Raw genomic sequence first — 133133 nt, forward strand, 5'->3', positions numbered from 1 at the left:
GGTTCTGCTCTTTAAACCGCTGCCGCTCTGTGCTCCTGCTCTTTGAACTACTGCCACTGTTTTCCCACTCATTAAACTGTCACCGCTCTATATTCACTCTTTAAACTGCCGCCGCTCTGTGATCACACTCTAAAACTGCCGCCGTTCTGTGTTCACACTCTAAAATTGCCGCCGCTAGATGTTCACACTCTAAAACTGCCGCCGTTCTGTGTTCACACTCTAAAATTGCCGCCGCTAGATGTTCACACTCTAAAACTGCCGCCGCTCTGTGTTCCGCTCATTAAACTGCCGCCGCTCTATGTACACACTCTAAAACTGCCGCCGCTCTGTGTTCACACTCATTAAACTGCTGCCGCTCTATGTACACACTCTAAAACTGCCGCCGCTCTGTGTTCCGCTCATTGAACTGCCGCCGCTCGTTGTTCACACTCTAAAACTGCCGCCGCTCTGTGTTCACACTCTTTCAACTGCCGCCGCTCTGTGTTCACACTCTAAAACTGCCGCCGATCTGTGTTCACACTCTAAAACTGCCGCCGCTCTGTGTTCCCGTTCATTAAACTGCCGCCGCTCTGTGTCAACACTCATTAACCTGTCGCCGCTCTGGATTTCCGCTCATTAACCTGTCGCCGTTCTATGTTCCCACTCATTAAACTGCCGCCGTTTTGTGTTCACACTCTAAAACTGCCGCCGCTGGATGTTCACACTCTAAAACTGCCGCCGCTCGATGTTCACACTCTAAAACTGCCGCCGCTCTGTGTTCCGCTCATTAAACTGCCGCCGCTCTATGTACACACTCTAAAACTGCCGCCGCTCTGTCGTCCGCTCATTAAACTACCGCCGCTCTGTGTTCACACTCTAAAACTGCCGCCGCTCTGTGTTCACAATCTAAAACTGCTTCCGCTCTGTGTTCACACTCTAAAACCGCCGTCGCTCTGTGTTCACACTCTAAAATTGCCGCCGCTCTGTGTTCACACTCTAAAACTGCCGCTGCTCTGTGTTCACACTCTAAAACTGCCGCCGCTCTGTGTTCACACTCTAAAACTGCCGCCGCTCTGTGTTCACACTCTAAAACTGGCACCGCTCTGTGTTCACACTCTTTAAACTTCCACTGTTCTGTGTTCCCGCTCATTAAACTGCTGCCGCTCTGTGTTCCCACTCATTAAACTGCCGCCGTTCTGTGTTCCCACTCATTAAACTGCCGCCGTTCTGTGTTCCCACTCATTAAACTGCCGCCGCTTTGTGTTAACACTCTAAAACTGCCGCCGCTCGATGTTCACACTCTAAAACTGCCGCCGCTCTGTATTCCCGCTCATTAAACTACCGCCGCTCTGTGTTCACACTCTAAAATTGCCTCCGTTCTGTGTTCACACTCTAAAACTGCCGCCGCTCGATGTTCACACTCTAAAACTACCGCCGCTCTGTGTTAACACTCATTAAACTGCCGCCGCTCTGTGTACACACTCTAAAACTGCCGCCGCTCTGTGTTCTGCTTATTAAACTGCTGCCGCTCTATGTACACACTCTAAAACTGCCGCCGCTCGATGTTCACACTCTAAAACTACCGCCGCTCTGTGTTAACACTCATTAAACTGCCGCCGCTCTGTGTACACACTCTAAAACTGCCGCCGCTCTGTGTTCTGCTTATTAAACTGCCGCCGCTCTATGTACACACTCTAAAACTGCCGCCGCTCTGTGTTCACACTCATTAAACTACTGCCGCTCTATGTACACACTCTAAAACTGCCGCCGCTCTGTGTTCCCGCTCATTAAACTGCCGCCGCTTTGTGTTCACTCTAAAACTGCCGCCGCTCTGTGTTCACACTCATTAAACTGCCGCCGCTCGATGTTCACACTCTAAAACTACCGCCGCTCTGTGTTAACACTCATTAAACTGCCGCCGCTCTGTGTACACACTCTAAAACTGCCGCCGCTCGATGTTCACACTCTAAAACTGCCGCCGCTCTGTGTTCACACTCTAAAACTGCCACTGCTCTGTGTTCACACTCTAAAACTGCCGCCGCTCTGTGTTCCCGCTCATTTAACTGTCTCCGCTCTATGTTCACACTCTTTAAACTTCCACTGTTCTGTGTTCCCGCTCATTAAACTGCCTTCGCTATGTTCACACGCTAAAACTGCCGCCATTCTGTGTTCCCACTCATTAAACTGCCACCGTTCTGTGTTCCCACTCATTAAACTGCCGCCGTTCTGTGTTCCCACTCATTAAACTGCCGCCGTTCTGTGTTCCCACTCATTAAACTGCCGCCGTTCTGTGTTCCAGCTCATTAAACTGCCACCACAATGGTCACACGCTAAAACTGCCGCCGTTCTGTGATCCCACTCATTAAGCTGCTGCCGTTCTGTGTTCCCACTCATTAAACTGCTGCCATTCTGTGTTCCCGCTCATTAAACTGCCGCCGTTCTGTGTTCCCACTCATTAAACTGCCGCCGTTCTGTGTTCCCACTCATTAAACTGCTGCCATTCTGTGTTCCCGCTCATTAAACTGCCGCCGTTCTGTGTTCCCACTCATTAAGCTGCCGCCGTTCTGTGTTCCCACTCATTAAACTGCTGCCATTCTGTGTTCCCGCTCATTAAACTGCCGCCGTTCTGTGTTCCCACTCATTAAACTGCCGCCGCTGTGTTCACACTCATTAAACTGCCGCCGCTCTGTGTTCACACTCATTAAACTGCCACAATGGTCACACGCTAAAACTGCCGCCGTTCTGTGTTCCCACTCATTAAACTGCTGCCGTTCTGTGTTCCCACTCATTAAACTGCCGCCGTTCTGTGTTCCCACTCATTAAACTGCCGCCGTTCTGTGTTCCCACTCATTAAACTGCCGCCACAATGGTCACACGCTAAAACTGCCACCGTTCTGTGTTCCCACTCATTAAACTGCCCCGTTCTGTGTTCCCACTCATTAAACTGCCGCCGTTCTGTGTTCCCACTCACTAAACTGCCGCCGTTCTGTGTTCCCACTCATTAAACTGCCGCCGCTCTGTGTTCACACTCATTAAACTGCCGCCGCTGTGTTCACACTCATTAAACTGCCGCCGCTCTGTGTTCACAGTCACCAAACTGCCGCCGTTCTGTGTTCACACTCATTAAACTGCCGCCGCTCTGTGTTCACACTCTAAAACTGCCGCCGCTCTGTGTTCACACTCTAAAACTGCCACCGCTGTGTTCCTGCTCTTTGAACTACTGCCTCTCTGCGGTCCCACTCTTTAAACTGCCGCTTCTCTGTTTTCTTGCTCTTTGAACTACCACCCGTCTTCCCCCTAATTTAACTGTCACTGTTGTATGTTCCCGCTGTTTAAAATGCCGCCGCTCTGTGTCTCCTGCTCTTTAAAATGCCGCTGCTCTGCAGTCCTGCTGCTTAAACTGCTGCCACTCTGTGTTCCACTTTTTAAACTGCTACCATTCTGTGTTCCCGCTCTTTGAACTGCCACCGCTCTGTGTACTCGCTGTTTAACCTGTCAACACTCAGTGTTCCGCTATTTGAACTGTCGCTGCTCTGTGTTCCCGCTCTTTAAACTGTCGCCACTCTGTGTTCCTGCTTCTTAAACTGCTGTTGGTCTATGTTGCCAATCTTGAAGCTCCCAACGCTCTGCATACCTGCTCTTTAAACTGTCATTGCTCTGTGTTCCCGCTCTTTAAACTCTGGCCAATCTTGTTTCTGCTCTTTAATCTGTCGCTTCTCTGTATTACCGCTGTTTAAACTGTCACTGATCGGTGTTCCTGCTTTTTAAACTGTCGCTGTTCAATGTTCCCGCTCTTTAAACTGCCACTTCTCCTCGTTCCATCTCTTTAAACAGTCGCCGTTCTGCGTACCGCTCTTTAGACTGTTGCCCCTCTGTGTTCCAGCTTTTTAAACTGCCACCGCTCTGTGTTACACTTTTTCAACTGTGGTCGCTCTGTGTCCCCGCTCTTTAAACTGTGGTCGCTCTGTGTCCCCGCTCTTTAAACTGTCGTCGCTCTGTGTCCCCGCTCTTTAAACTGTCGCTGTTCTGTGTTCCACTTTTTCAACAGTTGTCGCCCTGTGTTTCCACTCTATAAATTGTTGCCGCTCTGTGTTCCACTTTTTCAACTGTCGCTGCCCTGTTTTTCCGCTCTTTAAACTGTAGTTTCTCTGTGTTCCTGCTCTGTGTACTATCGCCGGTCTGTGTTCCTGCTCTTTAAACTGCTACTTGTCCTTGTTACAGCTCTTTAAACAGTCTCCATTCTGCATTCCGCTCTTTAGACTGCCGCCCTGCTGTGTTCCAGCTTACTTAGTGTTGTATTCTTTGGGGGGGTGTATTTGAATTAATGGTTGCTAAGATGTTCACTGTTTGTTTTAGAAAGTTTAACTTGAGTTCATAGAATAAACATTGTTTTGCTGTTTTGAAAAATACTTGTCCATTCTGAAGTACCACTCTTGTAGAGTGGGCCCTATGCTCCCCACACCACAATCTATTAAAAGCTGTGGGTCAGATGAACTCCATGATACACTTTGGGGTTCTCTAAACCCTGGCCCATAACAATTGGGGGCTCGAAGGGGATAAAAGTCTATCGATTGGATTGGCTTAGTGAACTTAAAGACAGTGAGGGGTGAGCATATTGTGGTTGCTTTTCAGGTGTGGTATTCTATTCAGTAGGGAGTGTGTTGTGGACAATGGCTCTTTCAGAGACTCTGAAGTTTTTGGGGGTGGAGACGGTCACACGCAGTACCTTACGGACAGAGACTAAAAGCAGACTGTTAGATTTGGCAAAATCATTGCAGTTAACATTACCTGACAAAATGCAAAAAGATGAGGTAATTATGGCAGTGGCTAAGCATTTAAAGTTGCCTGAGATACAGTTTGACTCATTGGAAATGGCTAAACATTCAGTTACAACTTAAACAAATGGAACATGAGAAAGAATTAAAGCAGCTTGAATACAAAAAAGAGGAAACAGAGAGAGAAGAAAGGAGAAAAGAAAGAACAGCTCTAGCAGAACAAAAAGAAAGAGAAAGGGAGATACAGATGAGGGAAAAAGATAAAGCGAGAGAGTTTGAACTTCAGAAAATGGCCATGAAACATGACAGTTAGTTAAAATTGGCAGACGTAAAGGAAAACGTACAGCTGGTTGACAGTGATGAGGACAGTGAGAAAGAGCGTCAACGTCGAAGGCGTGTTGGGGATCTATTTAAATATGCCCAAGCATTGCCACGGTTTGACGAGAAGGAGGCAGAAGCCTTTTTCATTTCAATTGAGAAGGTGGCTAAACAAATAAAATGGCCACAGGACATGTGGGTATTATTGATTCAAGCAAAGCTGATAAGTAGGGCTAGTGAAATGTTTGCATCACTATCGGAGGAGGTATCTGGGACGTATGAGGAGGTGAAAAGATCCATCTTAGGTGCATATGAACTAGTGCCTGAAGCTTACAAAGGTTTAGAGATTTAAGGAAAGAATTTGATCAAACATACATGGAGTTTGAAAGGCTTAAACAGTAATTTTGATAGGTGGATAAGGGCTTTGAAAATAGACCAAATGTATGAAGCTCTCAGAGAAATTATACTTTTGGAGGAGTTTAAAAATTCAATTCCTGATGTAGTGAGAACTCATTTGGAAGAGCAGAGGGTTAAAACTGCGAGGTTAGCAGCAGAAATGGCAGATAATTATGAATTAGTTCATAAATCAAAGCTTGGTTTCCGACATCTGTTTCAGCTTTTGAGGGATAGAAACTGGGGACATGAGAAATACTCAAGTGGTAAAGGCAAAGGTGGTCTGATGGGAGATAATAAGGAGAGTGTACCTCAGATTAAAAAAGAAATCCAGGAGGGTGGAAAAGAAATGAAAAGTTTCAAATGTTTTCACTGTAATAAACTAGGCCATGTAAAGTCACAGTGTTGGTGGTTGAAGAAAAGCACTGGGAAGGCTGATGTGGTAAAACAGGATAAGACAGTGGGGTTTGTTAAAATGGTAAAGGAAAGCCCAAGTGAAGTGAAGGAGGTGCAAAAGATACTACAGCCTGATCAAGAGGTGATTGATAAGAAGGTGCCAGATCTCTTTAAAGAATTTACTTGTGTGGGTAAAGTTTACTCATGTGTGTCAGGAGGAGCAGGTAAAGAAGTCACAATTTTAAGAGATACGGGAGCCAGTCAATCTTTAATCGTAAGAGATGAGGAGTTATGTCGTTTGGGAAGAATGATGCCAGAAAAGATGGTAATATGTGGAATTCAGGGTGAGAGGAGTAGCATTCCATTATATAAAGTAAGGTTGGAAAGTCCAGTGAAGAGTGGTGCAGTGGTAGTAGGAGTAATAGATAAACTATCTTGTCCAGGAATACAGTTTGATTAACTACTTACTTACCTTGCAGGTCAGCTGTTTAGTTCGGGAGAGAGAGCCGGGACCTTAGAAACAGCGCGGGAATTTGAAAAAGCGCGGGAGCTGCGAGGCAGAGGGGACCGTTTAAAAGGTCGCTGCCTCGGTGAGGTAAGTACTGATTAACTTCCTTACCTTGCAGGTCAGCTGTTTAGTTCGGGAGAGAGAGCCGGGACCTTAGAAACAGCGCGGGAATTTGAAAAAGCGCGGGAGCTGCGAGGCAGAGGGGACCGTTTAAAAGGTCGCTGCCTGGGTGACGTAAGTACTGATTAACTACTTACTTACCTTGCAGGTCAGCTGTTTAGTTCGGGAGAGAGAGCTGGGACCTTAGAAACAGCGCGGGAATTTGAAAAAGAGCGGGAGCTGCGAGGCAGAGGGGACCGTTTAAAAGGTCGCTGCCTGGGTGAGGTAAGTACTGATTAACTACTTACTTACCTTGCAGGTCAGCTGTTTAGTTCGGGAGAGAGTACCGGGACCTTAGAAACAGCGCGGGAATTTGAAAAAGCGCGGGAGCTGCGAGGCAGAGGGGACCGTTAAATAATTCGCTGCCTGGGTGAGGTAAGTACTGATTAACTACTTACTTACCTTGCAGGTCAGCTGTTTAGTTCGGGAGAGAGAGCCGGGACCTTAGAAACAGCGTGGGAATTTGAAAAAGCGCGGGAGCTGCGAGGCAGAGGGGACCGTTTAAAAGGTCGCTGCCTCGGTGAGGTAAGTACTGATTAACTACTTACTTACCTTGCAGGTCAGCTGTTTAGTTCGGGAGAGAGAGCCGGGGCCTTAGAAACAGCGCGGGAATTTGAAAAAGCGCGGGAGCTGCGAGGCAGAGGGGACCGTTAAATAATTGGCTGTCTGGGTGCGGTAAGTACTGATTAACTACTTACTTACCTTGCAGGTCAGCTGTTTAGTTCGGGAGAGAGAGCCGGGACCTTAGAAACAGCGCGGGAATTTGAAAAAGCGCGGGAGCTGCGAGGCAGAGGGGACCGTTTAAAAGGTCGCTGCCTCGGTGAGGTAAGTACTGATTAACTACTTACTTACCTTGCAGGTCTGCTGTTTAGTTTGGGAGAGAGAGCCAGGACCTTAGAAACAGCGTGGGAATTTGAAAAAGAGCGGGAGCTGCGAGGCAGAGGGGACCGTTGAAAAGGTCGCTGCCTGGGTGAGGTAAGTACTGATTAACTACTTACTTACCTTGCAGGTCAGCTGTTTATTTCGGGAGAGAGAGCCGGGACCTTAGAAACAGCGCGGGAATTTGAAAAAGAGCGGGAGCTGCGAGGCAGAGGGGACCGTTTAAAAGGTCGCTGCCTGGGTGAGGTAAGTACTGACTAACTACTTACTTACCTTGCAGGTCAGCTGTTTATTTCGGGAGAGAGAGCCGGGACCTGAGCAACAGCGCGGGAATTTGAAAAAGCGCGGGAGCTGCGAGGCAGAGGGGACCGTTTAAAAGGTCGCTGCCTGGGTGAGGTAAGTACTGATTAACTACTTACTTACCTTGCAGGTCAGCTGTTTAGTTCGGGAGAGAGAGCCGGGACCTTAGAAACAGCGCGGGAATTTGAAAAAGCGCGGGAGCTGCGAGGCAGAGGGGACCGTTTAAAAGGTCGCTGCCTCGGTGAGGTAAGTACTGATTAACTACTTACTTACCTTGCAGGTCTGCTGTTTAGTTTGGTAGAGAGATCCAGGACCTTAGAAACAGCGTGGGAATTTGAAAAAGAGCGGGAGCTGCGAGGCAGAGGGGACCGTTTAAAAGGTCGCTGCCTCGGTGAGGTAAGTACTGATTAACTACTTACTTACCTTGCAGGTCAGCTGTTTAGTTCGGGAGAGAGAGCCGGGACCTTAGAAACAGCGCGAGAATTTGAAAAAGAGCGGGCGCTGCGAGGCAGAGGGGACCGTTTAAAAGGTCGCTGCCTGGGTGAGGTAAGTACTGACTAACTACTTACTTACCTTGCAGGTCAGCTGTTTATTTCGGGAGAGAGAGCCGGGACCTGAGCAACAGCGCGGGAATTTGAAAAAGCGCGGGAGCTGCGAGGCAGAGGGGACCGTTTAAAAGGTCGCTGCCTGGGTGAGGTAAGTACTGATTAACTACTTACTTACCTTGCAGGTCAGCTGTTTAGTTCGGGAGAGAGAGCCGGGACCTTAGAAACAGCGCGGGAATTTGAAAAAGCGCGGGAGCTGCGAGGCAGAGGGGACCGTTAAAAAATTTGCTGCCTGGGTGAGGTAAGTACTGATTAACTACTTACTTACCTTGCAGGTCAGCTGTTTAGTTCGGGAGAGAGAGCCGGGACCTTAGAAACAGCGCGGGAATTTGAAAAAGCGCGGGAGCTGCGAGGCAGAGGGGACCGTTTAAAAGGTCGCTGCTGGGTGAGGTAAGTTCTGATTAACTACTTACTTACCTTGCAGCTCAGCTGTTTAGTTTGGGAGAGAGAGCCAGGACCTTAGAAACAGCGCGGGAATTTGAAAAAGCACGGGAGCTGCGAGGCAGAGGGGACCGTTTAAAAGGTCGCTGCCTGGGTGAGGTAAGTACTGATTAACTACTTACTTACCTTGCAGGTCAGCTGTTTAGTTCGGGAGAGAGAACCGGGACCATAGAAACAGCGCGGGAATTTGAAAAAGCGCGGGAGCTGCGAGGCAGCGGGGACCGTTAAATAATTCGCTGCCTGGGTGAGGTAAGTACTGATTAACCACTTCCTTACCTTCCAGGTCAGCTGTTTAGTTCGGGAGAGAGAGCCGGGACCTTAGAAACAGCGCGGGAATTTGAAAAAGCGCGGGAGCTGCGAGGCAGAGGGGACCGTTTAAAAGGTCGCTGCCTGGGTGAGGTAAGTACTGATTAACTACTGACTTACCTTGCAGGTCAGCTGTTTAGTTCGGGAGAGAGAACCGGGACCTTAGAAACAGCGCGGGAATTTGAAAAAGCGCGGGAGCTGCGAGGCAGAGGGGACCGTTAAAAAATTCGCTGCCTGGGTGAGGTAAGTACTGATTAACTACTTACTTACCTTGCAGGTCAGCTGTTTATTTCGAGAGAGAGAACCGGGACCTTAGAAACAGCGCGGGAATTTGAAAAAGAGCGGGAGCTGCGAGGCAGAGAGGACCGTTGAAAAGGTCGCTGCCTGGGTGAGGTAAGTACTGATTAACCACTTACTTACCTTGCAGGTCAGCTGTTTAGTTCGGGAGAGAGAGCCGGGACCTTAGCAACAGCGCGGGAATTTGAAAAAGCACGGGAGCTGCGAGGCAGAGGGGACCGTTTAAAAGGTCGCTGCCTGGGTGAGGTAAGTACTGATTAACTACTTACTTACCTTGCAGGTCAGCTGTTTAGTTCGGGAGAGAGAGCCGGGACCTTAGAAACAGCGCGGGAATTTGAAAAAGCGCGGGAGCTGCGAGGCAGAGGGGACCGTTAAATAATTCGCTGCCTGGGTGAGGTAAGTACTGATTAACTACTTACTTACCTTGCAGGTCAGCTGTTTAGTTCGGGAGAGAGAGCCGGGACCTTAGAAACAGCGCGGGAATTTGAAAAAGCGCGGGAGCTGCGAGGCAGAGGGGACCGTTTAAAAGGTCGCTGCCTGGGTGAGGTAAGTACTGATTAACTACTGACTTACCTTGCAGGTCAGCTGTTTAGTTCGGGAGAGAGAGCCGGGACCTTAGAAACAGCGCGGGAATTTGAAAAAGCGCGGGAGCTGCGAGGCAGAGGGGACCGTTTAAAAGGTCGCTGCCTGGGTGAGGTAAGTTCTGATTAACTACTTACTTACCTTGCAGGTCAGCTGTTTAGTTCGGGAGAGAGAGCCGGGACCTTAGAAACAGCGCGGGAATTTGAAAAAGCGCGGGAGCTGCGAGGCAGAGGGGACCGTTTAAAAGGTCGCTGCCTGGGTGAGGTAAGTACTGATTAACTACTTACTTACCTTGCGGGTCAGCTGTTTAGTTCGGGAGAGAGAGCCGGGACCTTAGCAACAGCGCAGGAATTTGAAAAAGCACGGGAGCTGCGAGGCAGAGGGGACCGTTTAAAAGGTCGCTGCCTGGGTGAGGTAAGTACTGATTAACTACTTACTTACCTTGCAGGTCAGCTGTTTAGTTCGGGAGAGAGAGCCGGGACCTTAGAAACAGCGCGGGAATTTGAAAAAGCGCGGGAGCTGCGAGGCAGAGGGGACCGTTTAAAAGGTCGCTGCCTGGGTGAGGTAAGTACTGATTAACTTCAGGGAATTAGTTACACCAAAGATTGGAGATAGATGGGTAACTGTTAGAGGGACTGGGAAAAAGCAGTCAGTGCAGGGATCCCCTGCGGTCGTTCCCCTGAGAAACAGGTATACCGCTTTGGATACTTGTGGGGGGGGGGACTTACCAGGGGTAAGCCATGGGGTACGGGCCTTTGGCACGGAGTCTGTCCCTGTTGCTCAGAAGGGAAGGGGGGAGAGGAGCAGAGCATTAGTAATTGGGGACTCGATAGTCAGGGGCACAGATAGGAGATTTTGTGGGAGCGTGAGAGACTCACGTTTGGTATGTTGCCTCCCAGGTGCAAGGGTACGTGATGTCTCGGATCGTGTTTTCCGGGTCCTTAAGGGGGAGGGGGAGCAGCCCCAAGTCGTGGTCCACATTGGCACTAACGACATAGGTAGGAAAGGGGATAAGGATGTCAGGCAGGCTTTCAGGGAGCTAGGATGGAAGCTCAGAACTAGAACAAACAGAGTTGTTATCTCTGGGTTGTTGCCCGTGCCACGTGATAGTGAGATGAGGAATAGGGAGAGAGAACAATTAAACACGTGGCTACAGGGATGGTGCAGGCGGGAGGGATTCAGATTTCTGGATAACTGGGGCTCTTTCTGGGGAAGATGGGACCTCTACAGACAGGATGGTCTACATCTGAACCTGAGGGGCACAAATATCCTGGGGGGGAGATTTGTTAGTGCTCTTTGGGGGGGTTTAAACTAATGCAGCAGGGGCATGGGAACCGGGATTGTAGTTTTAGGGTAAGGGGGAATGAGAGTATAGAGGTCAGGAGCACAGATTTGACGTCGCAGGAGGGGGCCAGTGTTCAGGTAGGTGGTTTGAAGTGTGTCTACTTCAATGCCAGGAGTATAGGAAATAAGGTAGGGGAACTGGCAGCATGGGTTGGAACCTGGGACTTTGATGTTGTGGCCATTTCGGAGACATGGATAGAGCAGGGACAGGAATGGATGTTGCAGGTTCCGGGATTTAGGTGTTTTAGTAAGCTCAGAGAAGGAGGCAAAAGAGGGGGAGGTGTGGCGCTGCTAGTCAAGAGCAGTCTTACGGTGGCGGAGAGGATGCTAGATGGGGACTCATCTTCCGAGGTAGTATGGGCTCAGGTTAGAAACATGAAAGGAGTGGTCACACTGTTGGGAGTCTTCTACAGGCTTCCAAATAGTTCTAGGGATGCAGAGGAAAGGATGGCGAGGATGATCCTGGATAAGAGCAAAAGTAACAGGGTAGTTATTATGGGAGACTTTAACTTTCCAAATATTGACTGGAAAAGATATAGTTTGAGTACATTAGATGGGTCATTTTTGTACAGTGTGTGCAGGAGGGTTTCCTGACACAGTTTATTGACAGGCCAACAAGAGGCGAGGCCACATTAGATTTGGTTTTGGGTAATGAACCAGGCCAGGTGTTGGATTTGGAGGTAGGAGAGCACTTTGGGGACAGTGACCACAATTCGGTGACGTTTACGTTAATGATGGAAAGGGATAAGTATACACCGCAGGGCAAGAGTTATAGCTGGGGGAAGGGAAATTATGATGCCATTAGATGTGACTTGGGGGGGATAAGGTGGAGAAGTAGGCTGCAAGTGTTGGACACACTGGATAGGTGGAGCTTGTTCAAGGATCAGCTACTGCGTGTTCTTGATAAGTATGTACCGGTCAGGCAGGGAGGAAGGTGCCGAGCGAGGGAACCGTGGTTTACCAAAGAAGTGGAATCTCTTGTTAAGAGGAAGAAGGAGGCCTATGTGAAGATGAGGTGTGAAGTTTCAGTTGGGGCGATGGATAGTTACAAGGTAGCGAGGAAGGATCTAAAGAGAGAGCTAAGACGAGCAAGGAGGGGACATGAGAAGTATTTGGCAGGAAGGATCAAGGAAAACCCAAAAGCTTTCTATAGGTATGTCAGGAATAAGCGAATGACTAGGGAAAGAGTACGACCAGTCAAGGACAGGGATGGGAAGTTGTGTCTAGAGTCTGAAGAGATAGGCGAGATACTAAATGAATATTTTTCGTCAGTATTCACTCAGGAAAAAGACAATGTTGTGGAGGAGAATGCTGAGCTCCAGGTAAATAGATTAGATGGCATTGAGGTACGTAGGGAAGAGGTGTTGGCAATTCTGGACAGGCTGAAAATAGGTAAGTCCCCGGGACCTGATGGGATTTATCCTAGGATTCTCTGGGAGGCCAGGGAAGAGATTGCTGGACCATTGGCTTTGATTTTTATGTCATCATTGGCTACAGAAATAGTGCCAGAGTGACGAATGTGATATAAAATAGTTACTTTAGAGATACTAGTTAATGTAATGTAGAAATAAGCCACTTTGATTCTGGCAGTTAGGGACAAAGGGGTTTGAGACCGCATGGAAAAAGCAGGAAGAGGTGTGTCTATGAGAGTGATGCTGCATTGATAGGGGCCAGAGAAAGGGATTGGAAGTGAGCCAATCAGAATAGATCGAACAGGTCAGGAGGGACATAGGCTGACCTATGTCCGTCGAGTATGTGAAACTTGATACCATTTGAATTGATTTGCAGAGATCCCTTTGTTTCTTTGTTCATTCGCTTTCTGGGATATAGGAAACTGGATGTCTCTTATATTTCTATGAAATGAATCAAGCTTGCAAGCTAAATAAATAACTTCTTTTTACGTGCGAATCCATCTCAACTTTTATTGAGGCCAGACTGACAGAGAAAGAAATTTGGGGATCAACAAGAGGACTGGAGGATAGCAAATGTGGTCCCTTTGTTCAAAAAGGGGGGCAGAGACAACCCCGGCAACTATAGACCGGTGAGCCTCACGTCTGTAGTGGGTAAAGTCTTGGAGGGGATTATAAGAGACAAGATTTATAATCATCTAGATAGGAATAATATGATCAGGGATAGTCAGCATGGCTTTGTGAAGGGTAGGTCATGCCTCACAAACCTTATCGAGTTCTTTGAGAAGGTGACTGAACAGGTAGACGAGGGTAGAGCAGTTGATGTGGTGTATATGGATTTCTGCAAAGCGTTTGATAAGGTTCCCCACGGTAGGCTATTGCAGAAAATACGGAGGCTGGGGATTGAGGGTGATTTAGAGATGTGGATCAGAAATTGGCTAGCTGAAAGAAGACAGAGGGTGGTGGTTGATGGGAAATGTTCAGAATGGAGTTCAGTCACAAGTGGAGTACCACAAGGATCTGTTCTGGGGCCGTTGCTGTTTGTCATTTTTATCAATGACCTAGAGGAAGGCGCAGACGGGTGGGTGAGTAAATTTGCAGACGATACTAAAGTCGGTGGTGTTGTCGATAGTGTGGAAGGATGTAGCAGGTTACAGAGGGATATAGATAAGCTGCAGAGCTGGGCTGAGAGGTGGCAAATGGAGTTTAATGTAGAGAAGTGTGAGCTGATTCACTTTGGAAGGAATAACAGGAATGTGGAATATTTGGCTAATGGTAAAGTACTTGAAAGTGTGGATGAGCAGAGGGATCTAGGTGTCCATGTACATAGATCCCTGAAAGTTGCCACCCAGGTTGATAGGGTGGTGATGAAGGCCTATAGAATGTTGGCCTTTATTGGTAGAGGGATTGAGTTCCGGAGTCAGGAGGTCATGTTGCAGCTGTACAGAACTCAGGTACGGCCGCATTTGGAGTATTGCATACAGTTCTGGTCACCGCATTATAGGAAGGACGTGGAGGCTTTGGAACGGGTGCAGAGGAGATTTACCAGGATGTTGCCTGGTATGGAGGGAAAATCTTATGAGGAAAGGCTGATGGACTTGAGGTTGTTTTCGTTGGAGAGAAGAAGTTTAAGAGGAGACTTAATAGAGGCATACAAAATGACCAGGGGGTTGGATAGGGTGGACAGTGAGAGCCTTCTCCCGCGGATGGAAATGGCTGGCACGAGGGGACATAGCTTTAAACTGAGGGGTAATAGATATAGGACAGAGGTCAGAGGTAGGTTCTTTACGCAAAGAGTAGTGAGGTCGTGGAATGCCCTACCTGCTACAGTAGTGAACTCGCCAACATTGAGGGCATTTAAAAGTTTATTGGATAAACATATGGATGATAATGGTATAGTGTAGGTTTGATGGCTTTTGTTTCGGTGCAACATCGTGGGCCGAAGGGCCTGTACTGCGCTGTATTGTTCTATGTTCTATCTTGGGTAATGATATAGCTGGATCGCCTGTTGGAGTGATGCCTACTGTGGTTGATATGCCAGTGGAAAATCAGACAACTGAAGTGTTGAAGGACGAATATCCTGGGATTTTTCCGGATTGTGTAGTAACAAGTTCGCAAAGTCACAGGTTAAGACAAGAGGAGAAATCAAAGAGTGAAGATGAAGTTGAAGTGCAATTATCAGAAACGATTTTTGCTCTGATGGTTGAACAAGAACAGGTGGAGGATGAGGCGGATATTTTTAGTTCAGGAAAGTTGGCGGAGTTACAACAGAAAGATATAGAAATAAAACGGATGTATCAGAAAGCATACAAGGAAGAGGAATCTGAGTGTTTTCCAGAGTGTTATTACCGTAAAAGTGATGTCTTGATGAGAAAATGGAGACCTTTACATATGCAGACGGATGAAAAGTGGGCAGAAGTTCATCAAGTAGTATTGTCGGTAGGGTATAGAAAGGAAGTGTTGCGAGTTGTACATGAGGTACCAGTGGGTAGGTCACTTGGGAATAAGGAAAGCTCAAGCTAAAATCCAGAAACATTTTTATTGGCCTGGACTACATAAAGATGTAGTTAAATTTTGTCAATCATGTCACACATGTCAAGTGATAGGGAAACCTCAAGCAGTGATAAAACCAGCGCCCTTAATACCCATTCCAGCATTTGAGGAACCTTTTACAAGGGTCCTAATTGATTGCGTAGGACCGCTTCCTCAAACGAAAAGTGGGAATCAATATCTTTTGACGATAATGGATGTGTCTACTAGGTTTCCAGAGGCCATTCCAGTACGTAATATTACAGCTAAAAAGATTGTGGAGGAGTTACTTAAATTGTTTACTCGATATGGACTACCCACAGAAATACAATCGGATCAAGGATAAAATTTTACCTCAATGTTATTCAGAGAAGTTATGGATAGTTTAGGAATAAAACAATTTAAATCAACTGCGTACCATCCAGAATCGCACGGAGCGTTAGAAAGGTGGCATCAGACATTAAAGACAATGTTGAGGGCTCATTGTTTATCCAGAGGATTGGGATAATGGAATTCCATTCGTACTGTTTGCAATGAGGGATGCACCTCATGAGTCAATCAAATTTAGTCTTTTTGAATTAATTTTTGGTCCTGAGGTAAGAGGACCACTTGAATTGATTAAGGAAGACTTCCGGTGGCATATGCGAGAGGGGCGGCCGCATCGAGAAGAGCTCCAGCCGGTGGCCACGATTTGCGGCGCTTTCAGGGATTTCCCCGATTTTTCGATCTCACCCCGACTATCGTCGGCCTTTGGGGCCGTCACGGACAGCTAGCGGGGTCGGTTTGAAAACCGGCGAGGAACCCCGCGCGGGTGTCGGACGGCGGGCGCTGAGGCGTCGGGCCCAGAGCGCTCGAAGGCCAGAGCAGCGGGGATGGAGCCAAACGCAGGGCCAAAGCCAGGGCGCGATGTAGGTGGGATGTCCCACATCGGATGGCTCACACCTAGAATGTAAGTGGAGATGCCGGCGTTGGACTGGGGTGAGCACAGTACGAAGTCTTACAACACCAGGTTAAAGTCCAACAGGTTTGTTTCGATGTCACTAGCTTTCGGAGCGCTGCTCCTTCCTCAGGTGAATGAAGAGGCCTGTTCCAGAAACACATATATAGACAAATTCAAAGATGCTAAACAATGCAGTTTGGCAACGATGCCAAAGATGCCAAACCTAGAATGTAGTAAGAAGGCTGAAGTCCGGTCCCAGGGGAACTCTGGAGGAATGTAAAAAAGAGAAAGAAGTTTTAAAGAAGTTTGGTGAAAGTTTTTTTTCTCCCTTTTTTTTGTGTGAAGGACAGAAGAGTGAAAATGGGAAAAAGGAAAGGAAAAATAATAAGCCGTTAAAGCATGCAAAGAGCAGCGTCGAATAAAGGAGGAAACGCAGGCTCGCCACTGAATGAGAGGACGAGCAAAAGTGCTGACAAGATGGCAGATGCCGGACTGCATGGTGGGGCCGCACTACCTACGGTGGAGAAGATGACCGAAGTGATGGTGGTGGAGCTGGAAAAATGGTTTGCGAGTCACATATAGGCCTTGAGGAAGGAGATGGCGGTCGCATTGAAGTCATAGGTGGAGGAGGCAATCGCCCCGGTGAGGGTAGCTGTGGCAAAGACATCGGCCGAGGTGAGAGAGCAGGGCGAGAAGATAAAGGAAGTGGAGGAGGCCGTGTCACAGCACAGCGACCAGTTCAGCTCGATGGGGGATGAGCTGCGGAGGGTGGTGGAGGTCAACAGAGGACTCCGAGCAAAGCTTGAGGACTTGGAGAACCGCTCAAGGCGGCACAATTTGGGAATTGTGGGCTTGCCCGAAGGGACAGAGGGCCCAAGGCCAACAGAATACTTCGCTAAGAAGTTGGCGGAGCTGATGGGGGAGCGTGAGAACCCCTCCCGGTACGAGCTAGACCGAGCTCATCGATCATAAAGGCCGAAGCCCAAAGTGAACGAGCCGCCAAGAGCAGTAATTATCTGTGGAGTCGGCTGAGGCGTTCGTGAGGGCAGAAGGCTTGGGACAGACATGAGGAACGGAGCTGAAAGAGAGACTGTGGACTGTGTTTGGGCAGCTGGAAAATGTGTAAATGCTACAACTTTCTTTTTACTGATGTGTATTGTAATTTACTTCTCTTTGCATTGTTACAGAGTTCAAGTTAATGGTTGGGCTGATTGGCATTCTGTGTTGCGACGGTTTGAATTAATTTTTGGTCATGAGGTAAGAGGACCACATGAATTGATTAAGGAAGACTTCCGGTGACATATGCGAGCGGTGCGGTGCATCGAGAAGAGCTCCAGCCGGTGGCCACGATTTGCGGCACTTTCAGGGATTTCCCCGATTTTTCGATCTCCCCCCGACTATCATCGGCCTTTGGGGCCGTCACGGACAGCTAACGGGGTCGGTTTGAAAACCGGCGAGGAACCCCGCGCGGGTCGGATCTTATTTTAGTGAATTGTATGGGTTGGATTGTTGTTTTTGTTTTTTCTTTCTCTGGGACTGGGTGGGAGGGGATGATATATCTTGGCGGAGGGAGCCACCCGCGCTAGCTAACTAAAGTCGGCTAGTGAACGGAGGTGAGGTGAGAGGAGGGCTGCAGACATTGGAGCCTGGATAGCAGGTTTCAATGGGCCTACGAGGCGAGCGAGAGAGGGGGGGTGGGATTGATGCTGGGCGATGTTTTTTCAAGGGGAAGGGGAGGGGGGAAGGGGTTCAATGTTAATAATGGACAGGGGCGGGTCAGGCTTATGGGGCAGGGCCCGGTGGTATGATGATGGTGGATAAGAAGGGTGGGGGGAGTGAGAGACCCCCAGTTAGGATAGTCACGTGGAACGTGAGAGGGTTAGGACGTCCGGTCAAGAGGTCAAGGGTGCTTGCGCATCTTAAAAGTTTGAAAGCCGATGTGGCAATGCTGTAGGAGACTCACTTGAGGGTGAAGTACCAGGTGAGACTTAAAATGGGCTGGGTTCGTCAAGGTTTTCACTCTGGATTTGACGGAAGGGCTCAAGGGGTAGCGGTACTGGTCAGCAAAAGGGTACGCTTCCAGATGGAGACGGTGGTGGCAGATCAGGAGGGTAGATATGTGATTATGGCAGGGGCACTGGAGGAGAGATTAGTGGCGCTGTTAAGTGTATAAGGTCCCAATTGGGACGATGTGGGATTCGCGAAGAAGGTGTTTGGGGCCATCGCCGACTTGGACACACACAAACTGATTGTGGGGGGGGACTGGAACTTGGTGCAGGAGCCAAGATTGGACAGATCACGGCCGCGTTCGCTGGTCCCATCAGGGGGGCGAAGACGCTGGCTGGGCTAATAGTGGAGATGGGAGGGGTGGACCCTTGGAGGTTTCTGCACCCAAGGGAACGGGAGTACTCGTTTTTCTCAGCAGTCCATAAGGTATACTCGCGGATCGACTTGTTTGTGGTGGGGAAGGCTTTGCTGGCTGGGCTTAAGGGGTCAAAATACTCGGCAATTGCAGTGTCAGATCATGCTCCGCATTGGGTGGATATGGTACTGGAGAAGGGGGTAGCGCAGAGGCCAGGTAGAAATTGGATGTGGGACTTTTGGGGAACCAAGTGTTCTATGAAAAAATTGAAAAGATAATTAAGGAATATGTCGGTTTCAACTGTACGGGTGAGGTGTTGAAGGCAGTTGTCTGGGAGGCTCTAAAGGCGGTGGTGAGGGGTGAGGTAATTTTGTTTAAGGCCAGGGTGGACAAAAAGGAGAGGTTGGACCGGCAGAGGGTAATAAATGAGATGTTGGAGGTTGATAGGAGTTATGCAGAAGATGGGGACCCAGCGAAGCTGGAAAAGAGGAAGGAACTACAGGCGAGCTTCGACCGACAGTCTATCAGGAAGGCGGTGCGCCAACTGAGACGAGCAAGGGGTGCAGTTTATGAACATGGAGATAAGGCAGGTCATCTCTGGAGGGAAGCAGTGGCATGGGAAATTCTTCAGGTGAGGGATAGGGCAGGGAAGTTGGTGGTGGCTCCGGATCTTATTCACAAGGTTTTTGTGGAGTTTTATGAGAGGTTGTACAGGTCAGAGCCACCCGGGGGAGACCATGAGATGCAGGAATTTCTAGATGGGTTGGCTAGGGGAGGGCTACATCAGAAGGAGCAATAGTGGAGCAGGGGATAAAGGATGCGATTGGGAGGATGCAGTCGGAGAAGGTGGCTGAGCCGGATGGGTTTCCGGTGGAATATTATTATAAAATCCAAGAATGAGCTGGTGCCCCTGATGGTGGGGATGTTTGTAGAGGCAATAGGAAAGGGGGCGTTGCCACAAACCTTGGGGCAGGCATCAATTTCACTGGTGCTAAAAAAAGATAAGGATCCGACAGAGTGTGGGTCGTATAGGCCCATATCACTTCTGAATGTGGATGCAAAAGTATTGGGGAAGGTACTGGCAGGTAGGCTGGAGGAGTGCCTCCCAAAGGTGATAGGTGAGGACCAGTTCGTGAGAGGGAGGCAGCTCTTTTCGAACATTAGGAGGGTATTGAACGTCGTTATGGCACCGGCGGAGGGTAAGGAAACAAGTGTTTGTGGCATTGGATGCCAAGAAGGCGTTTGACCGGGTAGAATGGGGGTACTTGATGGCAGTTCTGGAGCGGTTTGGGATTGGACCAAGATTTGTGAACTGGGTAAAGCTACTATATAAGGAGCCGAGGGCGAGTGTCCGCACAAACAACATCAGCTCGAGATACTTTTCTCTCCACCGTGGGACGAGGCAGGGATGTCCTATGTCCCCCCTTCTGTTTGCACTTGTGATTGAGCCATTGGCCATCGCATTAAGAAGTTCGGGAGCATGGAAAGAATAGTGCGGTGGGGGATAGAGCATAGGGTGTCCTTATATGCCGACGACTTGCTGTTATAGGTGTCAGAACCGAGTGTGTCGATAGGGGGAATATTGGAGCTGCTTCGAGTATTTGGGTTTTTTTCGGGGTACAAGCTGAATCTAGACAAGAGTGAGTATTTTATGGTGTCTCAGCCGGGGGTGGGGGCAGGGGTGGGGGGAGGGGGGCTGCCATTCCGTAGGGCAGGGACTCACTTTAGGTATCTGGGGTGCAGGTTGCCCGGGAGTGGGGGAGGCTTCGCAGGTACAACATGTCGCGATTTCTGTTTATTTTGCAATGGCTACTGATTTTCCTGCCAAAGGCTTTTTTCAGAGAGATTGAGGAAAGGATTACCTCGTTCATATGGGGGGGGAAGGTGGCTAGAGTGGGAAAGTGCTGCTACAGAGAGGAAGGCAGGCAGGGGTTTGGGTCTGGACCTGATGTACTACTACTGGGCGCCGAATGTGGAGAAGGTGCGGAGCTGGGTCAGAGGGGTTGATTCCCAGTGGGTCAGAATGGAGGGGAGTTTGTGCAGGGGGTCGGGACTGAAAGCCCTAACAACAGCGCCACTCCCTTAAGTTCCGGGGAAATATTCAGGGAGTCCGGTAATAATAGCTTCATTGAGAATTTGGAGGCAGTTTCGCCAACATTTCGGGTTGGGGGCAGGGTCTAGGGAAATGCCGATTCGGGGGAACCACAGATTTGAGCCAGGGTGGTGGGATGGAAATTTTCGGATATGGGAGGAGAAGGGCATTAAGACACTGAAAGATTTGTTTCTTAGGGGTCAGTTTGCAGGATTGAAGGAGCTGGAAGCGAAGTATGGGCTGGAGCAGGGGGAAATGTTTAGATAAGTTCAGGTTCGAGATTTTGCCAGAAAGGAGATACAGAACTTCCCGGAGGAGCCGGCCTCCACATTGCTGGAGGAGGTGCTGACGACAAGGGGACTGGAGAAGGGGGTAGTGTCAGCGGTTTGCGGAGCTATTTTGGAAGAGGAGAAGGCACCACTGGAAGGGATCAAAGCAAAGTGGGAGGAAGAGTTGGGAGAGGTTATGGAGGATGGGTTCAGCTGTGAGGTGCTCCGGAGAGTAAATGCCTCCACCTCGTGCGCGAGGTTGGGGCTGATACAGCTGAAGGTGGTATACAGAGCACACCTCACAAGGGCGAGGGTGAGCCGATTCTTTGAAGGAGTAGAGGATGTGTGTGAGCGTTGCAGCGGGTGCCCCGCTAATCACGTTCATATGTTTTGGTCCTGTCCAAAGCTAGAGAAATACTGGAAGGAGGTTTTTAGGGTAATTTCCAAGGTGGTGCATGTGAAACTGGACCCGGGTCCCTGGGAGGCCATATTCGGGATGTCGGACCAGCCAGGGTTGGAAACGGGGGCGGAGGCATATATCGTAGCCTTCGCCTCGTTGATCGCCCGAAGGTGGATCCTGTTGGGATGGAGAGCAGCCTCTCCACCCTGTGCACTGGCGTGGCGAGGGGACCTGTTGGAATTCTTGACTCTTGAGAAGGTTAAGTTTAAACTGAGGGGAAGGACGGAGGGGTTCTACAAGTCATGGGCATTATTCATTATGCACTTTCAAGAACTGGATAACATTGAACATTAGTTGGGTGCGATGGGTGGGAGGGTTGGGGGAGGGGGGCTGTGTGTGTTAATGGCGACTATGGGTGATTCCTGATTCCTTTTTGTCATTTTTTTTGTGTGAACATGCGGGCTAATGTTTGGGGTTTGGTGGGAGAATGGGATCGTTGTTATTGTTATGGGGATTGTACATTTGGGAGAAAATGTGAAAAAGGAGAATAAAAATATATATTTTTTAAATTAAAAGAAATTGATTAAATAAAAATTGGTGAGTGAAAATCGGACATTACATGATTGGATTACATGTCAAATTTTAGGGAACGATTAAATAGAGCAGGTGAATTGGCTAGACAGCATTTAAAAGGTGCACAACATGTGATGAAACGGGTAGCGGACAAGAAATCTAAAGTTCGTAGTTTTGCCAGTGGAGATAGAGTTTTAGTGTTGTTACCAGTGGTAGGTGAACCTATAAAAGCTAGGTTTTGTGGACCTTATCAAATTGAAAGGATATTAAGTGAGGTGAATTATGTGGTCAAAACACCAGATAGAAGGAAGACTCACCGAGTGTGTCATGTGAATATGATTAAAAGGTACTTTGAAAGGGAAGGAGAGAAAAAGGAGGAGGTTTTAATTATCCTAATTCAAAGTGACAAACCAAGTCCAGATGACTGTGAATTTGACATACCTCAAATTAAATTGGAAAATGAGGATGTTCTTAAAAATTGGGATAAATTGTTGAGTTATCTTCCAGAGGAAAAACAAACTGACCTGGAAGAGTTATTGATATCACATGTGCATGTTTGTGGAGATAAATTGGAAAGTACTAAAATGGCTATACATGATGTAGATGTGGGAAATGCTGCTCCAATCAAACAACATCCATACAGACTTAACCCTTTAAAATTAGCACAGATTAACAAAGAGATTGAGAGTATGCTTAAAAATGGCATAATTGAAGTGGGTTGCAGCCAATAGAGCTCATCCATAGTGATGGTGCCTAAACCAGACGGTACCCAACGGTTGTGTGTGGACTATGGAAAGGTAAATGCAGTTACAAGAATGGACTCTTATCCTATCCCACGTTTGGAGGATTGCATTGAGAAAGTGGGACAATCAGCTTTTATTTACAAACTAATTTTACTTAAAGGTTACTGGCAGGTACCTTTATCCGAAAGGGCGAAGGAAATTTCAGCTTTTGTGACTCCAGATGGTATGTACCAATTTAAAGTTATGCCATTTGGCATGAAAAATGGCCCAGCCACATTTCAACGGTTAACTAACAAACTTGTTTCAGGATTACCCAATTGTACGGTATACATCAACGATCTGATAATTTTCAGCCCGACATGGAAAGAACAGTTAAAACATCTGATGGAGTTATTCGATCGACTTCAGGAGGCGGGTTGGGTGATAAACCTAGCCAAAAGTGAATTTGGAAAAGCCCAAGTCACTTTCCTTGAGGAGTTTCCGATACCCTCAAGACGAAGGGAAATAATGCGATTTTTGGCATGAGTGGATTTGATCGAACATTTGTGCAAAGATTTTGTAGCGTGACTGCTCCACTGATGGACTTGCTGCAGAAATGTCAAAAAGGTTAATGGACAGCGGAGTTTAAACAGGCATATGACTGCCTGAAAGCTGTGATAACCAATGCGCATGTGTTGGAGAATTACAAGGGGCTCTGTACTAAAGTATCTGACTTTCAAGAGAAATGCCGCGGCGTGGAGCAATGGACGGATCGTGCAGAGACCTTCTTGTTGAAAGAGACTTTCAATCAAGAAGGAGTTTCAGTTGGAGGAAGAAGAACGAAAAACAAAATGGACTATATTATTATACCTGTTTGCGTGTGTTATTTTTTTTTAAACAAAAAAGTATATTTGCTGTGTGCATTTCTTAAAGAATGGTGAAAAGGTGAAAAATGAAACCATCTTGAAGTTGATGGGTTTTTTTTCTTGCGGGGAGGTGTCATGCGAGAGTACCTTTAAGAAAAGGGTGTTTACCGCTGCAGTGATGTCAGAGAGTGGGTGGAGTTGGGCTGTCTGTCAGCTTTTTACTTTCATGTTGAGCAGGGTGTGTTTTAGTTTCGTTTCCAGAGCTGGATAGCTACAGTCACAGCCAGAAAGTGTATGAATCTCTCTCTGTAATCTAAGTAATCTCTGTAATCGATCCTGGTGATTTAAACTCATAACAGTAGTTACTATTTCCTGGTGTGTTTCTGTTTAAAGGTTTGTTAAGTTTTCTGGGTGTTAAAAGGACAGCTTAAAGATTACTTAGTGTTGTATTCTTTGGGGGGGGGGGGGTGTATTTGATCTATTGGTTGCTAAGACGTTCACTGTTTGTTTTAGAAAGGTTAACTTGCGTTCATAGAATAAACATTGTTTTGCTGTTTTAAAAAATACTTGTCCATTTCTGAAGTACCACACTTGTAGAGTGGGCCTTGTGCTCCCCATACCACAATCTATTAAAAGTTGTGGGTCAGGTGAACTCTATGATACACTTTGGGGTTCTCTAAACCCTGGCCCATAACAATCACACTTGACTATTGTTGCAGTACCTTTCAGGTAAATTTGATGATTGGTGGATTGATGACATCAGCGATGGCAGTAATGGGTAGTTCCTGTCCTTGAGAGGATGCAGATGTTGAATAACATCGAATGAATACAACGTGACTGCTTCTACTGTGCCTTGCACAAAACTGCAGGATTCTTAGAAGAAACCCCCGTGCTAATTTTGTATTTAGAAAGTGAAACCTGTTTCTGTTCATTAAAACTGCTGCTTTATGTGGTGGTGCCTTAGTCATCACATGAATGTAGTCAATAGCCGTCTAAAGCTTAATTGAAATCCGACTCAACCTGTGGGAATGAAGTTAATGGAGTATAAAGTCAAGCACCCAACCCCATTAGATAGACTCCGTTAAACCGAGCTTCTTGGATTTGCATGAATCTACAAAGGCTCTGTCATGTTGACTGGAGGATGTTGATGTGCCTGCTGGCCTTCTCAGAGTATCTGTCACTTGTTTTATGTAAGTGTGCATGGCCTGATTCAAATGAATTGAGTGACTAGCATATGCACTACCATGGAGGAATAACCACATGGCAAAAAAAATGCAGTTTCTCCTCTCGGAGGATGCACAGGTCTGATACTGTCTGTGGGGAAATGAGTGGTAAAATAATAGAATAATGGCAAGATTTGCCAAGGAAATTCACTATTGTGTTTCCAAACCCTTCCACAGTACTGAAATCTTAATATCTAGAGAAGTCCTGTTGAGGTTTTGGTGCAGCCATTTATTCATTTAGATTCTGCTCCTAGATTCCAATGCCAGCCTTCATGACTCAGGATAACTTCTTGGATGCATGTCAAAGATCTCTGCCACCTGGTTTTCATCAGGCTGGACTCCTAAAAATTCACCTCATACTGTATTAAATTTTAATAAGTTTGGAATTAATCAGCCTCACTTGTATGAAAAAAATACCCCTGTCCTAGCGTAAAGATTTCTACTTTTGAGGCTACTTTATCTACGATAGCACAGTGGTTAGCACTGTTGCTTTACATCCCCAGGGGTCCTGGGTTTAATTCCTGGCTTGGGTCACTGTCTGTGCGGAGTCTGCATGTTCTCCCAGTGTCTGCGTGGGTTTCCTCCGGGTACTCCAGTTTCCTCCCACAAATTTCGAAAGACGTGCTTGTTCGGTGAATTAGATATTCCAAATCCTCCCTCAAGTGTATCCGAACAGACGCCGGAATGTGGCGATTAGGGGCTTTTCACAGTAACCTCATTGCCGTGTTAATGTAAGCCTACTTGTGACACTAATAAAGATTATTATCTTTCATTTCTTTTTGCCATTTAATCAGAACATTCAATCGTCTAGCAAATCCTCGAATGGTCATGCTTTTGCAGGTAGGGCTAGGAGTGATGGTGAGGGTATAGTATTTGTCCTTATGCAGTATGCTGTCATGGTAACAGCATTAAGCTGAAAATCAATAGGAAGATAGAACTACATCTAGAATAAACCAGGTGAGTCTGGCAAGAGTGAAAGTAATGCTCCTTCCTTTTTTTTTCTGAAAATGTCCATTGTTCAGGAGGACTTCAGATGTTCTCAACAATGAAAAACATCTCTAATATTAATTTATTGCTGCAAAGATATGGCAGTGGCTTTAAAAATGTAAGGAGACTAACTCAAGGTAGAGGTTTAGATTCTTGCTGTGGCGGGTCATAAGTATAAATTCCAGACTAGACTAACATTTGGACTTGTCAGCTACTTACTGGCATTCTAAGTCATGCCATCAATTAGAGCTCTGTGCAGCAGCTTAGACGGGTGAGAAGGATTGGGACAAGTGCACCTGTTGTCCAGTTATGAAGTTGCATTGACAGCAGTTGCTGAGAATCCCACACTGCAACTGAACAAGGGAGTATTGCAGTAGGAGACAGCAAAATAAAGAGGAAATATGTCAGGAATTGAAAGTTTTTCACCAAGATATGATCAGAGAAAATTAATTCACCAGTGGGAAACCATACAAATCAAAAATGCCCATTGTAAACTGGTGAATTAGTTTTCTCTGATCATATCTTGGTGAAAAACATTCAATTCCTGACATATTTAAAACCAACTTGAAAGTAAGTGATTTAAATGAAGCAGAATTATACTGTCAGATTAAAATCTCTGTCATACAGCACAAAGGGCAGTGATTTAACACTATAATGAATGCTTCTACTTTTTAACAATTTAAGTCGCGTAAACAGTAAAAAGATCAAATTTAGTTCAGATCAGTACAATCTCGACTGAGTTTCATCTGCCTGCTTATCCAAGCTTGACCAGTTCAACAATTCTGGTCACAAATCAGGGCCGGGATTCTCCAATCCCGTGGCCAAGTTCTGACGCCGGCGTGAAAAGCAGTGCGAGCCACTCCAGTGTCAATGGGCCTCCATGTCCAGGTATTCACCCCTTCCTAGGGGGCTAGTAGGGCGCCGGAGTGGTGTACGCAGCTCAGGCACCCGAAAGCCGGCGCACCACGGCCGGCGCGAGTTCACACATGCGCGCCATGGCCGGCGTGATTCCGCGCATGCGCGCGGGTTCCCGTCTCCACGCCGGCCCCCAGGCAACATGGCGGAGCCTTACAGGGGCACGGCGCGGAGGAACATAGGACCCCCATGGAACCAATCTGTCTGTTGATCCCCCCACCCCCCTACCAGGACAGCCCCCGAAGGCAGAACTCCAAGGACCTACGCCGGCGGGACTCGGCCGAACTCGGCGGGCACTCAGCCCGTCGAGGCCCGGAGAATCGCCAGGGTGGCCGCTTTCAACAGCCCCCGACCGACGCGGCGGCAATCCTGCGGGCGCCCGAGAGTCGGCGGCAGAGAATCGGCGGGCCGGTGTTGCTCGATTCTCATGCCCCGCCGGCGATTCTCCGACCCGGCGCGAGTTCGGAGAATCCCAGCCCAGATGTTTCAAAATTTTTAGGCTGGACTATGTGAATTTGCATCATGTCTCCCATTGGCTGAATACAGAAATATCCAACATATGGGCTGTCTAAAGGGTGAATTTAACAGAAAAGTTTGGGAGAATTATAAAGAGCGAAAATTCAAACATGAAATATATCTGTAAAAATAAAACAAATAATTAAACAATCAATGTCAAATTTAATCTGTGAAGTAAAACACTGCAGATGCCAGAAGTCTGAAATAAAAACATAAAATGCTTGAAACGCTTAGCAGATCGTAGAATCACAGAATTTACAGTGCACAAGGAGGCCATTGGCCCATCGAGTCTGCACTGGCCCTTGGAAAGAGCACCCCACCTAAGCCCACCCTATTCCCGTAACCCCACCCAACCTTTTTGGACACTAAGGGCAATTTATCATGGCCAATCCACCTAACCTGCACATCTTTGGATTGTGGGAAGAAACTGGAGCACCCGGAGGAAACCCATGCACACATGGGGAGAACATGCAGACTCCACACAGGCAATGACCCAAGCTGGGAATCGAACCTGGGATCCTGGAGCTGTGAAGCAGCTGTGCTGACCACTGGACGACTGTGCAGCCGGCCAGATAGCATCCACAGAGAGAGAAAGAAATGATTAATGTTGCAGGTCAACAACTTCTTGTCATAACTGCCCCTGCCAATTTAAAATCTAAACGATGACCACAGTATGACTAACAGTCTGCAGATCACTGAATTGCCTTGAACTGATCAATTTGTTATTTTTTTTCTGCACTTAATAAATTACAGAGATGAAAAATGGCTTATTGTCACAAGTAGGCTTCAAATGAAGGCACTGTGAAAAGCCCCTAGTCACCACATTCCGGCGCCTGTTCAGGGAGGCTGATACAGGAATTGAACCATGCTGCTGGCTTGCCTTGGTTTTCTTTCAAAGCCAGTGATTTAGTCATGTGCTAAACCAGCCCCGATGGTTAAATATCTGGTTCAGTTTCATCGTGATAAACATTACTAGCTCTTTTCCAACATTTTGCACTGTGAGGATTGTGCTTGTGTCGGTATGTCTCGAGCTGCATTTACAAAATGATGAGGTTGATATATTTATACCCTCAGTTTAATTATCCAATCATCCTGCAAATTAATATAAATTGAATATGAGCTTTTTACATTAATTTGTTGATGTGCGAAAAATGACTGGTTTGTTTTGTTCACAATGATGAGCTGTGAGATGTGAATAATTGGATGCGATTTCAGATCTGGATCGGAATTATTGTATTTAAAAGTTATGCCTAGATAATAATTTCGACACAGCAAGGTAGGAGAGATACTGTATATTAATTGATTCAATAGACTGGGTCAGAATTATCCGTGGATCAAAATCTGTGTTATCTGAAGTCAAGTGTGGTTCAAGAAAATATATTCTTCTCCAGCAAGCTCACTCTTTCCTACATTTGATCAAATAACTAAGACCCACTTGAGATTATTTCTAAGGCCACTACAGCACCGCATACCATGATGGGCGTAAAGCTTAATCATCCAATCCTAGACGATATTGATTTTGGGAGTACTCGCTATGACTATATAAGTAAGCCATTTTTCTGCAACTGTATCTGAGGTCGGTCATGAACCCAAAAAAACCTTAACAATCTGGCCCAAAGTGAATTATGCCCTGCAGAAATAAATTAATAAAACTAACACAGACGGCTTTTCTACTAACTTATTTTCACGTTTCAGGAGCTTAAAAATATAAAATCAATAATCATTTAGTCATAAGGGTAAATGAACTGACATAACATCAAAGTATCCCCTTTAGCCATTCAACTCATTCTCGACAATTTATCTCATCAAAAGGCACTGGTAATAATCCCTTTCCACACTGAGACAACCAGCCACACAGCTGCTATATTATCCAAGTGCAAACATGTTTTGAGAAAATATTAAAAATCAATAGCTGTTTCCTTCTTTCAAATCAGTTGGCATCCATCATAAATTATATTATATGATGGATAACACTTGATTTAAAAGAAAGGAACAGGCATTTGAATTTTCGTACATATCTTATTTAATATACTGTTTATGCACAAGTACAAACACATTTATATATGTATTGGAATACATACAGGCAAGCACTGAGATACTTCAATGTGCATTATTTGAATTAGCCAGAACAGCTATCATCAATACAAATTCCATTTTACTGTTTCTGGGGTTCAATTATACCATTCTTAAAGCTATTTCTTCCTTGATATTTCTCTGAAATGTCAACATTTAAATGCACGAGAAACAAATTAAAAAACAAAATATATCCTCATCCAAAAGGCAACATTGCAAACTGTCAAATGCTTTTATCAGTTAAGTTATGAGGTATGGGTAGGACAAAACAAAATCAAAGTGGCACCCATACGTGGGCAGCACGGTGGCACAGTGGTTAGCACTGCTGTTTCAGGGCGCCAAGGAGCCGGGTTTGAACCCAGCCCCGGGTCATTGCCTGCGTGGGTCTCACCCCCACAACTCAAAGCTGTGCAGCGCAGGTGCATTAGCTACGCTAAATTGCCGATTAATTGGAAAAAATAATTACATTTTTCGAGAGGAAATGTAGGGAGGGTTTTTGGGAGGGGGGGAAGGGGTTCGATGTTAATAATGGATAGGGGCAGGTCAGGCTCATGGGGCAGGGCCAGGTGGTATGATAATGGTGGATAAGAAGGGTTGGGGGGGGGGGGGGGCGGTGGTGAGAGACCCCCAGGATAGTCACGTGGAACATGAGGGGATTAGGAGGTCCGGTCAAGGGGGCTTGCGCATCTTAAAAGTTTGAAACCCTATGTAGCAATGCTGCAGGAGACTCACTTGAGGGTGAAGAGCCAGGTGAGACTTAAAAAGGGCTGGGTTAGTCAGGTGTTTCACCCTGGAAGGGCTCGAGGGGTAGTGGTAATGGTCAGCAAAAGAGTACGCTTCCAGATGGAGACGGTGGTGGCAGATCAGGGGGGTAGATATGTGATTGTGACAAGGGAGGTTAGTGGCGCTGTTAAGTGTATATGGCCCCAATTGGGAAGGGACACTTGGAGGTGTCTGCACCCGAGGGAGCGGGAGTACTCGTTTTTCTCAGCAGTCCATAAGGTATATTCGCGGATCAACTTTTTTGTGGTGGGGAAGGCTTTGTTGGCTGGGGTTAAGGGGTCGGAATACACGGCAATTGCAGTGTCAGATCATGCTCCGCATTGGGTGGATATGGTGCTGGAGAAGGGGGTAGCGCAGAGGCCTGGGTGGAAATTAGATGTGGGACTATTGGGGGATGAAGTGTTCTGTGACAAAATTGAAAAGATAATTAAGGTTTCAACTGTACGGGTGAGGTGTTGAAGGCAGTCGTCTGGGAGGCTCTAAAGGCGGTGGTGAGGGGGGAGGTGATCTTTTTTCAGGCCAGGGTGGACAAAGGGGAGAGGTTTGAGTGGCAGAGGGTAATAGATGAGATGTTAGAGGTAGATAGGAGTTGTGCAGAGGATGGGGACCCAGCAAATCTGGAAAAGAGAAAGGAACTACAGGCGAGCTTTGACCGACTATCTACCAGGAAGGCGGTGCGCCAACTGAGACTAGCAAGGGGTTGGATTGGATTGGATTTGTTCATTGTCACGTGTACCGAGGTACAGTGAAAAGTATTTTTCTGTGAGTAGCTCAACAGATCATTAAGTACATGGGAAGAAAAGGGAATAAAAGAAAATACATAATAGGGCAACACAAGATATACTATGTAACTACATAAGCACTGGCATCGGATAAAGCATGCAGAGTGTAGTGTTAATGAGGTCAGTCCATAAGAGGGTCATTTAGGAGTCAGGTGACAGTGGGGAAGAAGCTGTTTTTGAGTCAGTTCGTGCGTGTTCTCAGACATCTGTATCTCCTGCCTGATGGAAGAAGTTGGAAGAGTGAGAAAGCCGGGTGGGAGGGATCTTTGATTAAGCTGCCCGCTTTCCCCAGGCAGCGGGAGGTGTAGATGGAGTCAATGGATGGGAGGCAGGTTTGTGTGATGGACTGGGCGGTTTTCACGACTCTCTGAAGTTTCTTGCAGTCCTAGGCCGAGCAGTTGCCGTACCAGGCTGTGATGCAGCCCGATAGGATACGTTCTATGGTGCATCTGTAAAAGTTGGTAAGGGTTAATGTTGACATGCCAAATTTCCTTCGTTTCCTGAGGAAGTACAGGCGCTGTTGTGCTTTCTTGGTGGTAGCATCGACGTGGGTGGACCAGGACAGATTTTTGGAGATGTGCACCCCTAGGAGTTTGAAACTGGTGCAGTTTACGAACATGGAGATAAGGCGTCTGTTAGCAGGTCAGCTCCGGAGGGAAGCAGCGGCATGGAAAATTGTGCAGCTGAGGGATAGGGCAGGGAAGTTGGTGGTGGCTCCGGATCTGATTAACAAGGTTTTTGAGGAATTTTATGAGAGGTTGTACAGGTCAGAGCCACCCGGGGGAGATTGTGAGATGCAGGAATTTCAAGATGTGCTGGAGCACCCGAGGTTAGGGGAGGGGGACAAGGAGCGAAAGTGGAGCAGGAGGTAAAGGATGCGATTGGGAGGATGCAGTCAGGGAAGATGGCAGGGCGGGAAGGGTTTCCGGTGGAATATTATAAAAAATTTAAGGATAGGCTAGCACCCCTGATGGTGGGGATGTTTGAGGAGGCAATAGGGAAGGGGGTGTTGCCACAAACCTTGGGGCAGGAATCAAGCTCCCTGTTGCTAAAAAAAGATAAGGATCCGACGGAGTGTGGGTCGCATAGGCCCATATCACTTCTGAATGTGGACGTAAAAGTATTGGCGAAGGTACTGGCGGGTAGGCTGGAGGAGTGCCTCCCAAAGGTGACAGGTGAAGATCAGACGGGGTTCGTGAGAGGGAGGCAGCTCTTTTCAAACATTAGAAGAGTATTGAACGTCGTTATGGCACCGACAGAGGGAAGGAAACAGAGGTGGTTGTGTCATTGGATGCTGAGAAGGCGTTCGACCGGGTAAAAAGGGGGTGCCTGATGGCTTCTGGGGTGGTTTGGGATTGGACCAAAATTTGTGAATTGGGTAAAGCTACTACATAAGGAGCAGAGGGCGAGTGTCCACAAAAACAACATCAGCTCAAGATACTTTTCTCTCCACCATGGGACTAGGCAGGGATGTCCTATGTCCCCCCTGCTGTTTGCACTCGCGATTGAGCCGTTGGCCATCGCATTAAGAAGTTCAGGGGTATGGAAAGGAATAGTGCGGGGGGGGGATAGAGCATAGGGTGTCCTTATATGCTGATGACTTGCTCTGATACGTGTCGGAACCGAGTGTATCGACAGGGGGAATATTGGAGCTGCTTCGAGTATTTGGGTCTTTCTCGGGGTACAAGCTGAATCTAGTCAAGAATGAGTATTTTGTGGTATCTCGGCCGGGTGTGGGGGCAGGGGAAAAGGGGGGGGGGCTGCCATTCCGTAGGGCAGGGACTCACTTTAGGTATCTGGGGGTGCAGGTTGCCCGGGAGTGTGGGGGGGGGGGGGGGGCTCCGCAGGTGCAACATTTCTAGTTTGGTGGGGAGAGTGAAAGCTGATCTGGCAAGGTGGAATGGTCTCCCTCTGTCACTGGCGGGTCGGGTACAGGCGGTTAAAATGAACGTGTTGCCACGATTTCTGTTTCTTTTTCAATGCCTGCTGATTTTCCAGCCAAAGGCTTTTTTCAGAGAGATTGAGGGAAGGATTACCTCGCTCATATGGGGAGGGAAGGTAGCCAGAGTTAGAAAGTTGCTACGACAGAGGGGAAGGCAGGCAGGAGGTTTGGGTCTTTCGAACCTGATGTACTACCACTGGGCGGCGAATGTGGAGTAGGTGCGGAGCTGGGTAAGAGGAGTTGATTCCTAGTGGGTCAGAATGGAGGAGAGTTTGTGCAGGGGGTCGGGACGAAAGCACTAGCAACAGCGGCGCTCCCGAAGCCCCGCGGAAGTACTCAGGGAGTCCGTTAATAATAGCTTCATTGGAGAATTAAGAGGCAGTTTTGCCAACACTTCGGGTTGGGAGCAGGGTCAAGGGAAATGCTGATTCGGGGGAACCACATGTTTGAGCCAGGGAGGTGGGATGGAAATTTTCAGAAATGGGAGGAGAAGGGTATTAAGACAGTGAAAGATTTGTTTCTTAGGGGTCGGTTTGCAGGATTGAAGGAGCTGGAAGCGAAGTATGGGCTGGAGCAGGGGGAAATATTTAGCTACATGCAGGTTCGAGATTTTGCCAGAAAGGAGATACAGAACTTCCCGGAGGAGCCGGCCGCCACATTGCTGGAGGATGTGCTGACGACAGGGGGACTGGAGAAGGGGGTAGTGTCAACAGTCTACGGAGCTATTTTGGAAGAGGAGAAGGCACCACTAGAAGGGATCAAAGCAAAGTGGGAGGAAGAGTTGGGAGAGGATATGGAGGAGGGGTTCTGGTATGAGGTGCTCCGGAGAGTGAATGCCTTCACCTCGTGTGCGAGGTTGGGGCTGATACAGCTGAAGGTGGTATACAGAGCACACCACACGAGGGTGAGGATGAGCCGATTCTTTGAAGGAGTAGAAGATGTGTGTGAACATTGCAGGGGGGGCCCGGCTAATCACGTTCATATGTTTTGGTCCTGTCCAAAGCTAGAGGATTACTGGAAGGAGGTTTTTAGGGTAATTTCTAAAGTGGTGCACGTGAAACTGGACCCGGGCCCCCGGGAGGCCATATTCGGGGTGTCGGACCAGCCAGGTTTGGAAACGGGTGCGGAGGCAGATGTTGTAGCCTTCGCCTCGTTGATTGCCCGAAGGTGGACCTTGCTGGGTTGGAGGGCAGCCTCTCCACCCTGTGCCCTGGTGTGGCAGGGGATCTGTTGGAATTCTTGACTCTTGAGAAGGTTAAGTTTGAGCTGAGGGGAAGGACAGAATGTTTCTACAATTCATGGGCATTATTCATTATGCACTTTCAAGAACTGGATAACATCGAACTTAGTTGGAGGGAGTGGGTGGGAGGGTTGGGGGGGGAGGGGAGCGATGGGTGTTATTGGTGGCTATGGGAGATTCCTGATTCCTTTTTGTCAGTTGTTTATGTGAACATGTGGGCGAATGTTTTGGGTTTGGTGGGAGGATGGGATCGTTGTTATTGATATGGGGATTGACATATTTATTACTGATTATTGTTTATTGTTAGTGGGTGTAAATTTGGGAGAAAATGCGAAAAAGGAGAATAAAAAAATATTTATTAAAAAAATAATAACTTGGCACCTATATTATATATATTTTGAAATTTATCCTAACTTTGAAGTTAAATGTAATAACTCAAAATAAAATAAGCAATTTTTAAGGAATCATAATTTAAAATCTTATTTTCGGCAACAAACAAATGCAGGAACAGAATAGGATTTGTCATTGAAAATAATGAAGTACAGATTTGGCGATTAAATAGTCATGGGTATTGGCTGGTCTCAAACACTTATAGCTTAGTGAGGGTGCACTGTGTTATCTAATGTTTCCAATAAGATCAGTTACTCAGGGTGGAACTAGGATAAGTTCCAAATGTCACCAGCAGAGAACTTGGATCTAATAAATTTAACTGCACATATAAAGAGAACAGATAACTTTGTGGTGATATCACATTATCAAAGCAGCAAACCCTCAGGACTGGAGATGAGCTGTTCAGATCAAACCTCTTGATATCACTGTTGCATTGGGGCTAGTTTTACACCAACCCTACACCTATATATATGTGAAAGCACATAAAACATGCAACCAGAATGGTGAGGTTTTGGAACTAGTTCAATGTAAAAAATTACAAATAAAATTATTTGTCCCAAAATCGATCCATTCTGAAACATTTCATAGCACAAGTATGAGTACAGAAAACAAAATAATCATCTTTAATTCTCAAGAGGTTCATACATAAGAGTTTGATTTTCCAATTTTATAAGAGCGAAACTAAAGAGTAAATTATAAGGAAAGATTTACTTGCATTGGCAGCAGTATAGCAAAGGTTCGATACCTGGAATTGAAGCTTTCCCATGATGAAAGGCTGATTAAATCGGGTCTATTTTCTCTGGAATTTAGAAGAAAGAAAGGTGATATCAATGAAAAATACAGGATTCTGGAGGGAATCATCCCAGAAATCGGCAAGGTTCAATTTTGGGTGGGGAAAGCATCATTTGGCCTGCCAACATCGATGATGGCTTTATTTATCGTATTGTGCGACACTTAGTTTAAAAATGCAGAAATATGGGTTTCACGTCACATTGCTGGTGGAGCGGCCTCTGGTTCAGCCTCCCCGCTGTGAACACAGATCTCACCAATCCCGTCGACATGGTTAAAGGCCGCTCCTGCACTGACCAAGTACTCTTCAAGGGACAGGAAGCCATTGGGAACTGATGGCAACCAATGCCAGGAAACATGCTGCCTCTAAATTTAATGACACCTCCCTCAAGTACTTACTAGATGCAGTAGAGGGCCACTGCAATGCCTTCCACTCCTGCTCTGAGTGAAGGCCTCCAAGCAATGACACCAATGCAGTATGGGAGACAGTGGCGGAGGTGGTGAGCACCAACACTCTCCAAAAAAGGATAGCTATCCAGTGCTGAAAGAAGATGAATGACCTCCTCTGTTCTGCCAGGGTAAGTCACTCTTCTAATCACTCTCAATTCACACACTCACACACCCAACACACATCCATAGGGATCTCACTCACTGCCAGCTCAAGAGACACCACCACTCTCTCTCTCCCACACACATCTTCATCGCCTATGCAGGTCGTGTCCTCATCCTGTCCATGGTCCCACTCACCATTAACACATGCCAGGCTACTTATCATCAATCCTGGCACACATCCTGCTTACACCCTCCCCATCTGACTTCATGCAGGAGAAGCTGGGTCACAACAACAGGGAGAGATCCCAGGTGGATGGAGGGATTCGAGATCATGGCAGGCTTTGAATCCAGAATCCAGCTAGCTGGCAGTGATGTGGACCCTGATGGTGAGGTCGGCACCCCTCAACCAAGTGAGGATGTTGCACGGCAACATCCATCAGGCAACCATGCTGTAAGTGATGCCTCCTGTTTCTCAGGCCCCTGACATGCATTCATGATCTCTCCTTTCACATCAGAGAAGCAGCTGAGAAGGTCCACGAGTTAGGTACTTCACTCCAGCCCCAAGAAGAGCACAGACGATGACACAGAAACCGACAATGTTGACCCGTCAGCTTTCACCCAAGCTCTCTAGCAATGCAGACACACATATCTTAGAGGGACCTAGTTTAACAGCATCGGGGTCACTATCTGGTGAGCAGACCACACTGCCAAATCCACAGCAGGCGGCGGCAGGGTCATCCCAGGGTGCCGGCACTCGGAGGCCAGGAAGCTTCTGGGTCCTAGATAGATGATGAGCCTCTGGACTTTGTCATGCCTTAGTTGTTGGAGCTCCAACAACAAGCTTGGGAAAATCAGGAAAAGATGTTTGCTGCACTCCTCAGATTTCAAGGCACGATGGAGGAGCCTGTCCACCTTCACACTGAGGTGATAGCCCCAACTCACTCCAGCTGCCACACTCCGTGGCCTGTGGAGCTAGAGCTGATGAGGTCACAGGAAGAGGGCATTCTGATGGGCTGGAAACTGCTGCAGTCACCTGGATGGATGGTCCTGGGGTGTGCACCTGGGTGTCTGAGGGCCCCTGGCTGTCTTCTTGAGAGGGAGGAGCAGCTGGAGTGAGTTTGAGAATCCCCACCCTCATTTGGCTCTGGCACTGATGGATGCCAGCCAGTGCCTCAGCCATTGCGTGCAGCTCCTCCAAGTGCAGGACCGATGTCCTGGACCAATATCCCCATGGTGGCCGCTGCCCCACCGGTGTTCATTTTGTGGCATTGGTTTTTACTTTTGCTTTGAGTTTGGACTGGTTCTGAACTGCACAGGTTGAAAGAAGTGTTTCTCTATCAGAATTTTTAAAACTGTTTCCAGGCTACTTGATAACTTAAAAGAGATAATTGCTTTATGGAAGGAATTCAAACCTGCTGTTTGAGGAGTGGATCAGAGTATCAATACCAAGTCTTATACCAGTAAGAGTGCCATGTGCTGGGCCACACCTTTGGAAATGGGTTTCTGGTTTTACTTGGATTTTGTTATTGAATTGGAACAGTTAAGGGGGAATTCATTAAGGGTTATACATAGATTACAGAAGCTGTGTGGGATCTTTATGTTTGTCGTTGCTAAAAATTCTTACTGTGTGTGTTTATAAAAATGTTAATTAAATTCGTAGAATAAAGCTTGTTTTTGATTAAAAGCGCCTACGAACTCTGTTGAATAACACCTGAAAGGCAGGCTCTTGTGCTCATCGTAACCAAAATCAATAAACAGTTATAGGTCAGGTGAACTCCACAATATACTTTGGCTCCTAGCAACGACACACAGTGAGGACACTCCATAGATCCTCACATTGCATTTATGAATGTTTGACTCACATCTGGCTGATGTCAGTGCACATGCCCTCTATGACAAGGATCCTGTTATGGAGAAGCAGTGGATACCCATGTCCCTGCATACCAGGAGGATGATGACGAAGGAGCAGTGCACTGAAAGCTAGTGATTCGAAACAAACCTGTTGGACTTTAACCTGGTGTTGTAAGACTTCTTACTATAAAGAATGATCACCTTGAATTTAGCAGTGGGACCAAACCTGCTAAGATAGGACGTAGATTCCCTCCAGCCTGACTATATATTAATATATTAATGAGATTCTGCCATTCAGAGCAACAAGACGTCTATATAATGTGCCTTGCTGACTCTACGGCTGATGTTAACCTCCCCAGTTTCCCATTAATATTGGGTCCACAGAGTAACAGTCACAAAAAAAATCAGTTTACTTAACAGTCTCACTTTCTTTTCAAGAGCATGGGAAAAGTAATAAAGAACACACCCTATCCCTTTTAATTTAACCTTTTTTTCATCCTACTTTTATTTTGAAAAGCTGGCCGCTTGCATTTTTAGATTAGAACCTTGAAAGGATGCTGCTGAAAAGCAAATTTTAGAGGCATGTGTTAGTGCATTCATGCTGTAGAGATTTAATGTTGAGAGGTTACGTTGAAACCTTGGAGTGTAAATCAAATGTGAATGCTCTTATTGATTCCGAAGTGGAGTGAGACTTTCTCCACAAGTGTATTCCACTCTCTTTGCTTCTGCTATTAGGTCAGCCTTTCGCTCTGGAGTAAGGCTGCATTTTCAATATGACAGTATCATTGGAGTGAAACAAATTTTACTACCCTTATATCCCCTTTCTCTGTTAATTCTAGCTGCAGAAGCAGAGAAGCAATGTCTCAGACACGCTCCTGCACTGGAATCTGTCAGTAGACCTGTCAACCAAACCAACTTACTCTGAATTCCATTGGTATATCATGCTATGCCCATGAATGATAAATTTGTCCTGAGTATAATAGGTGTGAATGCTTATTTTGTTAACTGAGATAATATTGCTGGTTATCCTGGCTGTAATGAGTTATGGATGAGACAATTCTTGTTGTGTTCCTGTGACCTCAGCCAATTTGGCTCACCTAGATTTAATGCACTGTAACCACTCTAGTCCAGAATGAATGGGACCAAATCATTTCTGGATTTCTAAATTGTCTAGAATGCTGAACCACAAATGTGGGAACTGGAAAAAAAGGAGATATGAGTGTTTATCTGAAACATAAAACAGTGATAAAAACATATAAAGCAGTAATAAAAAAATATTTTACTTATCCAAATACTGTACCTTTCTTATCCCTGCTCCCAAAGTATTTTACTAAAATGATAATGATAACATTGAGGGCATTGGATCTGCCCAAAACATTTCCAGATTTGTGTTTCTGAACAATAGCTTTCTGGAATGGAAACGTTACAGTGTACGTACTGTCAAACGCCTGCAGTATGTGGTCTTCTTTTAAGCGTGTTCAAATTCATATTGTTTAAAAACACAGGGCACGATTCAGCGACCCTGTTGCGCACGGTGCAGATCCGGGCACAATGGGTGAATCGTGCACCAGCCCTAAATCGGGCTCCACGCCGGACGTGAAACCTCGCGTGAGACACGAGACTCACTCCGCCCGGTGCGATCTGGGTCCCATCCTCACTGGGCGAGATCCAGATCAGAATATTTAATATGCTTTATGGCTCATTTAAATACCGGTACACCGGAGTCACCTGGTGCCTGGACTCACCGGCCGTACCTGGGAGCCCTCGCCAGGCCACCGTTTAGTACTGATCATCAAACTATCGTCGGGGGCTTCCCACCCCGCCACCGTCAAAGATGAATCACTGCCCCTTGAGTGCCCCCCCCCTCCCCTTTCCCCCCTCAGGGACCGCTTTTCTCCCCATCCTCATTACTGGAAACCCTCCCATGGGGCTCCCATAATAGCCCAGCCCATCACTGCCCCCTTGCACAGATTGACACTGCCAGGTTGACAGTGAGCAACCTGGCAGTGCCAATCTGTGCCAGGAGGTAGTGCTAGGGCATGGCCTTGGCATCTCTTTCTCCTCCCGGAGGCTATACTTACCTTTGCGCCTCCAGAGTGATCCCCTCAACTGTCTATCATTTTGCCAAACCTGATGGAAACCCTGTGATGTCACACTGATGAGTTATAAATATTTAGTGAGGGAGTATCTTGTGACAGGGTGGCCTGGTAATAAAATTAAAATTTCTTAAAATATATTTCAATGAGGGTCTCTTTGTGGGCATGACCCTCAAGACATCGTGGGCAAAGGGCAGGGAAAATCGGGAAATATAATCTCTCCAGAGAGAATCGCATTTCCCAATCCTCTCCGGTTATTCTGCCCATGTCGCCATTCTCTCTGACGGCAACTGCAGGCTGAAAATCGCCTGCGAAATGAAAATCCACATTCGATTTAGATGCCAAGGTTTCTCAACACTAAACTTTTACAACATAAATGCACTATTACATGCCTCTGAAATCTACCTCTCAGTAGAATCCTTGCAGTGTTAAAAAAGTATGGGGTGGAATGTAACCTTGTTGTGCCCATTTTACGCACATAAAGTGGGCAGAACAATGGCCAATTCTGCGGACCAATGTCCTATGTCCAAAGCATACAGAAAAGACGCTTCTCTCTATACAGGGCCAGACTAATTGTCAGGCATCCCTGATGACTGCCCATAACATGCATTAGCCTCTTATATCTGTAAATGAGGGGTTCTAACACCTCTACTAAATTGGACAGCAAAATGTGGAGCAGGAGTCGAACCTAGTCAAGATTTATAAGCTGCCATGATGTTAACTTTATTTTGAGAGAAAACAAAATCTCTATAATGCTCCTTTGGTGGCAGAAGGAGAATGGATATACTACTGTTCCATCGTATACCAATTGCCCTACACCTTCCTCGTTCCCCTTCAATGCCTTCCCACATCCTTCCTGTGATGTATCTATGGGATGCTGTCTGAGGGAAGAGGTCCAAAAATCACCTTTTCAAAATAGATGTGCTGGAGAAAAAAAAAAGTTAGGTAGGTAGGGTTGCTGGGTTGGGGGATGGGGTGGAGGTGTGGGCTTAAGTGAGGTGCTCTTTCCAAGGGCCGGTGCAGACTCGATGGGCCAAATGGCCTCCTTCTGCACTGTAAATTCTATGCGATATAACAAGCACCAGCACTTTGCCCTACCTATATTCAAAAGCCTGACTTGGGCCTCCGAGATGGGGCAAAATGCCCCCTTCATGAATGAAAATGGGCCCAAAGCAATTTCCACCTTCTTCATATTACTCTATTATTTCATGATAAAATGTAATGTAAATATTGCATTAATTACAGAGAACATGCTGGAAATACTCCCCTCTGACTTTGCTTTACTTATCACTATTTGTCCAATACATTCACCTGCAAGTCCGAAGGTTTATTAGTCCATTATCTCTTCACCATATCTTTAAATAGCAAAATGCCCAAAAGAATGAATCACGATGTTATTAGGCTGGCATTCGTTGTACAATGGACACACAGGAACACAAGCGCTAAAACCTAAAGGGAGAGCCCAATGGTGTAACAAAAAACATTCATTTTAAAAATCAGAGGGTGCTGGCTATCGTCCTTAGGCTACATGACAGTCAAATCTGCCAGCCTTAATTATGAAATGCTTCATCAGCCCAAAGGGAAGGAAATATTGACATTGCTTATGTCAACGTGCTATAGGTACATATCCTGTCAGTCAATTGTGGAGAGGCACTGGCAGTGTTGTATGGAACACCACAACCTCAACGCCCTTTAGAGAAATAGACTGAAATAATATACATTTTCCCAGTGCTTTTCCAGTCACAGAAATCAGAAACCCAGAAATGCACAAAGGTGCCCATTAATGTGCAAGCTCAAACTCAGATGTTATTGATGAGATCTAAACTGGGTTTTCCTTCATTAAGAACTTTCCATCAGGTGTTGTAAGAAGCAGGAACATTAATGCTTTTTGCACTCAGGAAATACAAATGTTTAAGAGTTGGTTTGGGCATGAGATAAATCTGCCCCTTCAAAAGTAAAGGGAGGCAAAGGTACCTGTCTGTGGTAGTAGAGGTACTACGGTACCTGATAATGCTGGAACACCATTGGTAGAAATTGGATGCTTCCTATTGGTCTAGCGGTATGGTAGCTCCACCCTGCTAGGTGGGGTATAAGAGCCCGTGCCGCCCCAGCAGCTTTCATTCTGTACCTGAGCTGCTGGGGGAAACATCTAGCTTATTAAAGCCTTCAGTTGGACTACAACCTCGTTTTAGTGGTCATTGATCATGCATCAATTTAATAAGCTAGATATAAAATGATGGGGCCCAAAATCAAGCCGGAGTGTCTGCAACTCAGCCCCCACGCGGCGAACACAGTGGCAATCTTCAAGCGCTGGCTGCCGTGTTTTTAAGGTTATCTCGGGATGGCCGAAAACACACCCACGGGAGAACAGAAAATGCAAGTCCTACACTCGAGGGTGAGCCCGGAGATTTACACCCTCATTGGGGAAGCGGAAGACTTCGATGCGGCAATAGAGCTACTAAAAGGACATTATATTCGTCCGGTAAACCAGGTCTATTCCCGACATCTGTTAGCGACGAGGCGACAAATCCCTGGGGAATCGCTGGAAGAATTCTACCGTGCACTCCTGGTGTTGGGGAGAAACTGCAGCTGCCCGCAACTTTCGGCGCGCGAACACACTGAACTCTTGGTCCGGGACGCTTTCGTAGCAGGTACGCTGTCCTCCCAAATCCGCCAGCGATTGCTGGAAAAAGACACTCTAGGTCTCAAGGAGGCATGGGCCCTTGCAGGCTCCCTGGATGTGGCCTCCAGAAACGCCCGCGCTAACGTTCCCAACCGCGCGGCAGCCCCCTGGGCAGTGTGGAACCCCTCCACAGCCGACCCCAAGACATCCCCCATCCCCCCACAGGCTTGTGCTGCAAGGCAGCCTGGCAACCCCGGGGGGCCCCGCTGCTACTTTTGCGGGCATGCCAAGCACCCCCGCCAGCGCTGCCCAGCCCGCACAACCACCTGCAATGGATGCGGTAAAAAGGGCCATTTTGTGGTGGTATGCCAGGCCCGTGCGTTTGCCACGGCCTCCGGCGGCAAATGCGGACCGCCACCACAAACCTCTCCACGGTCCCCGGGCGGCCAGCGGGTGCCGTCATCTTCCTACTCCAGGGCCACGTGCGGCCCCCGGGCGCTGCCATCTTGTCCCACGGACGCCACTTTAGATGGATGGGCGCCACCATTTTGTGCACAGCCAGCCATGTGCGACCAATGGGAGCCGCCACCTTGGATGGACCCCCAGGACCCCAGCTCGGCTGAGCACGCACTGCCCGAAGAGAACACTCAACTGCTGAGATTAGCCTCGGTTACTCTGGATCAGTCCCGGCCTCGAACACTCTCAACTGCTACAACGACTGTATTTATCAATGGGCACGAGATGTCCTGCTTAATCGACTCTGGGAGCACGGAGAGCTTCATACACCCCGACACGGGAAGGCTGTTCTCTCCTCGTCCACCCCATTGATCAGAAAATCTCCCTGGCCTCCGGTTCCCAGTCAGTTGAGATAAAGAGGTTTTGTGAAGCAAACCTCACAGTCCAGGGAAGGAAGTTTAAAAATTACCGGCTCTACATCCTTTCCCACCTTTAGACTTCCAGTAATCTCCAAAGTCTAACTTTCAAATTCGGCGGCCCTATACCCCCCCTCACTGTCTGCGGCCTCACGACCCTTAAGTTCGATCCGCCTTCCCTGTTTGCGAACCTCACCCCGGATTGCAAACCCGTCGCCACCAGGAGCAGACGGTACAGTGCCCAGGATTGGATCTTTATTAGGTCAGAGGTTCAAAGGCTACTGAGGGAAGGAGTCATTGAAGCTAGCAACAGTCCCTGCAGAGCTCAAGTAGTGGTGGTAAAGACCGGGGAGAAGCATAGGATGGTTATGGACTACAGTCAGACCATCAACAGGTTTACGCAGCTGGATGCATCTCTCCCCCGCATATCCCACCTGGTGAACAGGATCGCGCAATGGTCCACGGTGGATCTCAAGTCCGCCTACCACCAGCTCCCCATAAGCACTAGTGACCGCAAATACACTGCCTTCAAGGCAGATGGGCGGCTCTATCACTTCTTAAGGGGTCCCTTCGGTGTCACCAACGGGGTCTCGGTCTTCCAGCGTGAGATGGACCGAATGGTTGATCGGTACGGTTTATGGGCAACATTCTCGTATCTCGATAATGTCACCATCTGTGGCCACGACCAGCAGGACCACGACACCAACCTCCGAAAATTCCTCCAGACTGCAAAGATCCTTAACCTTCCATACAACAAGGATAAATGCGTGTTTAGCACCGACCGCCTAGCCATCCTCAGCTACGTAGTGCGAAATGGAGTTTTGAGCCTTAGCCGGAACGCATGCGCCCCCTTATGGAGTTCCCCCTCCCTCACTGCGCCAATGCCCTGAAGCGCTGCCTAGGGTTTTTCAGTTACTACGCCCAGTGGGTCCCCAACTATGCGGACAAGGCCCGTCCCCTGATCCAATCCACAGCTTTTCCCCTGTCGATAGAGGCCCGCCAGGCCTTCAGCCGCATCAAAACGGACATTGCAAAGGCCATGATGCACGCCATCGACGAGTCCCTCCGCTTCCAGGTCGAGAGCGACGCATCTGACGTAGCTTTGGCGGCCACCCTTAACCAAGCGAGCAGACCTGTGGCCTTTTTCTCACGTACCCTCCATGCTTCCGAAATTCGCCACTCCTCAGTAGAAAAGGAGGCCACCGCACAAGTGGACCGCCTCCAAGCCCTCCACGAGGACCTTTGCCACCCGGGGGTCACTCACCTTTTCCACTTTATCAAGACCCGCAACCTGCCCTACTCCATCGAGGAGGTCAGGACAGCCACCAGGGACGGCCAAATCTGCGCGGAGTGCAAACCGCACTTCTACCGGCCAGATAAAGCGCACCTGATAAAGGCTTCCCGTCCCTTTGAACGCCTCAGCATGGACTTCAAAGGCCCCCCTCCCCTCCACCGACCACAACGCGTACTTCCTCAACGTGATTGCCGAGTACTCCCGGTTCCCATGCGACATCCCCTGCCCCGACATGACCGCAACCACCGTCATCAAGGCTCTCCATAGCATCTTTGCACTGTTCAGGTTCCCCGCCTGCATACATAGTGACAGGGGGTCCTCCTTTATTAGCGACGAACTGCATCAATTCCTGCTCAGCAAGGGCATCGCCTCGAGCAGGACGACCAGTTACAACCCCCGTGGTAACGGACAGGTAGAGAGGGAGAACGGAACGGTCTGGAAGACCATCCTACTGGCCCTACGGTCCAGGAATCTCCCAGTCTCCCTCTGGCAGGAAATCCTCCCGGATGCCCTCCACTCCATCCGGTCACTGCTTTGTACCACAACCAACCAGACATCTCACGAACGTCTCCTTGTCTTCTCCAGGAAGTCCTCCTCTGGGACCTCGCTCCCGACCTAGCTGGCAGCTCCCGGACCCATCCTGCTCCGAAAACACGTGCGGGCGCACAAGTCGGACCCGTTGGTCGAGAGGTTCCATCTTCTCCACGCTAACCCCCAGTACGCCTACGTGGCATATGCCGATGGCCGACAAGATACGGTCTCCCTACGAGACCTGGCACCCGCCGGAGTCCCACGCACACCCCAGCCACCATTCCCACCCCCCCTCCACCAGGGCACCTTACAGGAGGATCGGTCCTTCCACCAGCCCCGGCTAGGCCTCCCCACCCACCGACGCACCCCGCAGGCGCTCCCTTCCCCGGTCAACCGTTGTCCCCACCAGCGCCGCCTAGGGGTGTCGAAGCTGCCACAGAGATCAAGGACACGCACCCGGAGTCACAGACGCCCGAGCCTTCACCGGAGTCACCACCGAAGCTTCGAAGATCACAGAGAACGACCAGGGCCCCCGATCGGCTGATTGCTTCATTTTAAATTGTGAATTTAAATCATAAATTGTAAATAGTTACTAGAATTATAAATAGTTACAAAACGCTGTACGGAGGTATTATAGTACCTCCATAACTAATTCTACCACGTTGCCATGTTTGTAGTATCAGGCCACCACCCCCGCTGGACTCTTTTTTAACAGGGGGTGAATGTGGTTGTAGAGGTATTACGGAACTGGTAATGCTGGAACATCATTGGTAGAAATTGGATGCTTCCTATTGGTCTAGCGGTATGGTAGCTCTGCCCTGCTAGGCGGGGTATAAGAGCCCGTGCCGCCCCAGCAGCCTTCATTCTGTACCTGAGCTGCTGGGGCAAACATCTAGCTTATTAAAGCCTTCAGTTGGACTACAACCTTGTTTTAGTGGTCATAGATCGTGCATCACTGTCCAAAAGTGAAAGAATGTAACAAATTATTCTGATCCTTGATACATAAAAGGGCAACACTGAGTTCTCGTTTTCTCCTTCAGGTTACTTGCTTGTGACACAAGAGCAGGATGTGGAAAAAAATTGCTGATGTGGAAAAAATTAACTGATGTGATGCTCAAATTGGAACTGATCACAGTGCATCGGTTCAAAAATGGTTTGCTGTACTGTCGATGTTTTGGCAGTAGTAATTTGTTTTTTGGTGGGAAACCTGAACAACACTTTCTGTAAATGTGTTGGGTTCCTGAAACACTGACAACAAAGACTTTTAACAAATAGTTAATCAGCTAAGCATCTACTTCATGCTCGTACTCGGCCTGTGTTTCCGGGGACAACTCACGTGTTCCTGACACATGACCCTGATTGCAGTCATGCCATCAAATCATCATGTGACCACTCGGCCTAGATCTTCCCTGACTAGTTGGAACAACTGGTTGCATGAGACGTAACAGTGCGCGTGACCGGAAACTATGTAGAGACCATTTAGTAATGTAGAAATTAAACAGGCTAACAATGCATAACTATTTATATATAGTGGGGCACGGACTAAGTTGTTGCAGCTGCTGCATAGCTCTTTCCACCATCCCCCCCAACCCTTTCTCGTTGTAGAAAGGTAACAATCGAAGGCCAGTTCACAGCTTCAGGAACTTAAGGGAACAGGCGAAAATTGAACATTAATTTATTTTAACTATATATAAAGTTAAGTATAAAGCAACATCTCGCTCCCAGTAGGACTAGTCCCTCTAGGCCTTGTTTTAGGCCGTTTTTTTATCAGGGCATAACGAGCCCCGGGCGAGTGTCCTCTGCCCTCAATCTGGGAAGCCTGTTCTCCAAAGGACCCACAGGAAGATACCCATGGTCCTCGTGAGGGCTATAATACCCTTCCCCGCAAAGTCCTAAAATTCCCCTTCAGACGCCAGTGTTGGGGGCCTTCTGTGCCATTTTGCCTGCTGCTGTGCTTCTGCATGAGGTGGCTCTGAGTTGGGGGGAGGATGGTGGTTTTCTGGCCAAATGCCAAAGAGTGACTGCTGAGCCATCATTCCGCAATGTATGTTCATCTGTTAAATGGATTCCTCTGTCTCCATGCCGGATTCGGAGTAATCCTCCTCCTGCTGGATCGGGTGACGTGACCCGGACGGCTGGAACCCCAGGCTGAGGGATGGCTCCTGACATGGCAGAGACACCAATGCTGCCTGTCGGTTGAGAGGTACGGGTTCCCACTTCATCTGGTGGTCCAAATGCTCGCAGTGAACCTCTCCCTGATCACGGGCCCCATAGGATACTGGACCCATTCGTTCAAGTACAACATCTAAGAGCGACAATGCTCCATCCACAAAGTTGCGGCATAGACAGCATCCCCGGGGTGAAATGTTTGCCCTGGCACCCTCAAGTCAAGGTGTCATTTCTGAGTTTTCTGCTGTGCCTTAACTTTGCCGCTGAGACTTGGAAACGTTAGACTCAGGTGGCTTCTAAGTCTGCGACCCATCAAGAGCTCGGCAGGGCGATTATCATTGCCACAAGAGGTATTTTGCGATAATAAAAAGGAACTGCACCACCCGCATGTCCATAGACCCAATGGGTTGCTTCTTAAAGTCGCTCTTGAAGGTCTGGACTGCCCGTTCGCTGAACCATTGGAGGAGGGATGCGATAGAGCAGTCCAAACATGCTGAATGCCGTTTCTATTCATAAAATCGGTGAATTCCTCATTGGTGAACAGGACCCTATTGTCAGTCACTAGAGCCTGAGGGATCCGATGGGTGCTAAAAATGTCCCGAAGCTTCTATATAGTGGCCTGGACATTGCAGACCTCCAGCCACATTGAATGGGCATCCACGACATGGAATCCATGAACGGTTCTGCAAAATCTGTGTGTAGGCACACCCATGGACGTCCTGGCCATTCCCACGGATGTATTGAGGCTGTCTACAGGAGAAACTGATGTTCCTGGTATGCAGGGCAGCTGCGGACAACACTCTCAATGTCCCCATCGACGGCGGACCACAAGACATAACCGCCGTCCAATATTTTCATTTTAGATGTACCCAGATGGCCACTGTCAAAGTCCTGTTGCAAAGCTTCCTGCCCAGTGGTGGGATGACCACACGAGTCTTGTTTACTGAGCTTGGCAAATTTCTGGGAGAAAGACCGGCGGGTTAGTGTAAGGGCTCTTTTTTCCCACACCTCAACAGCATGAGGTGAAGCTTCGCCAATCCCGGGTCCCACTGTGCGCACTCGCATAGCTGAGCAACCATCCACAGGAGGGTGTCCATCAAATTGAGGGTCGCAATCACCTCATCCACCACTGGTGGAGACAGGCGCTCATGGCCAACGTCAAATGGCTGAGGGTGTCGAAATGGGCAATTTGATTTCCTGGGTGGTGCTGGAAGGAATATTCGTAGGTCGTGAGCAGGTGCGCCCAACGCTGGATCCGAGACAATGAGATCGGTGGGGTTTCCTTATCCTCCCTGAAAAGGCGAAGCAGCAGCTTATGATCACTTATGACAAAATATCACCCATAAATGTACTGATGGAATTTCTTTATTCCAACAATTACCGCTAAACCTTCCATCTCTATCTTAGTGTGATGTGTCCGCCACTCCTCGAAGCGAATGCAATGGATTATTCCGTGCCATCGCCCCATCAATGAGCCAGCACCTCCTCTATACCGTAGGGGGAAGCATTGCAGGTCAATATTAGAGGCCTAGCCGGATCATAATGTGTTAGCAGCTGCGTGGACGACAAATCTATCTTAACAGCATCAAAGATTTTGTCTCGCGAAGTTCCCAAGCACCCTTCCTGGTCTTTCCTCAATAGCACGTGGAGCGGAGCCAACAGAGTGGCCAAATTAGCAATAAACTTCCCGTAGTAACTCACCAGGCCCAAAAATGACCGGAACTCCGTGGCATTCTTCAGGGTTGGGGCACCTTTTATTGTGGGCACATTATCCTCCACTGGGTGTAGAACATCCCTGTCAACCCCAGATAGGTCACCACTTTAGCGCAGAACACACACTTTCTTCTCTTCAGCCAGGCGCCAACATGGGAAATCCGCCAGAGCACTTCCTGCAGGTTATCCATATGTTCCCTTTCTGTAGATCCCATAATGTGTATGTCGTAGACAGCCACCTTCGGGAGGCCTTACAAAACATTTTCCATCACCCGCTGAAAGATCACCAGGGCTTATGAAACACCAAACGGGACGCATGTGTACTCAAACAACCCTATTATAACCATCCTGGAGGTCACAGAATAAGATCTATCAGATTCCCAGTGACCTGCACTGAGTATGAACTTCCCTGGTAATGGGGGCAGGGCTTCCCCTTAACAAGGGATGATCTCACTAGTATAAAAACCCTGACCTGGGAACAGGTTGGGGAGGAAGACCCTTCGAGGAGTGGTGATTCTTGTATAACATAAATAAACCTTACTTTTGTAGAATTACCTGCTGGGTCCATGCATGCTACTTTGGGAGCTTCTACAAACTCCCAATGAGTATTAATAGTGGCAAATTTCCTCGACTCCAGGTCTAGCAAATACACATGGCACCAATCCAGCTTCATGAAGGGGCATCCTGCAGCCAATCCTCTACGTGGGGATTGGGGTATCAGTTCAACAACGAGGCCCTGTTCACAGTCAGTTTGAAATTTCCATGAAGGTGGGGACAGTCTTGTCGGGCTTCAATACAGGCACCACTGGCATAGGCCATTCCACAAGCTGTAGCAGGTGTCTGATCCCCAGATCCTGCAGGCGCCGAAGTTCTGGTTGACCTTTCTCAGCAAAGCATAGGGTACAGGCCTCGCCCTGAAATATCATGGCCGACCATCAGGATACACGTAGATATGGGATTTGGCCCCCATTATTCTACTCAAACCCTCCTGTAAAACTTTGGGGCATTTACCCAGCACATCATATTAGCTTCCAGTGCCCATCCAAAAGATCTATTGCCAGTTGAAACGAAGGACTCATCCAATAAACTTGGTCCCGGTCCCTGCACCACAAACAACGGTAGTCAAACCAACTGCTGCCTGTCCGTTACCAGAGGCACGGTGGTCCCCACAATTTTTACAGGCTCCCCAATGTAGGTTGCCAATCTTTCCTTGGTATCACGAAAGCATCAGCAACATGATCCCTGTATGAAGCCAATGAAACGCACGGTAGCCCACGATGGAGGCGGCCGCACCAGTATCCAGTTTGTTTGTCACCGGATGCCCATTGACCTGTAGTGTGACCCAGATCCGTGCAACATTTGGAGCTGTGACACAGTTCAGTTGCATCATGCAGTCATTCTCATCTAGGGTGCCCATGTGCAAGGCCCTCGTTTACGGTGATCTGGGAGACTGCCATGGACAGCGTTCCCTATGTCAAACCCGGCGGCCTTGACTGTCATGAGTTCTCTGCCCACACAGTTGGCGATATGGTCAGCACTTCCCTTCATCCTCGGAGGAGGTATCCATCCGGTCAGCCGCAGCGCTCGAGACCAAACCCTACTGTGGAATGGGCTGCCCTTTTGTAAGAAGTCTTACCAGACCAGCACTGTCCCGTAATGCAGAAGGAGTTTGAACAGAAAGGCAGCCCAAACTATGGATGCCATAGTCCCTGGACCCCTTCAGCTCCTGCACTCCTTTTTCCATGTGCTCTCAGATAATGATAACTCAGTGGCCCATTTCAAATCTAGGGTGGGTTCCGCCAACAGCTTCCTCTGCAAGTCCGTATTTTTAATTGCACACATGAGCCGGTCCCACAACATCTCCGAGAGAAATGGCCTGAACTTGCAGTGTTCAGTCAGACATCTTAACCTGGTGAAGAAGTCCGTGACTGATTTGCCAGCGGACCACATTGCCGGATTAAAATAATACCATTGCAGAATTATGGAGGGCTTGGGGTCATGTTCCGAAACCATAGTGACTAGCGTATCAAAGGATTCAAAGTCCAGTGCACCCATATTAGTCAGATTCTTTGGGGCGGCACGGTGGCACAGTGGTTAACACTGCTGCCTCACAACGACGAGAACCCGGATTCGATCCCGGACGCGGATCACTGTCCGAGTGGAGTTTGCACATTTTCTCTGAGTAAAGAACCTACCTCTGACATCTGTCTCATATCTATCTCCCCTCAATTCAAAGGTATGTCCCCTCGTGCTAGACATCACCATCCGAGGAAAAAGGCTCTCACTGTCCACCCTATCCAATCCTCTGAACATCTTGTGTGCCTCAATTAAGTCACCTCTTAACCTTCTTCTCTCTAACGAAAACAGCCTCAAGTCCCTCAGCCTTTCCTCATAAGATATTCCCTCCATACCAGGCATGATTCTGGTAAATCTCCTCTGCACCCTTTCCAATGCTTCCACATCCTTCCTATAGTGCGGCGACCAGAATTGCACGCAATACTCCAAATGCGGCCGCACCAGAGTGTTGTATAGCTGCAACATGACCTCATGGCTCCTAAACTCAATCCCTCGACCAATAAAAGCTAACACACCGTACGCCTTCTTAACAACCCTCTCAACCTGGGTGGCAACTTTCAGGGATCTATGTACATGGACACCGAGATCTCTCTGCTCATCCACACTGCCAAGAATCTTGCCATTAGCCCAGTACTCAGTCTTCCTGTTATTCCTTCCAAAATGAATCACCTCACACTTTTCTGCATTAAACTCCATTTGCCATCTCTCAGCCCAGCGCTGCAGCTTATCTATGTCCCTCTGTAACTTGTAACATCCTTCCGCACTGTCCACAACTCCACCGACTTTAGTGTCATCTGCAAATTTACTCACCCATCCTTCTACGCCCTCCTCCAGGTCATTTATAAAAATGCCAAACAGCAGTGGCCCAAAACAGATCCTTGTGGTACACCACTAGAAACTGGACTCCAGTCTGAACATTTCCCATCAACCACCACCCTTTGTCTTCTTCCAGCTAGCCAATTTCTGATCCAAACTGCTAAATCACCCTGAATCCCATGCCTCTGTATTTTCTGCAGTAGCCTACCATGGGGAACCTTATCAAACGCTTTACTGAAATCCATATACACCACATCAACTGCTTTACCCTCATCCACCTGTTTGATCACCTTCTCAAAGAACTCAATAAGGTTTGTGAGGCACGACCTACCCTTCAAAAAACCGTGTTGACTATCTCTAATCAAATTATTCCTTTCCTGATGATTATACATCCTATCTCTTATAAACCTTTCCAAGATTTTTCCCACAGTGGTGGTCAGTATGGTGGGTGCAGTTCTCGCTGTGTTGGTCTCTGGAGAAGTCTGGAGAAGTCTGCATCTCCACTGGGGCCTGTGTCATAGGGCGGATGACTGAAATACTGTGGTATCTGTAGTGCTGATTCAGATACCTGTATGGGTGTTGGTGGTTACCTACATGGTGGGCATCATCTGAGGCGACCACATAACTGTTTGGTTGAGGGATATTGCTGTGTATCACCACCAACTTGTCATGGGCATGCCCGGTCTGGATCCTGACCGTTTCACCAGGTGTCAGAGGGCCAATTCTGTGGACATCTGAAGTGTAGCGCATTTCGCTTCTGAATCCGTATTGCATGAGGGCATCTTTCAATGTTGGTTTTAAGATTAGCCTGCAATTTAACCTTGGCAGTAGCAATCATGGTTCTGGTGCGTCTGGAAAGAAGTCATTGTGATGAAAGGGCAGACCCTGTTGTAGTAGATTTTGCAGGCTAACGAGTATAGTTTGAACAAGACTTCTTCACCACACAGGACCTTCAACCGACGTTATACACCAGATACATCAATGACATTTTTTTCCTTTGGACCCACGGCGAAGAATCACTGAAACGACTACACAATGACATCACTAAGTTCCATCCCACCATCAGACTCACCGTGGACTACTCTCCAAAATCAGTTGCATTCTTGGGCACACTCATCTCCATCAAGGACGGTCACCTCAACACTTCGCTTTACCGCAAGCCCACGGATAACCTCACGATGCTCCACTTCTCCAGCTTCCACCCTAAACACATTAAAGAAGCCATGCCCTATGGACAAGCCCTCTGTATTACACAGGATCTGCTCAGACGAGGAGGAGCGTAACAGACATCTACAGACACTGATAGATGCCCTCGTACGAACGGGATATGGCACTCGACTCATCGATCGACAGTTCCAACGCACCACAGCAAAAAACCACACCGACCTCCTCAGAAGACAAACACGGGACACAACCGACAGAGTATCCTTCGTCGTCCAGTACTTTCCTGGAGCGGAGAAACTACAACATCTTCTTCGCAGCCTTCAACACGTCATCGATGAAGATGAACGTCCTGCCACGGTCATCCCCACCCCCCCACTACTTGCCTTTAAACAACCTCGCAACCTCAAACAAACCATTGTTTGCAGCAAACTACGTATCCCATTCAAAGATATAAGCGGTTGTGAATGATCCTGGGAGGTCCGGGGCCTCATGTAATTGCAATGATCCTTTTGTTTGATGCAGCTTGAGTACACTGCATAGTACACATCTGGAAACTTCCATTTCCAAGTCAGCATACATGAGGGCCAATACAGTGATTATTTGGCCCTGTATCTGATTTCTTCCAACCTGGGTTGCCCCTGGTGAACTGCTGGGTGAAGTACCTCTGAAGAGCAGTAGGGTTCACGACATGCTGACCACATAGTATTAGTCCGTAATGTCTGCATTAAAAGTTTTATTTCATGTATATAATTGTTTGCTTCTATTGCATGTTCATTTACATTTCTTTGTACCTTATGAGAAAATAAGTTGCCTCTTATTTCAGTTTCTCTGCTCAGCTTGCAGAAAAAACATTATCTTGAGTGGAGAAGACATTTTGTTTCTGACTTCTGCTAATGCCCCTCCTAGTCAGCCACTGGGAGGTGCATTAGAAAGGCCAAGAAAATGTTCACTGACTTTGCTCTCCCTGGGGGAGTAAGTTTGGCTTTATCTAATTGTCATTCCACAGAAACACAACTGAGATCAGGAACTTCCTCGAGTGGAAAAGCAGACTTGTCCCTCCCAGGCTTAATCAGCTTGTGCAGTACCACAGCAAACCGACTTCTGCTAGAAAAATATCAATGCTATACAATGAACTGGAGAGTGAGAGGGTGGAAACGTTGGTTTGTGATGGCAATGATAACCACAAATTGAACGAAAACCATTGCCAGCCAGAGACTGATGAATCAAAATGCCAGAGTTCCTTTGTGATTCTACTGAATTTTACACCTGTGGAGCGAGGAGCAGAGTTAACGTTTCAGGTTGATGACCTTTCATTAGAACAGGGAAAAGTGAGAGCTTAATAGATTTTGAGCAAGAGGTGGGTGGGACAAGGGCAAAGGAAGTTCTGTGATTGGGTGGAAGACAGAAGAGATTGAATGACAGAAGATTTAGTCTTATAGGGACAAGTAGAATGGTGATGGGGCAAGAGAAGAAACAAAGAAGCAAAGCATGTGCCTCGAAACACGTGCTACTGTCTGCACATGAAAATAAAAGAAAAACTGAAAGGTGCAAAGAAAACAGAGCAAAGTGCAATGATCCAGTTTCAGATCTGAAATTGTTGAACTGAGCATTGAGTCCAGAAGACTGTAAAGTGCCTATTTGAAAGTTGAAGTTCTGTTCTTTAAGATTACAGTGAGCTTCACTCGAACAGTACAGCGGGCCAAGGATAGAGAGGTGTGTGAGAACAAGGTCGAGAACTAAAACAACAGCTCACAAATTTAGAGTACAAAACACGGTAGCATTGTGGATAGCACAATTGCTTCACAGCTCCAGGATCCCAGGTTCGATTCCGGCATGGGTCACTGTCTGTGCGGAGTCTGCACATCCTCCCCGTGTGTGCGTGGGTTTCCTCCCGGGTGCTCCGGTTTCCTCCCACAGTCCAAAGATGTGCAGGTTCGGTGGATTGGCCATGATAAATTGCCCTTAGTGTCCAAAATTGCCCTTGGTGTTAGGTGGGGTTCCTGGGTTATGGGGATAGGGTGGAGGTGTTGACCTTGGGTAGGGTGCTCTTTCCAAGAGCCGGTGCAGACTCGATGGGCCGAATGGCCTCCTTATGCACTGTAAATTCTATGATAATCTATGATAAAATGAGGAAGAGCACCAGAATATGACAACTTTGCCATTGCATGCATAAAGGGGGTAGATGGAATTAAAATGTTTTCTTGTGTGAAGTAAATTCTCCATATTTTGTAACCATTTTGCAGTTGATTGCACAATTTATTTTTCTTTTTGTTGGTGATGTTATTCTGGGATTGGAAAGAGTTTCTTATACATTTGAATGGTATTCCTTTTCAAATTACACTTTCACTCTGAAAGATAGAATATAGTGAGATCTTAACAACATGGAGGGTGGAAAATGTGCCTCAGAGTGATTCAACAACCCATTCCTATCCAAGGAGACAGTGGTACTGACAATACCACAGTTATTTTGACATATCCAAAGACCCCAATCTTTTTCTATGAATCTTCGTGAAGACAGTCTCAAAACGTAGTTGTTTCCTGAAATTGTGCCACCAATTCAGATTCATGATAGGGTCAGGTACTGTTTATGGTGTAAAAGCCAATGTTGCTTTAAAACTCAATATGATTGACTTCTTTAGAGCTAGCTGTGGTGACCAGGGTCTTATTTTCCTCTACCACAATCATCCGCGATTGTAGAGTCAAACACTGACATCTGCCCGGCAAAGGGAAAAAGTGCCCAGTCATGTCCTATTCACAAAAAGGACAAATCAAAGCCGGCCAATTGCTGCCCCATCAGACTACTTTAAATCATCAGAAAAGTGAGGTAAGGTGCTAGCAAACCATACATAAACACCAATAACCTGCTCACTGATGCACACTTTGGGCTCCACCAGGACATTTGGCTCCAAATTTCATTGCAGCCCTGGCCCAAACATGGATACAAGAGCTGACAGTGACTGCCCTTGACATCAAGGCAGCATTTGACTGAGCACGGCATGAAGGAGTCAGAGCAAAACTGAAGTCAGTGGGAATCAGGGGGGAAACTCTCCACTGGTTCGCATCATACTTAACACAAAAGAAAGTGGTGGTAATTAAGGGAGGCCAATCATCTCAGCCCCAGGACATCGCTGCAGGAGTTTCCCTGTATAATATGCTATGCACAAACATCTTCCGTTACTTTAACAACAATCTTTTCTCCAGAAAAATGTCAGAAGTGGGGATTCTCCCTGATGATTGCACAATATTCTGTGCCATTTGTGACTCCTCAAATACTGAAGCAGCCATGCCCATATGCAGCAAGACCTAGACAACACTCAGACTTTACCAGTACCAAATAACATTTGTGCCGCACAAGTACCATGCAACAACCATCTCCAGCAAGACAACATCTAACCATCTCCCCTTGACATTTAAGATTTAATTAATTCAATGTAATTTATTTTATTTAAGTTAATTTAATATTGAATTAACATGTTATTACCGAGTCCCCGAACATTAACATTCTGCAGATTATCATTGAACAGAAAATTAACTGGGTCAGCCATATAAATGCTGTGGCTACAAGAGCAAGTCAGAGGCTGGGAATTCAACTTGTGCATCCCCAAAGTCAATTCACCATTAAAGCACAAGCCAGGAGTTTAATGGAATATTCTCTACTTGCCTGGATGAGTGCAGCTCCAAAAACATTCAAGGAGCTTAACGTCATCCAAGAAAAAGCAGTCCACTGGATTGGCACCCCCATCAACCACCTTAGACATTCACTTGCTCCATCATCAATACACAATGCATACCATCTATCTCCTTCAACAGTACCTTCCAAACCTATGACCTCTACCACCTCAAAGGACAAAGGCTGCAGTAACATGGAAACACCACCATCTACAAGTCCCCCTCCAAGTTAAAAGCCATCCTGACTTGGAACTATAGCCAGAATTTTACGTGCCTGTCTGAAGTGCGTAAAATCCCACAAGAAGACTTCGGGATCATTTCCCAAAGTCACCGCAACCAAGTGTGCTTTCAAGGTCAGAGGGCACGGGCACTGACAATGAAAGGACCAATTAAGGCCTTAAAGGCCAATCGACTGCAATTTAACACTGCTATTGCAAACATTATCTCGATTTTTTTGTTCATCCAAGGATGGGATAAAAAGTCCCAGGAGCAGCAGTAGTTTCTCTGTGCTAGAGTTTGCAACTGTGTGAGTATAGAGTTTAGACTAATGAGTTTCCGAGGGGTTGGTTAGCACTTGAGTCATGGCTTTCAGTATTTCAGCACCTCCCGGGATGGTTTTCCTGAGTATTGAAGGACAGCGTTCCATCATTTGCAAGGCACCGATCCTCTGTATCTGATCCAAAAGGGCTAGTGTACTCTGCTGGTGGGAAGCACCTCTGAAGAGGAAGAGAGGGGCAGGAGGGAGAGGCGGCAAGGCGAGCGCATGCAGAATCCCAGGCAGAGACCTGTAAAATGAGGGGCAAGTGCTCAATTGCTGCAGGGCCAGCAGGGAGACGAGATGCCACTCCTGGGTTGAGCAGGTCGAGCAGGGTTTTTCAACCTGCAGGTAGGTCGGGGTTAGGTGTCGGGGGCGACATGGAGCGATCGGTCACGGCATTCCCAATTGCGGGAGACGCGTCCAATGGTCCCGACTGGCTTTTAGGAATGCCGGCCATGATCTGCTTTTAAGTTGAGAATGCCAGCCAGGACCAGCCTTTAAATGCAAATGATGCAATCTTCCTGCCAGTAGCAGCGACATAGAGCAAGTCACATGCCTGGCATGCAAACTAACATCCAGCGCCCTGTATGTCCGTGCTTTTGGTGCAAAATCAAGGAGGAAAGATTCCACCATTTCATGCCACCAGCAAGCAAGACAATAGGACTGTGAAGAACTGAAGATGGATAATAATAATAATCTTTATTAGTGCCACAAGTAGGTTTACATTAACACGGCAATGAAGTTACTGTGAAAATCACCTAGTCGCCACACTCCGGCGCCAGTTCGGCTACACTGAGGGAGAATACAGAATGGCCAATTCACCTAACAAGCACATCGTTCTGGATGTGTGAGAGGAAACTGGGGCACCCGGAGGAAACTAACGCAGACACGGGGAGGACGTGCAGGCTTCATACAGACAGTGACCCAATCCGGGAATCGAACCCAGGTCCCTGGCGCTGTGAAGCAACAGTGCTAACTACTGTGCAACCGTGCTGCCCATTTGTTATAAGGAAAAGAGGGCCAGAAACACAAACAGGCCAGAATCTCACAACTGAATCTGCTGGAGAGGGCAACACAGGAGAGTCCACAGCAGAACAAAGCATTGCTAGCAGTGTGTGTAATGATATGTATATGTGTATATAACTAAAGGGTTAATTATAACATCTAGCTGTAACACTACCACTTGAGGGCACCACTAGATCCACCTATAAGTATCAGCTCCTAAAGGATCTTGGTCTCTTTCATCCCAGGAGTGTTTAGTAAGCAGTAGTGTATGAGAGATAGCTCTCAGTATAGTTAGTATTTATAGTTGTGAATCAGTTACTCCAATCATATTTAATTACTTGATTTCTAGAGATAGTTCTGTAGAGTGTCGAACTCAGATATAATCAATCGTTACTTTAATAAATTAGTTTGCTTCAAGTTGAAGACTTGTGGTTTCTTCAGGATCACACCATCAGACCATCTGCATCAACAGCAACTAGTAAAGATACATATTACTAGACCCAATAATATAACATGGTACCAGGAGTGGCTACAATAAACTACCTGGAATAGAATAGTAAAATTAGAAAAGAAGAAATTTTGCAGCTATTCGACCACATAAGCATCACTTTCCAAGAAACTTTGATGATTCTCAGCTTGATGGACTGAACACAAGCTCCTCGACACCTCCGGATCATCGGTAATTTAAATGTAAACAGGTGTTTGTTTAAACAACAATTTCAGCTTTACTTAGAAGCTTCTGACTTAAATAATGCCACAGATGATCGTAAAATAGCTCTGTTACTAACTAAGGCATTCACACTCGATAGAGATCTACAATTCATTTCAATACACTGCGGGTCAAGCCAAAACAAAGTTTGAAGTAATCCTTGAAAAGTTTGACAGCCATTGTAAGATTCAGACCAATGAAACATTTGAGCACCACGTATTTAAGAAGAGATTATAAGGAAAAGATGAATCCTTTAACAGCTTTGTAACACATCTCAGGCTACTAGCACAATCCTGTAACGTGTCTGCAATTAATGTTTCAATGATTCATGACCAAACCGTGTTTGGCATTACTGATAAACATTTAAGGGAAAGATTACTAAGGCAAAAAGAACTGACTTTAGAAATCACGATAGAAATGTGTATGGTTCATCAACAATCAAAAAATCAGTACCAAGAGTATTTTCTCTGTGAAAGGGTGAGAAAATTCCCCTCGGGCACAGTGTGTAAAGACAGTGATGCAGATGAAGGTGCAAGTTTTGAGCAGCAGCCATCTTGCGTGCACACATTCTAGCCCCGCACATGCGCAGTTCGCTCAGAAATACAAGACGGCCGAAAACCAATCTGCGCATGCGCGAAAACGTGTCGTGCGTCATGACATCAACGCAATGACGTGTTCAAGGTGTGGAACCTCACACTTTCAGAAAAAATGCCCTGCCAGAGGAAAACAATGCTCACAATGTGGCAGATTTTATCATTATGGGCACAGTGCAAATCTACACTCACATTTAAATCTTCCAAAACGATTTCAGGGCAGATTAATGTTTGAAGTGTACAATCAAAAGAAGACCCGCTGGGTCACTGTCTGTGCGGAGTTTGCACGTTCTCCCCGTGTGTGCGTGGGTTTCCTCCGGGTGCTCCGGTTTCCTCCCACAGTCCAAAGACGTGCCGGTTAGGTGGATTTGCCATGCTAAATTACCCGTAGTGTCCATAAGGGTTGGGAGGGGTTATTGGGTTGCGGGGATAAGGTGGAAGTGAGGGATTAATGTGGGTCGGTGCAGACTCGATGGGCCGAATGGCCTCCTTCTGCACTGTATGTTCTATGTAATCTATGTTCTATGTAAGTTAGAGCATGATTTTTCGACAGATTCAGAAAGTTATTCCCCGGAAAATACATTTGTTGTAGGGATCATTGAAAAATATGAAAACTCCGCTGAAGTAACTTCGCCTATCAAATCAATTAATTCCATTACTTCAGATACTTTATGGAGCACAGTGCTCAAAGTAAACAAATGCCCAATCAATTTTAAATTGGACGCAGGCGCGTCAGCTAACTTGTTATCCAAGCTCAATGTCTCAAGGCTCAAGCGACTTCCAAAAATTCTTTCAGTTGCCTGTAAACTAACAGACTATAATGACAATGCTATGTCGTCAATGGGATCTTGCTATTTTGTTGTTTCCAACAAGGATATTGAAACAAAACTAAGATTTGAGATTGTCAAGTCAGATAAATCGTCACTCTAAGATGCACAAGCTTGCAAGGAGCTACACCTAATACAGCGCAATTATACTGCAACTTCATCTCATCCTGATCTACAAAAGGGTATCCAAAGAGTCCTTGATCAATATCTTCAAAGGCATGGGCACTCTACGATTTAAGTACAAGATTTTACTTCAATCGAATGCTAAACCTATAGTACATCCTCCAAGGAGAATTCCTGTTCCACCAAGAGAAAGATTGAAGTTGGAATTAGAAAGGCTACAACAATAAGGTATAATATCAAGAGTCACTGAACCGACTGACTGGGTCAGTTCGATGGTTTGTGTGAAGAAACCATCAGGTGTTCTGCGGGTATGTATCGATCCCAAGGATGTCAATGAGAACATCATGAGAGAACACTATCCCATCCCGGAAAGAGAGGAAATCACCAGCGAAATGGCGAATGCTCGCATCTTCATCAAGTTAGATGCATCGCAAGGTTTCTGGCAAATTCAATTGGAAGACTCGAGCAGAAAGCTCTCACCTTTAATGCAACTTTTGGCAGATTTTGCTATAACAGGATGCCTTTCGGAATTATCTCTGTGTCTGAAATATTCCGCCGCATTATGGAACAGATGACTGAGGGAATAGACGGTGTTCGTGTCTACGTAGATGACATCATCATATGGTCATCAACACCAGAAGAACATGTGTTGAGACTGAGACAAGTCTTTCAACGCATACATGAGTATGGCCTCAAGCTGAATTAAACCAAATGTAGTTTTGGCACTTCTACACTCAAGTTCCTCGGAGACCAACATTCAGAGAAAGGTGTGTGAGCTGACACTGACAAAATCGCAGTCATTCAAGGAATGAAAGTCCCTGAGAACAAAAAAGCAGTTCTTCGTTTTCTTGGCGTTGTCAACTTCATAGGCAAATTCTTCCCTAATTTGTCCAACTGAACAACGGCTCTGAGAAACCTGATTAAGAAATCAACCTTGCTTGAATGGACGAAAGATCATCAACAACAGTGGCTTGACTTGAAATCACAACTCGCCACTGTACCGATTTTAGCATTCTTCAATCCAAGTAAGGAGACAAAACTTTCAACTGACACAAGTCAGAACGGAATTAGAGCAGTTTTGTTGTAGAAGGACAACAGCTCGTCTTGGGTTCCTGTTGCATATGCATCGAGAGCGATCACACCAACAGAATGTTGCTACACTCAAATCGAAAAAGAATGTTTGGATCTACTAGCCGAAATATTAAAGTTCCATGACTACGTGTATGGACTACCCACTTTCACTATGGAGACCGACCACAGACCATTGGTGCATATTATTTATAAGGATCTCAATGACATGACTCCACAACTCCAAAGAATTCTAATGAAACTCCGAAGATATGATTTCGACCTCATCTACACACCTGGAAAGGATCTGATAATAGCAGGTGTGTTATCACACTCCATCCTTCACAAAGTGAATGGAATTCATTCAACATATTGAATATCAGGTACAGATATGTGCAGACAACATTCCAGCATCAGATTTAAAACATCAACTTAATAAGAGAGGAGACTAAAAATGATGCATTGATACAACGTGTCATTCACCACATCAATAATGGTTGGCCAAAAGGGCAATGTCCCCAGTTCGCAATGTTCAAGCAGATATGACGGATATAAATGGTCTACTTCTGAGACTCGACAGGATAGTCATTCCACTGTGTCTCAGGCCCATGGTACTAAATCAGATTCATGAGGGACACCTCAGGATTGAAAAGTGCATGAGGCGGGCTAGACAAGCTGTCTACTGGCCAAGCATAAACCGGGACATCACTGGCATGGTTTTGGGATGTGAAACATGTCAAAGGTTCCAGCCTGCGCAGTGCAAGGAGGCTTTACAGCAACACGAGTTGGAAACCTCTCCTTGGGCCAAAGTAGGCATTGACCAATTTCTTTCCAATGGTTGTGATTATGTGCTCATTATCGACTATTACTCGAGCTATCCAGAGGTATTGAAGCTACCTGATCTGACCTCCAAGTCTGTGATAAAAGCGAGCAATTAAACATTTTCCCGACACGGACTACCAACCTCTGTCATGACAGACAATGGACCATGTTTCGATAGCAATGACTGGACAGAGTTTACAAGACTCTACAATTTTAAACACATAACATCTAGTCCACATTACCCACAGTCGAACGGGAAAGTAGAAAAAGGAGTATATATTGTTAAACAACTGATTAATAAGCTCTGGATTCTGCGTCAGACATCCATCTTGCGCTGCTATCCTACCGAGCAATTCCATTATCAACGGGTCTGTCACCAGCACAGATGCTAATGAATAGAGATCTGAGAACAAATCACCTGCATTGCAGTTTGCAAATCCTGATCATCTACAAAGAATACAACAGCGACGTGATCGTCAAAGATTGTATTATGACATGCATGCAACCACTCTGGACTCATTATCTCCAGATGACACTGTTAGGATCAAAATTCATGATGGAAGCTGGTCTGCTCCGGCAAAAGTGATCAGAAAAGCAGCACCCAGATCATACAGAATCAAAACAACAGAAGGTAACATCCGACGTAGAAATCGTAGACAACTCAAGAAGATTCAACACAGAAACTTTTTCCAGATCTGCAACTCAACGAAACTATCTTTCAAGATTGCTAACCAACAATCAAAGTACCACTGACATGCAAAGAACTGTCAAGAAATCTGAATCACGACCTTGTTCACTAAGAAGATCTACGAGAAGAAGAAAGAAACCTAATCAACTGAACTTGTAAATGCTTTGCAGTCAATTTGTGTATTTGTTACTCATTTTGCTCTGTACAAAGTTATACATATCATGTTTTCTTGGTTTAATATTGTTATACATTTTTCCTTTGTTAAAACAAAAAGAAATGTTAAAAAGGGGGGGATGTAATAATATGTATATGTGTATATAACTAAAGGGTTAATTATAACATCTAGCTGTAACACTACCACTAGAAGGCACCACTAGATCCACTTGTAAGTATCAGTTCCCAGAGGATCTTGGTATCTTTCAACCCAGGAGTGTTTAGTAAGCAGTAGTGTATGATACATAGCTCTCAGTATAGTTAGTATTTATAGTTGTGAATCAGTTAATACAATCATATTTAATTACTTGATTTCTAGAGATAGCTCTGCAGAGTGTTGAACTCAGATATAATCAATCATTACTTTAATAAATTAGTTCGCCTTAAGTTGAAGACTTGTGGTTTCTTCAGGATCACACCATCAGACCATCTGCATCAACAGCAACTAGTAATGATACATATTACTAGACCCAGTAATATAACAGTGTGGGCTATATCTGGAGCTCCAGGGCCTCTGGTGAACATCCCATTTTGAAGAATCTGAAATCGGGAACAAAGCAGTATAAAAATAATTTGTTGAGGTATAGCTTTGTTAATCGTATCAATGCAAATCAGGTTGCAAAGCCCATGCATGTTAAATGCTGAGAAGTACTGGCAAATGAGAGTTGGATGCTAACTATGTCTTACCTTGCAGACATCTTTTCAATTCCAAACGAACTGAACCTTGTGCTTTGTTCCAAGAAACGGTGTGATGCTGGAGCAGGAGAGATGTCTTCCTGGGAGCTTAACGGGAGTCTCCTCTGGTTCTCTGGCTGTTCCTGCAGATGGCACATCAGGGAAATAAAAGATCAGTGTATTCAATCATCATCATGTATATGCATGTTAGGCAGGCTGAGGATCTGCTGTATGGTGCCATTTGCATTGGAGTTTCAATGGGCACCCTGGCTGTGATAGCTCAGCTTCTGATGATAAAGGTCTGTAATGTTTCCAGTATCCGAGGCACACACATTTGAGGCCAGCACTCTCACCTTCTTTTGAGACCCCTGCCTCATGACAACCAGAGGAACAAAGTGGCCAGTGGCACTCCTGCTCCAGTGCATCAATTTCATGCTTTAGTGAGAACTAGCAGTTTTGGCACTCCCCCACCAGTTCTGCAGAGCTCCTCAGCAGTATGACTTGTCTTTTGACAGGCAACAATAGAAAGCCTCATTAATGCTCTATCTCCCTGAATATCCATTCCAGCTCTCCTCACCTCACAGCCATTTTACTGTGGCGCACCTAACCCTTCAATGCACTGAGATCAATCATGCTGACAGTCCAGTCTTGGCAGGACAGGATTCAGTGCCAGTTGAAATACACATTCAGACCCCTGAGCGCACAGATCAATGGCCCCCTGACTACAGTTCTCTGCACAGGTCCATGCCATCTCTGTACATACCCTTCATAGAATCAGTACAGTGCAGAAAGAGGCAATCCGGCTCATCAAGTCTGCACTGACTCTCTGAAAGAGCGCCATACCTAGACTCACACTCCCATTCGATCCCCGTAACCCAATAACCCGACCTAATCTTTGGGATACTAAGGGGCAATTTAACATGGCCAATCCAGCTAACCTGCACACCTTTGGACTGTGGGAGGAAATCGGAGCACCCGGAGGAAACTCACACAGGCACGGGGAGAAAGTGAAAACTCCACTCAGACAATGACCAAAGGCTGTAATGGAACCTGGGTCCCTGGCGCTGTAAGGCAGCAGTGCTAACCACTGTGCCACCGTGCCACCCCATGCTGACCAGAGAGGATCTTTGAACATTTTACGGAACTGAAACCAAGTATGGTGCACTACATTGTGTCCGCTTACCTGTGTGGCAACCTCTGCCCAGATCTTTTTGGTCAGGAGGGACAGGCTTCTCTTGCCGTGCCTGGGTATGAGAATTTGCCACCTGGCAACGACCTCCTCCAACAGGACTCCCAGACACTCATCGGAGAAATAGGTGGCAGGGTGCCCACACAACTTGCCATCTTGCCATCTATGAGTATCAGGAGCTGAGGCCATGCCTCCAACAGGGACAGTTATTGAAATCCTTCCAGTCAGCTCCTTCAGCCTCCCCCACAACCCTGGCAGCCTTCAGGGAGCTGCCTCTTCCATTCTTCAACCTCCCCCCCACCAGGTCCCCATCAGACCCAGCACCCGACACATTCTCACCCCACACCCCACACACAGTGCAAACCCAACCAGCCGATGTGGTTTGTACTGGGCGGACCTTAATTGGCCACCCAGCATAATGTCACGTTAACAATGCAATTTTGGTCAAGAACGGGTTTTACATAGAACATAGAACTGTACAGCACAGTACAGACCCTTCAGCCCACGATGTTGTGCTGAACAAGTCTGAAACTAAGATCAAATCTACCTACTCCCAATCATTCTAGTGCACTCCATATGCCTATCCAATAACCGCTTGAAAGTTCCTAAAGTGTCCGACTCCACTACCATAGCTGGGAGTGCGTCCCACGCCCCAACCACTCTCTGAGTAAAGAACCTACTTCTGACATCCCTCCTATATCTTCCACCATGAACCTTATAATTATGCCCCCTTGTAACAGCTACATCCACCCGAGGAAAAAGTCACTGAAAGTCCACTCTATCTATCCCTCTCATCATAGAATTTTTTTTCATAGAATTTACAGTGCAGAAGGAGGCCATTCGGCCCATCGAGTCTGCACATGCTCTTTGAAAGAGCACCCTACCCAAGCCCACACCTCCACCCTATCCCCATAACCCAGTAACCCCACCCAACTTCCCTCTTTCTGCAGGGAACAAGGGCACCTTATACACCTCAATTAAGTCACCTCTCATCCTCTTTCGCTCCAATGAGAAAAGCCCTAGCTCCCTCAACCTTTCCATCATAAGACCCACCCACCAATCCAGGCAGCATCCTGGTAAATCTCTTTTGCACACTTTCCAATGCTTCCACATCCTTCCTATAATGAGGTGACCAGACACAATACTCCAAATGTGGTCTAACCAAGGTCTTGTACAGTTGCAGCATAATCTAACGGCTCTTAAACTCAATCCCCTGTTAATAAATGCTAACACACTATAGACTTTCTTCACGGCTCTATCCACTTGGGTGGCAACTTTCAGAGATCTCTATCACCCTCCTATGTCACTGCTTGGGATTTGATCCTTGATAAAAACTAAGACAGCATCCTGTACAATAAGTGTAGAATAAGCCTTTAGTTTGACTTTATCGTACTTATTTTAGCAAGGTTAAATTGTGTACTCTTGTACATTTTATTATGTAACAATAATTTGTATAAATACACTGATAGACAAAAATTGAAAGTAGCGAACCAACTTGATACCGATGGAATAATCTCCTTGCGGTTTCAAAGATGTCACTATGGGGCAGCAGTGGTGCAGTGGTTAGCACTGGGACTATGGCGCTGAGGTCCCAGGTTTGAATCACGTCCTGGGCCACTGTCCGTGTGAAGCTTGCACATTCTCCCCATGTCTGCGTGGGTTTCACCCCACAACCCAAAGATGTGCAGGTTAGGTGGATTGGTCATGCTAAATTGCCCCTTAATTGGAAAAAAAAATTGGGTACTCTAAATTTAGAAACAAAAAAAGAAAAAAGAAAAAGATGTCACTATGAGGGACATGTCGAACAATGGCAGACACTTGATGGAGCATACTCCAGATTGAAATGACAGAAAGGAAACTAATAATAAATTGTGTGCACCACTCTTAACATATTCAGTAAAATAATACACTAGACTACAGTCGCTTATTACGTATTCCCGATATAAAGTAAATTTCATGCCAGTTTCTTCATCGTGCATTTCTCTGTTGAGGTTGTGTACATTTTCCAAACAATTTTGTTGATATTAGAGAGTATTTTCAGACCACATATATTGGTGTGCAATGGTCATCAATGGGCTGGATTTAGGGCAGCGTGGTGATGCAGTGGTTAGCACTGCTGCCTCACGGAGCCGAGGTCCCAGGTTCGCTCCCAGCTGTGGGTCACTGTCCATGTGGAGTTTGCACATTCTCCCTGTGTTTACGTGCGTTTCGCCCCCACAACCCAAAGATTTGCAGGGTAGGTGGATTGGCCATGCTAAATTTCCCGTTAATTGGAAAAATGAATTGGATGCTCTAAATTTATTTATTTTTAATCAATGGACCGGATTTTGCAATAGAAATAATGGTGAGGCACACTCTCACTTACATGGAAATCGGACAGCAACATTTGGTGATCACACACGCTCAGTTGAACATCGAAATCAGGAAGTTACTGTCCATGATACGACCTTTCTCTAAACTCTGCACGATAACAGTATCTCAATGAGAGAGCCACCATTCAAACCCATTGAATGGCATGGAGTTGCTGTACTTATCTGTTATAATACCAACTAAGCTTTCAAGGAATGTTTAGGGCCTGTCCATCCAGTGCACTATCATTTTAACCGTGTGACAATCCCTATCAAACAACTTCTGAGGCACTGAACATTAGCTTTTACAAGTGTGACGTCTCATACCTTCAGATCTTAATTCTGGTTGCAATTTTTTTTTAAAGGATTTGTCTTCTATCCCCTTTATCTCTCCCTCTCTCTCTTAATCCAATATTTTATTTCCCTCTGTTTCATTTGTGTCTCGTTCAGATTTGGTTTTACTCAATAATGGTTTTTCAATTGGAGTGCCGATGGAGATATGCGGAAGATGTCCTGTTCACTAGGGTTCAAGATACATTGCAGAGGGCACTATGCTTTTTCAGTCGGTGGAAATTGAAGCAGAAATGTCCACAGAAAGTCAATGGGCAAGCGCAAGTGTACTGAGCACTTGCTGCTGAGAGCAAATTGTGTGGCATCCAGTGTAGTCACATTCAGCAAATCTCCAAATTACAATCCATCTGAGCAATTCATCTACTAACAAGAAAATATCTTTTAATTGAAATTTTAATTTGGAGCCAGGAGGAACAGGAGTGTGCAAAAAGCCACTGTTGGCTTGCCAAGATTAGGCAAATGAGGCCCAAGGCAACCCTTTGGGTGAGACTCAGACATCCCAATTCATACTCACATTCAAGCTTCATTGTGGCCTTCATGCCAAAACCAAGCACAGCCTGAATATTGAGAATTTGTTTTTGGAGTTAACATGTTGTATCGCCTAAATCACGTTGTACATCTCATGGTCGTGCATTGGCATAATACCATTTTAAATTTCCCTCTCTGACACAATTTTCTACGAGATCCAATTACTTATTTTTTTCATGCAACAACCATTTCTTGAATATATACTTAATATGAAAAAGCATTTCACCACAGGCTTATCTTGAAAAGATGGAAACAAGTGAATAGCTGAGGAGATTTGGCTGGAGCAGCTTCAGAAAAACTTGTGCCAAAATTTATTTTGCTGTTGAATTGAACTATAAGCATTTTTGCATGGCTTACTACAAGAAATGGTCTGGGGAAAAGTGGCGGGGCCCAAATTATTATGAAAACAGAAAATGCTCCGAACACTCAAGTCGGCCAGACTTGACCTGCTGAGTATTTATGGTATTTTGTTTTATTTCAGATTTCAAGCATCAGCAGTATTTTATTTTTGCACGAGAGTGCAGTGTGTCGTTCAGCCACGATGCTGGCTATGGGGTTGTTCAGTGTGACTTTTCTGTGCCATGTCAGTGCTTAGTGAACCAGGGGAGGAAGCATGCAATATTGCCGGAATGCATGAGGCCTCAGGTGACTGGCCTGAAGAAACGGGAGGGCACGGTGTTGTACAATATTGTGACTTGATATGTTTCCTTTTTGTGTGGTGACACTTGTGTTGAATGCTAACTGATGACCCCGGACTCAGAATAGAGCACAGCAAGCAGCACACAAACCTTCTTACAGCTCCAGCACACTGTCCGTCCCTGCATCCTTTCCCGCCTCTTGTCGAGAGGGTGAGGCTCTCAGTGCGCATGTGTGGGTAGGTGTGGCTCAGATTGAACGAGTTTGGTGCTGGGGCAAATACTGGACTGAAGCAATTAGACAGCACAAATGTGGTTACTTAATCTGACCCCCCACCCAACACACACACAGCATGTGTTGTCTGGTCTTACAGAACTATGAATTTTCAAGAAAAACATCAATCATTGGTAACTTATTGTATTTGGAGAGGAAGTAAACGTTTTGCCCGCCACGTCTTCGCATAAAATACACATTTCCTGCTAGTTCAACGTCAGCCACTGGTTAAAAAAAAACTAATGTACACAAGCTGTGAAAATCATGCGGGAGCGAGGGCTTCGCGGAATTAAAAAATGCCTCAGAGCCTTGCAACAGCAAATCCCAATGTGATCACTCTGCAGAAAGAGGGAAGTTTCGCTCCACCGACCCATCATATCCTTTAGCAGCAACATTCTGCAAAATAATGGAGAACTACAGTCATTTTGGCATCAAAAACAAAATGCCCCTCCTTCACAAGGCTGGGCTCGACCAATGGGCGAGTTTCTATCTTCGTGGCGAGGATCAGCTTTTGAATGTTGTCAAACAAGAGGGACTGTCTTCGAAAAGATGTGAACGGTGTCGTCAATTAGAATACACACCTCGATGGATTGTAACGGGGCAATTTTATTTACAATCCGCTAAGTAATTCACATATGAATAGTATAGAGAATATATAGAGAATAACAGTATTGGCCTATCCCTTTTTTTTTCTAAAGCTTTATTTTATGGATCTGCGTAATCTATGTAAAGAATACAAAGATTTCTGTCGGACTGAACTGGAAAGTTGCCATCTTCATTCATTATAGTCAGAAAATAATCATCAATATTCCATTTATACACCTCGGGGCGAGGATAAGTTATAAGCAGTGAATGTGTGTCGACATATATTCCCGATCAATAGTATCCCTCACGCTGCATGGTCTCTGCGCGAATGGGAAATTAAAACAGTTGGAGAAGGCAGCAGCACATTTTGTCTACATTTATGCTGCAGCTATTGTGTGCCTGAAAAGAGGCTTCCAGCTAGGCAGTACCTAAACTCTCTTCCTAAGACATTCCACACATTCTGAATGGATATGCCAATGCGCTGAGCTCCTCTCCCCGCAGTTAGACTATAAAAGCACCGGGAGCAGTGTCTGCACTCAATAAATATTTACGTCAACAGGTGTTTTGTATCTGGGAGGTCGAAGGGACCCTCTCGCTTTAAGTAGGTTTGACACTACTGGAATTGTGGTGCATGGCTGTCAAACCCAGGAAATGTGAAACTTCAGGGCGTGTCGAATTGCTTTTCTGTAGGGACGTCTGTGCTCTGATCCTCCATTTATACTATTTTATAAATTTAGATTACCCAATTCTTTTTTTCCAAATAAGGGGGAATTTCAACATGGTAACTCCACATACACGACACATATTTGGGTTGTTGGAGGTGAGACCCACGCAGGCACAGGAAGAATGTGCAAATTCCACACGGACAGTGACCTGGGGCCGGGATCAACCCCGGGTCCTCGGCGCCATGAGGCAGCAGTGCTAACCACTGCACTACTGTGCTGCCTCTCCATTTATACTAGAACTGTTTAAGGGATCAAGCACCTGCTATGCCAATATTACATTGGCCAATACATTGAAGTCACTGATGAACAAGGTTATACATCCAACAATTGTCCGAAATAAATCATATTCACAGTCTGTAAGTATTTGTTTCACTGGATCCATGGTGTAGAATAAAGCCTACGGCTTAAAACAGAATAACATCACAGAAACGTTGGTAAAATAAACTTTTAGGAGATTTTCTTTGAGATGTTGTCTGCCATTTTAAGCTGACTGACTGCCACAGAGGTAAGAGTTTGTCAGAGGTTAAAGGTCATCTAATTTCAATTGGTTTATCTGCTACCATGTGATAGAGAAGAAAGTTCTTCAGCAAAATATATTTTACAATGCTGTGCAGGGAGGACTTTCATGTTGGTTAATAAGAATCAACGCAAAGTCTCTTAAAAATATTACAGGAACTATAAGCATGTAAATGCACGATGCAAATGTATAATTCAGAATCAAGCATGTGCAAATAGTGTGTTACTTATTCTTAAAAATCTCCCCCGAAACATCATATTATGAAAGAAACAAGCATCAACAATTCTGAGCAACAAAATGGACATGTGGGAGTGAGACTCCCTCTCCATTGTGGGTAAGAACTTTATAATTAGGAGTGAGGTATGTTGCTGTATATGGCACAAGTCTAGCTCACATCCCGATCCTGCACTGCAGCAATCACCCGGGCCATCTTCTACTTTATCTGGACGTCAAAGATGGATTGTGTCCGAAGAGACACCGTGTACAAATTGCTGGATATGGGAAGGGAAAAAGTACCCAATGCCACCCTCATCCTGATGGTCATCTTTGGGTGCGGCTACATCAAGCTGTGCATTGACCCTAGATAAGCAAACATCAAGTGCCACTACATACTGAGGTTCTGCCTGTCCCCAGAATTGTGAAGGATTGGTCTGGTCATATTGCCGCAGAATGCTCCAAGTGGTTAGACTATGCCATATCACCTGTCCCTCTTGGAAACATTTGTTTGAGAGAACACCTTTGACCACAAGGCAATCAAGCAGTGGTCTGCACATAATGTCCTAGAGGCCCTGTGAGGAAAGGAGATGGTGGATCATGTTGGATGGTTCCTTGAGTTGACTGTCAGCATTATCTGGCAGAATACCTCATCACCAGAACTTTCAAACAAAGCACCAATACATGGCTTGGTTAGTGTGAGAAGGGCGCTCCCTGTCAGATCCTTCATGCACTGCACCCTGCACTCGATCCGGCTGTGGGGTGTTTGGGGGTTGGGCCAGGGTTGAGAGACATTTGCACACCTTGTGGAATGTATGTTTGAAAAGAAAGTCTGGAGATAAATACAGTGGTATTAGTTGAGGTTCATCCTGAGCAGCTCTGTGACGCATGAACCTAAGCTCTCCAGCTGTACCCAGGAAAACACACTGAAACAAATATCAAGTACTGCTGGTAGATGATCAACTTGGTGAAAGATGGTCTTTGATCTGCACAAAACTTGTTGATCTTCCAGTGCAAGGATGTGTCCTCGACTGAGTGTTGCAGACTGTCACATTCCAAGGTCCAGGACGATGTGCTGGGGGACTCACGGAAGCTTGGGGCAGCCGCTGGCAAGGTACAATGGGGGAAAGGCCACTCTAAAAGACCTTTCAGTCAACATATACCAAGGGGCTGGGAACCGTGTAAAACCCCTCGGATGACATGCTTAACTCTAACCGTATGTAACTGCATTGAAGCCCCTCAGAATTCAACATGGACGATGTATAGAGTTTGAACTGAATTGTACTCTCTGTAATTATAATATTGAAATGTTTGTAATATTCTCATTATTGAATTGAAGCATCTCAGAGTGCAACTTGACCTCATGGGAAAATGTGAATATCATTACACATTCCCGTTATGACAATTTGAAATGTTTTGTAATGTCTCTTTCAGAGACATTATGAATACGGCATATTTTTTGCAAAAACAATTATTATAGAAACAAGCATCAACAATTCACAGCATGGATTCCTCAATGCCCGGATACTTAACTGTAAATGGTGCACAGTAGAAACTTTGTGTTGTCCCCTCACTTTGATTTAACCAGCCAAGTTTAAGATTCAAATCTAAATTTGATAACCAGGAGTGTTGTGGTCTGGTCATGAACACTGGAATGTATTCTGCTTTATTCTGTCTCAGAGAGCTGCTCAAAAGCAATACATTCACACTGAAAATAAATATTACTTTTTTTTTGTAGAAGACAGTTCAGATGTTAAAATCTGAGATTTATTTTGGCATCTGATTAATCAGAACACAACTCTTCGAGACATGTGCAACAATGAATATACATATTATATATTGTGATAAATATAATATATAGCTCGTGGAAATACTAATTGTCAGGTAAAGTAGAGCAAACAAAAAATGCGTTGCAAGTAGCCACCCCAGTGTTCTTGCAATTATAAATTAGATAACACATGTACCTGTTTGCCCGGAACCGCCCCCACCCCGCGTCTACAGATAATGATTCCTGCCAGTAAATTATGCACATGCAATTTGCGCTTCTCTTAATAATCAAAGCTTACTGCTAATAGAAGGGAATGCAAACTATATGAGGCTTTCTATTGTGCCATTCAACGGCCTAAAATAGCGTGTTGCCGCATCACATGGTCGTAACCCATCCACTTGGGTAGCAACTGTTGCATTCGGGAAAAACCAGCCTTGTACTTTGGAGAAAGAACGGCCAGAAAACCAACATAACTTCATCTTATTTCGCGCGCCATAATATATTTGTGCAAACTATGTGCAAGCAAAAAGTTCCGTCTGAATATTCCAGTTGACAGGTGTGTAGCGGAGACCACGGACTTAAACGGACTATCTTAAAGTTAGTTGCGGCCGAAAAGCGAGAGTTTATAAATAATACTTTGTATCATCTATATGCCTAATATTTCTAAGGAAGACATTTTCCATTTGCAATAATGGGATATCGATACTGGAATATAACGTCGACACGAAAATTTGGTTTAGGACATGAATAATGGGATGTAAACAAAGGGAGTTGAACTGCTGGTAATTACAAAAGCACGTGTACACCCAGGCAGACAAGAATAGGCTGAGACATAGGAACATATTTAGAGATCGAGAAAGTGTTTGACAATTGAGCATTTTTCATGAATACTAAAATTAATGAAACTTTTTTAATTTTATTAAGATTAAATACGTCACGTGCCGTTTATATATCAAAGAATGGTTTCTTGAATGGACACGTTTAGATTCAACTTGGAGTTCATTAATTAGTATACCACAACCATTAGAAATATATTTTCCCAAAAACATAGCTTGTTCATAAAATTTGTAAAAGCACATTACACAACAGTTCAAATTTGATATTACATAAAGTGCATTACAAATCAGTTTCTTTCAATACTGTACATGAGGTGCCGCACTACACTTGCCATTGCAGATTATCTTTACACTGGTACATTTGCATTTCATGTCAAACATTCTCTGATGCATACAGCCCGAGGGGTTTTACACAGCCTCCAGCTCCTGGGTGTACTATGGCGAAAGGCTTCAGACGGTAACTTTTCCCCATTGAGCATTTGCGGTCGCTGCTCCAAGATTTATTGCGTCCCTCAGCACCTAATCCTGGACCTTGGATAATCCTGCCAAACAAGAATACATGACCTAGCCGAAAGTAAAAGGAAATAAAATGTCCGCTCTTTATACATGTGTCCCTCGCAACCTCAGGATGTATAGAGCGCTTAAAGGCCAATGAAGCAATAAGTAATGAACTGCATGGGACCAGGTAACCAGATTTACATAATGTTAGCTGGATAAAACTTACTTCAATAGTTGAAAAGGCTATAAACACTACGGTATTCTGTTCATGTTCTAATTTGGTACCCCGTAATGTCTTTCCAGCCAAATGATAAAACATACAAGGAGTCTTTCACCGACTAACTTTGGAAACTGGTAAGCAATTAATCTGTGACCTTTACAGAATATCACAAAGAGGCGTTTTAAGGATCTTTCTCTCTAAAAGTAAATATTTATTCAGCTTCGGTGTTGACACACTTTTACTGCGCTGCGATAATAGTCCATTATTCAAATTTTCAAATGTTCTATTTTAGTTTCACTAAATCAACAGATGAAAAATTATGGTTTATTGTGTATGGTCCTGTTTTTCTGACTGATGTAAAACTTTTAAAGAAGCTTAAAAGAACTGCGAGTTCAGTCTTGGCGAAGGAAGGAAGCACTCAAATAATTTGGCAGGCCATGCAGATATAATCAGCTTAAAAACCAATGTCCCTTACATGACTGTCCGAAATTTCTTTGGACTAGTCGTTCAAGAACAAAGAACTGACAATACACAGTTACTGAAAAGGTGCATGTTTCTTTTTATTGCACGGTAATGGTATTATTAACGATATTAATTATATGAACTTCAAAAATCACAGCATATGTATTTGCATTTGCGATCCTAATTTGCATCTGATTTACATACTGACAAATCTGCCAGCGTTCATCTCTAAAAGGAGCCGGTTGATTCAATTAGCTGATGAACTTGAGTGAGATTGTTGTGACAGGACAGCATTGATTAATATTAATAGATAGCCCCTCGAAAATAGTATTCAGTCTTGCTATGTGATAACGTGCAATGTTAATAGCGGATTTGATGCATGTGATATGCATTTAGCACTTATTCCGGAAAAAAAAGTTTTTTGAACTTAAACTTAGAAACGAAGTTAGATTGGATTTCATTGGTTCGAATTTTCACAAGGGCGTTGCACTTAACCGCCAGACGCGCGCCAGCTAACCTTCTTCGAGTGCCCTCTCTCCCCCAATGTTTTTGTCATTATAGCCTCTACTTCAGTCCAAGCGTTTATCAGCCGAAATCTGATCATCAGAACAGTGAGAATTTTGTATTAAAGTACTACCACAATGGAGACGCTTGTACATTGTTAAGTATTAAGACCATTTGAACCTGAGTTTGACAGTATAAGAAATGAAGGGATTCAGCCCAAGTGTGAAAATGTTGGGTGATTTTATTTTCATTCTCTGTATTTGTTGGTTATACTGGGACTAAACACAGATGAAAGAATCAAACAATAAAATATGCACTGGCAACAAGTTGGCTTGCAAATCCGTTCGATGGTTTAGGCTGAGATCCTCTCTTTCTTTGTTCTTACAAGTATGGGAAAATACTCATTGATGTGCGACCTGAGCCCATTTATAATCGGCTGAGCTATTTTTTGAACCCCTGTTTTCAGAAAGTGAGAGGACCCCGACGTGTGCCGAAATCAACATGCGCCTGTCGCTTTGCTGCAACTATACACACATTTTTAAAGACATTTGGAAGCAGTGCTTCAAACGTTTAAAGTGCTGAAAATCCCAAATGTTGGGTTTCCCTTTTCCCTCACAAAGTGATTTCTCAAATCCCTGCTCTGCGCTCTACATTGTAAATGTGAAATTGCACCGATGCTAAATGTGAACTTGCGGATCTGCACATATTCGAAACACACACAGAACGAAACGAAAGTGACAGAATAATTCTGATTTCAGCAACCAAGGCTGACCATCTCCACACAAAAAACAGCCATTGAACGCAGAGAACTTTGAATGGAATCAGCGAGTTTTGTATGAACTTTGTGTTTGTCATCTGATAACCTGCATGAGTAAGACAAAAAGTTCATATTTTCTCAAGTTGAGGAAACCGGACAGCTAAAGCTCGGGTATGGATTGTTTAACAGGTAAAATTACAGAACACGAATGTGGACGTATTGGGAATAAGCGCAAACATGCAAGTCTATGGAATTAGTTTGCTCTTTCCACACCAGAATAATGCGACCCTGGTGTGTGGGTGGGGAAGAGGGGGGGGGGGGGGTGGCTGCTGCCGGTATTTGTTGTTTTGCAAATCACTGTACACCTAATGATAACGCATGAAAGTTTAAAACAATACTGACACTATTTTATTCCTATTTTGCACAGGATGTCGTTCATACATACGTTGCATGTTATGCAGGCAACAGTTTGGCTTTGATAGCAATGGGAGTCAGGGTGGAGGTATGGCTTAACACAATAAAACCTATCTCTGGCTCGTGCCGGCTGAAGCCCTGGTTAGGAAGGTTTCCCCACCCCCCACACACACCCCACCACCACCCCACGCTTCACTGATAACATAGTGTTAATTAATTGACGAGAATATAAATGATCGAGTGAGTCTAAAGCTGTGGCGGCTGGTGTCTTACCCTCTTTGCTCCCCCACACTCCTCAATATTCTCGGAAGGGATTCTGTTCTTATGCAAAACATTATTTAAAATTCAAATCTGAACACGAGCCACTTCAGAACACAAGGATGACGACTAGACCGATGTGAGTTATCTTAAATAATGTTGTGTTTGCCAAATCGACCTGCACTGGTGGCAAACTGGTGACTGATATGTTTAAATGGCTAATGGTATCTCTACTGAGGGTCGGACCAGAAGGAGAGGAAAACAGAAGTAAATTGATATACCGGTTACAAAAACCCTTCTCATTTTAACGATAAAGGTCAGGAGTGTGAATTAATGCAATTTAATGCGAGAGGAGGCGATTTCCAACGGGACAAGGCTGCTGTCATTTGCAAGTGTCGGTCCCAGAGGAATGCATGGAGGGTTCACTAATCTCGATTGTAATTGTATGTGTTAGTTGTCTTGATTGCAAATACACACGCAGTGTATGGATGACGGATTGTATTTAAATAAAAGAAGAAACGGGAAGATGGAGAGATGCCTGCTTAAAATCATGATATCCTGTAACTGCTTATGCCGACTCCTCCGTGCTTTACATATTCAAAAATATCAGCGAGTGTCTCAGGTGACATGTTGATCTGCCAGTAAAACGTCGGGCACTTTGCAATTATTATAATGAAAACAATGAAACGGTGAGTGCTGTGTGTGGGGGGCGGGGGGCATTACAGCAGAACTAGGATTTTCAGCCGTCTTGTATAATGCTGTTGTTTGCCGGTGGGCACACCACTAAAGATTCCCTGCCCGTTTTATTATTGTGTGGTTGGTTACTTGCTTTCAATTAAGAGAATTGCCCCCTCTGCGAGTGCAGGTAATTAGATCTCTGCGTATTGCAATAATCCATTTAGTAATGATCCTTTGAATCAGCCTTACATATTGGCTCCTGGTTTATGAAACTGACTATTAATTGACTGGTAACCTCAAAGACGCAAACATTAGAACTACGCAGCATCGCTCTCCCTGGTAAATGCAAGGCACACTGCATGCAATCAAAGTCAACCAAGCAGAGGTTTGGCGTCCTCGCAAGCTCGAATTAGAAGCATGACATCTATCCCCCCAAAAACTTATCTGGACCAGGGTGAAGTAATTATATCAAAAAAGTAAGTTTCCAATACAGCTCAATATGTAACTATTTTTTTCTTACATATGTGTAGAGATATTTCACCTTGAAAAAGTTCCCACAACACATAAGTGTTGATTTCAGATCAGCATTGCACACCAGTAGAAATCAGTCTAGTTGAGATAGCGTCAGTGTTAATATATTTAGCTTTTTCAGTGACTCCCGGAGAATCCAATCTCCATTCGAAATAAAAACAAAACCTGCTGAAGTGTTTGTGGAGGTATCTTGGAAGTTGGTTTTAACATTAGGGAGGTTTCAGAGGTTCCACTTCTTGAAGATCACGACCTCAGTGAGTGCGACCTGCTCACAATCCAGCAGCTCCCTCTCCTGCAACCTCACGGCTCCCACTGCCAAGTTCGAAATCCTTGGACACATCCTCCACCCACCCCTCTCCATTTGACCCTTTAAGCCGGCACGGGTTGGGGACGCATTCCTCTCATTTTAGCGCCTGTTTTGCTTCAAGTTCGTTAAAACCAGCCCCAGAGCTAGCCAGCCAACGTCCAGTCTTTGGCTTTTAACATTTTCTAATATACTCCGGCATTCTCTAATTGATTGATTCCCCCACCCCCCTCAATCTCTTAACTAATTTCCAAGATCCTCTTAAACGCCCAACCTTTTCCATCGGCTGAGGCGCAATTAGTCTTTCCAACAATCTTAAACAAACGTTTAGCAACGCCAGCTTGTCCCGGATAATTTCCACACACGTCAATCTAAATTCATTTTTATTCATAATCCCCCATTATTTCGGGCGAATTGAAATTCTAATATTGCTGGTCGAATTTTAAGGAACGGTTTTATCATTTTCGTTGTGAAAACATGAGCGCATTCTGAAAGGTTCCCTGGTAACTCTCACCAGGACAGAATGTATCCGGAAGCGGCATTCTCGTTCCCCGTTCATCTGAAATATATCTGATATATATATATAATTAAGTATAGGCCCTGAGTGTCGCTTGGTGACAGAAATAGCCAGTGGAGGATGGCATTGTTTCCCAAGAAACCTGCTGTGAAAAGGTAGAAAGCGGACGTGTAAAATAAAAGGGAGGGCAAGAATCATAAATTAATCAGGGTTTAATTGCAACAAAAGGCATGGAAATAAGTCTATTGATGCCGAGTGTGCAAATCCGAGCGCCCAGTCCATGTCGGTTACCTGCCATGTTGTGCAAGCTTTATTGAGAAAAGTCCAACTTGAAGCTTTGTGTTGGATGGCACACTGACATCCCCCCACCCCCGACACACACACACACACTCCCCCGCCACTTTAAATGAATCAGTTGAGTTTCACTCTCTTTAGAGTGGAAGAGACGCCGGTTATTGTTTGGTTTCCCCGCCCGTGCAAAAGAAGGAGGAACGGTGATCGAGCGAGAGGACGCAGGAGAGGGAGGAAAGTGAAAGAGCTGGGAAACACAAACGATTAGACGGAGACAGAGAGAGAGAAAAGACAGAGTGAAAGAAACAGGAGCAAATAATGAAGAGAGAGCGAGAGAGCCAAGTGGGGCGAAATGAAACGCGTGCTGTACAGAAAAGCAGACTGGCGGTGGAGAAAGAGGCGAGAATCTTGAATCGTTTAAATGAAGGAACCGAAATGGTGAAGGAAAGGTAAGGGAGGGGGGAGGAGGAGGTTGGGGTGGGGGGGTGGGGGGTTGCAGGTTAGAATGGAAGAATGAGGAGCTGCAGAAAGTGGCCGCTGGCTGCTGAAAGCTTCCCTGATCAACCCTGAGCTGGGAAGGCCGGAGGGGGCGGGGCACTGCTATGTAAATAAGATGGGCTGATTGACAGGAGCTGCCCGCCGCCGCTCCATCTAACCAGAACTCAGCAGCAGCGCTTAGCAAAAGCACTCAGGCTCTAGAACAGTTCCTGCAGCTCCATGCAGACACCTACCTAACCCAGCACTCAGCCAAACCAGGGGGGAACGCTCAGCTATATGCTAGTTCTCCAGTAACAATCGAATTCTCTTCTTTTCTCTCTTTCTGCCTGTCCTTTTCTTTTGTTCCTTTGTTTTTTTAATTTATAAAAAAAAAATCTTTTGCGTTTGTTTATTTTTTTGTGTGCGTGTGTGGAAAGCAATGTCTTATCCTCAGGGTTATCTGTACCAGCCGGCAGGGTCGCTGGCTCTTTACTCGTGCCCGGCGTACAGTGCTTCCGCGCTGACCGCCCCGAGGAGCGACGAGCTGGGCAGAGCATCGTCCGGCTCGGCGTTCAGTCCCTACGCGGGCTCGGCAGCATTCACAGCCCCCTCTGCAGGCTTCACTAATCCGCTTCAGTATTCAACTGAGCCGGCAACTGGATTCCCGTCCTACATGGTACGTCAATAAATTTCAACTGACTACATTTGCGGATATGAGGTGGTTTTTTTCTTTAACATAATTTTATTTTTTGCATTTTTTTTTAAATTTGGAAAAAGGTTTTTGGCTTGAATGAAGTTTGGAATTTGGGGAAATGTTTGAACGTGTTACTTGTTCAGTTACGATCTAGCTTGATGGAGCCGAGATTGTACTAACAATAGGCAAGTCCCAATATTGTGTTCTTTTTAAAAAATATATTGGTCAGCTAAAAGCGTGCAAAAAGTCAACCGGTTTTTACTGCAATAAAATTAATGTGCACACTGATTTTGAAATGTCCGACAAAGACATGGGAGGCAGCTGCTTACAGCTGGATCAAAACACAAAAAAAAGTTTTTTTTTGGAGGGGACGGAATGCAATCATTCGGGAGGAGGGGGGGGAAGTGGAGGACTGCACACGGTCAAAGCTAAAAGGTTCCTAATTTTCGGAAGTAACGCCGGATGGTGATTGTATCGCCGTTTACACACATTTAGTCAGAAAAGGTCAGCAAGCTAGTGGACCTTCGTGCTTTTGCTCAGCACAGCCAGATCTCAACAGCTTGCAAAATAAGCAGTATCCGTGAGGCGCGGTTGTTTCAAAGTGATTCTGCTGGCTTCATTGTTTGGAAGTTGTGAAAAGTGTTTGAAAATAAATGCACGAGGGAGAACCGCCGCCATTTTTAGGTGACATGAAATAGAACTTTAATAAAATAGAACTTTAAGAATTAAAATTAAAACAACACTTGGAACAATGTCACCTCTTAGAACATTCTTGGGGAAAGCTATTCTCAGGCCGCTGAAGTGTACTAAATGGGATTTCGGTTCTTCATCATATTAACCAGACCCAATAATTAAACGAACAAAAACATCGCTCTTCTTCGTCCAAGTTCCAGCCAAGAGGACATTAGTATTTCAATGTTGATCTGCTGAGGTAATGATGGATGTTTTGTTGTGTTTTTAGGGTTCCCCGTACGATGCTCACACCACAGGAATGGCTGGGACGCTCAGTTATCACCCTTACGGTAACGCTGCTTATCCTTATCAACTCAACGACCCGGCTTACAGGAAGAACGCCACCCGAGACGCCACCGCCACTCTGAAAGCCTGGCTTCAGGAGCACAGGAAGAACCCTTACCCGACCAAAGGGGAGAAGATCATGCTGGCCATCATCACCAAGATGACCCTGACCCAGGTCTCCACCTGGTTCGCCAACGCCAGGAGGAGACTCAAGAAAGAGAATAAAATGACTTGGGCACCGAGGAACAAAAGTGAGGACGAGGAAGAGGAAGACTTCGGGGAAAGTGAAAGGAGCAAGGAGGAGTGTTTGAAGACAAAACACGACCAGAACGAAACTTCAGCCGAGGATGAAGGTTTGTGATGTTGAAAATGTCCTCCCCTAATCACTCGATATTATTCAATGGCGACTGACAAAATAGCATTTAATTAAAACAAATGTCGGGATCGATATTTGATGTATTCAAGCTTTGTGTGACTTATTAGAGCAACGCGACACACACCACTCTCCATTTAGGCATACATACCGATTTGAACAACGGCCACAGAATAGCCATCATGTCTTTTTGGAGAGACTCACTTTTTTTTCTTGGACGAGCAATTGAAACTAAATTGTGGCTTTCCTCGCAGCGGCAGACACTAGTTACAGACGGAGATGTTGGGTTAAATATTTCAGCGTTTAATAAGGCAGCTTGTCATGCAGGGTACATTTTGCTTTATTTGGAGCTGAAGGGAAATTGATCAATTCCACCACAGACCCAATTCGCCACGCTGTAATATGGTTGTTAAGGAATACAGCACCCCAGTCCTGGAAAACCCTTAAAAATTCGCATTACTTTTGTTAGCGGGCTCTGCGTTTGGTGAAAGGATGATGCATAATTTACGGGTGTTTTCTTTTCCATCGTTTCCAATGCTTCTGAAAATGCTTTTCTCTTTTGAGAGGTATGATTTGACGATCTGACTTATTTAACCGTGATATATTCTTGTTTTGTTCCAGGTATTAGTTTGCACGTTGACACATTGACTGACAGCTCTTGCTCCCCCGAATGCGAAGGAGAGAAATTGAGCAGAGTGGAAGACAACATTTGTGAATCCGGATCCGAATCGAAGGAAAAATGTGACAATTGTATTGTTGATGATGATGATGATGTTGTTGACGATGATGATGATGATGATGGAAGCGATGAGGAGGAGGAGGAGAGGGACCTTTCTCGCAAAACTATGAATTCCTCGCCTCTCTCCAGGGTGGAAGCCACACTCCTTAACGTTCAAGAAGACGAGAGCTCGGGGAGGCGAAATAAAAACAGCCTCAGCAGTATCATCTCCTCAGTCTCACAGACTCAAGTCAGCAAACCCAAACTCTGGTCTTTGGCGGAAATCGCCACCTCGGATATTAAACAGCAGATTGGACAGATTTGTTCTTCGTCGCCGAACTCCTCTTCATCATCGACTAGCTCAACCTACCCGGCCACTTCAATCCTTGGCAGGCCCATTTACTACACTTCACCCTTTTACACTAACTACACGAACTATGCCAACTTTAATCATCTGCAGAGCCAAGGCATCCTGCGATACAGCACCAACGAGACTGTCTTAAACACTGCTTCCATACATAAGCAGAGCACTGACTCTCTGAAAAATACCAGTTCTCAGCTAGAACAGCACTTCAGGGCCACGAACTACGACTCCAAAAAAGGTACGTGCTGATGCAAGCTTTCTGCTTACAAGAGACCTGAAGTGAAAAGCAGGCCATTAACGATAGCAATCAACCACCCTTAAAATGTAGTCACAGTACAAAGCTCCCAATGCAAGTATTGTATATTTGAATTGCATATGTGCAAGGCATATGAAATATGTTTTCCCAAGACTGAAAATATGTACTAGCAATAGTAGTCGGTAGGTCGATATATATACATAGAGAGAGCTGTGACTAAATGATGGTTGTATTTTTTGACAGACCCCAGTGATGTCTGCACAGTAGGAGTGCAACCATATCTATAGATGTATAATCAGCAGTGCAAGTAAGTGACCATATGCAATGAAGCATCTAAATTGCAAAGTTTAGAATCTAAACAATAAAATGTACTGCAAAACGAAATCACACAAATTAAATATTGGTCTAATGGAAAATTGCATTAACTTATTTCATGCCATTATTTATTAGTAAAAATAGGGTTTATAATAATTATGTCCCACCTTGCCACAAATCCTGCAATATTTAACTTGTGCTTTCTGTGTCTCTGAAATTGTGACAGCTGTATGCTTACAATTGAACGAGTTGCTTGACTGGGATTCTCTTTTATTTCCTTGGTCTGCAGGTAGGTGTCACAATTGCTTTGAAAATGTCAGCGAGCCATCCCCCAGCTTTTAAGCAAAAAAATGTATATAATACTGGATCACATCTTGTGCCACTGTATAGAGAAGACCCACAGAGCACTATTTTAAATTCCACAGATGATGTTATTAAGAAAACAAATCCCTGCAACATATCTGTGCGTTTGTTGGTTTAATTATTATTCTGTACATGTGACTTTTGGAAAATAATGTCTCCTCAGGTTTTCTTCACTTGATCCGTTTATTTGCCACGTTCTAGGTGTAATGCGGCTTTATTGTAAAACTATTTGTAGATATCCAGTAGAACAATGTGATTGAAGAACTTGAGTATCTGAAAAGTGGAAAACATTTGATATTTATTTTTGTAATGATGACATAAAGCTTCTAGTAATTTATGCAAGTTGTATTGCAATGGAATTTGAACATTTTGTAAATAAATCTGCTTGTTTTTTTGGAAACGTGATGACAGTTACAATCTGTTTGGTTGTTATAGGGACTCTTTGCTAATTTATATCTTTAAATGTAAATAAAATTGACTAGTCTGCAACTGCAATTTCTTGGAAATGTTTGAATTATTTGGCAAGTCCTCTTCAAGGGTTCATTTGACTTTGAAATATCTTATTCAGCTTTGGTTTTGGAAACTGAATTAAAATATCTTTAAACATGCGTTTGATATTTATTTCAATTCAAAATTGCGATTAACTAGTTTGGATGTAGGCAGCAAAACTGGGGAACGATATCAAACATTCGGCAACATTCCAATATACAGCCTATTGAATATTTATATAGCAGACAAAAGCAGTTAAGCATTAAGTATTTGAAAACGGAATTTTTCAATTTCAAGATCATAGTTAGGCCGCCTTTGTGTTGAATATTTGCCGGTGTTTACTGCGTCTGCCATTTACCTGCCGTGTTAGCTGATCAAAAAAGTGGAATTATATTCCGTTTACATAATTTCGAAATTCTGAAAATATTCCATTTTAAATTGTATATGGGAAGGTGATTTATTCGAACTCATACGGTGTCTTATTGTGCAATAATGTGCTTTGCAGTACTTGAGAGCTCGCCAACAAATATTTTACTAGATGAAACATTGTTACATTTAAACATGAATTTGAATATCTGAAGTAAAATGGTAACTTGATACAACCTGCAGTGAAATAAAATACATTTCGGGAAAACGGGGGTAACGGAAGGTTGAAAAACTGCAGGCCATCAGCAGGTTGCTTTGTTTTATCCAAGACCTGTTTTTTTTAAAGCCACAATTTATTCGATGGCACGGATCATTATGTTTAACTGAAGCCTAAAGATGTGCAATTAATTATTATAATTAGCGCATTTTCTAAAGGGACATAAATATCCAAAATTAGCAAATGTGACAAGTAGACGACCTACAACAACGCCGTTGACTTCGCTGTAATCAATCTCCAAATATTTCAAAGGCCCCATGCATTTCACTCCATGGAATGAGTAATAATGTTATACTGTGCGCTTTTAAAAGGGGAGTATCAGATCCCAGCGGGAGAAATACTAGTTGCTGTTCCGTTTGGAGTGGCCAGTCGGGGTTCATTATGGAGTATATTCGACAATTTATAAAATCTTGTCTAAACATCTGCCATCTCAAATGCCTCAATCTGGCGGCTGAGGAGAAATTGCTTTAACAGGAGAAATTGACACGCAGGCTCTGATAGCTTCCCAAGTGACTTATTTCGCTCTGAAAATTGTTGGCGTTGGTCACTTCTCGTTAGCGAAGGGCATTTGAAAGTGATCCCCTGCAACACTTGAAGCCATCAGCCTTCGGGATGTTAAGTGTCTAATGACCCATTAATTGATCAAGCCTGATATTGTTAAACAGTACTTCTTTCATTCGGAAAGAGCGATGGCCTTTTTCTCTTGCCGTTTATCATTTATTAGAAGTGTATTTCTTCATTGCTTGACAAGACGTAAGCATTTGTTATAGGTGCTGTAAAACATTAACAGTGTTTTTAACTCCCGCAACAATAGTCAGGGCAAAATTATCTTCGTGTTTGAAGATTCTAATTTTAGATAGCAGGTCCAAATTATACACTTTTCTACGTTGTTCCAGTACTCCACAATCTCCCTCCTCGCTCCCATCAAATGGTCCATATTGTGGGTAATTAAACAAAAGCTAATGACTGAAAACAAACTGAGGTCTCAGTTGTTTAACTCGGCTACTCCCCTTCCCCCGCCCCCCAAAGTAAGCAACTCGGGTTTAAGAGTTTGTATTTGTAAGGAATTCGAAAACGAGTATTCAACAATATATTAAAAAAAATTGGGGGGGGGGTCACTGAAAATTTGGTGCTGATGTTAGTGATTGTTTTTTAAAATCGTAGAGTTAATGAGAATAGTCTTTGTATATTTGGCCTGTAGACCAAAGTAGTCATTAATTTGGCAGTTGCATAACAGGGACATAAAAGGTCACAATGTGAAGAAAGTATGCTCTATTTAAATAGTGTTTGATGTGAATAGGAACGTGTCTCTGGGGCTTTAGAAGAACAACTCCAAAGGCTAGCAGGGGCGATTTAAGTGTAAAGACAAACAGTGCCCACATCTAGTTCAGGACGTTATAACCGAGCTGATTTTATTGAAATGTAATCTTTAATCTCAGGTGGGTTCCTGCGGGAATCTCGGTGTTGTCACATATCACTGGAGGCGGTTTCCAAATCGGACTGCCACTGTACCCTATTCTAGTCTCTTCAAATGTCAACATCTGTTCTTAATGAAAGCGTTATTGTTTCTCTGAGAGGGACACGGACCGCCCTTTTTTTGCTGGGGAAAATATTTACCTTGGTCGTTTGATTAAATGCGAAACGCAGATTAAAAAGCAGAAACCCTCGCGTAAATGTGGCAATGTTACTGTGTGACAAGCTCCTTTTAGAAAGCCCAATATCCCTGCTGGACAGGAGTAACAGAGATGTATGAGCTTATTCACGGCAGCTGAAGAAGAATTTCACAAGCCTAATGGGAACAGTTTGAAAACCATAATGAAGACAATCAGCTGCATTTTCTACACTTTCCTTGACAATTAAATAGCCCAGAAAGGCAGTGAAGTCTTCGCCTTGAATGAGCTAATTATCTTCATTAAAGGTAGAGAGTGCACTGACAATACAGTACCACCCATTCTCCTTACCCTGCAAATTATATTCATCAGCCATACTTAACAGGAATTCCCATTAAATGCATATTACAGTATGTTCATTCAGTAACGTAAAGATTTGTTGTACCCTGCATATGTTTGAGAAAATACAAAATCATGCATTTCGATGGAAAGTCACTGTCTATGGAAATAGTGGTGGTGCTGGGTGGGCGGGGAGGGGGGGGGGGTCGTATGGGGTGAGGGGGGGAGGCAACATTAATCATAGCATAGAATTTAATAATTAAGTTGATCGAAATCCCTGTGATACATACATTTAGAATAGATACATTTAGGCGTCTTGGGAAACAACTTCAGCTATTTAATTTATGATTATATTTTGGATGCACAGGACGACCAAATGACACGTTCATAGCTTCCAAACCACACTGTTGGCAGCATTACAGTGTGAACGTCGTTTCTAAGACGAAACCCGAAGTGTTTTGTCTTCTTTTATTTTAGCACCATCATCCAACAAAATAGCAAAACAGCCAATTATCGGTTCGGCGACTGTCATTTGATAAATGTACCTATGTATGTACTCTACTTCAGTAAGATTGTTATGATACATAGATCACATTAAGCAACTATACATTTATATTTATGGATTTAGAAGCATTCCACATAGGGATGGGTCCCTGGCGAATATCATGTAAGTGAAATGCTTTCCAGAAACAAAAAGTAATAAAACGTGACTTCAGTTTAGTCGCATCACAATTTCGCGTGTTGTCAACCAGAAGTTGCTGTCCAAAGTTTTGGATGACGACCGATTTATCTTAATTATTGCTAACTGTAGCCAATCCATTAAGATCTCTGGAAGGTCTTAACGTACATAAGCCACATCAACTAACAATAGTGGCTAAGGTTAGTGCATGTCCCATTTCTAGATCAAACTTCCCAGGACAGAAATTAGTTTTGCATCTGGACATTATTCCTTGCCTGGCCCCGGATAACAATGCGCAGAAATGTTAACGATAGTTTTTAACTTCTGGGTATAGAACTCCAAAGTGCAAATGCTGTAATTTTCTAATTTTTCTTTATGCAATTAACCGAACAGTATTGTCTGTTGCTGGAATGTAACTTAATTCCAACTCAAATTAACGCCTGTTATTCGTGTACACGAAAGTGAAATGTTTATAGCAAATACCGTATTATTCATGCACAATACCGAATTTTAATAAGTACTTGAATTAATTAATTTGAAATATTTATGTGACAGAAGCAAATCAAATACCCAAATAAACTTCACACATTAAGCGCAGTTAAAAATAACGATTGATATAAAGTAAAATAAAACATTGAATTTAATAGAGTGCACATGTATTTGATTTTTTGAAAAATAGGTTAAATGTACAAATTATTTGTTTTTGATAAATCACAGTTGGCATGTAAAGCCAGCTAACTATTATCAAGGAGTAATATATACCGGCACTCTAATGTGCATTGCAGATAAATGCAAGCAGTCACTATGGGTATAAATAGAAGTTGTGTTTACTGGAGCAGGTCCCCTGAGCCCAGCCAATAGGCGAGGATTTGCTAATGAAGTCATTCCTGATCTGGTTATAATTTGGTAAGCAATGTTGCTTCTTGCCCTCGCCTGTTCTCCGCAGTGTCTGGCACAGGCAGGTTCACAATGTTCATTTTGTAGCCTATAAATAATCATTATGATGGAAAAGGCCGAAATGACAAACAAATAGACGGCAGCTGGGATTGATGAGGGTGATCAAAGTTAGTGGGCAAGTCCTGTTCAAAGTATCAGCATGCCGAAGCCCCATAAAGGTGCCAGCAGCCTCTTTTTCTCCCAGATCAAGGAATGGGGCAAAAACAGTGGATTTTTAACCCCTGACATTTCTCTAGAACAAAGACATGGGGACTTACACTATACGAATTACAGCACCTCCGGGGACCCTTGGAATCAGCAGAGCCAAATTGACGCAAATACATTGGAGAAGTAGTTTCGCTATTTACATTGGAATTCATATGGACAAGCACACCTGATTTTTGTTTTACTTCTGTGTCAGTTTAATAAAGGCTCAGAAATCGGAAAATACATTTAGCATGCAGTTGCAGTTAGAAAATCCAATTATATAATGCATAGTCCAAGAAGTAATATAAATATCAGGTCAGCAGACAGTATATAAAGAGCAGATACATATTTCTGCATTATCATTAAATGGCAACAGTTTTTTTCCCCATCTGTGCTCTTTCGTAAGTTTTCTTTCGCGTTGTCCTGCCAATACTTTGGCTTCCAAATGGTGTCCTCTCGCAAACGGATGTGTACACTTTGTTTTGCACAAATCCTTGAGGCTATTAAAATGTTTTATAGTTTCAAAGCCCTAATTGCTATTGTAAATCTTTAATAAGGCCCAAATATCCCAGATGCACAGGACTCTTCCCAATGTTATGTCATGTCTCCTCCTGTCAGTGAAAAATACCACATGTAACTTTTTTATGAGGTTGGGTGGAGTGGGGGGTAGCACATTAACAAGTCCATTGCACATCATAACACGCAGAATCTAATGTTACCATTTTGTTCTGTTATTGGCGTTGCATTTCATCGACGTTAACAAAGTCCGTGCTACGATTAGCGCACTTTCGTGATTGCAACATTTCGTTCAAAAGATGTTATTTTCAATTTAATGTGCTACTCCGGGCAATGGTCAGCTGAACGATGGCGATTTTGCCATTTCATTTCAGAACACAAGCAAAATCTAATGACACTTAGGATTTAAGCATAAACGCCAATCTATACAGCTGGAATTGAAATTTCTGTCTTGCTCTCTGCGCGGGATAATAGGAAATTCCCATATACCTCACACGCATACATTTATTACCTTCATCTGAGGACTTAAAGGCCGTTGTGTGTAGGGGTCTGGTAGGGGCGCTTGTCATAAATGTCCTTTCTGTACTGTAAACATTGCCTGGCCATTAGAGTCTGCGAGTCGGGCAGACTATACAGATTCTTCATCTGCAAGGATTTTTGCAATCCACATTAGATTTCTGTCATGCTTTGCAGCAGAACACGATATCCCCTAAAGAACCAAGAGAAAAAAATATCCTGACAGCTAACATTAGTTAAGAGCGCAATGAATAAACCCTTGCGCGCAGTTTCGGGCTAATTAAGATTCTGTTTAAAGTCCCTGTTTAGCAGATCTGTATGGAATGTTAATGTAGCTTTGACTAACTGTAAGAAGAAAACTGCATTTTAAGAGCCATTCTTCGGCGATAACATCTCTCACTTCTGTATTCAAGGTCTGTCCGAGCCTGTTACGAAGTCATTATCTCAAATTACTCCATCACTTCATTTTAGGGTTTGGGCAAGCGGCCTCTCCTTAGTGAAGAGCTGCCTAGCCTCACAAAGCCTATACTCTCTAAGGGGATAAAGGATGAATTAACCCAGTATCTCTACCTTAGAGAGTTTGCTCCTTCGAGTTCCTGCACAAATATAGCCAGAATTCAGCAAGCAGATTATATCTGTTGCTGGCGTCTCAGCCGAAATCCCTGAAGGCTTTTTGACCCTTTGAAGTTTTCTCTATTTTGCTTACACAGAAGTTTACATGATTAAGTCAGGTTTTTACAAGGCTCAACAAGGAAAATTTAATCACCTTTAGACACTCAACACCAAAAATACACAAGGCGATAAATCCTGCAACTTCAGCAAGCTAGAGAAATAGTAGATTTGATTTTTTTTTACCTTAAGCAGATAACTTTATAAATTGTTGGAGGACTAAATGTGACTTATAGAGTTCACAATGGAATGACATTACAGATGCATGTTCAACTAAGCACTGAAACTGCAGTTAACTTTACCAACATGTCGAATCCCTAGAAATGTTGATGGTGTGTTATCGCCTGGTGGTAAAATCTGTGACTTTTCATTTCACAAGTGCACATGACAGGCCGACACTCTGAAAATAGGCTCCATTGGGTAGTATTAAATAAAAGAGCAATGTTTCACATGTCTTAAACCCATTTGCAAAATGTCTGAAGGAGAGTGCTATTTTTGGAAGCAGCTTTCTTGCAGAAGGCGAGCCCTCTAAACAAATGCCTGTTCGAAGCTTTATAACGAACTGGCTGAAGGCACTGGCTGCCAGCACACCATTCGCTTGATAACCTGTTACCGTTCAGCAACTTTCAACAACAGGGAAAATGGACCATTGTGGAAACACATGCAATTCTACATCAGCAAGTCTTTTCAGGGTTATCTCAGCATCGCTGGCGTAGTTATACGCGGTGTGCTTGCAACATCAAACAAATGCCCCCCCCCCCCCCCCCCCCCACACACACACACTGCATTTTGCACAAGAAATAATTATTTATGTTCATCGTTCGTTTCGGCAAATGCGATGCTTCAAAAACTCTTGTAAACCCTCTCAAGCCCAGGGACTCAGCAGCTTCGCGGCAGGCGAGCAAGCAGTGTGCTGGAGTGGCATCACGACTCAGTAAGGTGATGTTTAAAATGGTTAGAATGCCGAAAAACCACAAAACTATGTTCGTTTTTTAAAAATATGGTATCAAATTGCAAAGGGCGCTGGGAACGGGGTCAACGTACTGACTACTCCTGCGTCGGTATATCATTTCAAATTCTTGCCTAAGCTCATTTTGACGATCGTATTAACTGGATACATCTTCTGATACTGCAGCATGAGAGATGTGGAGATGTTCCACCCACCCGCCTCCACAACACACGCACACACACGAACAACTTTGCAGTATGTCAAGTCCCCAAGCAGGGCAAGAAGGCTTCACTTTGGGACAAGCTTTGCTTTCAGGGCACTCGGCTTTCAGCGAAATCACCGAGGAATATTAGTCTTATTTCATTTAATCACCAAGTCCTAACAACGAAGATTTCAATTCATTAAAGGCACTCAAATATTCTGCCCAGCTGTTTCCTGCCGCTTGGCTGAGGACGAGGTGGAGAAAGATCCGCAACTCAATCCTCAGAAACGCTCGGCTGTGTTCAGCATAATTCATCCGCCTAATTACACTTTCATCTCTTTCTTCTTAAATGATCTCAGTTATAGACAGATGGCCCTTTCGCCATCCCCTCTGTTCCTACAGTATTAAATAAAGAATGCGATACTTGCAGAAACCCCCGCTCTATCTGCAGGCATTTACTACTCATTTACATCTGTGATCAGTCGCATGAAAAACAAAGTTGGGAAACAAACTATATATTAAAACAAAAGCACACACACACACACACACACATAGAAGAGAGCAATTAAAATTGCACACAAGCAGATGCCGATATAAAACTCACTTTTAAGAAGCAAAACTTTTCCTTTTTAAAAAAAAGTTTTGTATTGTCAACTGATTGGCTCCAAACTACGAACACGTGACAATGAGGATGTTCCACTGATTTTTTAAAAAGGGTTTGTGTCTTTTGGTGCAATAGTCGCCCCAAAGTGTGTCTTTCACAGCTTTGAGTGACAAGTGTGATGATTCCTTTTGGTCACATTAACATCACGAGCTGACTCGTGTCACAGAAATTAATGTGCACCCGTACATTGAACTGAACAGCTTTTTCTGATGATGATCTGGCTGCTGTATTTCACACCGAGTGCATCTTAACCACTTTTGTAGAAAACGTCACTGGAAGCGTTCAAATGGACTTTAAAGTATAAGTTCGCGAGCGGCTAATTCTCGTGCCATGTTATCCCCTCAGCAAACAGATTCATGGGTTAGACATGTGACGTTTTTGAACAGGAAGATCCTTGTTTGCAAACAAGAAATCCCTGCTGCTACCCTGGTTTTACCAATTGTAAACCGACTTTAACCTTACCACAATCTCATAAAAGAGCTAACCCCCAATATCAGATCATTATAAATATTCCTTGAATAAAACCAGCATCTTTGCAAATCCCATAATTGAGAAAGAAACTACAGTCCATACACAAGCTCAAAGGTTATAGTCTATCTGGATAATGGGCCTCAACAACCTCGGCCTAGGTTCAGAGCAAAATAAATAAATGATTGGATACAGGGAAAATCCTTTAGCCTTAAAATGTTTGGCAGTCAGATGCTGAACTTTCTTCTCTGTTCCTTTCTCGAGTCCACTTTATCTCGAGTCTCTGTCAGCATTCCTGAGCTTGGAGTTATCAGTTGCTTCACATCTCAAGAAGCCACAGCCTCTGGCTCTGATCCTGTGCACCTGTTAGGACCTGCTGGCACTGTCTGCACTGTGTTGAGCAAGTACAATTTGGCAAGTTGTGCCACAGCTTGGGGCTTTTCAGTAATTGCCTACAAAGATTTTTTTTCTTCTTCCTTGTACATATCTAACAACAGATGCATTTAATTAACACCATAAACCGTGCTATTCATTTGGTTCCCAATAGCAAGACAGTGTGTATAGCGAAAGTAAACAGATTGTACAACAAAGTGTTCTGTTGCTGTCAGCAACAGTTCTGAAAATGAAACACTTCCCTTTGACTTTCAGTTGGCTGACAATCAGCACATAATGAATATTAGCTCCCAGGTCTAAGGAGAAAGATGTGTGGGAAAACTTTAATTAAAAGCTTGTCAGTACAACTTTACCTGGGTGACATCATCTGACTACAATCTATTGCCGCTTTAGTCGTCTGTGAGTTAATGGATTGCATTCTCGTCTTGCCAAAAGCAAACTCTGCAAGTTAACTTAACATTAAAGATGGCCAGCAATAACATTCCAGGGAGCACTTTCTTTGCCATATTTATTTTATTAGCAAATGCTATTTGTTAGTCTTTTAATAGCTGAATTTTAGGAGCAGCCCTTTAAGATTAATTTCTTGAAAATGTTACTTAAAAGCTGATTGAAGTTTTATATAGTTAACTCCATTGCTTTCTGTCAGGCGTGCTGTTTTCATCATGCAAATTCAAGCAGTGAAATATACAAACCCTTAAAGACTTATAAAATCCCAGTTAAGTATTTTGAGAAAATAGGCTACATTATTGATGCTGGGGAAAAAACACATAGCTGTCCTAATAACAAACAAGCAAAGTTTGTAATTGTAGGTTTGCTTATGGTGCAGACCACTCTCCATTGCTGTCTTTGGCAGCCGGACAACAAGGGCGTCACTGTGAAGAGTGTATCAAAGTGGTGGTGCTTTATGTGATTTCTTTATTAGTAACAGAGCTGTAAACAATGAGATGTTAGAGGTCATGCAGTACAATATCCAAGAGTGTTAACAGTGATATGTTACTATGTTGATTTTGCACAAGCAGCATTGTTATTTGTATTATAAATCATACCTTCGTAAGAAGTAATTATATTCTTGAGTTCATAATTATATAATTCATATTGAACAATAATAACTCAGGGTAATTTGTCACTGACAGAATGGTGTAATACTCTGAATTCTCTCACTTGGCTATGGGCGTGTCATGAACACCTGGGCAATGCCTTAGGCATGACAGTCAACCACAAATCAATGCATGCTCTTTACACTATCACAAGTTATTTTTAATACACTCCAATGCTCCTTGAACAAGAATTCTGTGTGCTTTAAAGACAGTGAGTGATTACCCTTTAGCAAGGTGGCTTCACATTTTTGGCAACCCACCTGCCTTTTAGTAAAAACTGAGTGATAATGAATGTGTATTGGCATACCATTTACCAGTCTTCACAAGATAGTTACAGGTTCTTAAAATGGGGACTTTTACTTGAGTTATAGATTGGAATGTCTGTAGAATAAATTTTACGCTCTTAGCTTAATCATCATTATGGAGGTCTTGTGACAAAGGGATTGGTGTCCCTGTGTCGAAGCCAGAAGCTCTGGGCTCAAGCCCCAATCCAGGACTTGATTATCAATCTGCAAATCCTTCCAACATGCCTATGGCGGGTGGTAAGAATGAGACAGTCCCCATGCTTGATGCGAAGCAATCTCTCCTCAAACTACAGCTTCTGGTGACCTGTTTCAGGAAAAGATATCAAGAGAAACTGGCATAAACACCTGTTTAGTCTGCCTCATGTGCCACTTAGGCACAGGAGAGTGCAATATTTGATTGTTGGAAATATGTATTGCATTCGCTGGTGTTTATAACAACAAGGCATTGTTAGCACGCTAAAAATGTCTATTTTAAAAAATATATTTTTATTCTTCTCTTTCACATTTTCTTCCAAATTTACACCCACCAACAATAGATGCCCATATCAACTACAGCAATCCCATCCTCCCACCAGACCCCCAAACAGCAGCCCACATGTTAACATAAACAAATGACAAAAAGGAATCTGGAATCACCCATAGTCACTATTAACACACACAATCCTCCTCCCCCCAACCCACCCAACCCCCCCCCCCAACCCACCCAACCACCCCCCCCCCCCCCTCATGTTCGATGTTATCCAATTCTTGAAAGTGCATAATGAATAATGCCCATGAATTGTAGAACCCCTCCATCTTTCCCATCAGTTCAAACTAAACTTTCTCAAGAGTTAAGAATTCCAACAGGTCCCCCCCCGCCACGCCAGGGCACAGGGTGGAGAGGTTGCTCTCCATCCCAACAGAATTCACCTTCGGGCGATCAACGAGGCAAAGACTAAAACATCTACCTCTGCAACCGTTTCCGAGTCCGACACCCCAAATATGGCTCCCCGAGGGCCTGGGTCCAGTTTTACGTGCACTACTTTAGAGATTACCCTAAAAACCTCCTTCAAGTAATCCTCCAGCTTTGGACAGGACTAAAAGATATGAACGTGATTCGCAGCCCCTCCCCCCCGCAATGTTCACATACATCTTCTACCCCCTCAAAGAGCCGGCCACAATGCCGATATTAAAATAAATGCAGTATTTGGCCACTAGGTGTGACCAGCATTAATGATTAGTTGGAGAAAAATAGGGCAAAATTTAATGTTCCCAATGTGCTTGGTCCTACCCATTGGTTGGAGAACCAGTGAGAAATTTCTATGGGGGAGATCTGACCAAAGTATGTGCCTCACGGGCATTGAACCAGCGAGCATCGAGCCTTCATCATTAACCTTCCTCATTAATCAAGACCTTGCAGTGGTCTTAAATTAAGAGGCATTGAGAGCAACCAATCAATCAAAGATCTGTCATTCACTATTGCTGACAGTGCCACTGGGAGCTGTGGCTGCTGCTGGTAGTTCTGCAGGGACTCCACCAGGGATTGCTGTTGGAATTCTGAAGGTGGGATATGAGTCAGCGGTAGGTGGTCATGGGAGGGGTGTCAGTGGAGGGTTTGGAGGCAAGGGAATAGTTGACTCTCCGCGGCCCTCCCTTCCTGATACTGGGACCCTGGATCAGCTGCAGAGTCCTGTCAACAAGCGAGCCCCTTGCCCCCAGTGGGCTGCTGACAAATATGACAAGGCATGCTGGGCGGCCTTCAGGAAGCACAGGAAAGCTATACAAATCCCATTAAATTCTCGAGTCAATACTAAATTCTGGTGGGTTTAAGGGTAAACCTAATTGGCATCCTACCATGATAATCATTTTTATTAGTGTCACAAGTAGGCTTACATTAACACTGCAATGAATTGACTGTGAAAATTCCCTAGTCATCACACTCCGGTGTCTGTTCGGCTACACTGAGGGAGAATTCAGAGTGTCCAATTCACCTAACAAGCACGTCTTTCAGGTCTTGTGGGGGGAAACCAGAGCACCCCAAGAAAACCCATGCAGCCACTTAATCGTGGGAGGTTTTCTCGCCACTGGGAGACTGACACATGGCATCTCGCGCAATTAAGTGGCCTTAGATGCCATAATTCCTGCCACATGGACTGGATTAAATTCTTCCCAATGTTACTGTACTGATTTATTTCCTCCATCTCTCGTTTTCAATCTGGCATTACTTTCCTGAAGTTAGGAAGATTTGTACATTTCAAATCCTCAGGAACAATGGACGGAGGGAAGAAGGATGAAATATAGTTTTGGTTAGAAATCTGAGTATGCAGTGACCGTTTTTGGGTGTTAAGTGGCCTACTAAGCTCTTAATATGGCAGCATGGAGTGCATATTGATTTATGTCCAGAGCTGAGCCACTCACCTTATTGGATAAGGTAGACACACTGATGGCAGGGGCACATGCCAACAGCATTTAAAGTGCAGAATAATCAATTTAAATTAGGGAGCTGTGCATCCGGAAGGAACTGTTTTCAATTTTTAAATGCCCTATTCCTTCACTCGCCAAGTCCTGAACTTTCAAAAAATAACCTGGTACTAACTGGTAAGATGACATTCATTATCCCCTCAGTCTGGATCTTGGTGGAGTAAGGGTGTACTTTCTGGCATTAAAAATACGTGGGCTGCTGTTCTCAATAATCCTGGGGCTGTATTTTCCGTTCCTGAGACGAAGTGTTGACACCGGGGCAGGATTCGTGGACTTATATATCAGCAAAATTGGCGCTAAACCTGTACCAATTCAGTGACTGTGGAGGGGCTAGCACTGGTGCCACGTGGAACACAATCGATTCCAATGAAATAATGCTGCGGGATTCGCCGGGTCCGTAATTGACACTCGGGAGGCTGACACGCTGCAGCTGTATACACACATTACACTCCCCGTACAGACTCATCCCAGCCAACAAGATGGCACTGTTTGTGCTGGAACATGCCCATACAGCAGATTGGTCAGCTGGGGCCAGAGGGCATCTAGGGGGGTGGCCTGGGGCACCTATACGACCCATGGCCCTAATTTCTAAGTTCAAAGTGGGCAGTTAGCGGCGTGCGCAGCTGCATGGCTGCCTAGCCAACTGTGGCAATTGTGTTCTGTGCCCGTCCACCCCGACCCCACAGCACAACTCCTGGCCACCTCTCGTTACTACTCTGGCAAAGCCCCCTGCCAGAGACACAACTGTTACAAAATCATGGCGATGTTGGACAATTTCCATACCCCCTCTGTCTCTCTCATTAGCCATGATGCCGGTTTCATAATTTTTAAAAGCACAGGTAGGCAGCACGGTAGCACAGTGATTAGCTCAGTTGCTGCACAGCTCCAGGGTCCCAGGTTCAATTCCCGGCTGGGTCACTGTCTGTGTGGAGTCTGCACATTCTCCCCGAATCTGCGCGAGTTTCCTCCGGGTGCTCCGGTTTCCTCCCACAGTCCAAAGATGTGTGGGTTAGGTGGATTGGCCAAACTAAACTGCCCTTAGTATCCCAAAAAAAAGGTTAAATGGGGGTTATTGGGTTACGGGGATAGGGTAGCTATGTGGGCTGGTCTAGGGTGCTCTTTGTAAAGGCCGGTGCAGACTCGATGGGCCGAATGGCCTCCTTCTGCACTGTAAATTCTATGATTCTATGAACTACACCGTTGGAATTCAGCCCAGGCGGAGCATCACGGAGGACTCGGAAAATACCGGGTTGGGCCCGGTAACGATATGCCAGTGTTTACTGTACGGGTGTTCTGGAAAGCATTAATGCTGCTGTTGAGCCAATGGAGAATTGCGATTTGGCATGAAATCGGTGCCCACCGCGATTTCGGCATCAGAACCGATTCCCTGACCAATCGCGTTTCGCGATTCTGGCATCATTGATGGAGAATCCCGCCCCTGATCTTTTACAATCCGATTTTCAAGAACAATTCACTGGTCATTCCGCATAGTTCCTGAACTCCACGAAAATGAAGCCCATGTCCTAATATTCGGGGCACCACAGGGGCGGGATTCTGTGGGTATCGGCGGGGCGGGCAACTCTGGCGGGAATGAGTCACGTGAACCACTCCGGCGTCGGGCCGGCCCAAAGGTGCAGAATCCTCCGCACCTTCAGGGGCTAGGCTGGCGCCAGAGTGGTTTGCGTCGCGTGTGCTGGCGTCATCCTAGCGCATGCGCAGGGGGGGTATCTTCTCAATGTCAGCCATGGCGGAGGACCACAGCAGCCGATACGGAGGAATAGAGTGCCCCCAAGGCACAGGCCCGCCTGCGGATCGGTGGGCCCCGATCGTGGGCCAGGCCACCATGGGGGCAGATCCCCCCGCGCCCCCCCGAGGACCCCGGAGGCCACCTGCGCCGTCAGGTCCCGCCGGTAAGGACCTACTCTAATTTACGCTGGCGGGACCGGCAAAAAACGGGTGGCCACTCGGCCCATCGCAGGCCGGAGAATCGCCAAATCCCCGGTGCCGGAGAATTCGGCAGCCGGCGGGCGCGGGATTCACGCCGCCCTCCGGCAATTCTCCGACCCGGCGGTGGGTCAGACCTCTCAATTCAGATAATGAAATCATACCCAGCACACTCACACCAATTGTTAAGTCACTAATATTAAATGTTCTTTTGAGAGACCTATTGACATAAACTGAATGTTTCGAAATTTTGGGGTAAATTTTAAATTAGTTTGTTAAAGTTAACTTTGGGATTTTTTACCAAAACTGCTGTCGAATTGGCAAAGCTGCACTGTCCCAAATAGTTTGAACATGCTGACTGAAATCTAAATATACTCAGATAAATGAGCCAAGTTTTGATGCAGGCACCACTAATATTGAAAAATAAAGGACAGATAATAAGGTAAATCAAGACGTAAAGGATAAGTGGAGCTTCTTGGGGCTATTGAGGTGCATTTTCATTACAATGGAACATCCATATGTAACAAGTGAGACTTTGTAACAATACTACAGGCACAGTAAGTACAGTCTGAAGCTGGCCAATCTATCAGTGGGAAGAAGTAGAGTGACTGTAAAGAGGAAATCGCACCCAAATTCACTTCAGTAATCAGTTTGTATCTTTAAAATCCACGGTTTCCCCGTGGGCAAGGATGGAAAGATTATTTTTCTGAATGATGTTACTGAAGCAGTTGGATTTTTATGTCACTCCAACTGTCTTATGGTCACTTTAAGTCACAGAGTTTTGAAATTGAATTCAAATTCTCAAACTGTCAGGGTGGAGGTGTGAGAACTCTTGTTCTTTGTATTCCTAGTCCATTAACCACCAGGTAATTTTAACTTCATTGTAAGAGCAAAGCACTTTGCACCAACACTCAATTTTCAGTGCAAATGCATCCATCGAAGAACATTGGAGGAAAGGAAAAGCATGGAAGGTGAAGTTTCTAGGTCGCGGGAAAGGAGAAGTTGGAGTAGGACTGGGTGAATTCAAATATATCCAAATAAATTGACTTAATTCAGATCAATTTTGAAACCAAAGTGACTTCCTAGTTCCTGACAACAGTTTAGGAACCAGTTTGTATCCTTGTGAAGTGGTCCTAAACATATGTATTAACATTAACAAATGATTTCAGCGAAATAATAATTACATTTTCTGGAGAGAGGTTATTATGGCCTGGCCCCTGTGATTATGTGAAAAGGCTGAATTAATTCAGATCAGCATTCAGTAGGTCTTTGGCAATTTTCCCATTTAGCAGCAAGTTTATTTAGAAAGAATCAGTTTATTACAATACAACGTCATTATGTGCGACATCCACACTGTCAAACTGTAAAACAGATGAGACAAGAAACATTATCCTTCATCAGTTTCACACTGTGCATGGTGGTTTTCTGATAGAAAGGCAATTTATATTGCAGAATTATAAATCTCTAATACTGCCGTACAAATATTCTGTAAAATATATAGCTTTGTATTCTGCAAACACTTTACAATTGTGTTTCATTGATTAACACACCCCATGGTGGGTGTATCTGTCTTTCTAAGTTAAGAATATAGCGCGAGTATCCCAGACTTCGTAATATTCTGAATTTACCTGTTTATTGAAAACATTAATGTATCCATTTTGTAATATTGTACAAGGAATGCAGAACAACCTCAACTTGTGATCCTTAGTGTGGCAATTTATAGACTCTTTGACTGGCAGACTTACATTTATGAAAATATCAATAAATAAATAAATAAATAAAAGCAACACTACCTGGTCATGCAATTTTACAATGCAGTGGAACATAGCACAGTGCCTGAGAGTGGTGGAAAACTGCTTTAATCACGCAGTCTGCAATTTAACCATGCTATTTGGTGGAAGCTGAACTCCTATCAGGCACCTCAGAGCAATTGATTAAGGATATCCAGAAACAGACTGACCCCCTTGAACTTTAATAACAAGAAATATGCAACATAGTGAAAAAATACAATTATTAATGCAATATGCATAAAATGGCACATTAAATCTTTCAGCTGTCATCTTAATGGTGGACGTATTCTTGCTCAAGTTCAACATCAATACAAAGCTGAAGTCACTGACTCTCAGGCAAAGTAAAAATAATATTTCCATCAGATTGTCTCACTGAGCTTAATTTTGGCACCAAGTCACACACTGATGGTGGTCTCAGACTGCATTTACTCCATAAACACAGCATTGGTTTTGAAATCAAGCCTTTTTGCACAGTTTAAGCATGACCGCACCCTTAGAGTCAGCAGTTTCAACTATTGCAGAAACTATATGATCCTCCATACTTACTTTCTTAGTTTATGTTTAAAATGACAAGTACACTTATTTTTACATCCTCTTTAAGCAAAGAAATGAGCTGGTTAAATTTTGCTGATAGACGAATGTGGTCTATGGACAGCCGACGATACAATAGGCCAAAGAAGGGGTAATACTGCTCAAAAATGCAGATGATAATTCCCTGCCATAATAAGCTCCAAATTATCTTACAGTGAGAATAAGAAACATAATGACATTATTTACAAACCATTGTTTTTATTTTGCCTCTAATTTTCTTGTAAGAACTGAATTGCCTGATATAATTCCATTTGTGCATAGAATAATCCAATTGAACGAGTCAGTGTTAAAAGTGTTACGTGGGTATGGGATATTGGAACCAAAGCTGAAGTTACTTACACCTGACATCCATGCATTTTCTGGCATAAAGTATGAAAGAGTGATCAGAACTGGAATCTCTGACTGCAATTTCTCCTCTCCAACTCAGGAGTGCTCGGACCTACCACAGGCACTGTGGTCCTGGTTGAGATCATGTAGCTCGGTGATGTTATCATTTTCAAAATAATTTTCGATCAATCTTTTGCAAAACAATATGAGGGGTGATGACGTGGGGAATAAATTAAGAAAAAAAATATTGCGTCCCATTACAGAGGCTGGTTAAATTCAGTTAATTAATATAAAAATAAAATAAGCTAGTCTCAGTAATGTTAACCATGAAACTGTCATTGATTGTCGTAATCTGGTTCACTAATGTCCTTTTGGGAAGGTAATCGGCCATCCTTACCCAGCCTGGCCTACATGTTACGAAAGACACATAGCAACGTGGTTGACTCACAACTGTCCTCTGAAATGTAATGTTCAACGGAAATTAGGGATAGGGAACAAAATGCTGGCTTTGCTAAAATGACCACATCTCATGAAAGAATGAAAGAGATTCATATGCCATGTTTTCAAACCGATTGACAATCGATTAAGTTATTTTGTGAAGCATAGCCACTGTTATAATGTATGGCACTGTTTTCCACATTTTTGCATCTAGAGTTATCACAAAAGGCAGGAGAGTGTGAATTAGATACTCAGTGATGTACATTTTTGATGTTTTTTTACAGGGAAGACTAAATGTTGCCACAGAAAAAAGACTTGATATTCTATTGGTGGTAACCAGAATGGGTGGCACTGCCAAATATGCCAGCAATTAGAAACCTAATCACAGCAGTAGAACTGAACTAGTGCCACATTTCTGATTTTAGTATGCATTTGCTGTCAAGATATAGTGAAAAGAAAAGCCGCCTATGAAAGGTGGCATGTGACTGGAATTATCGACTCACCACCTAGTTTTCCCTTTGACATGACAAATTGACTAGTGGCAGAGATAAGATCAACTGGTGTTTGCTGTGATCCCTTCCAATGCAACTTTATTTCTTGTTCCTGCATTCTATGGGGAAAAAAAGTATTGCATTTATACTGGTCTTTACTAGTCAGTTTACTCAGCTGAAATGAACCTGTAAGAACATGTTCAGTTGGGGATCAATGTGATACAGAAAAAGAGGCAAGCTAGAAAAATAGTTTGCCATGCGCTAAATTGAGAAGAATCAAAAATGGATGGCAGATTGTGTAAATTCCACTGAACATGTATTTGTGCAGATAGATTTAATGGATAATATCAAGAGGGGGAAATTAAACAATCAAATAAGAGTAGAGTTTCCCTCTAATAAACAGCACGATAGTGGTTATCACTGTTGCTTCACAGCGCCAGGGTCGATTCCTGGCTTGGTTCACTGTCTGTGCGGAGTCTGCACGTTCTCCCTGTGTCTGTGTGGGTTTCCTCCGGGTGCTCTGGTTTCCTCCCCCAAGTCCCGAAAGACATGCTGTTAGGTAATTTGGACATTCTGAATTCTCCCTCTGTGTACCCGAACAGGCACCGGAATGTGGCGACTAGGGACATTTCACAGTAACTTCATTGCAGTGTTAATGCAAGCCTACTTGTGACAATAAAGATTATTATTGACCATCAAATGAAAAATGTTGCTCACGGCATCTTAGTCCCAATGCTAAAATAATCCACAATGCACAAGTGAGCCTTTTTTATTTCTAGGTCACTAATCTTGAAAGGATAGTTTAGTGAGTGCTGAATGTTTCAACATTAATGATTTGTCACACTGGTGGCAGACACAAATGATATGGGGCGAGATTCTCTGGCCTCCCAGCCGCATGTTTTTCGGCAGTGGGAGGTGGCGCATCGTTTGCTGGCAGTGACATTCTTTGCTCCCGCTGCTGTCAATTTGATTTCCCATTGAAGCCATCCCATGCCGCCAGGAAACCCACGAGTGAGGGTGCACTGCCGGCAGGACCAGCGAATCCGACCTCCAGCAAACAGTGGAGAATTCCAAGTCTGGAAACTTAAAATGGCAACCTGACAGCTCTCCACAGAGGGGGGGAAAACAATACTACTATTTAACTTCAGAACGTCTTCTGTATGTTATAAGCTTTTAAGAAAATTATTTTAGTTACTTAAATGGAAGCATTTAGTATATGTTATGTTCCCCCTGCACATGTAATCTCCTTTGGGGTTTTTAAAGCTGATTTATAGGCAGTTGTTAGATGTTAGTTGGAGACTTCTCAGACTCAGTTTACTTAGTCAACAAATGCCTCTGTTAATACAACGGATGAAGGCATTTGATGTAAATATATTCTTATGATAATACTGCACACATTATTTTTTGTAACACAGAGTTCTGTTGCTAAAACACAATAACTTTAAAAAAACTCACACGTGCACGTTAGCAACTACTGTATTTTTTCAAATTGTGACAAGTTCAGCATTAACATGAAAAAATGTGAACTCGCAATTGATAACCTTACACAATTTAATTGAACAGCGACCAGGATTTTCCCAGCAATGTCAAAATGTACATATAAGCTGAAATGCATAGAAACTGAGCCCTCAGAGAAATATTAAAATTGTATCAGCAAGGCAAGGATCTCACACATTTCAGTATAAATGCAAGATCTCTTGAAGAGTCTAAAATGATTATGAAAGCTCACACAAATGTGAAGCAGGGTCTCCTAGGAGAATAAATTCATCCTCTATTTTATGTGATATGATTAGATGTAAATTAAATCTTTATTCACTGTCACTTTAAATTTATACTATCTATTTAAAAGGGGCCTTTGTCTTCTCATGGCAGAGTTAAGATTCTGTCTGTTGACTACAGCACTTGGTGGTGAAGCCAAGCTTGTGTACAGATGTTATTTATTATGGTGATTGATTATCATTTGTATGTCGTTTCATTGGGCTGAGAGTGATGTTCTTGGAGTTTTACCAGAATCTCACCACCTAGTAAGAAAATGCCATATTACCATCTCATATTATATATATACATTTATATATATACACACACATATACAGAATGAAGACCCATGACAGCTCATTTTGCAGCTTTTATTCTCTCTCTTTCTTCCATGCTTCCCTCCTCTCTGTGTATGAAATAATCTTCACACTTCCCTTCTGTTTTCTTTATTGTGCTTTCCTTTTACATTTTTGCCCATTTGTTCAATATCATTATCTTTATTTCATTCTCCATTGATTCACCCAACCACTATTTTCATCTTTCAATCTTTTTTCACTTCTTGTTTATCATCTTCCCTTTTTTAATTTGGACACATTTTTAACACCTATTTTACTTTTGAATTGTTTCTCTCTTCTCATGTTCCTTCATATTTTGAATTTCTTTTTATATCCCTGTTACTTCTTCCTTATTCCTTTATCTTGTTATCCTATTGCATCTCTCAGTTTTATCCTCAAACTTTGCAGTTCTGTCATCCATCTCAACACACCATGGATTAGCTCAGCAACACAAAGATGCACATCTTACTGATTCGATTGTGAGTTTACTGCAGCTTCGACACCAATGGGATATGATTTCATATTAATTTATCTAACACACTTTCCTTCCCTTTCCATTTCTTTGTGTTCCTCATGCCATACCCTATTCTTCAGCTCAATGGCTGGGAAAATGACCTGCCATAGACCTTCACCAATGATGCTTTGTACCCAGGTGTATAAAACAGTGCAGCGTGAATTGGTCCCTTTTCCCTCCTTTCTGTGCAATGTGATTTTCCGTGTTGGCACGGCTGCCTAACCCTTGGCTGGATTCTCCAATTCTGGGGCTATGTCTGGGGCTGGCATGGGGAGAGTGGCGTTTTAAGCCAGAACAAATGGCGCAAAACGGCCACTGATTCCCTGTTTCTCTGGGAGCTAGCAGGATGGCAGTGTAGAGCATCCAGCTCTAGCAGCCGATATGCCTTGGAGAAGTGCTTGGTCCATGGCCGCACATGCGCATAGCGGCAGCCTGCAGCTTCTGCACTGTGCTACATGGCGGAGGCCACTCGTGGACCCAGCCCGCAAAATAGCCCCCCCCTTCGGCCGGCGCGCACACTGCAGACCTCCCCCCCACCGCTCCCACAGTTCCCCCAGCCCCAAATAATGTCTCCCCCTGCCCACGAATCGGCCCTCCTCCGACTGTGGCGGTGCTGGACTGAATCCGCAGCCGTCACGCTGAGTTCCCGACAGGGGACAGGCATTGTCTGAGGCCATCAATACATGGCGTGGCGTACACCTAGTGTACGCCACTATGGAGGAGGCGGAGCATTGTGAAAGCGGCGTTGCCTCCGACTTGGTCGGGAACCCGGATTCTCCAACCTTTCGCCAAATCCGATTTCGGCTTTGGCAACCGGAGAATCTGTATCGATACCATGCCACACCTAAGTTGAAAGTGCTTAATGTTGACACTTGGTGCAAAAGGAAAGCAAAGTGTTTCATTCCTCTTTTCGTCTCGCACCCCCTTTTTTGTTTCTCATCTTTTGTTGTTTTCATTTTCAATTTTCCTGATTGTCCTTTTTAACCTTTGATTTACTCCATGTTAATTGAATTATTTCTCTCTTATCTTGATCCTTATATTACCTGTGTAGTTTTAAGATATCAGTTAATCCTTCCAATGAGGGGCAATGAGGACAAGCACTCGTGGGCAACGATCCTCTGTTCACATCTGCATAAAGTAAAAGTGGTATCACCATTTTAATTTGACTTCATTTCGTGGTAGAATTCATAAGTTAAAGAGGAATGTCAGTAATGGTGAATGGACAACTTTACTTCTTTTTGTACCAAGTTTCAACGAAGAGCAGAATGATGTGCAAATTGATTTGTTGCAGCAATGATCTCGATTAACTGCTCAATTATTAAATGGACATTTAGTGAGGAATTATAAATGTGAAGCATGCATCATTGACTCAAAAACCACAATATAATTCAATTTTAGGTTGCCTACCTGAGAACACTTTGAATCTTGGCAGTAGTGGGAGAGAAACTCACATTATCCAGGGTAAAATTCCAGATTCTCAGCAGTTTCGATGTCAGTTAACACAAAATTGTACAGTTGGCTTTTTATTAACTGCAATATTTTCTCCAGTGTCCTGTGTAGCTGAATGCATGTTGAAGCTCAGCCAGTGTTAAAGTGTAGCCAGAGGGAGATGCAAGGAAGGATTAGGTAGGCCCCCCGAGTCAACTCGAGGCAGGATAGCCTTCTTGCTGATTCAAATGCAGAACAAAATAAGAAGAAAACAGAAAACCTATCTGGTAAAAAATGAAATAATTAAGATAAGAGAAAACAATTATATTGTTGATCACCCTCTCCTCATTGAACAATAGGCTCCTCATAATTAGTGATAACTAAAGCATTATTAATGGCATCAACATTAATACAATTTAGGTTCTAGACTAACTGACATGGCTCTAAATAAATCAATATTCACAGTGGAAGAATATTCATCCTGGACAGTATAGACCAGGTGTAGCCAAACTTTGCAAACCTCAGAGATGCAGACAATAGCCACCAAACATTTGAGAGTCTCAAGATACGGACATCCTTTACAGACACATCTTTATTACCATTGCACACACTACATGTCCTTCCTCCCCACTCAACCCCACTTACTCAATCATGCTCTTCCTCCTGGCTCAGCCCCACTCACTTCTGCCCCTCCTCCTATTCCATCCTGCCTGGATGTCTCCACCTTGCCAGGATGTGGGAGAGCTGGAATGGAAAGAAAGGACTGTCAGGGCCCAAACCCAAGGCATTTGCCACTTTCAGCTTCCTTGCCGCCACCCCCCCCCCCCCCCCCCCTACCCCCCCTGGCCATGCTGTTAGTCCCTCTCCAAGCTTGGCCTCACACCAATCCTGTGGCATCCTCCCACAGCCGAGGTCACACCAGGCAAACAGTCCAGTGGGGAAAGTTTGATGCGGAATGCCTCAAGAATACAGTCTGGAATCTCTTTTGTAGCAATTTCAGAAACACAATTCAATCTGAAATAATCTTTGCATTTCTATCTTTATAAAGCAAATGTAAACTGACCTAATAGAATTGAATGGTATAAAAAATATGGGCGGGATTCTCTCAGCCCTGGGGCCGGGCTGGAGAATCCCCGCGACCAGCGCGAATTGAGCTACGATGCCCCGGCGCCGATACGCGATTCGCCGCAGACCGGAGAATCGGCGCCATTGGCGCCGGTGTGGTAGACGCGGTGCCTGTCGCGGGCTGCTCTATGAGGGCCTCCCCCACACCCCCACTGATACTTGAACACCAGACTGACGGTTCTGTGGAATATCACAAGTGCAAAAGCAATTCCAAATGGTAACTTGTTAAAAATATAACAACCAGATGGCATGATAAAGGTAGTTAACAATCTGGATTCTTGGTGCAGAGGCAACTGTCAAAAGCCAGACTTAGTATCCAATTTTGTGAAGAGGGTGCGTTTTTGCTAATTTGGAGAGAATTTCATCCACTGATCCCATCGGATGACAGAGGATCTCACCTTTTACTGACTTGTTTAATTGAGTCAAGTCCATGTGGAGTCTAATTTAACCATTAGGCCTTGATACAGGCTGGAATTCTCTGGTCATTGCAATTCACTTTTCCTGATGGCAGCACAAACCAGCCCGTGGATTTCCTGGTGGTGTGGGGTGGCTTCTATGGGAAACTCCATTGACAAGCAGCGGGAGTATTGAATCCTGTTGCAAGCGAACGATGCACCACCGAGAAACACACGGCTGGGGAACCGGAGAATCCAACCCACTGTGACCATTCCAGAACAACACTTTGTTGGTATGGTTACTGGAGAGATGGCCCCTTATTGTAACAGGTGTTCAGTCTTGTTCTTGGTTTTTCTCACTGTAAGGAGACACAGACTTATCAACCGCTCTTAGGATAACATGTTATTTTGTGTACAACTTTCCTAACACTGAAAATAAGGATGGAAATTCATTGCTGAATACATTACTGAACTGCTCATAAACAATTTCACCAACCTTGTAAATCAGCCTCAACTGCAAGCATGCTTTCCTGCTCAACAATGATAAATCTTGGTTCTGTATAACTTACCCTAGTACCATAATCTTGATAAGTGTTGGCATATCATTTTCAGTGGAGTTGTTCCTTGGTGTTGCAACTGAATGGAGGATGGCTGTAATGTGATATTTCTAAGCCAGCTTACTTTATCAGATGATATTGAAACACTTTCAGGGTATCTGGCTTGAATTCTGTGGGGTGATCATCAGCTTCTAATTTAATGCTCCAATAATTATTTTCTGCTTTTTAAATTTATCCCAGGACGGTTTGTTTTTACAGTGACTCCTCCACTTAGGATCCATAGAATCCCAACAGGGCATAAGGAGGACATTCGGCCATCGGGTCTGCACTGACCCTCTGAAAAAACACCCTACCTCGGCTCACTCGCCTGCCCTATCCCTGTAACCCCACATAACATTCACCTGTGTACTCATCACAGCAGTCTACATCCCACCCCAGGCGGAAGTGAAGAAAGCACTTGACGAACTAAACTCCACCATCAACAAGCAAGAAACAAATCACCCTGAAGCCCTGACAATTGTGGCTGGAGACTTCAACAAGGCCAACCTCAGGAAGGTTCTACCCAAGCTCCATCAACATACCTCCTGCCCCACCAGAAGTGCAAACACCCTGGACCACTGCTATAAGAGCATCAAAGGTGCCTACCGCTCCATTCCCTGACCACACTTTGGCAAATCCGACCACAAGTCAGTACTCCTACTTCCGGCCTACAAACAGCAACCAGTCAAGAAAACCGTGCAGTACTGGTCCGAGGCATCAGAGGACACTCTGTGATTGCTTGGAGTCTATGGACTGGTCCATATTCAAGGCCGCGGCAGCTAACCTGGACGAGTACGCAGCCACCGTCACAGACTTTTTTCTAGAAAGTCTGGAGTGATTCTCCGTTTTTAAGGGGGCTTGCAGGGCCCTGGAGTGCTCCACGCAGCTTCGGCTGCCAATACGGGGCCCTGCACTTCCGGCCACGGGTCCGCGCATGCCTGTGGCGCCGGCCCCGCGCGACATGGCGGACCCACACAGCGGGCCGGTGGCGAAGAAGTAGGCCCACCCAGATCGCGCGCGCCCACCGATCGGTGGCCCCTGATCGCAGGCCTGGCTGTCATGGAGGCCCCCTCCGGTGAAGGATCCCCCCGCCTGCCACCTGGACGGCCACCGCAGCCGCGACTCTGAGCTCCTGCCGGATGGAACCATACGTGAACCACGCTGGCGAGAACTCGGCCAGTCATCCATGGAGAGTCACCGCGGGAGCCTCTTTCAATTTGCCCCGCCTGGCATCACCTCCACTGCGCGTGACTGACAGGAATTCTCCAGTCGGCGGAGATTCGAGGGATGGCGTCGTACCCGATCGAGGGTCTGATGCCCCATTCTCTGCCCCCGCGCTGAGCGTGATTGCGACGCGGTGGCTCAGAGAATCTCGGCCAGGACCTCTCGTTTTGGAATGCCCCTCAAGAGAAAACATCCGCTCTATGTCTACTTTATCCATACCTTTTAGCATTTTGTCTACCTCAATTTGATCTCCCCTCGTTCTTCTGAACTCTAGAGCGTATAAGTGCAATTAGTCAAAGAGAAAATGCTGGAAAATCTCAGCAGGTCTAGCAGCATCTGTAGGGCTGTAGGGAGAGAAAAGAGCTAACGGTTCGAGTCCAGATGACCCTTTGTCAAAGCTGTAATTACAGAATGGGAGCATGAAGGATATCACAGAAGGGATTATGGAATTAAATTCATGGATTATTTCATAATTGTCAGCCATAATTGCTTCCTGCCTAGCAGTCTTCAAGCTCTGGTCTTCAACATGGGTTCTTAGAATAGGCGGCAGGGAATTCTTAAATTCCTCGAAGGGAATAACCTCTTTTAAAGCCTCAAAGGTGGTATCAACCCCCAATACTGGTACCCACTTATCAAAATTGTTCTGCTTAACCCTTTCTTTTTTTTAATTAAATATTTTATTGAAAATTTTTGGTCAACCAACACAGTACATTGTGCATCCTTTACACAATATTATAACAACACAAATAACAATGACCTATTTTATAAACAAAAAATGAATAAATAATAAATAACAAAAATGAAAACTAGCCCTAATTGGCAACTGCCTTGTCACAAGTAACACTCTACAAAAATATAATTTAACAGTCCAATATATAATTATCTGTAGCAACAACCTATACATACTATACAGTATATATTAACAACCCTGAGAGTCCTTCTGGTTCCTCCTCCCCCCCCCCCTCCCCCCCCCCCCCCCCCCCCCCCCACCGATCCTGGGCTGCTGCTGCTGCCTTCTTTTTTCCATTCCGTCTATCTTTCTGCGAGGTATTCGACGAACGGTTGCCACCGCCTGGTGAACCCTTGAGCCGACCCCCTTAGGACGAACTTAATCCGCTCTAGCTTTATAAACCCCGCCATGTCATTTATCCAGGTCTCCACCCCCGGGGGCTTGGCTTCTTTCCACATTAGCAATATCCTGCGCCGGGCTACTAGGGACGCAAAGGCCAAAACATCGGCCTCTCTCGCCTCCTGTACTCCCGGCTCTTGTGCAACCCCAAATAGAGCCAACCCCCAGCTTGGTTCGACCCGGACTCCTACTACTTTTGAAAGCACCTTTGTCACCCCCATCCAAAACCCCTGTAGTGCCGGGCATGACCAAAACATATGGGAATGATTCGCTGGGCTTCTCGAGCACCTCGCACACCTATCCTCCACCCCAAAAAATTTACTGAGCCGTGCTCCAGTCATATGCGCCCTGTGTAATACCTTAAGCTGAATCAGGCTTAGCCTGGCACACGAGGACGACGAGTTTACCCTTCTTAGGGCATCTGCCCACAGCCCCTCCTCGATCTCCTCCCCCAGCTCTTCTTCCCATTTCCCTTTTAGTTCATCTACCATAGTCTCCCCTTCGTCCCTCATTTCCCTATATATATCTGACACCTTACCATCCCCCACCCATGTCTTTGAGATCACTCTGTCCTGCACCTCTTGTGTCGGGAGCTGCGGGAATTCCCTCACCTGCTGCCTCGCAAAAGCCCTCAGTTGCATATACCTGAATGCATTCCCTTGGGGCAACCCATATTTCTCGGTCAGCGCTCCCAGACTCGCGAACTTCCCATCCACAAACAGATCTTTCAGTTGCGTTATTCCTGCTCTTTGCCACATTCCATATCCCCCATCCATTCCCACCGGGGCAAATCTATGATTGTTTCTTATCGGGGACCCCCCCAAGGCTCCAGTCTTTCCCCTATGCCGTCTCCACTGTCCCCAAATCTTCAGTGTAGCCACCACCACCGAGCTTGTGGTGTAGTTCCTCGGTGAGAACGGCAATGGGGCTGTCACCATAGCCTGTAGGCTAGTCCCCCTACAGGACGCCCTCTCTAATCTCTTCCACGCCGCTCCCTCCTCCTCTCCCATCCACTTACTCACCATTGAAATATTAGCGGCCCAATAATACTCACTTAGGCTCGGTAGTGCCAGCCCCCCCCTATCCCTGCTACGCTGTAAGAATCCCTTCCTCACTCTCGGGGTCTTCCCGGCCCACACAAAACCCATGATGCTCTTTTCAATCCTTTTAAAAAAAGCCTTCGTGATCACCACCGGGAGGCACTGAAACACAAAGAGGAATCTCGGGAGGACCACCATCTTAACCGCCTGCACCCTCCCTTCCAGTGACAGGGATACCATATCCCATCTCTTGAAATCCTCCTCCATCTGTTCCACCAACCGCGTTAAATTTAACCTATGCAATGTGCCCCAATTCTTAGCTATCTGGATCCCCAGGTAACGAAAGTCCCTTGTTACCTTCCTCAACGGTGGGTCCTCTATTTCTCTACTCTGCTCCCCTGGGTGCACCACAAACAACTCACTTTTCCCCATGTTCAATTTATACCCTGAAAAATCCCCAAACTCCCCAAGTATCCGCATTATTTCTGGCATCCCCTCCGCCGGGTCTGCCACGTATAGTAGCAAATCGTCCGCATACAAAGATACCCGGTGTTCTTCTCCTCCCCTAAGTACTCCCCTCCACTTCTTGGAACCCCTCAACGCTATCGCCAGGGGCTCAATCGCCAGTGCAAACAATAATGGGGACAGAGGGCATCCCTGCCTTGTCCCTCTATGGAGCCGAAAATATGCAGATCCCCGTCCATTCGTGACCACGCTCGCCACTGGGGCCCTATACAACAGCTGCACCCATCTAACATACCCCTCTCCAAAACCAAATCTCCTCAACACCTCCCACAAATAATCCCACTCCACTCTATCAAATGCTTTCTCGGCATCCATCGCCACTACTATCTCCGTTTCTCCCTCTGGTGGGGCCATCATCATTACCCCTAACAACCTCCGTATATTCGTGTTCAGCTGTCTCCCCTTCACAAACCCAGTTTGGTCCTCGTGGACCACCCCCGGGACACATTCCTCTATTCTCATTGCCATTACCTTGGCCAGGATCTTGGCATCTACATTTAGGAGGGAAATAGGTCTATAGGACCCGCATTGTAGCGGGTCCTTTTCCTTCTTTAAGAGAAGCGATATCGTTGCTTCAGACATAGTCGGGGGCAGTTGTCCCCTTTCCTTTGCCTCATTAAAGGTCCTCGTCAGTACCGGGGCGAGCAAGTCCACATATTTTCTATAGAATTCGACTGGGAATCCATCCGGTCCCGGGGCCTTTCCCGCCTGCATGCTCCTAATTCCTTTCACCACTTCTTCTACCTCGATCTGTGCTCCCAGTCCCACCCTTTCCTGCTCTTCCACCTTGGGAAATTCCAGCCGATCCAAGAAGCCCATCATTCTCTCCCTCCCATCCGGGGGTTGAGCTTCATATAATTTTTTATAAAATGTCTTGAACACTCCATTCACTCTCTCCGCTCCCCGCTCCATCTCTCCTTCCTCATCCCTCACTCCCCCTATTTCCCTCGCTGCTCCCCTTTTCCTCAATTGGTGTGCCAGCAACCTGCTCGCCTTCTCCCCATATTCGTACTGTACACCCTGTGCCTTCCTCCATTGTGCCTCTGCAGTGCCCGTAGTCAGCAAGTCAAATTCTACATGTAGCCTTTGCCTTTCCCTATACAGTCCCTCCTCCGGTGCTTCCGCGTATTGTCTGTCCACCCTCAAAAGTTCTTGCAGCAACCGCTCCCGTTCCTTACTCTCCTGCTTCCCTTTATGTGCCCTTATTGATATCAGCTCCCCTCTAACCACCGCCTTCAACGCCTCCCAGGCCACTCCCACCTGGACCTCCCCGTTATCATTGAGTTCCAAGTACTTTTCAATGCACCCCCTCACCCTTAGACACACCCCCTCATCTGCCATTAGTCCCATGTCCATTCTCCAGGATGGGCGCCCTCCTGTTTCCTCCCCTATCTCCAAGTCCACCCAGTGTGGAGCGTGATCCGAAATGGCTATAGCCGTATACTCCGTTCCCCTCACCTTCGGGATCAATGCCCTACCCAGCACAAAAAAGTCTATTCGCGAGTAGACTTTATGGACATAGGAGAAAAACGAGAACTCCTTACTCCTAGGTCTGCTAAATCTCCACGGGTCTACACCTCCCATCTGCTCCATAAAATCTTTAAGTACCTTGGCTGCCGCCGGCCTCCTTCCAGTCCTGGACTTCGACCTATCCAGCCCTGGTTCCAACACCGTATTAAAATCTCCCCCCATTATCAGCTTTCCCATCTCTAGGTCCGGAATGCGTCCTAGCATCCGCCTCATAAAATTGGCATCATCCCAGTTCGGGGCATATACGTTTACCAAAACCACCGTCTCCCCCTGTAGTTTGCCACTCACCATCACGTATCTGCCCCCGTTATCCGCCACTATAGTCTTTGCCTCGAACATTACCCGCTTCCCCACTAATATAGCCACCCCCCTGTTTTTTGCATCTAGCCCCGAATGGAACACCTGCCCCACCCATCCTTTGCGTAGCCTAACCTGGTCTATCAGTTTCAGGTGCGTTTCCTGTAACATAACCACATCTGCCTTAAGTTTCTTAAGGTGTGCGAGTACTCGTGCCCTCTTTATCGGCCCGTTCAGCCCTCTCACGTTCCACGTGATCAGCCGAGTTTGGGGGCTTCCTACCCCCCCTTGTCGATTAGCCATCACCTTTTTCCAGCTCCTCACCCGGTTCCCACGCAGCTGTATCTCCCCCAGGCGGTGCCCCCCCACCCATCCTCCCCCATACCACTCCCCCCTCTCCCCAGCAGCAGCAACCCAGTAATTCCCCCCTCCCACCCCCCCCCGCTAGATCCCCCGCTAGCGTAATTACTCCCCCCATGTTGCTCCCAGAAGTCAGCAAACTCTGGCCGACCTCGGCTTCCCCCCGTGACCTCGGCTCGCACCGTGCGACGCCCCCTCCTTCCTGCTTCTCTATTCCCGCCATGATTATCATAGCGCGGGAACCAAGCCCGCGCTTCTCCCTTGGCCCCGCCCCCAATGGCCAACGCCCCATCTCCTCCACCTCCCCTCCTCCCCCCATCACCACCTGTGGGAGAGAGAAAAGTTACCACATCGCAGGATTAGTACATAAAACTCCTCTTTCCCCCCTTTTTAACCCCCCTCTTTGCCCCCCACATTCGCCCCACCACTTTGTTCAAACGTTCTTTTTAATAACCCACTCATTCCAGTTTTTCTTCCACAATAAAAGTCCACGCTTCATCCGCCGTCTCAAAGTAGTGGTGCCTCCCTCGATATGTGACCCACAGTCTTGCCGGTTGCAGCATTCCAAATTTTATCTTCTTTTTATGAAGCACCGCCTTGGCCCGATTAAAGCTCGCCCTCCTTCTCGCCACCTCCGCACTCCAGTCTTGATAAACGCGGATCACCGCGTTCTCCCATTTACTGCTCCGAGTTTTCTTCGCCCATCTAAGGACCATTTCTCTATCCTTAAAACGGAGGAATCTCACCACTATGGCTCTGGGAATTCTGCTTAACCCTTTCATATTCTGCTAAAGTCTGTCCCGGCTTTCTCCTTAAATTCTGAAACCTCTGCCTATTTGCTTCAGGAGCCAACCCATATGTGTCCAAAATAGCCTTTTTACCACTCTCGCTCTGACAGGGAAACATGAAATTCCTGTGCCCGCCCACTAAGTTTGCCCTGCATGGGTAATGTCCACTTTTCTCCTGGCCACTCCATTTGGGTTGCTATTTTCTAAAAAAGCTCTAAGAAAAGCTTTCTATCTCCTGATAATCGAATTCTGGGAGGGCCTGTATAAATTTAAACATATTGCCACTGGGTCTGTTCTAGGATTAAGCACCTCATTAATTTCTGGTAGCTTCCTGCTCATTTGCAGTGCCTTCATCTGGAACTCTCTTTTTCTTTTTCCACCCTCTCTCTTTCTTTTTGCTCTCTCCTCATTTCCATCTCCATTTCCTTTTGCTTCATTTCTATTTCTTTTTCTTGTCATTCTTGCTTCAGCTCCCTTTCCTTTTTCTGCAACTCCATTAATCTTTTTAATTCCCTTTTGTGCTCTAACTGGAACCAAACTCTCTGCGGCTTAAGTTCCCCACCAGAAAACATCCCTGATACTACACTGCCTCATGGGCTCTTCGTTTTTCCTAGCATCTCTATCAAATTTAAATGTTGAGCAATCAGTTCAATTATCTCTGCCTTCCTAGCTCTAGCTGGTGCCACTATTTTTAATTCACCTACCAGTTTGAGTAACTTGTCTTTACAAAGCTATTTAAAATAAACCAGAGTTAAGTCATCCAACTGAAGAAAACTCTCAGCAGTTTCCAAAGTCATCCTGTTATATTACTACAAACCTGGTGTCTCTTTTAATTTATACTGCAACCCAAATCCCGGACCCTGGGCTAGTGCGCGGTCAATTCCAGTTCCACAGGCCCCGGAGACACAACTGTTGCTCGTTTTAGCCTTAATTTAATTGCTCTTGCTCTGTCACCTTTGCTCTTGAGCCGCCAGGTATCTTTCTGATACCGCCACGTGGTTCAAGTCCGAGTAATGATTAATAATCCAACACACCGCTTAGTAAGAGTTAAATCAACGCTCATTTATTATATACAGCAATTAATACTTATACATTAATTCTGCCTCTAAGCTACTTCCTACAACTAACAGGCCAATACTTAACTTTGGAAATTGCCCACCAGGCCAGGGAAACAAATGGCCTTTCGTATGGGTTCTGTGCCTGCGGGATTCAAAGCTGGTGCAGGTCGATAGTCAGGAGTGTCTATCTGGTAGCGATCGTTGGAGTAAAACTTATGTTCTCTGCAGAAGGGTCTCAAAGGGTGCGGAGAGGAGAAGAAGGGTCGATTTGAACTTGGCCCCTATTCTTAGAGTCCCCAGGGGCTTCCCGCCTCTCGGGGCGGACCTTGTACCTGGTTCCAAGTGATTGGACTTCGTCCCAATCACTTGGTTCAATATTCTCCAGTGCTGGAGCGATTCCTTGATCGATGGGTGGTCATTTACCTCTCTTTGTGTCAGCTCCTGCTGGCGCCGAAAGGTCTGGGTTGGCTTTGTGTGTCTATTTTGTATCAATTGTCCCCGGGGATTGCTGATTAATATCTAGATGGCTGGGGTGTTGGTATGTTGATTGCTGCAGGTATCGATTCTGTCTGGCTTCTCCAGAGACGAATACACTGTTTTACCAGCAGCTGTCTGTTTGCGTCCTGTTGGCTGATTTTCCCATCAGCCTCTTCCGTTCGCCATTTTAAATCAGGGTTTGGCCATTCTAATCGGGAGTTATCCATTTTACATGGCTACACAACACAACTGAAGTGAATTAACCAATAATTCTTCTAAAAGTACCCAAAATCTTTGGCCCTTGACCCTCCAATATTTACACTCACCAGGTTTGTCAATTTAAACATAATTACTGTGTATTTATAGAGAAGACATATGAAATCTACAGTGAATACAGCTGCTTAATGTCAAGCTAGTGTCTAAATCCCGCTTAATTACCGGACTCTCTACACATCCACACAAGACAGACAAACATTGAGGGGTAGAAAGGGATACAAAATAATAAAGATTAAGGTCAAAAGATAAGAGTCTTTGCTTCAGATAATGAGTTCTTCAGTGCACTTTTTAAAAATTGTGAGTGGTTTAAAATCTTTTGTGTACAGCCCATAATTGCAGCTAGCATTATATTACTCACAGCTTTTCCAGGAGAGGTCCCTGACTTCACATCAGATTCTGTTTTTTGTTTGTGTTTTACGTCCTTTCTTTCTTGAGACACTTTTACCTCATATCAAACCTTGCCTCATGGTTTCACATCAAGCCTTTGCAGTTCCAAGAGAATGGTATCCAGCTCTACTGAAGAGAGAGCGAGAGAGTCCTTATAGTTGCCTTATAGACAGAGTTTAACTGAATCCTTTGGGAGAAAAATAGTTGGAATCCTCCACCCAGACTGCATAATTAAAAGTGAAACCAAAATGGAACCTCGTGGCTCTGAGAAAAATTCCAGAGGTATAAGTTACATGTTACCGGGTAGGCCAGAGTCCTTTGGGCCAATTCATTGGCCACCAGCCACATCAATCATTCCAGGTCATTACTGATATCAGCCTAAAACAGCACAGCCTTCTAGATTTTTGTGTTTGAATTAAAGGCTATTTGCCTTAAAGTCACAAGTCCATTAAACATCCATGGATCGTAAATGCAACAGCAGAAACAAAAGAAAGGGGAAACACGGGAATAAATAGGGAATAAACAGGAACAAAAAGGTAAGACCCTTACGGCACCTAGTGGCTTTCTTCTGAGTATAAAGCATTCCAGAGGCTTCACTGTCGACTGCTTTGTTTAATGAATAACATTAAATTCATTTTGCTTCACTCAGTAATTTTCCACAGGAACAAACTTTGACCAGAGGGACCTTTGTCATGTGTGAAGGTCCTTTAGTAGCTTTGCCTTTTCTTTGTGAAATGCAATTACTTCATCTTGGGTTTTCTTATAAATTAACAGAGTCTCAGTGTGTTTAGCCTGTTGTTCCTTCATTCTGTTATGCAAAGGAGTATTTATTCCTAAGTGATGCCAAAAGGACATGTGCTGGTTTCGAATTTGACCTTGAAGGACAATTAGCTCTCCTTTCACCTACTTGATTCCACGTTCAACACTTTCCTTCTTATTCTGCACTTTACTCCATTGCCTTGTTGCTATGGATAGCTCCAATGCTGCTTTTCCTGAAGTAATACTAGATTTCTTCTTTTTTAACTCCTGTTTTTCCAGGCACATATTGGCTCCTCAAAGAGTATTTCAATGCCATAACATCTTTGAATGCATTTTCTGCCTGCTGTTGTGCATGTCCGCACAAAATGGTTGAGTTTTCCCATCTCCTGCATCAATTTGACAACAATGAAATTCAGTGTCATTATTTACTTCTGGTCCCTTTGTGACACCTTAGAAAGTTGATTTTTCATATTTCACATAGTTTCGTTCATTGACATTATCGTCATTTTTAGAGATACAGCCTTCAAATCAACTTTGATGCAAACATTTTCCAACCTTATTTGCTTTTCCTTTTACAGGGTCTGTGTATTTTGAACTTAATCAGATAACTTCCCTTCATTCATAGTCAGCTGTTCATTCCACACTGCCACCTGCTGTTGCAGTTTGTTTAATGTGTAAAGATCTGGGGCGTCACTCTCCGACCCCCCATCGGGTTGGAGACTTCAGCCCCCGCTGAAGTCTCCGCTCCCGGAGATTGGGCGGGGGTGGGAATCCGGCCGCGCCGGTTGGCGGGACCCCCCGCTGGATTCTCCGGCCCGGATGGGGCGAAGTCCCGCCCAGGAATTGCCTGTCCCGCCGACGTAAATCAAACCTGGTATTTACCGGCGGGACCAGGCGGCGTGGGCGGGCTCCGGGGTCCTGGGGGGGGGGGGGCGCGGGGCGATCTGACCCCGGGGGGTGCCCCCACGGTGGCCTGGCCCGCGATCGGGGCCCACCGATCCGTGGGCGGGCCTGTGCCGTGGGGGCACTCTTTCCCTTCCGCCTCCGCTACGGCCTCCATCATGGCGGAGGTGGAAGAGCCTCTCCCCACTGCGCATGCACGGGAAACTGACAGCGGCCGCTGACGCTCCCGCGCATGCGCTGGGAAACTGACAGCGGCCGCTGACGCTCCCGCGCATGCGCCGCATTTCCGCGCCAGCTGGCGGGGCAACAAACGCCATTTCCGCCAGCTGGCGGGGCAACAAACGCCATTTCCGCCAGCTGGCGGGGCGGAAATCCCTCCGGCGTCGGCCTAGCCCCTCAATGTTGGGGCTAGGCCGCCAAAGATGCGGAGCCTTCTGCACCTTTGGGCCGGCGCGATGCCCGTCTGATTGGCACCGGCTTTGGCGCCAGTCGGCGGGCATCCCGCCGTTGGGGGAGAATTTCGCCCAACATCTGGAAAGTACTTTGTAACTCTGGTGCGCTTGTGTGGTTTTCTTGAGTGATGCTATTACTCTTTTGTAGCTTTACTTGAGGGTTTCTATCCCACTTTTTACTCTGTCAGTACGAAGTTTAAAATATTTCTCAAAAACTTCTAATATTTTATTAAAGCTGGTTGAGGATTCATCAAGTCTTGCTTTAGAGTTATTTCTTCCACTCAGTCACCAAACGTGTGTTAAAATATAATAACTTGTATTTTTCTGATTTCTTACTTAGTCGTGATGTACAATCTCAAAATTATCCCCTCCAGACAGTCAATAATGGGTTTGGTTCTTATCTTAGCCTAAATTAGTCTGGTAGTTTTCATTTACTATCCATGGCTGTTTTTCATTACTTGTGAGTACCTCATTAATTTTTCTCCCAACATAGCTCCACAGTAACCGTATTTTGCCTTCTCTTTATTCTGACTGAACTGATCATGTTTTGGTGGGTTTCCATTGTGCTGTCAAGGCTGTTTAAAAAAAACTTATTTCCTCTGCAAGAAACCTTTAAAATAAAATGCCTGAGTCATCTTCTGGATTTTTAAATCAGAGAAAATATAGTGGAAGGTGATTGTTAAGCTCTGCCTTCAGTTTTAAACCTTTTAATTCAGTCGAGGCTGACCACCACATGTTCTGGTGTCAGCAGTGTGCCAATAGCTGCAGCTTTCTGAATTTCAAGATGCTGTCGCTGTTCATTGGGAGACAACGGAATTCCCCGGCTTGCTGGTTTTGACAGTCTTACCGTGGCGATCGTGCTCAGCCTGATAAAAACAATTAAACACCACCTGCCTGCAGAGTTTACTAGCTCAGTATTTATTTTTAAAGTCACAAATTCATTGAATCCTGGATTTTACTTACCTTTAGTTGGGTTTAAGAAGTCTCGATTCTGCCAGAGTATTTAATGAACTATTTACCATATATCTTTGAGCAAGTTTGGACTTGGTGTTAAGGCGTAGACCCAGGTATTGGATTTTTAGCGGTGGTGTTTTACAAACCACACATCTCTGACAGAAATGTTTGAAGATTTCTCAAGACTTGCTGTAGCCTGGGATTTTAAAAGATTTAGCTCACCACTGCTAGGTCTGTTGACACTTTGCACTGGGATGTGAAGTTGGTGTTCCAAAGGAGAATCAATGGAGTCTACTGCTGCAGTAAAGAATTGCAAATTCCTACCTTCAGCTTTCAAGCCTTTCTCTGAAGCTTTTTTCTGGTAACTTTGCCTCTGTACCTCTGGCTTCAGTAGTATTTCTTTTCAGGTCACAATGCTTTGTTAAATATTTCTCAGTCTCCAAGCATTTCAGTTTTTCTCTGCATTTTCTGTGAGGTTTTTTCACAAGCTTCAACCACAGTATAGGATATTGGTTACAGTTCTGGAGGACTGAAAAAATATTTGTAGTCATACAGAGCTTAATAAAGCAAGGGCTTCCCCTGTTTTTGGCATATCCTAGGCTTCTGATTGCTGCCTCGCTGGGACCTGCCCGATTGGACCCAAAAGAACCACCCCACTTCCCTGGTTATCCAGCCTCCATTGCTGTTCCTCAATGGGACTGACTGTGGTCCAAGTAGCACACACCAGTCCCAGTGGCATTGCTGGATTTGGAATTGTCTGGCAGGTCTTGAGCGAGGGACATTTTCCCACGTGAGGGACATGGTGGGCACAACCTCATGCAATTAGTTGGCTGATGACCGTAATATGGTTCCAGGGGAGGCAGAGGCAGAGCTTATTCCTCACTGGGCTGGGCCACTGCCTCCATATAAAACTCTGACCCTTGTTTCAATTCAAGTCCAGAATGATGAAATAAAAGTTTCTGTCTGTTGGCTATATGGGATCTAGGAGAAATTTAGGGCAGGGTTCTCCGTCCAGCGACGCCGGAATTGCGAATTGCAATCGGGTGGAGAATTGTGTGTCAGCCAAAAATCGAGGTCAGTCCCCAATGGAATGCCATGCTCCTGTGCCTTGAAAGCAACGTGAATGTGTTCCATTCTGTGCACTGGCGAGGGCATGCAAATTGTACAGTAGTGACCTTTATCATATTATTAACCTACCTGACCCGTATTCTCTGGCCTCCTGCAATGCTCTGCCTCAGCCAGGCAGAAGTAAGGCTGGCGTGGTTCATTTGTGGTATTTAAACTGAGGAAACAGGCGCCGTGGCCAATCAGGGAGTGGGAGGATGTAAGCCGTTTCCAAAGGTGCAACAGTGGACTGCCAAGTGTGCTGCTGGCCAGGGGGGGCATCTGCCAGGGCCTGTAGGAGTGGAGGGGGGTGACATGGGATGGGTTGTGGGGTCAGCCTGTTCCCCCGGGACCGGGGTGTCCAGGCATGGACCACCATTGCCACGCCCTGCAAGGCAGCCATCTGACTGTGCACCCCACTGACTGCCCACTGTGTCCGGTAGATGCAAAGAACATCATTGGCCGCACGGCTGCCCCCCCACTAGGAGCCCACAGATCCAGCGGACTCATCAGTGAGATGGGCATGGCTCAGTGCAGCCCGTAGCCAACCATGTGTTGGTACATCTCAGTACACCCATCCGAGGCATTGTCCCACTGCAGGGCAGTCATGGAGTGCACCTCGACAGGCGGACACATGTACCGGAGGCACCAGCACTCTCCCTGGCACACTTCCCCTTGTAGGGCAGAAGTCTTGCCAGTGACACACTCAGCCACCCCACCCCGCATGACCACTGGGTGTTACCAAGCGCTGCTTGTCCACTGCGCCCCTGCCCCCATCCATCCTTCCCCCAGACAAGTAGACACAACCGGTGCGCCGCACAAAAGACCCATAGCACACCTCAACTACAGTCTCAACAGGTGCCCACCCCATGGCTGAGCCCCAACAGTGGGCCTTGCCTGCTCTTATGCCACCAAGTCCAGCGCTGGTCCGATGCGCACTGCGCCCACGCTTCCCCACAACCTGACGCTAACCTGCTGGCAGCGTAACACACCGCCCACCCAAGGAGGAGACCAACAGTGGACCCCACAGTATATGCAGGACAGGGGCCACAGAGCGTCTTGCTAGCATGAGTAGTGCCAGCCACCAGTGTCCCTGCTGGCAGTGATGGGTGGCAGCCACCTGTGCCGGTACCCCTACCAGCAGTGGCAGAGCCAGAGACTGCCCCGATGAGCCAGGGTGCGTTGCGGAGGACAAAGTGTCAGGGGGAATGACATGGGGTGGGGGTGGGAATGGTTGGGAGGGTGGGGGAGGACATGCGTGGTCAGGGGCTGCAGTGCAGGCCAGGGCTTCCTGACTCCTGCCCTTGGTAACATTTTCCACCATCTGCCCAGGTGATCTCTGCATGCGTGCTGGCCATCCATCTCACAATCCCATCGAACCCTGGGATGGTGGGGTGGGGACGGGCTCCGGGTTGGGGAAGGCAGGATTGGGCATCGGGGCGGTGTGTGCCGATGGGCCACTCATCGAGTAAGTCCTACTACATGGCACCCACATCACTGGCCCCGTCCCCTGCCACTTCCGAGGGCGACCCAGGGGTGACCTCCGAATGTCCAGGGGGCCCTGGTCCATGTCCACCTCCAACACCCACGGCCCACTCCACAAATTCCTCCCCCTCCAGAGGCACACCCTCTGCTCCTGGCACAGCCCATCCTTCATACCCTTCAGACAGAGGACCGAGATAGTTTGGAATGTCAGTGAATCGGTGTTTATTGTGAGAAATACAAGTATTGTGCCTTAGCCCCTATCGCTAACCTATATACTTCACCCGCGTCAACTTAACTGGTGTCTAACTTTCTAAACTTACATGCCCGTACGCTCATTCTACTGGCTCCCCCCAGGCAGTGCCTCAGATATGGAGGCGGCCTGCTACACATCTCGCCCTGCGACCTGGCTTTCCTTTGGTGCCCCTGCTCTGGAGCGACTGAGCCCGGATTTGCCCAGCAGTCTTCCAGGTGTCACAACGCCACCCTGTTCTGTCCACTTCCCATTGGATGCACAGCGAACAGGTGGTGGGGATCCAGAGGCACTGCGCTGTTCCAACACATCCCCTATGGGAGTCACTGGCAGGGGCCCCATCACATCCTCCTCTCTCTGGGTGCCCGAAGGCCAGCCGGTATGCTCCTTGGGAGGTGACTGCGGCCGAAACGAGCTCCAAGGTCTCCCCAGCCACCTGGCGCAGTGATGCACAATCAATTACACAAAGACAAGAGTTGGATGCAATCGAGGCTTTATTACACTGAGATGTGTGGCCTCCTACAGCAGCTGGCCAAATGGCTGCTGTACGAAGAGCACACATATTTATACTCCGCCTACTGGGTGGAGCCAGCAGGCAGGGAACTACCCCCGTACCTGTAGTACAGGGGCCTTACCGTAAAGCACCTATACCAACATTCTCTATATACAATATATACATCAGTGGTGACTACCACATTCACCCCTTGTTAAAATTGAGTCCGGCGGGGCTGGTGGAGAACTACATAAAGGTAGACATTTTAAAGTACAGAGAGAAAAGAAATTGAGTCCAGCGGGGTGGAGGGGAAAATTGTATACAGAGTGATGATGTTTTAAAAGTCCAGGTCATGGGCGCGATTCTCCGACCCCCCACCGGGTCGGGGAATCGCCAGGGGCTGGCGTGAATCCAACCCCCGCCGTGTCCCGAATTCTCCACCACCGGAGATTCGGCGGGGGCGGAAATCGCGCCGTGCCGGTCGGCGAAATGCCCCGGCGATTCTCCGGTCCGCGATGGGCTGAAGTCCCGCTGCTGTCAACCCACGCCAGCCGGCGTGGATTGAACCACCTTTCGAACGGCGGGACAAGGCGGCGCGGGCGGGCTCCGGGGTCCTGGGGGGGGGCGCAGGACGATCTGGCCCCGGGGGTGCCCCCACGGTGGCCTGGCCCGCGATCAGGGCCCACCGATCCGCGGGCGGGCCAGTGCCGTGGGGGCACTCTTTTCCTTCCGCCTTCCCCATGGTCTCCACTATGGTGGAGGTGGAAGAGACCTCCACCACTGCGCATGTGCGGGGATGCCGTGAGCGGCCGCTGACGCTCCCGCGCATGCGCCGCACAGCAAAGTCATTTCCGCGCCAGCTGGTGGGGCAACAAAGGCCTTTCCCGCCAGCAGGCGGGGCAGAAATCAGTCCGGGGCGGACTTAGCCCCTTTTGGTGAGGGCTCGGCCCCTCAAGATGCGGAGAATTCCGCACCTTTGAGGCGGCGCGATGCCGGACTGATTCGCGCCGTTTTTGGCGCCGGTCGCCAGACATCACGCCGATTGCGGAGAATCCCGCCCCATGTTACAGATTCAGTCGGTCCGGAGCCTTGACTCCGCCGTTCGGAGCGCTGCAGTGCTTGCGGCGATTCCGGTGTCGGTCTGGTGGCTCCGGTAGCGTGTCAATGTCCTCTTCATCCCCGGGTGTGGACAGGGGGAGGACGGATTGTCCTGGGGTGGGGGTTGCAGCTGGGTGCGCCGGGGTAGGGGCGTGGCGCCGGGTCGGAGGGGGTGTGTGTGCGGAACCAGCTGGTGCCAGATCCATGAGGGAGACTGTATCTTGGCGGCCATCAGGGTATGCTACGTAGGCGTACGGTGGGTTGGCGTGGAGTAGCTGTACCCTCTCAACCAACGGGTCCGCCTTGTGGAATCGTACGTGTTTACGGAGGAGTACGGGTTCTGGAGCTGCGAGACAAGTCGGGAGCGACACCCCGGAGGTGGAGTTCCTAGGGAAGGCAAAGAGACGTTCATGGGGTGTTTCATTAGTCGCAGTGCATAGGAGCGACCGAATGGAGTGCAGGGCATCGGGGAGGATGTCCTGCCAGCAGGAGGCTGGGAGTTTTCTGGACTGTAGTGCCAGCTGGACGGCCCTCCAGACTGTCCCATTCTCCCTCTCCACCTGCCCGTTTCCCCGGGGATTGTAGCTGGTCATCCTGCTCGAGGCGTCCCTGTTGAGCAGGAACTGACGCAGCTCATCGCTCATGAATGAGGATCCCCTGTCGCTGTGGACGTAGGCGGGGAAGCCGAACAGAGCGAGGATGGTATTGAGGGCTTTGATGACGGTGGCAGATGGCATGTCGGGGCATGGGATGGCGAAGGGGAATCTGGAATATTCATCGACCACACTGAGGAAGTGCGTGTTACAGTCGGTGGAGGGGAGGGGCCCTTTGAAATCCACGCTGAGGCGTTCAAAGGGGCGGGAAGCCTTTACCAGGCGCACACGGTCTGGCAGATAGAAGTGCGGTTTGCACTCCTCGCAGACCTGACAGTCTCTGGTGATAGCCCTGGCTTCCTCGATGGAGTAGGGCAGATTGCGGGCCTTGATGAAATGGTAAAAACGTGTGACCCCTGGGTGACAGAGGTTGTCGTGCAGAGTCTGGAGTCGGTCCACCTGTGCGCTGGCACATGTACCTCGGGATTGGGCATTGGGGGCTTGTTGAGCTTACCGGGCGATACAAAATCTCGTAGTTGTGGGTGGAGAGCTCGATCCTCCACTTCAAGTTTTTATCGTTTTTGATTTTACCCCTCTGTGTGTTATTGAACATAAAGGCAACCGACCGTTGGTCAGTGAGGAGAGTGAATCTCCTGCCGGCCAGGTAATGCCTCCAATGCCGCATAGCTTCAACAATGGCTTGGGCCTCTTTCTCGACGGAGGAATGCCGAATTTCGGAGGCATGTAGGGTTCGTGAAAAAAACACCACGGGCCTGCCTGCCTGGTTGAGGGTGGCGGCTAGAGTGACATCTGATGTATCGCTCTCGACTTGGAATGGTAACGTCTCGTCGACTGCGTGCATCGCGGCCTTGGGGCATAATAAGAAAAGAGCCCCAGGCATCCTTAGAGGGCCTTGTGGCAGTGGGGAAGGGGGAGTTCCATGAGGGGGTGCATGCGGTCAGGATAGGGCCCCTGACCTCCGTTCTGGACCACATAGCCGAGGATGGCTAAGCGGTTCGTGCTGAACACGCACTTCTCCTTGTTGTAGGTTAGGTTGAGGAGAGTGGCGGTGTGGAGGAATTTGGCAAGGTTGGCGTCATGGTCCTGCTGCTCGTGGCTGCAGATGGTGACATTGTCCAGGTATGGGAAAGTGGCCCGCAGCCTGTACCGGTCAACCATTCTGTCCATTTCCCACTGGAAAACCGAGATCCCGTTGGTGACGCCAAAGGGAACCCGAAGAAAGTGGTAAAGGCAGCCATCTGCCTCGAAGGCAATGTATGGCCGGTCCGCCTTACGGAGGGGGAGCTGGTGGTAGGCGGATTTCAGGTGCACAGTTGAGAAGACACGGTACTGTGCAATCTGCTTGACCATATCAGATATGCGTGGGAGCGGGTACGCGTCGAGCTGCGTGTACCTATTGATGGTCTGGCTGTAGTCCACGACCATCCTGTGTTTCTCCCCAGTTTTCACCACTACCACTTGGGCTCTCCAAGGGCTGTTGCTGGCCTCGATGATGCCTTCCCGAAGCAGTCGCTGGACCTCGGACCTGATGAGGGTCCTGTCCTGGGCGCTGTACCGTCTGCTCCTGGTGGTGACGGGTTTGCAATCCGGGGTTAAGTTTGCAAATAGGGAAGGTGGGTCGATCTTTAGGGTCATGAGGCCGCACACAGTAAGGGGTGGTAGGGGCCCGCCAAATTTCAGTGTTAGGGTCTGGAGGTTGCACTGGAAGTCCAGGCCGAGTAGCAAGGCAGCGCAGAGGTTGGGGAGGACGTAGAGGTGGAAGCCGCTGAACTCCACGCCCTGGACAATGAGAGTGGCGATGCAGTACCCCCAGATTGCCACGGAGTAGGACCCGGAGGCCAGGGAAATTCTCTGGTTAGCGAGGGAGCAGCGCCTCACCGTATTGGGGTGAATGAAGCTCTCGGTGCTCCCGGAGTCCAGCAGACAGGAGATCTCGGCCCATCGATCTTCACATTGGTAGAAGCCGTTGCAAGGTTGTGTGGGCGAGACTGATCAATCGTGACCGAGGCGAGACGCGGCTGGTCGTCAGCGGTTGCGGGCGGCGTGCGGCCAGATGAGGTACCCGGGGGGCATGGGTCCTGGTAAGATGGCGGCGCCCACGGGCCGCACGTGTCGTGGGGAAAATGAGATGGCGGCGCCTGGCAATCATGGAGAGAACAAGATGGCGATGCCCACGGACCGAACGTGGTGGGGGTCGAACAAGGTGGCGGCACCCACGGGCCGCACGTGGCGCAGGGAGGGGAAGATGGCGGCGCCCACTGGCCGCACGTGGGGGGAGCTGGAACAATAGCGGCGACTGAGCGGGCCTGGCACACCGCAGCGAAGTGCCCCTTCTTGCCACAGGCCTTGCACAGGGCGCTCCGGGCCGGGGTGTTTGGACTGCTCACAGAAGTAACATTTGGGGCCCCCGGGGTTGGCTGAGGGCGGTCGCTGGTGGGGTCCACGATGAGGTGGCCGTCTGCGGAGTCCATGATGCACAGGAGGGGTGGGCCGCGCGGTCGGGGGCGTAGGCCTGGAAGTTGCGCGAAGTGACCGTAAGCGAGAGCGCTAGCTTTTTGGTTTCCGCGAGGTTGAGCGTGGCACTGGTGGATATAATCGGACCCTATCCCCGTAACAAAAGCGTCTCTCATGAGCAGGTTCGAGTGTTCGGTGGCTGAGATGGCCTGACAGTCACAGTCTCTAACTAGGGGAATCAGGGCACGTCAGAAATCTTCCACTGACTCACCAGGAAGTTGACGACAAGTGCTGGCCGCTGCAATGTCCATGTTGCTCTGGTACATGGATGCCTGTGACATAGCCGCCCTGTTCTGTGCCTCAACCACCACCAACATAGAGTGTTCCAGGCCTTGGACACCCTGACCCATGGCGGGTACCTTTGCACCCAAGGCCTCCACCACTGATGCCACCCGTGCGGTGTTGGCCTGGGTGGCATGCATGGTTGCCACTGCCTCTGGGCCTGCATCTCCAACATCGATGGGACCGCCCTTTCCAGAAGTCTGAGACCCATCTGGCCAGCAGCTAGTCCCTGGGGTTGGGTCGCACTCCGACCTTTTTGCCCTCTTGGGGGTTCCTGTTTCCACTTGATGTATCGATGCATGTGTGTGCCCATGAGCCTCTTCACTAAAGTTACCAGCTGAGGTGAGCGCCTCTCGGATGATGGAGGGTGTTGGTGACAGCGGTGATGAGAAGCCGGAGTCGTCCCCAGACATGTGCTCAGGGATGTCATGGGATTGCAGCGGTGGCCGCGGGTCACCGGCAATTCCCACCTTGTTACCCGGTGAGCCTCAGGATTGTGGCAGGGGGTGAGGGACGCCAGATAGACCTGCCTTGCTGCCTGGTGATCCTACAAGCATATGGTTAGATCATGGGTAGGTGTGGGGGGAGAGGTAACAAAAGTGCCATCGAGACATTGTCTTTCATTGGGGCTCACTTGCATCACTAAAGCGGACCTTCGCCTCGGCGGCTGCCCGCTCTCCCACCCCACCAACCAGGTCCAATGCCCTCTGCTCTGTCACGGTAAGGGGCTGCATGTCCGGCACCCACCTCTCGTCTTCTCTCTCTCCCTGCCTTTGTGGGTCACTTTCTCGTGGGGGGATATATAATGCACAGTTTCAGACACTCGGACGCGGGCAACACAGGCGGTCTGCAACCAGTAGCCTGCGCATGCGGGACACACGACTATGGAGGGCGGTATGGGTGTTCGCACATGATGCAGAGTGGAGTGTGAGTGGCCTGCCGGTGGGCGGGTTCGATTGTCCTCTAGGAGGGGGTGAGGCTATGAGTGGGTGGGATGGGGGTTGGTGCCAGGGACACAGCGGTGGTGGTGGTGTCTCACCCTGGTTTGTCTGTGGGGTTGCCCAACCTTACTCAGCACTGCCTACTGGTCCGCCTGGTGGGGCCCACATGGGAGGCAGAGGCGGAGAAGAGTGATGGATGTTGGTGGCGTGGGGTAGGGGTGGTACTAGGGGCATGGTGGCGATTTGATTCACCCTGGCCACCCTGAGGAGGTCGTTCAACTTCTTCCTCCACTGCTGTGCGATCCTTGTGGTGGGGCCCACATTACACACGGCCTCTGCCACCTGTGTCAAGACCCACCTGTGTCAAGACCCAGTTAACATCTGTTGGTGTCAGTCACCTTCCCACGCCGGGGAACAGGGTGCTCCGTCTCTCTTCCACAGCATCTAACTGTGTCTCCAGCTTTTCATCTGCGAATCTCAGGGCTGCACTTCGGGGTGGCATCCTCTTGGTTGGAATGAGAGAGTGTGGGACATGGTGTGCTTATATGCAGCTCCAGCCTGTCAGGCTCGACAGTACAAATCCCGACCATAGCGAATCTGATGTTGGTGTCAGTTGGAATCACACTAGTTCCACATGGCGCCGATGCTGGCCCATTAGCAGGTCTTTCATTGCTCCGGGACCGGTGCTGCTATCGGGGCTTTACAACACCCGCAATTCAGTCTGGCTTCAGCACTTAGTCTCTCAAATAGAGAATCTAGCCCTTAGTTTCTAGTAGACATGAGTTTGACGGACAAAACACTGCCTAATTCAGTATTTAGATAGCCACAGGATACCTGGTGCGGGAAAACAATATAATGCTGGTGCGGATTAGTGCATTCAAGGTTGGGGTTATGGCATGTTGTTGGCACACTCTCTCGATCTCTAGAGCGAGAGCATTCCTCTGCATCGGATTGTGCCGTGTGGGACTTGCAAGCTTAATACCAAGAAGGAGTCTATTCCTTGGCACTGATATCCTCGCATTTATCAACACAAATAAAGAATCTGAAGGGTTTAAATATTCATATTGACACAAGGGTGGTATAGAATAAATGCAAAGTACTTCAAGGCATGAGGGTAGAACTAAGTGAGCTGAGGAAGAAATCAAGTTGTTTGCAGATCATTGGGTACAAGGTGATACCAGAAAATGAGAAACCTAGTAAATATTATTTCAAGCTTTCAAGAACTGAAAGTTGAATTGAAAATTATACACTTCTCAGTCTGACATCGATGGTACAGCAACTATTGAGGTTGATTTAAAGGATACAGTTCAAGTTAATTTATCAAGAATGAATGTACTAGCACAATAAAAAACATTTAATATTCCTTCCCTTTTAATTATTTTACAGACAGCGACATCAATTTAGGGAAATACACATTTGATCAAGGTAGAAGCTAAAATATCCTAAACATTTAGAAAAAGTTAAATTATGAATCAATAGAATTTTCATCAGGATGGAGAAATTTTATATTCCACAAAGATAACATTAGTTTTCCAGGGTCAGAGAGGTTGTTCATCCGTAATTGTGAATGAGTAATTTATGCACCTTAAAAAAGTTGCCCTCATTCAATAAGGTTTAACTTTTTCAAAGATTTTTGTGATGAGTCTTACAGCATTACAATAGAGGTTCATGTCAATTCAAGTGGTTTCTGAAGCTTCAGCAATGCATCCTGTGGAAGAGCAAGGAACCATTGACAGCAAACTATGGGCTTTTGCATTTAATTGACATTGTGGAAATCAAAAGTTTCAGTTTGGCTCACAATTGCAACAATAGTGCATACTGACATTTGCATCATCATTATAACTGCAAAATCTGGGCAATTGTAAATGGATCCTTAGTGAACTATTGATCAGGCTGATCATATTGATAGGGCAGCTTATCTGTGAATGCTCATAGGATTAATGAAGATGTGGTTAATCAGATCATGAATCGATGAGAAAATAGATTAGAAAGTGTAGCTATTACTGGTGGTGACTAGGAAAGCCTCTCAAACTTGGTCTTCTATTCAACAACTCTGAATTCCTTTGGCAGCTCTACTGACCTGACACTGTCACTCAAGCACCTGCAGGAAACCAGGATAACAGCAGGTACCAGTTGTGCCAGATGTCTGTTAATTTCAAGAGTTTCCTGGATACCCAACAAAAGGAAGAACCTCCACCTCTTGTTTACTAAACAGATGTGGAGAAGCAGCTTCTGGGACACCCTTAGCTGGGAGATCCCACTCCAAAGCCTCAGTCAATAACTAGCAAAGTAGTGATAGTATGTGTAACAAGTAAGTGAAGCATTGTCAAGGATGCATGTGAGTCTCAGCATGAAGTGATAGAATGATTTGCATTGTGCTTCAATGCCAGAATGACTTTGATATTTTTTCAAAACTAGTCGTGGGACAAGAGAATTACTGTCATGGTCATCATTTGTTGCTCAATCTTAATTTCCCTTGAGAAGGTGGTGCTTCTTGAACACTGCAGTCCAAATGATGTAGGTACATCGTCATTGCTGTTGTGGTGGTAATTCCGGGTTTCTCAACCAGTGACAGTGAAGGAACATCAATATCATTCTAAGTCAGGATGCTGTGTGTGTTTGAGGGGAACTTGCAAGTGGTGGTGTTCCCATGCATCTGCAGTGCTTGTGCTTCTAGATGGTAGATGTTTGGATTCAGAAAGTACTGTCAAAGGAGGCTTGGCAAGTTATTGCAGTGCATCTTGTAGGTAGTATGCATTGTGGTTGACATGAATGTTTACTGTTGTTGATGGGTGCTGATCAAACAGATCACTTTGTCCTGGGTAGTGTTGAGCTTCTTCAGTGTTGTTGGGCCAGCACTCACCAGGCTAGTGAAGAGTATTCCATCACACTGTTCAATTGTGCCTTGTCAGTGGTGGACAGGCTTGGTGAGGCAGGGGATGACTTATCCACCATGGAATTTCCACCATCCAACCTGCTCATGTAGACACAGAATTTATATGCCTGGGCCAGTTACGTTCCTGGTTAATAATAAGAAATAATAAGAATCTTTGTTGTCCCAAGTAATACTGCAATGAAGTTACGGTGAAAAGCCCGTAGTCACCACATTCCGGCGCCTGTTCGGGTACACGGAGGGAGAATTCAGAATGTCCAAATTATCTAACAGCATGGGCGAAATTCTCCGGTATCGGCGCGATGTCCGCCGACTGGCGCCCAAAACGGCGCAAATCTGTCGGGCATCGCGCCGCCCCAAAGGTGCGGAATGCTCCGCATCTTTGGGGGCCGAGCCCCAACCTTAAGGGGCTAGGCCAGCGCCGGACGAATTTCCACCCCACTAGCTGGCGGAAAAGGCCATTGGTGCCCTGCCAGCTGGCGCGGAAATGACATCTCCGGGCGACGCATGCACAGAAGCGTTAGCGGCCGCTGATGGCATTCCCGCGCATGCGCAGTGGAGGGAGTCTCTTCCGCCTCCGCCTTGGTGGAGACCGTGGTGGGGGCGGAAGGGAAAGAGTGCCCCCACGGCACAGGCCCGCCCGCGGATCGGTGGGCCCCAATCGCGGGCCAGGCCACC

At 46.1% G+C, this 133133-nt stretch overlaps 1 protein-coding gene and 2 long non-coding RNA genes across 7 annotated transcripts; 1 reads left to right on the top strand and 2 right to left on the bottom strand.

Annotated features, from left to right (window-relative positions):
• Positions 1-63086: 63086 nt before the first annotated feature.
• Positions 63087-69033, bottom strand: LOC140425783 (uncharacterized). Its single transcript, XR_011948001.1, has 3 exons — positions 68976-69033; positions 63784-63914; positions 63087-63636 (listed from the first exon to the last, which is right to left on the bottom strand). It is a non-coding gene; the product is annotated as an uncharacterized lncRNA (long non-coding RNA).
• Positions 69034-76040: 7007 nt separating this feature from the next.
• Positions 76041-84246, top strand: irx2a (iroquois homeobox 2a). Of its 4 annotated transcripts, none has more exons than XM_072509497.1 (5): positions 76041-76370; positions 81307-81715; positions 82357-83055; positions 83317-83380; positions 83678-84246. In XM_072509497.1, exons 2-4 carry the CDS (start codon positions 81337-81339, stop codon positions 83358-83360), a joined length of 1122 nt encoding a protein of 373 aa, XP_072365598.1. In that variant the 5' UTR covers positions 76041-76370; positions 81307-81336; the 3' UTR covers positions 83361-83380; positions 83678-84246. The 4 variants fall into 4 exon arrangements, with proteins under 4 accessions (XP_072365598.1, XP_072365597.1, XP_072365595.1 ...); XM_072509496.1 differs by lacking the exon at positions 76041-76370 and adding an exon at positions 79501-79623; XM_072509494.1 differs by lacking the exon at positions 76041-76370 and adding an exon at positions 79852-80327.
• A 3020-nt stretch (positions 84247-87266) lies between these two features.
• LOC140425784 (uncharacterized) lies at positions 87267-118151 on the bottom strand. Of its 2 annotated transcripts, none has more exons than XR_011948002.1 (5): positions 117685-118151; positions 107152-107250; positions 106486-106790; positions 106122-106206; positions 87267-89265 (listed from the first exon to the last, which is right to left on the bottom strand). It is a non-coding gene; the product is annotated as an uncharacterized lncRNA (long non-coding RNA). The 2 variants fall into 2 exon arrangements; XR_011948003.1 differs by lacking the exon at positions 87267-89265 and adding an exon at positions 103943-104495.
• Positions 118152-133133: the final 14982 nt, after the last annotated feature.

The sequence above is a fragment of the Scyliorhinus torazame genome, chromosome 6 (genome assembly GCF_047496885.1).
Source record: "Scyliorhinus torazame isolate Kashiwa2021f chromosome 6, sScyTor2.1, whole genome shotgun sequence".
In the NCBI taxonomy this organism is placed as follows: domain Eukaryota; kingdom Metazoa; phylum Chordata; class Chondrichthyes; order Carcharhiniformes; family Scyliorhinidae; genus Scyliorhinus; species Scyliorhinus torazame.

Excerpts from the sequence above, each read along its gene's own strand:
- irx2a (XM_072509494.1), top strand. The coding sequence starts at position 80,091 with ATGTCTTATCCTCAGGGTTATCTGTACCAGCCGGCAGGGTCGCTGGCT. Across the intron at positions 81,716-82,356 it reads AACTTCAGCCGAGGATGAAG|GTATTAGTTTGCACGTTGAC; the intron begins GTTTGTGATGTT and ends GTTTTGTTCCAG. Across the intron at positions 83,056-83,316 it reads GAACTACGACTCCAAAAAAG|ACCCCAGTGATGTCTGCACA; the intron begins GTACGTGCTGAT and ends ATTTTTTGACAG.